The sequence below is a fragment of the Candoia aspera genome, chromosome 4, assembly GCF_035149785.1.
Source record: "Candoia aspera isolate rCanAsp1 chromosome 4, rCanAsp1.hap2, whole genome shotgun sequence".
NCBI lineage: Eukaryota > Metazoa > Chordata > Lepidosauria > Squamata > Boidae > Candoia > Candoia aspera.
In genome coordinates, this window is record NC_086156.1 from 89703970 (window position 1) to 89848148 (window position 144179).

Genomic DNA, 144179 nt, shown 5'->3' on the forward strand with positions numbered 1-144179 from the left:
TACATTTGACAAACAAGCAAATAAAATATATGCTTGTTGTGTACATGCAACAGTTGCTTCAGAGATTATTCATTGCCAGTTCACTACATCTGGGAGATATTGATACAGGTTAAGGAAGGAGGACATTAAATGGTAGTCCATAGGTAAACCACAATTATTGATTCAAATGATCCTACAGATAACTATCAGCAGTGCTGTTTTTGGGTAGTCCAAAGTGTGTGGAAAGAGAGCATCTTGGTTCTCCTGGAGTTCAGTGTGAGACAATTGTTGAGGTTTTCCTACTAACAATTAAGACTGCTATTGCACCTAATCATTTTGGCCGGGTGAAGAGGTTGTATTTGATTGTCTCCTCGCAGGTGCTTCATGCAAATTGCCTGGGGGGAGGAAACCTGCCCGGACTTGTTTCTTACTTCCTCTTTTTTTCTCTGCTGGCAATGTAGCCAAGCAAGGCTTGCTCCAAAGGGGAGCTAAGTCCTTTAATATGTTTTGCTTTTGTTTTGCTTTCTGTAAATATTTTTTTTTTATAGAAATGCTTGGTGTGTGACTTTTTCGACCTCTCCTGGGCTAAAGGCTTTTCCAGCATCTGCCAACAACTGTTTCCCCCAATCCTTTCCCTAGCAGCTCCCAAACATGGTTCATCTTCACTGGACCAGCCTAGGATGGCAATGTAAAATTGAATCGCCCAGACTAACAGATGAGCTTACTCTGTGGTTCATAGAGAAGTTAAATAACATGGTGGTGAAGGCAGAATTCTGTCGAACCCCAGACTGGAGCAACCACAGACTTGATTTCTCTTCCCATATAAATGGGAACTTTCACTCTAATATGAAGGGAACAATGCAAAATTTTGCCCTTTGGGTTTTTTTCCTTAATAATCCTTAGTCCAAGGAAGGGAAACTTATGGTCCTCCTCAGGGTTCAGAAGAACAGATTTCAGCTTCCTTTACCATTCTGGCAATTGTTGCTAATTGTTGTGCTAGTACATTTTGTTGGAGGGTCACAGTTTTCATATGCCAATAATTTATTCATCTGTGTTACAAATGAGGTTTTTGAGCAAAGCCATGTCAATCTGCAGACAGCAAAGTTGAAAAAAGCAGAAAATGAAGCTGCTGTTGGTAGGAGTCAAACATTGCTCAACAATGCTCTTGTTCCTTTCAAGGGATTCAAACTGGTATTGTTACACGTTCATAACATGGTACTGATGAAACTTTGAACAGATGATATTTTATTCAAAAATATACTTGAAATCCAAGTCCGATGGTTTTCAACAGGAAAAAAAAAATAACTAGCATAAGTAATGACAAAGTAACATCTCAGTCACTTCCATTCAGTAAACAGGTATCATTAACTTTTATTGGATTGTGTCCTTCACTTTTCAGCATAAAACCATATAGACAATATCTTGCATTCAGTGTCCTGCAGTTATCCATATGTATCTAAAACAGTTGAACTGAGAATCCATTTCCAAGCATGAAGGAGAGAGGTATGTTTACACATACAGAAGTTTAAAGAAAGGCAGAAAAATACTGTTTCCATTTGTATTTGCAATAGATCTTTTAAGAATTTAAATAAAATATGAGTGAAAATTTAAAATAAGAGAACATGAAATAATGATCATCTCAGATTTTTCTGTTATACAATAATTTCTCAAATAAGTTTTCATGACCATGTTTTTGTAAAAGAAATAAAGACAATCAGCAAGCTGATATGTTCCACACTATAGTCTAAACTCCAGGTTCAACTGGGACACCTGTCACGGTAACAGGGCAACAGGATTTCTGGGGAAACAGTTTGCTAACAGGCATTGACACATACACGTAGTGAAGCAAAGTTTTAGATGACATTCTAATAGGTCATCAGCAGGATTTTCAAAAGAGCTGAAAGAATTTTTCAAGGGAATGTAATTTAAACATTTAATTTGGGTGGGCGGGCAGCCAAGGTACACAAGTCATACTGAGATCAGCAAGAAGCATTTATGGTTCTACCACTTGTTTTTTTATTATACACTGGGGTAATATTATAGAGTAATGTGTTACTTGCAGATCAGTCTTCCCCACCATATGTAATAAAAACAGGTTTCAAGCAATTTTCGTCCAATGGGATGAATGAGAAGACAGGGGTTATGGGAGATCCAGGATAGTACAAGGGTCAATTTATTTTGCAAATTATCTCAGTGTATTATATTTGCTGGCATAAATGTAAGAGAAAATATTGAATAACCATTGAATAACTTCAATAAATTTAAATTAAATAATTTAAATAAACAATACATAAACACATAAATAAGGTGAGCAGACTCAACTAATGCCATTATACAGTCCAGTTGTGATACTGAACTATCATGGAAGGAATGTTTTTCAGGATTTCTTTTCACTGCAAAGTGAAAAAAAAATTCTTAACCATCTTTTTCATTGCTGTTTTAACCTCCTGATTTCTTAATGTATAGATAAGTGGGTTTAAAACTGGGGTAACTGCACTGTATATGAGGGTTAATATCATCTCCTGTTGTGATGAGCTACCCACAGTGGGAAGCATGTAATTAACCATCACAGGAACATAGAGTAAAGCCACCACAGTCAGGTGGGATCCGCAAGTGGAGAAAGCTTTTGCTGACCACGTTGGGACTGTACTTTGAAGAGAAGGAAACAATGTAGAGGTAGGAAATTACTGTGACGATAAAAGGGCCCAGAGCAACACAACTGGTCTCAGCATTGAGAAGCATATACAGATAGTAAAATGACGGTTAAAAGAATAAGAATGAGTTCCTGGATTTCATCCTTTGAATTTCAATCTTCTAATTGATTATTGCATTACTGTAAGATCCCTGGGGTTTACTTTCCCTTTTCCAAATTACAAAGTTCTAGGTCACCAAATTCAAGTATTATCTGTCACTTCAAATGTTCCTCCAGGTGTTCAGTATAGAGTGTCTCCTCCATGTCCCATCCACACTTTCTGCCTCAAGAGAAGAAAAGTCTGTCCTAGCTGTTATCATATACCACAAATTATCACTCCCCAAAATATGACCTCTTAGGAAATTACAGTTGTTGGTTCAGACAAGTGGACGCTTTCATGCTGATAAAGACATACTAATGAGAAACATAATCTGTAGACATTGAAGCAATTTGATTAGCCTGTTTCCTTAAAAGCAAGGAAGAAAAACATGGAAATAACAAAACTGTTTTATACAATATGATCAATCTAGGCTGTACATACAGTGCAAGATTAATCAGATATTCATTCTAATATTTGAACCTGCCCTGCAGGATTATGCCTTAGAATTTTGATGGTGCATCATGATGGTGATTTGATGGTGCCAGCTGCTACCTCTATTTCCCAAGTTCTTCTTCCCAGAGTCCTTCTGAGTGTTTTTAAGAGTGTCCCCTCTGTCACTCAGTGTCTGCAACTCTTCCATCTTTTACAAGAATGATTTCCCATCAGAATCGAAACTAACCCTCCACCTCAGCAAAACTGTCAGTATGTATGCATGGATATGAGAAGAACCAGCAAGTTGCTGTGGCTGAGTGCAGGGTCATTACAGGTATGCTGAGCTATTATCTTTACATGATAGATTACTTTTATCAGTCTGGGACTCTAAATAGCAATGTTGTAAATAGAATAATTACCTTTAAATAAAACATAATTCAATATGGCATGCAATGTTTCTTTTCTTTTAAATCAACAGTGAAAACGGCTGAGTTAAATCTGTGCAGATAATTATTATTAACTTTTCAAATTCTCTACACGTCTTCCAGTTTTGTTCTTGGCAGTGCCTTTATCTAGCAGGAAAATGGAAAAGGTCTATCCTTCAATCCAAATTTTCAGATTTCCTGTGTTGGACAAAGCAAATCGTATACTTATGGCTACAGCTCTCTGGATTTATATTTGTTGACTGTTGGCATATCATCATGAACAATCTCTTTTCATTACATAGATTAATCATTGTGTACCACAGACAATATGTATCTGTATATTACCTAAGACAGGGGGGGAGGGGGGAGGATCAAATAGAAATCTACTGAATAATGTGTAGTTCAAGTCTAATGTCTATATCTGCTAAATATTTGGACAGTTCATGCCTTGAGGAGACCTCTTTCCCACTAAAGTACAAATAAAAGATTACTGAAGATAAAATGGCCCAATAGTAAAATAAATCAGCTGGGCATAATTAGAAGGGAAGCAAGTAACCAACCTTCCTTGCAGAACACATCTTGAATGATTTGTATCTTTGCAAAATATGTTTGTCTTATAAAACATCATTTCCTGTCATTGGGGGAAAAGGGAGCAATCCATGAACCAGCCGTTCTTAATTACTCATATGGGGATACATTTTATGAATCTGAGTTGGCACATAATTTGTGCAGCCAATTATTCAACTATATTTTCAGTTGAAAAATTACCCCCCAGACAAGACATTGGAGTAGGACCATGGATCTCTTGTGTTTTCAATGAAAAATAGAGGAGAATGTGTTGTAATAAATAAACCAATTACGACTGAACTTAACCTTTAAAGTAGAGTTAAGAACTAGGGATATATGAAATAATCTAGATATTCTACTAGTTGAGAATTGCACCCCACATTATCTAAATGCATGGCAGTCTCCACTGGCATATTAAACTTACTTGTAAAAATAAAGTCACCTAAGGGACAGATGCAATGCAACTTCCAGCAGCTATCGTGTGTCTGGACACTGTGGCAAAGAGATCTCCTATCATGCCTCCACATCTCCCCCCAACTTGTGCTTCATAATACTGTCAATGGAGAGGACTGAAGTCAAACATGATGAAAGTTAACTGGGAGTAGTGTGCAGAGGGATTAATCTGCTTGGAGGAGGGTTACAAAATAAATTTTATTTAATTTTTATTTATTTTATTTTTATCCCACCTTTACTATTTTTGTAAAAATCTCAAGGAGGGGGGCATACCTAATACTCCTTCCTCTTCCTATTTTCCCCACAACAGCCTCCCTGTGAGGTGGGTTGGGCTGAGAGAGAGTGACTGGCCCAAGGTCACCCAGCTGGCTTTCATGCCTAAGGCGGGACTAGAACTCTCAGTTGCCTGGTTTCTAGATCAGCACCTTAACCACTATACCAAACTGGCATATCTATCTTACTAATGTATGTGATTTAAAACACATGAAAAAAACCACATCTGTTTTTCTGTGTACATCTCCCAGATAGCACATACTTCAAAATAAATAGGTAGGTATTGAAAATCTGAGAGAAGTGAAGGATCCAAGGCATAATTGCACTACAAGCCTTAAATTGATCTTTGATGTTTCAGACCACTCAGTTTGCTTTTAAATGTGGATCAAAAAGTTTCCCTGCCTTTTCAAGTAAAGTGAAGACATCCTTAACGTTTATTACTCTCATAATTCAAACCTGAACAAACTTTGACAAATGCCCAGTGTCTTATTTTCCTGATAGTTCATATATTGATCATTTACTTTGCCACTGCATTATTTCCATCTGTGTTAATGAATTCTTCCCAATTGTTTCTTCATCTGAAAACAGTTTATTCCTGAGAAAAACCAGCCCTGTATCTGTTGCAGAGACTTTTCCAGCATGTGGGAAAGGGTGATTAAATTCCCTTTTGTTGACTGCTTTACTCCTTCCTCAAAGTTATTCAAATGCCACTAAAACTCCCTCACAGGCTTCTGAGTTTGCTGAGGTTAAGACACCAATGCTTCCATCTTTGCCAAGAAAAGGAATTTGAAGTAGATAATCCTTGTGCTTTAAATATAAATAAATAAAGGCATGAGTCCATGTTACCTGAGGCACTGTTTCATCCCCATTACATCGGCCCATCCTACCCAGTCAGGCAGAGAGGGCATGTTATGGACCCTGTCCATGAGAGATTGTTGATTGGCGGGGCCCAGGAAGAGAGCCTTCTCTCCTGTGGCCCCTGCCTTGTGAAACACTGTTCCCCCTGAGGTGAGGCAGGCCCACTCTCTCCTGGCCTTCTAGAAAGGGTTAAAGACCTGACTCTGCCATCTCACTTAGGGTGGGAAGGGGGAGAGTCAGTCCTGGGGTGGCTAGCACCTTACAGTGGTTCCCATGTACTTATGAATTTAAAACTGAACTTTTAATATTGTCAACTTGGATGCTGTTTTATATTTATTTTTATATTTAAGAAATCTTGTTTTATTTATTTATTTATTTATTCATTTATTTATTTATTGTATTTTTATTGTTTTTAGCTTTACTGTAAACATCCCAGAGGCTCTCTTTTAAGGGAGATGAGCAGTGATGAAATTTGATAAATAAATACATAAATAAATAAATAATCACATCTGAAAAGAAATTTTACTGGCCAGTAGTTCTATACATCTAATATGTTTGGTTAAGTGCCATGAAGGGGTTTGGCGAGCTCCTAGATTATCTCCCAGCCCACCCCACACCCAAAATTGCAGTGATTGTACATATTCATACACAGTATATGTATTTTTTTCTGTGCCAGCACTGCTAGCTACCAGCCAGCAAGATACCAAGCTGGATGCCTGCCACAATCCATAGATATGCCAACTCAGAGGCAGAACTTTTTAAAAGCAAAGAGTCCTTTTTTACCTATGGCTAAAGAAGGTAACTGTATTGTAGCCAAGGTTTGGAACAGGTCAAGACCAGGAATCCAGTAAACAAACCCACACATCTAAGGGGAAAAAAAAATGAGAGACACAGTGAGGTAGAATCCAGAGTTCAAAGCATGGCACAACAAGGTAAACACAACAGAGCTGAGGCTTGAAAAGTTGCTCTTAATGTTTTTTCCTCAGGGAGGGAGACCAATACATAAGCCAGGCTGAGCCACCACCCAGATGCACAGCTGAGAAACATTACTTACTAGAGTCTCTTGTCCTGATGGCTTGCTTCTTGGCTCATCTATCTGACCTGTGGAGCTCAGCTCTCTCCCATTGTATCATTAAAGCATGCCTCTGCTTGGAACTGGGTGGGTGAAGTTCAGAGTCTGAGAGGCTGTCAGTGAGTGCAGGCAGGGAGTCCTGGGATCTTGCTGGATCTGCCTCAGACAGAGTGGAGTTGGGGTTCAACACTGCTGGAAGCACCCCCTCCAGAACTATTATCCCTAGAAGCCCCTGGCTTTTCTTCCTCCTCCTCCACATCCTCCTCCTCCTCCTCCTCCTCCAAGTACAGCAGCACCATAACATATAGAAACTTGTCATCTAATTCTTGAAATTCCAACTAATAGGATCATGGTAAAAAAGACTGAGGAAAAAAAGACTTTTTTTCTTGACTTCACAATAATACTTTATTCACCATAGCATTTGGGAGTTTAACTGAGGCCCACTTTTTAAATCATCCTGAAGGTCTTCATTTTCTCCTTTGCTTTTGAGAAAACCTCCTGCTGCATAGTCTGTACATGAAGACAGAAATTATTTCCATCTGGGAGTATATTCCAAATCAACTGTAGCAGCTACTGAGATCTGAGGTCATCATAAGATGTCCTTAAAGAAGGAGAGATTATAGAAGAAATTCTTTTATATAATGCGGATCCAAGTTTCATGTGTTATGTTCTAATGTGTTTGGCACTTGCAAATGAAATGGAAAAAGAGAAAGAGTGAAAAATATTAGATAATATACAATTTTTTGGAATTTAATTTTAATTATGGAAAATGAAATTCAGCATAATACACAGAATGAATCTAATCAGATAATGTCAAATATGCAAGGGTAAGGATAAGTAGTCTGCATGCTTTTTGCTTTTCTTCCCTTTTCCTGTGGGCACAAAGGAAAGTAGTTCATTTTATCCAGATGTATTCATCCTAGAACTAAGAATATGGAACCAAAGAAAACAGAAAACTACAAAAGAAGAGAGAGACTGTTTCTGAATGTAATAAAGGAAAAAAGAATCTATAATGCGGTAAGACAAAAATAGTGGAATTTGATTAATAACATAAAAATAAGTAACAAAAGATAAATGACAATTTATCTAACTCAAGTGAAGGCCATGTACAAAAAAGCAACAAGGCATAGGAATTTTAGTGAGTCAGGGCTGTAATTTATTCAGATATCAGAGATCAGAGATCTACAGCTTAGCAGGCATTAGCAATGTTTGTTGGTAACAAAGTACTTGTCCAGTCCAGCATGTCATGATAGTAAAATCATAGTTTTCACTTCTAAAAAAGAGGTGTTTCCTCCAGAATTTAGGACCATTAGTCCCTAACTTTAATATTTATGTTGGTTTCAGAGTCCATAAGGATTGTATTCCCATCTATAAATCCCACAATTCTAGCTAACAAGTTCAGAGCATTTCCTTTAACTACAGTATATGTAATATCTTCATCTTCCTTAAATAAATTGAAATGCCAGTTTTCTCCATATCAGTTTTCAGGATCATTTTGTATGTGCCTGTGTGTCTGTGAGTCTGTGTGTGCTGGGGCGGGGGCAGGGGGGACAGAGTCAACAACTCAATACTTTCCACAGACTATCCTCCTATCCAGGGACTAAAAATCCCCCCAAAATCCCACTTGTCTGGAGTTGGGGCTGATGTACTTCTGGGGAATCAAGTATTGACACTTAATGTTATTTAAAGCAAAGTTGTAGATTTCATTCAAATATCTCATAATTAGGATTTCAAAAGAACTAAAAGAGCTCATTTGGAGAATACCAGTTTGGGAAATGGTAGAAGATCTACTTGTGATAGTGAACCATCAGAGACGCAGTAACTTTCCATGATTTCTATTCACCAAAAAGTGATATTTTTTGGGGGGCCCATTTTTTTTTCATTGCTATTTTAACCTCCTGATTTCTCAGTGTATAAATAAATGGGTTTAAAACTGGGGTAACTGCACTATATATGAGGGTTACTATCATGTCCTGTTGAGAGGAGGTACCCACAGTGGGAAGCATGTAGTTAAACAACACTGGAATGTAAAGTAAAGCCACCACAATTAGGTGGGACCCACAAGTGGAGAAGGCTTTTTGCCAACCTCTCCAGGACTTAACCTTTAAAAGAAGGAAAGTAAGGATATAGAGGTAGGAGAGAAGTATGAAGATAAAAGGGCCCATAACAATAAAAGTGGTCACAATACTGAGGAGCATGAGGTTGAGGTGTGTGCTGCCGCAGGCCAGTTTCAACAAAGGCTTGATGTCACAGAAAAAGTGCTCAACGTGATTTGGTCCACAGAAGGGAAGGCGAGCAGTCATCACTGCATGCATCAAGGCATGGAGAAACCCAGTGGACCAAGCAGCTGCTGCCATCAGGAGATAAACCTCTTTTCTCATGAGGAGAGTATAACACAAAGGATTGCATATGGCAATGTAGCGGTCATAGGCCATTATTCCAAGGAGAATAACTTCACTGCTACCCAAGAAGTGGAAAAAATGCAGCTGGACCATGCAACTCTTGAAAGATATTGTATGCTGCTCTGAAAGAAATCCAGCTAGCATCTTTGGTACAGTGACTGTGGAGAAGAAGATGTCAAAGCAGGAAAGATTCCCAAGGAAAAAGTACATGGGGGTGTGAAGGTGTGGTTCAGCTAAAAGTACAACAATAATAGCACCATTCCATATCAATGTAGCCAGATACAAAAGCAGAAAGATTGTAAATACCAGACTCTGAAATTTGAAGGGACTGGTCAAGCCCATTAAGATGAATTTGTTCACTCCTGTTTGGTTCTCCATCACTAAAAGAGAAAGAGAAATGACAGAAAAGAATGAGATGTTAACTACAGATAAATATCTATGGAGAACTAACCCTCCTCTGTTTTAACTCAATCCCACTTTTGATCATGACATAAATAGAATGATGGGACACAGATATCTAGCAAAAACCATGGAGTCATCCTATACATATATTAAAAAGTATGTATCTGCTCCTACCACTTTGCAGAAATAGTAGAAAGATTGTGGTCACTTAGGAAGGAGAAAGACGGCATCCTCAGTTCAGTGGCTTTACTTTACACAAATTACTTATGTGTTAATACCCCAGGTTTATTTTCCCTTTTCTAGATCACAATGTTATAGGTCTCCAAATTCTGGAATTATCTGTCAACTTAAAGTAGATGTGCCTTCAGCATCTTCAGTGCTCACTAATAACTGCTTTTTTGTCTAATCCTCAATTTCTGACCCAAGAAAGGGAAATGAAGGATGCTATGGTACTGATAAAAATAAGTCAGTGAAAAAACATTATCAGCAGACATTGAAACAGCAGACTGTCTTCTTAAAAGAAACAAAGAAAAACATGGAAATATTGAGAATTTATTTACACAACATTATAGGCTGAACATAAAGTACAAGGTGCATGAGATTTTGAATCTGTCCTGCAGGATTATGTCATAGAATTTTGTTGGCATATTATTAGATCTGCCAGATTCTTTTTCCCAGAGTCCTCCTGAATATTTTTTTTTAAATTGCCCCCCACCAACTGCTTTGCTACTCAGTATCTGCCACCCTTCCTTCTCCTTCAAGAATGATTTCCTATCAGAATCAAAACTCACACTCCCTCTCAGTTTCTTACCAACAAAGGAAGTATAATCTGTTTTGACTGGTTTTGACTGGTATGAATGGATATCTGAAGAGTAACCAAGCTGATATGGCCTAGAGCAAGCTCGCCACAGTAAGCTGAGCTATTACCTTTACAACATAGATTTTTACATAATATATAATTATAAAATACTTGCCATGCACTGTTTCATTTTTTTAAGCCAACAATGGAAACTGGTGAGTGAAATCTCTGTAGGATCTTTCAAAATTATCCAGAGATGTACCTCCTCTTTCTTTCCTGGCAGTGCCTTCATCTAGCAAGAAAACTGAGAAGGCCTATCCTTCAATCAAAATCTTCAGAAATTCTGTATTGGACAAAACAATAATTACACCATACAGCTACTACTCTCTGGATTAATGTGTGTTAAGTCTTCACATGTCATATGATAAATAATATTCTCTTACTTTTCCCCTGTCCTGTTGCTTACACAGATTTATCATATGTTTACCTGCCACTGAAAATAGGTATCAGTATATTATTTTGGATGAGAAAAAACTATTTGTCAAAAAAATTCCTTGAATAATATTTCAAGTCTAAATTAAATATTTACATGGTTCATACCTTAATGAGATCTCTTTCCCACTAAATAAGAAGAAATGATAACTGAAGATAAAATTGCCCAAGAGTTGTTGTTGTTGTTTTTTTAAATCAACAGGGTGTAATTAGAAGCAATGCAAATAACCAGCCTTCCTTGCAGAATGCATCTTGAATGATTTTCACCTTTGCAAAATATGTTTGTCTTATAAAACATCATTTCTTGCCATTAGGGAAAAGAGGATCAATCCATGAATCAGTGGTTCTTGATTGTTCATGTGGGAATACATTTACTGAATTTGATTATGCACATAATTTCTGTAGATAATTACTCAACTATAATTTCAATGGGCAAAATTATCCCCCCGGGGGGGGGGGCATTAAAGTAGTGCCATGATTTTCTTGTATTTTCAACAAAAAATGTACAGAAGAGTCTGTTATAAGGTATAAGCCGGTGATGATTGAAAATATCATTTGATGTAGCGTTAAGGACTAGGGATGTATGAAATAATCTAGATATTCTGCTAATTGAGAATTGCACTCCATAACATCTCAATGCATGACAATCTCCATATATAATATAGCTTGCATATCAGTATTGGCATATTATAGTTCACTGTGGAAGAAAAAATCACCTCAGGGTACAAGCAATTTCCAGCATATTGTGTTATTGGACATTGTGTTAAGGAGGCTGTCTACGATGCCTCTGCCTCATCCCCCAACTTCTGTTTCATATTACTGTCTATGGAGAGGACTGGATGTTTTAAAGTCAAACACAATAAAGATTAAGTGGGAAAGGTGTGAAGTGGGCTTAATGTACTTGGAGAAGAATTACATTTGGGTTTTTTTTTGGTTTTTTTAAAGTGGGGCGGCACAGTTCTATTTTGAGTCAAATCAGCTTTAAATAAATTTAACCATGCCTATTTGGCTAATTCAACCAATTTAAAATATATAAGAAAACCCACAGCTATTTTCTATTCACATCTTTCAGATATCTTCAAAATAAATAGGTTGGTATTGCAAAATTGAGAGAAGTAAAGGATCCAAGGCATAATTGTGTTCCAAGCTCTTATGTCCATCTGGGAAGTTCAGACCATTCAATTTGCTTTAAAATGTGGATTAAAAAAAAAAAAAATCCTTGCCTTCTCAAGAAAAGTGAAGACATCCTTAAATATGTATTACTCTCAGAATTCAAGCATTGGCAAATGCCAGTGTCATTTGAGAATGCAGCCAACTATCCCCCCTTGACTGCATTTACTGAACACATGCGGAAGTCATTAATATTCTGTTGTGAATATATTTATGAAAATAAAGGAGGAAGAGCAAATAGTTTTAAAATTCAAGATATATTCATTCATTCATTCATTTACTGTATATTTTGGTGTTGCCAGGTTTTGATGTTTTTCAGTGCTATACAATAAAGGGATAATCCTAGTTAAACCCAGTATCATAAAAGGAAAAGCCCACCCAAAGATATGTGAATAAAGAGATTAAGTTTGTCTGAGAGTGCATTCCAAAGCACAAATGCAGCTAAAGATATTTAAGTGTAGTATAATATGACCTCCATACATAGAGAGGATATAGAAGGAGTTCTTTTAGATAACCTGATTTCATTAGATCATGTTCATAAAGACAATTTATCAGCCATTTTGGTGTAGCATCAGCCAGCCCACTCTGCATGTCAGCTTTCCAAGAAAAGAAAAGTGTATGTAGCCTGTCTGCTAATTACTCATAACACCTGTGCAGCTTGCTGATAAACAAACTGTTAATGGGCAGGACTCTAATTTAGGCATGAAACACAGATAGCAAATTCAGACAATGACCTGGAATGGTCAGTGTGGCTCAAACCAAGAGTTCAAAAGATGAGAAACCCCTTGGGTAGTTCCCTATTGTAACCCTCCATAGAGGTTTTTCACAGTTATCTCTGCATACAGACATAACATGGAATATTCTTGCATATAGCCCCTTAAGATCATAAAATGCACTAAGTTCACACATTAAAGCCACCAACCCCAAAACAGGAAGGGAAGATCACAAGGGGAATGTGACATCAACCTCTCTCTCACCCTTACCAGCTGTTGTCTGAAGTGGGTAAGACTATAGATATATCAATCTGGGATTATATTATATTGTAAAATATTATATTGAACATTAAGACTTAGAATGTATATGGTGTCATGTAGTATCAAAGCTTACTAATTGTTATCATGTGCATTATTTCCTTATTTTACTCCCTTGGAGGACTTATTCTTTTGTGAAGTTCTCACTAAAAAAAAAAAGAAGTATTTTTTTTATTTCTCTCTAATGAATGTTGCTTCATGATCTTCTGTCAGTATGGGAACTAACTGTCCCATACATGAAAATAAATAGAAACCAAGGATGACTAAGTCCTAAAGTAAGCTTCTACCCTGAAGCATGCTGTCTGCTGTGTGTTTTCTATGGAATGCCCTGATTCTCAGTGATCACTTCAAAGTAGGGACTGTGAAGAAGTGCATTCTTAAAAGAGTGTATTTAACCAGACAAAGGAATTAAAATGCTCTAAAAAAAATGCTTTAAAAGGTCAATCAAACTGTTCCTTGCCTTTTCAAGTAAAGTGGAAACAACCTTAAACATTTCTCATGAAACATTTTGTTATTCCACATGAAGCAGTTTGGAGAAATCCTAGACTGTTTTGGGGCCCCATCCACCCACCCTCCAAAATAGCAGTGGTTGTACATATTGGTATGTATGTATAGAAACTTGTTATTTAATTCTTGAAATTCCAGCTAAAAGGATCATAGTAAAAAGGACTGAGAAAATGTATATAGCCTTTTTTTTAGAGTTCACAATAATACTTTATTCACCATAAGGTATAGGAGTATAACTGAGGCATGGTTAATCATCTTGAAGGTCTTCATTTTCTCTTACTTTTGAGAAAACCTCCTCCTGTGCAGCCATGATTATGTTTATTGAAGTTACAGATATATAGTATTCTAAAATCATCAATGTTCTGTTGCATGAATATTTAACTAAACGATAAAGTAAAAATAGTTACAATATAAAATACATGATGTACTCATTCATTCATTCATTCATTCATTCATTCATATATTCAGATTTTGATCCTACTAGCTGTTGATGTCTTTCAGTGTAATACAATAAAAGGATAAGCCCAATTAAAACACAAATCTTCAATAGTAATTTAAATAAATTAAAATGATAAAAATGGAAAGACTACTGGAAGATACATGAAGAAAAAAAAATAGCTCTATCTGGGAGTCTATTCCAAACCACTGTAGCAACTACAAAGGCTTGAGGTCATCATAAGATGCCCTTAAAGGGAGGAGAGGTTATAGAAAGAACTCTCTTATTTAATGTGGATCAAAGCCATGAGAGTGCTTTGAACATACTCAGCAGCATTTCATGTATTTTCTAAAATTAAAAGTGTTTAGGTCCTTTCAAATGGGACATTTTGATTTAGAATTTTCCTTATAGCAGATCTGACTTCTTGATTCCTCAGTGTGTAGATCAGGGGATTTAAAACTGGTGTGATGACACTGTATAATACAGAAATGATCATCTCTTTCTCAGAAGAGCCACTGGCAGAAGCAAACATGTAGTTTGACAGTACTGGAATGTAGAAGATTGCTACAACAGTCAGGTGAGATGCACAGGTGGAGAAGGCTTTCCAACGGTTCCGCCATGACTGGACTTTAAGGAAGAGGAAGGAGATGATGTAAAAATAAGATAGAAGAGTGAAAAAGAAGGAACAGAAAGCAATTGAACCAGTGACAAGATTCAGCAGAATAAAATTTAGTGCTGTACTACTGCAAGCTAATTTGAGGAGGGGCTTGATGTCACAAAAAAGATGTGGGACAAGATTAGGGCCACAGAAACATAGCTGAGAGGTCACCACTGTGTGCATCAATGCATAAAAAAAGCCAGTGGCCCAAGTGGCTCCAGCTAGCATAACACAAGTCCTTTTACTCATGATGATAGTATAACGCAGAGGATTACAGATAGCCACATAGCGGTCACATGCCATGACACCCAGAAGAACAGCCTCACTACAGCCCAGAAAGTGGAAGAAGTGCAGCTGAGTGAGGCAGCCAATAAAGGAGATAGACTGATGTTTTATAAGGAAGCCACTTAGCATTTTCGGCACAGTCACTGTAGAGAAGCATATATCCAAACAAGAAAGGTTTCCCAGAAAAAAATACATGGGTGTGTGGAGCCGAGGCTCAGCCATGGTGACTGCCAGAATGGCCCCATTTCCTAATAAACAGGCTACATAGAGCAGCAGGAAAAGTGTGAAGAGAACCTGATGTTGCCTGTGGTCCTTTGTTAGACCGAGGAGAATGAATTCAGACACTTCTGCCAGTTCTTCATCTCTGAAAACAGGAAAAAAATGTGAGTGATTTGAGAGAGCATCACAGTGCTAGATATGACAATGTAAAGCCATTTTCCAAAAGGCATTTGGCATTCAGTCATAAAACTTGTATTTGAATTCAGTCCCTACAAATACTTCATGCTTTCATATATTACCATTAGATTCCTATTTTCAAGGAACAGACATGTGAAGCAGTTTGTCTGAGGTCTGGACCTTAGCAAATGAAAGTGGACGTGGGGTGGGGGATTGGCAAAAAAGTGGAAAATGTTAGCTAATATGCCATTATTTGGAATTAAATTTACATGTTCTGAAAAATTAAACTGAACGTAATAGAAATGATGAATCAATTCATATACTGCCAAATGAGCAAGGGTAAGGATGAGTAACCTGCTTGCTTTTTCCATAACTTTTCTTGTGGGTTAAAGGGAAAGAAGTAAGAAGGTTTTATTTTATGCAGATATGTTCATCCTTGGAACTAAGATGGTGAACTCAAAGCACAAAGGCAAAGAGAGAAAAATAAAACAATGGTTTGGCAAGAGAAAAATAATAGAATTTGATTCAAAATGCAGAAATAAGCAGCAAAAGATAGATAACAAGTCTTCCAATTTACATGAAGCCTACAGTAGAAAGAGACCAGCCCCTGACATTTGATGAAGAAAAATACCACCCTGATTTTTGTGCCATAAGTCCAAAGCTTCTAAATATGTGTCAAATTCAGCATATATTGTCTTTCACTTTCCCTCTCCAAATGCAGGCTACCAAAGTCCAAGGCACTTCATTTCGTTTCCTTTTATCAAAGCACTGACTTTTGTTCTTCTGGGCAAAAGATGCTGCTTATCTACAATACTTGCTTTGGAGATCATTCATTGCCAGTACACTGACCCTGAGTGTACTTACAATATTTATGACTAGAGTACATTCAACAAATATAAAGTTAAATTGTGCTCACATGCTTCCCTCTAAACCATTGTCTTTTGACATTAGATAATGGGATTTATTTGAGCCTTGCATAGTGCATGAACCCAGGATTGTTGTTGCAAAGAATACTGTCCAAACTCAGGAAGCCAACTCCATTCTCATAATCACAGAAGAGATGGTTTATCTGCAGCTAGCTTCCACTAAGCAATTTGAAGCCCTACTCCGAACCATTTATTGACCCTGAAGGAAGCAGATGAATTCTGACATTCTCTCACCATCCTACACATTACTGAATATATCTCTAAACCTGTTTTATGGAGAATCAGATGAAACTGGCCAGCGCTGGAGAGAAAAGCAACAGGCTGCCATCTGTTCTCTATTGCAAGTTGCTTATATGCACACTTTCTCACAGATTGAGTTCATATAATACACGAGAAGCTAAGATGGATTGGGAAATGTATGTTGTAGCGTTAAATTTTTAATTCTCTCAAGAGGTACAGAAAGCCTGGTCCTTCTTTGATTTCTAATGGAGTGCCTCTGTCTGGGAAGCCTAGGACAAAATCATTCATAGGATTCATGTGAAATGCTCTTTGGACAAACAGCTCTTCAGGTATATCATATCAGAATCTATAGAGTCTACAAATAGAAAGGTGGATTAATAAGAGTTACTTTTCTCATGTTCTCATGCTTGCTATTCCATTTTCCGTCCCATCCTGGTCTTCACACATGTACATTACCATACCTCTAAAATAGATGCCCTTGGATTTCCACAACAGAAGGAAAGTGTAGGTCAGATAGAAATGCTTGAATACAATGCCAGTATCTAATATCTATTAGAGAAAGTTCTTACCCTGCAGAAATTTCCTATCCAATTAAGTAAGAATGATGATTGAAGAGTTGCCTAAGAGCTGGGAGGCCAACTAGGTACATTTAGATGGGATACAGGAAATAAAGCCTCATATCAGAATGTGTCTGGAATGATTTGTAACTTGCATCATGTGCTTGGTTTATAAAATATTGTTTGCTGCCATTGGGGGAAAAATGATAAATTGATGAAGCAATGTGCTCATGTGGGGATAAATCTGTTCAATCTGAGGCTGTAAACAATTTATCCATCTAATTAATAATACAGAGGGTTGTTTGGTTTGGTAAAGGCTAAGTATATTGTTTTCCCCCAAAATATTATAATAGTGCACAATCTCTTCTATTTTGGCAATCAAAACAGAAGTGTCTGCAACACTTTATATCTGATGTGATTTCTATTAGCGTCCTTGGCATTTTTAAGAATAGCTGAATTTTATTCATTGTAGATCTGCTGCAGAACCTGCCCATGGCCATTATACAGGCCAGAATGGAAATTATGATTAAAACAAAAACTCTTAGTGTTATTGGAGAAACACATTTTTGCACCATCATCCCAGGCCTGAATACAATGAACCTTCCAGCATATTGTGTTTCTGGCTATTTCATTAGGGAGTAAGTTGCCCAACTTTTGTTTCATTCTAAAGCCCGTGGAGAAGCCCTGAACATCTTTGAGAGCCCAGCACGTTGAAGATAGAGTGGGGGGAAAGTTGCCCTGGATGGTAAGATACTTGGATTATGACTTCAAAATCCTGCACACAGTGAAGTGGCACTGTTGTATTTCTAGACCAGCCTTTCTCAGTCTTTGACCCTGGAGGAACCCTTGGAATATTTGCAGGCCATGGGGAACCCCTGCACATTCAGGCTCAAAAAGAGGCCAGAAATTACAAAATTATTATATTTGTTTCATGTGTAGGCCTGTACATAAGCATTAACAGTGTTCTTAAACTAAAAATAAAGAATGAAACTTACCTGTTTAATGTGAAGTTGCCTCAATTTGAATTTTTTTTAAAATAAATCATGATCCCCTAGGGAACCCCTAGTGTCCTCTTGCAGAAACCTAGAGTTCCATGGAACCCTGGTTGAAAAACTTTCTTCTAGACCTTGCCAGTTATATATGTATTTTCAAACACACTTTCCTGTGGGTTTTTTAATTTTTTTTATGATTTTTACTGTTGTCATTGTATTTTTTTTAATTGTTTTGAATATTTGATTATTATTATTTTAATTCTGTGTACTGTCCAGATATCTGTCACATATCTGAGATAGGCAACTATATAAAATGAATGAATGAATGAATGAGTGAATAATACGTATTCCACTAATTGGCATAGATCCACTAAACACACACAAACACACAGAAGAAAATACACAATTAGTTTCTACTATATATTTCCTAAATATGCACAATCTTTAAAAAATAAACACTGGTTTGGATGGTAACACTAGGAGAATCGCAGAATGCAAAAGATAATATTTCTTCATTTTTGTATTAATCTGAGAAGTGACAATATGTCAGTTTGCTTTACAATGTCAAGTAAAAATGTTCTCCATCTTCTCATTACAGATAATCTCACTCTTCAAATACATATATTAAGGCAAAAGCCTGTTGTTGTTGCTGTTGTTGATGTTTTAATTGGGGGTCATGGTATAGTGCTAAAATCTATTTTGTCCTCCTTTTCTCACCATTCCAGATTTAGTAGCCAAATTATAAAATGCTTTCACATTTAAAAACTTCAGAAAAATATGGAATAGGACTATGTTGACTGGTGGGTGATTGACTGATTGATTGGCTGACTGATTTTGCACTTGTTATAGTCCATACAGAGATCCAGCTTAGTGTAGTGGTTAAAGGCACTTGGGTGGAAACTGGGAATCAAGGAGTTCTAGTCCTACCTTAGGCACAAAGCCAGCTGGGTAACTTTGGCCGGTTATTGTCTCTCAGCCCTAGGAAGAAGCCTATGGCATACTACTTCTAAAAATTTAGTCAGGACTGATTAAAAAGCAAAACAAAAACAAAAACAAAAAGGAGGGAGGGAGAGAGGGAGAGAGGGAGAGAGGGAAGGAAGAAGGGAAGCCACATAGCTCAAAAGTCCCTGGCCAGGAAGCAAGTAGTTGAAAGTATAAATGCATTGGTAGAATAATAAAAATAAAATAAGAAATCCACAATAAGAATTAAATTGATATTGAAAAACACATTTATCTATAGTGCTTTCTTTTCATCAGTGGTGCCTCTGATTCCCTGATGTCACTGTTTGGTGGTGGTGGGGACCTTTGATATGAGGATCAGAATCATCTCTATTCTCAGAGAAGAAAAAGGAAGTAAGACAAAAAAGAGACAACATTGTAGCAATCAGAAAATGTTGATTGTAAACCAGAATGATAATTTAGGCACCTATAGAGTACTGTCCTGTTCAGACTAAGAGGCAGCCAGACAGAGTTACAAAAGGAAGTATTTTATTCAACAACTATTTACATCAGAAGATAATCCTTAGTAGTTTAGATATCAAGTCCACCCAGGCAGTGGAAGGCAACAAGGTAAGTCTGCAGGATCCAAGATAGAAGCAGTTTGTGGCAATGTAGCAAGACGAGGCTCTGGACTGGAGGCAAGATGAAGCTTGGCTGAAGAGGCAAGACTAGGTGCGGCTGAGCACAAGACAAGGCTTGGAACTGGAGGAAGTACCAGCTGCAGCTGGAGGAGCAAGATTTGGCTCGGAACTGGAGGCAAGACTAGGCATGGCTGGAATGGCAGGATGAGGCTCAGAGCTGGAGGCAGGGTTGTACTTGGCTGGAGCAGCAAGATGAGACTCAGAACTGGGGACAAGACTAGACTTGGCTGAATCAGGATGTAAGAGAGCAGGATTCTTATGGGCAGGAGAAGCTGGTGCTGATTCTGTGTTGGCTACAGGTGAGACACTGTTTCCCGGCAAGGACTCTTCCACAAATGCTGGAACTCAATGGATTGGTTGTCTCCAGCAGCTTGCTCTTTGCACTGGTGCCTTTTTACATAATCCTTTTTGCACCATTTCTCCTCTGTAGCCAATTTGGCTGCCTTTTGCTTGGCACGCTTCTCTGTTCTCCTCTCTGGAGCACTGACTGGAGGATTCAAACCTTCCTCCAAATTCTGCCCAATCAGTTTCTCCGGATTTTCCTGCTCTGTTGAGTCACTCCTGGTTTTTATTTTCCCAGTTCCTTCCTGATACATTTTGTTTCCCCTTTCTGCTCAGCATAAGTTTCGTTTTCCGAGTCTGACTCAGACTTAACCCTTACAGTTACAGGGACAACATTCAAAGGCATTACGAAGGTTTGATTTTCTCTCCTTTTCATTGGTTATAGACTGTCCCAGCTGCAGAGATTTCAAGCAGTATGCAATACAAAGGAAGAACAATCAATAGAACATTACATCAAGAAAGGAAATGGCCAGTAAGAATCTTCATCCAGGCCCTAAAGAATTCAGAAAAAATAATGTCCTAAACGTCTTCCCTAATTGCAGAAGGTTAAGGGACATTTATACCTATGGGACGGCCCTTAGTGCACAGTGCAGAGTCTCCTATTGAAAAGGCCTGCCTTCTGGTCCATGCCCTCTTACTTCCTTTGTGGCTGGAACCCTAGGCAAGTGCTCTGCAGACAAGAAGACTTGACCAACTGTCACGTTTAGCAAGGCAGTCCCTAACCACCCAGTGCCATGATGCTTGGGCTTTATGGATAAAGACCTGTACTTGGCCTCCAGCAAACCTCAGTGGACTGGCTGGGGCTGCTAAGGGTTGTAGTACAGTAATTTCAGGAGATCCACATTTTCTGTACTCCTACAGCTTCAGCACATACTAGGTTTTACACATGTTGAGATTAGCTTGGCTGTCCCAAGAAAACTTAAGAAGATGATATTACCCTAAAGTCCTCCCTGTTCCAGGCCCATGGATTCTAGTAGAAAATGGAACAACCAACAACAACCAACAACAACAAAATCTCTGCTGTTAAATACAATAGGGAATAAAACCTGTAGCTGGATTCTATCTTTTACTGTTTCTCCGACTTCTGAAAGCAAGTTAGGTTGTTCTACACTGCCCAGAATTACATTGCTTGAGTTGGGCAGAGTTATAAATCTAGTAAATAAATAAATAACAACAACAACAACAATAATAAAAAATAGAGAGCCAGTTTGGTGTGGTGGTTAAGGCACCTGGCTAGAAACTGGGAGACTGTGAGTCCCACCTTTGGCACAAAACACCAGCTTGGTGACCTTGGGCCAGTCACCCTCTCTCAGCCCTAGGAAGGAGGCAAGGGCAAACCACTTCTGAAATTTTCCAAGAAAACTGCAGTGACTGGTCCAGGCTGATGCCAGGAGACAACAATGACTTGAAGGTACATGCACACAAACAGAACATAAACTCCACCCAAATTTAGTATGGAACAACTCACAATAAATGCATGTGTGTCTAAAATACACAAAATGGAAATTCCTTTCCTTTCCACGTAGGATAAAAACATATTTAGTCACATGAAAGCATATTTAGAGACATTATGTTAATTACAAAGGCAAGAATATTGGTTTATGATTTACATTTGAGCTGGTTCTGTTGAATATTTTTGTAATCGTAGAAGAATTACAGAGGCTTGAGTTTTGAAAAAGACATCTCACAGGAAAAAAGGTGGGGGGGTGCTTTTCTGAGTGGACCTTTGGTGCCTGGCGGACTGGGTCATATTCTCAGGAACTAAAGGTTATGTCCTTATAAGGTCAAGAAGCTCCTGATTGGTTGATGTACATAGGACAGAATATATTAATGATGTACACCAGCTTCTTGCTGGTCAGTCTCTCTAAGTCTCTCTTGTTGTTAGTTAGCTGGTTAATCTGTTTATTGTCTTACTTGTAAGTAATGTTTTTTATTTAATACAATCTTTTATAAAGAAATGCCTGGTCTCTCATTCTTATTTACTTCTGCTGCATTAAGTAAATCTGCTAACAGGTTCCATTAGAAAATATTTTATTTTAAAATTGGAGTAAAGTAACATGCAGTTATCTATCCATATTTAAAAGAAATGAACTGAGAAGCATATTTACATATATGAAATGAGTTGTACAAAATTAAATGTAAAGGCAGAAAAGTGCTGCCTTTTCTGATTTATATATGGAATAGTTGTGTAAGGAAATAGTTTCATAGTTCTTTAAGTATTAGGGAGAGCTTATATTTCTTTTTCCTTATATGGCGCTATCTGAAATAGGTTTTCCGTTACTATTTTTTTCTGCTGAAGGAGAAAGATGCATTTAGTCAGCGTTGATATGGAATTTCACATCAAGTAAAGCTGAAAATGTTTATCTACTATTCCTCAGCAGAATTTCAAAGAAGCTAAAATATTTTTAGAAGTGACACTAGTTTAAATCTCTTGGTGTTGTGAAATAAAAGAACTTGTTAATAAAGAATAGTAATAGTTCTGCCACACTGATTTTTCCTATACCATTGCTATAGAATATAATACTTCATTCAAATGTATAGAGAAATGATTAGACACATCTACCATTTGAATAAAAATTAATGAATATAGACAGCTTAACTGTTAAAAGGGGTATATATAAATTCCACATTTGGAAGGGAACAATCTTAAATGGAGACTACATCCAGCATTTTGTTTCTCCAAAAAGTGAAAATCTTTCTGTCCAGAACCATTTGCAATGTTTTTTTTTTTTTTAAATTCCTAAGTTTAAAAACATGTAAGTCTAAAATGGGGGTAACTGCCAAATACATCTTTAAAAATGTATAAAAATAAAATGAGCAGATGTACAAGCTTCCCAAAGAAATGTGAATAAAAAGTTTAGGCTCCAGTAGGGAATGCACTGGAAAGCACTCAAAATGGACCCTAAGTCACTATAACATGACATCAAAGGAGGGAGAGTCTTGGATTATTTTTGATAAATCAAAAACATAAAAAAATGCTTTGATGATACTCATTACCAATTCCTTTCTTTTTCAAATGTATAAGAGATTTAAGCCTTTTCGAAAGGGAGATTTTTGTTTAGAATCTTCCTTATAGCAGATTTGACTTCTTGATTCCTCAGTGTGTAGATCAGGGGATTTAAAACTGGTGTGATGACACTGTATAACACAGAAATGATCATCTCTTTCTCAGAAGAGCCACTGGCAGAAGCAAGCATGTAATTGGAGAGAACTGGAATATAGAAGATTGCCACAACAGTCAGATGAGATGCACAGGTGGACAAGGCTTTCCAACGGTTCTGCCATGACTGGACCTTAAAGAAGAGGAAGGAGATGATGTAAAAATAGGAGAGAACTGTGAAAAAGAAGGGGCTGAGAGCAATAGTACCAGTGACAAGTTTCAGCAGGATGAAGTTGAGGGTTGTACTACTGCAAGCTAATTTGAGGAGGGGCTTGATGTCACAAAAAAAGTGTGTGATGAGATTAGGGCCACAGAACCATAGCTGAGACGTCACCACTGTGTGCATCAAGGCATGAAAGAAGCCAGCAGCCCACGTGGCCCCAGCTAGCATGACACAAGCCCATTTACTCATGATGGTAGTATAACGCAGTGGGTTACAGATAGCCACATAACGATCATATGCCATGACACCCAGAAGCACAGCCTCACTACTGCCCAGAAAGTGGAAGAAGTGCAGCTGAGTGAGGCAGCTGATAAGGGAGATAGATTGTTGTTTTATAAGGAAGCCACTTAGCATTTTTGGCACAGTCACTGTAGAGTAGCATATATCCAAACAAGAAAGGTTTCCCAGAAAAAAATACATGGGGGTGTGGAGCCGAGGCTCAGCCAGGGTGACTGCCAGAATGGCCCCATTTCCTAATAAACAGGCTACATAGAACAGCAGGAAAAGTGTGAAGAGAATCTGTTGTAGCCTGTGGTCCTTTGTTAGACCCAGAAGAATGAATTCAGACACTTCTGTCCAGTTCTTCATCTCTGAAAACAGGAAAAAATGTGAGTGATTTGAGAAAGCATCACAGTGCTAGATATGACAATGTAAAGCCATTTTTCAGAAGACATTTACCTTCAGTCATAAATCCTGTATTTAAATTCAGTCCATACAAATACTTCATGCTTTTATATACAGTATTACCATTAGATTTCTAATTTCAAGGAATAGACATGTAAAGCAGTTTGGTGTCCCCAGTTTGGACCTTGAAAAAAAAAAAAAATCATGCTTTCATATGTTACTGTTACTTTTGTTTTGTTTTCTCATGGAATAGACATATAGAACAGTTTCATGTCCCTATATTGGTCATTGACTAATGAAATTGGAGGGAGGGTAAGGATGATTGACCTGCTTGCTTCCTCCATTCTGTTGTTTTTCCTGTGTGTACAAAGGACAAAGCATGGAATATTTCATTTTATCCAGGTTTATTTCCTCTTCAAAACTGAGATTGTGTAATAAAAGGAAGTAGAGGCAAAGAGAGAGGAAAAGCAGAGAGAGATTGCCTTTGAAGGTAATAAAGAAAAAAGAAAGCAATGGTGTAACAAGAGAAAAAAATAAGATAATTTGATTCATAATGTAGGAATACATAACAAAAGATGGATAACAAGTTTTCCAACTTACATGAAGCTTGCAGTAGGAAGAGACCAGCCACTGTTATTTGAGTAACTTTGGACCATGATTCTATTTATGTAGTAACAAGAAGAGATCTACAGTGGTAAATTGTTTGTAGGCTTTAGTAATGCATGCTAGTGGAACTGAACTCTGCAGCTGGGGATGTTGACTTAGCATGAAATTGCTTTTCATGTTTAAGGAAGAAAAATGCTACCCTGGATTTTGTGACATGACTACAAAGCTTCTAAACATGTATTAAATTTGGGATCCATTGGGTTTACTTTCCTCTCTCCAAATACCACTGTCAGGCTGCTTTGATTCAAGTTATGAGGTTTCTGCTTCTGGGCAACACATAATATTCACTGTAGTTGCTTGTATACAATGCATGCTTTAGAGATCATTTGTTTCTACTGAACATCAGCAGCACAAAAATAAAATGCAGTTGTGCTCACATGCTTCCATCTGAATCAAAGTATCAGGCTGTGATCCAGCGCTCTCAGCCTTTCCAAAACACAATGTGACTTCACAGAGTATGCTGTTGAACAAAATATTAAACTTGTCTAAAATGGGATTCAGTAATGTTCAGTTCAATGTTTTGCAGTAGTAGCTATTATCTGATCATGGTGCATGAACCACGATAGTTAATAGGATGCATTTGAGTCTTGCATAACAGTTACACATAATTGCATAGCTGCATAAACCCAGTTGTTGAAAAGAATACTGTCCAAACCCAGGAAGCCAGATGCACTCACAGAATCTCAGAAGAGACGGTTTATCTGCAGTTAGCTTCCACTGCTCAACGTGAAGCCCTACTCTGAACCATTCTATTGAACCTGATGGAATGAGATGAATTCTGACATAGTCTTACCATCCTACACATTACTGAATATATTTCTAAACTTGCTTTATGGAGGATCACACAAAACTGGCCAGCATCAGACAAATAAGCAGCAGGCTGACATTTGTTCTCCATTGGAAGTTGCTTCCATGCGTGCTTTCCTACAGACTGAGTTCATATAATACACAAGAGGAAAGTGAGCAATGTATATTTTAGTGTTAAACTTTTAATTCTCTCATGAGATACAGAAAGGCTGATCCCTCTTTGCTTTCTAACCGAGTGCCTCTGTCTGGGAAGCCTAGGAAAAAGTCATTTATAGAATTCTTCTGAAATGCTCTTTGGGAACAAACAACTTCTTACTAGAGTTTACACAGTCTATGAATAGACAGATGGATTAATAAGAGTTACTTTTCTCATGTTCTCATATTTGCCATTCCATTCCTCCCCCCCCCCCTTTCTGCTCTTCACTCACGTACATTGCCATACCTCAAAAAGAGATGCCTTCGCATTTCCATAACAGAAGGAAAGTATAGGTCAGATAGAAATCCTTGAATAAAATTCTAATATCTAATATCTATTAGAGACAGTTCTTACCTTGCAGAAATTCCTATCCAATTAAGTAAGAATGATGATTGAAGAGTTGCCTAAGAGCTGGGAGGCCAACTAGGTACATTTAGATGAGATACAGGAAATAAAACCTCATATCAGAATGTGTCATGAATGATTTGTAACTTGCATCATGTGCTTGGTTTATAGAATGTTGTTTGCTGCCATTGGGGAAAAATTGCTTAAGTGATGAAGCAATGTGCTCATGTGGGGACAAACCTGCTCAATTTGGAGCTGTAAACAATTTATTCATCTAATTCATCTAATTAATAATGCAGAGTGGGGGTTGGTTTGATTTGGTTTGGTTTGGTAAAGGGTAAGAATATATTTCCCCCAAAAAACATTATAATAGATACAATCTCTTCTATTTTGATAATCAAAACAGGAGAGTCTGCAATACTTTATATTGATGTGAGTTCCATTAATTTCTTATAACAGCCAGTCTGGAGTAGTGGTTAAGGCATCCGGCTAGAAACTGAGAGTAAGCTAAGCTGTGTCTTCTTTCCTAATTTACCTTGTAAAAATGTGATAGCTTTGTATATGCTGTCCTGATCTCTTTAGAAGGATGTTAAGTGATAATTGTGAGTGATAGACATCCTGCTGTGCTATATGCTGTCCATTCAAGAAAGACATTTGATTGGAGGAAAGACCACTTGTTAATTGTATTTTCTCCAATCAAATGGCATTCAATGCAGATAACACAATTGTTGCACATTCATTGGTTATTTATTTTTACCCAACCTGTTCTTCTCCCAAGTTCATTGCTCTTTACAAGAACCTAATTAATAAACTCCCCTGCTCTTCCTACCACCCACCACCCACCCTCTACCTAACTGCAGCATCCAATTTTTTGCCTTGTCCCCGTAACATTGACTTCATTTCAGCCTAGAATTTCCTTCCTCTAATGTGATATATGCTATCATCTTCTTGCAATGACCCTGTGGATTCTACGTAGGACAAACAGGACAAGCATTGTGCAAAGTAATTAATGGACACAAGTCTGATATCAGGACTCAAAACAAGGACAAAGTAATATCAGAGCATTTTAACTTCCCAGGGTGCTCTGTGTATTTGATGAAGTGAGCTAAACTCACAAAAGCTTATGTCTTTTTAATAAAACTTGTTGGGAAAGGTGCTACCAGATTGGATGACTTGAGTGACAGAAAGGGCTGGTCATCCAGCAATGCCTTGGCCTCTTTTTAGAGATATGTTTGGAACTAGCATTAAACTTGAGCCTGGGTTTTTCAGTATACAAAAGCCCCAGGCCATTTATGCACATTAGAGTTAATTTTAATATTTTTTCCAGCCTCCTGTCTACTATACAGCACTCTAGTTTACTTATGGGCATGTATCTGGATGGCAGACTTCAGCCTCAGGACCTTCAGTATGACAAATATAGAATTATTAAATGTATGGGTAATAAAGGTGTTAATCAAATATAAATTAAATTAAGTCAATTTTGTTTTTATCCTGGTCTCAACCACTCAAAGGTCAAGTGTAGCTCACCCCCCCACCCAAACTGCACTCTATTCATTCATTAACATGAGACATGGTGATGGCTGGATGGGTTTAAAAATGGATTGAATAAATTTATGAAGGACAGAACTGTCAACAGCGATTCATCTTGAGACTCCATGCTACCTCCATGTTGGAGGCAGCATGTCTCTGAATACCAGCTGCAGGGGATCAACAGCAAGAAAGTGGTATCTCTCCATCTCTTGCTTGTGAACACCCCAGAGGCATCTGGTTGGTCTTTTAGGAAACCAAAATGCTGGACTAAGATGGGCCTTGGCCTGCTCTATCAGGCTGTTCTTACATTTTTATGATGTTGTCCCCACTGTATACTGATAGCAGATTCATTCAGCAAGTGCTGTTCCAATAGAACCATCCAAGGAAGAAGATACCCTCAGAAAACCCTGATGGGTGAAACCAAAAAGACAGAGCGAGCTCAGATGCCACCAGTGTCAATACTGGCATCCTACCTGTTTTCGTAGCAGACCGAAGTAGTGCCACCCCACAACTTCCATTCTATCCCAGTACCAGGGAAAATGCTAGTAGTTATGATAATTCTTCCTCCCCGTGTTTCCATTGCCCCCCTTCCCTAAAAGATGGGGCACAGCTATTAGCCTCAGATTGCTGAGTGATGCCAAGGGGAAACAAACAAACAAAAAAGTCACACGGGGTTGAAGGGTTAGAGTATTCTGAGAAGAAGCATGGCTAGTTGGCTAGTGGAGAGAGTAAGGAAGATGACCTTGATGGAAATAATGCAGGAAAAAGGGGCTGAACCATTTTTTTTTGAAGTCCAGAAAGAAGAGAGAACATTCAGAAGCAGCTGAGGCAGACATTTCCCTAATTCAATGGAGTAGAAGAAGTGGGAGGAAGTAAAGCACAATCAGACTTGCAAGATTCTGTCTTTATAGCCAATCTCAATCAAAGTAGTTTTAGCTTTCTGGTGGAGTTGATTTCCCGGTCTGGTCTATCCAGTGGGGCTGAGAGCTGGAACCCTGCCAAGTCTTCCAGTTTGTTGTTGCAAGTTCTATTTCTTAAATATAAAATAAAATTATACTTCATCATAAACAATAATTTAACAATAATAATGTTTTTCTGTTGATCCGTTCTGGAAAGTGGTTACATATTCATAGTCTACTAGTAAGAGATGCAAAAGCAGAATAAGTTGTACTAATCAAAATTTCCTTTTGTGCAACTCTTAAAGTGCAAGAATGTTGCCCACTTTTGCATCTGGCATTCCTGACTTAATTCACCGTCCTATAGTACTTGGGACAGCACAGGGTTATTGGCTTTCTCCTCCAAAGTCTAGACTGGAGCTCCAACCTCAAACGGAGAAATCCAGCAATATTCCTTCTTTTATTACTTTTTTTTCTTTCTTTTTTTTTCTGGAGAGTGTGACGAATGTTGGGCAATTTATAGAACAGCTAGTCTAATTTTTCTCTCAAGCTGAAGTCAGGGATGGACTTGCCTGCCTCTGATAACAGGAGTTTTAGCAAACTGTTGATTTTGTTAATTATTATACCAATTTATTTTAATAATTCTATTAAAGCATTTAGAAACCACTTTTAAGAGTCAAATCCACATTTGGTGATGCACAAGATCATACAGATTTATAGGACACCTGCTCATGAGCTTAAGGAAGGGAAACAAGTAAGGGTTGTTTCAATAGAAAGGGCTGCATCGTTCAGTTAGAAGAAGGTTTCATAACTATTGAGCTACCACTAAGAAGGCTGTATTAAGCTCAGTTTTCTAAATCTGTGCTTTCCTCTAAAAGAGAGCCATTGTTTGAATGTAATTTATTACTTCAGAGAATTAGAAAAAAAAATCACCTACTTATATTGTAAACAGATTTAATATGACATGTTTGTTTGATTAACTTACCAAAATTAAATAAGAAAATAGAATTTTAATTACTGCTGGATATTTTCTAGAATTTTCTGGAAATTGCAAGTAACCTGAGGTGGAAATAATGTCTTTGTTAGAAGATGAATATTAATTGATTCCAAATTGCAGGTGAAACAGGTTTACTAGTGGTCAAGATCACTCAGAAGACTCCCTTCCATGGCTATGTGGGAGACCCTCAGAATACAAAGAAGAAGATTCTCCAGGATGTCCCAGAGAAAGGAGATAGCTACTTCAATAGCAGTGACCTCTTGATGTGAGACCACAATGACTTTATATATTTCTAGGACTGAGTGGGAGATACTTTCCAGTGAGTCCCACAGACACTAAGGACTGTTTTGTACTCCCTGCTTACTCTAGGACAAATACTGTACAGGCTATCTACCATTTTGGGAGGTCAGGAAGAGATGACATCCTCAGCCTACTCCTAGGTTGATGAGAAGACCTCCATCTGAGTTCTCTAGTAGTATTTTTCTCCTCTTTTGGTGCAAACAGGACAGTCCTGTCTGCCCTCTGCTCTACACTCAGTCCTACCAAATGCCTCCATTCCAATTGGCCAGTGTGTGCTTTGCCTTTGGCAGCCATTTTATACTGGGCTGCTGGGTGGCCTCTTTTTCTGGCATGGGTGGAAGGGGAAAAGAAGGGTGGGAGTCTACCAACTGAGGGCTGTGTTAACTACCATCCAGGCAGTACACCTGGCCCTTGCTGTGGGCACAGTGGAAGAAGCAGTTGAAAGCCAGGAAAGGATTTCTTAAGCTAACTTCATTTCCAACCAGTTCATGCCCAGGAGACAAGCTGCTACAGGCAGCAACAGGCAACCTTTTGATTGAAGAATCTGCATTCAATACTGTATATCTGGAGATGATGTCATAATGCTAATTGAACAGAGTCACATTCTTTCTTTTTGGGTGTGGAGGGGGGATTGGTTTTTATTTCTTTTGTGTGTGCTGGTATGTGTGTTAAACCACTGCAGAATTTTAGTGACAAATAAACAAGAAGCTTCCGAAACCCAAACCTCAGCTGTACGTGGTCTCTGGGCTTAGACAGACAGATGTAGCAGGTTGAGCATTTCAAAGAGCTACTGGGAAAGTTGATAAGGAGATAACTTGTGAACCAGGAAGTCTCCAGTCTGAATCTGCTATAAACTGAGGGGCCCCAGCTGAGGTTTACAACTACTTAATAGTAGTATAACAAATGAAGTCATTTTGGGCAAATCCAGCAATAAAAGTGAACAAATGGTGGTAATAACTTCTTTTTCACTGTACTGTAGATGGAAAGGGGAGAATGTGGCTACTACAGAACTTGAGACAACCCTTGCCATGCTGGAATTTATTCAAGAAGTCAATGTATATGGAGTACCTGTGCCAGGTAGATCAAAATGTATTCTTTAAGAAACAAATCTTTACCGGCTGTAAAAGAATGACATTCTTAGCAGGCACTGCATGACCGATCAGTCACAATCCTTAGGGACATTGCTCACATTGCAAATATAAAGATAAGGTTTAAATTTTTTGAACCATAATAATCAGCATGAGTATTTCTGGAAGGGTTTCCAATTCATGCTAGTAAAAGGTGTGGTGTATCGTGAAATGCCATTTTAATCTGATGTATGGGGGTGAAAAAAAATTGAGGATAAGAACGAGAGCATGTTTTAATAACATTAAACATACAAACATTAAACATATAAGCAAAACATAATATTTAGGCAAACTATTTTTTTAACCATCTGGACACAGCAGCTTTTGGGAGGAGGGTGGTGGTAGGATGGCTGTAGAATAGGTTTCCTAGGCGTGGGGAGACAGGTATAAAGGCAACATTATCCAGAAAGGAGACAGTTTGGATTATACGTTTTGGCAGAGTAATTATGGATGGTTACATGAATATTGAACATATATGTCTCTCTCTGCGTTTGTACATATACAAACACCTTATGAGATTAAGTAGCATTTGCTCAAAGTCCCGTGTTTTGGTTCCTGTTTTTATTTTCAAAGGGGGACAGAAATAGATGTGGTCAATTCAAGCATTGTTACATTTCACTATGATCCACAGTAGTTGCAGGAAAATAAAAATGGCAGGGTTGTCTTTGGTAGCCAGATTTTAGAGAACGTGTAAGATGGGTGTGTGTGTTCTTTTCAATCTGTTTTGTTTAAGACCACAGTTTGTCTGAATGATCAGTTCAGAAGAGGTTGTTTCCAACTGTCAAGGTTGGTAAGGGAAACATCTGAATCAGCTTTTACATGGCCAAATCAGTTAAATATTAACTTTGGGTTCCTGGTTATTGAAACATTTATACCACCTTGAACTGTGTATGGCACCTTTCCTAATCAATGGGCCATACTAACTGGATGATAGGAGTTGTAATCCAGCACAGTTGCAATTTGGGAAGAACACAATTTCGGGGAAAACTGTCTTAGAACAGGGGTATGAAATTCACCATCCATGGACTGTATTTCAGTTTTAGCACCTGAACGGCAACCTCCTAGAACACGGAGAATGTAGGTGCTAACATTACCTAATTCCAATTTCTGGCAGTGAGATTTTCCAGATTCCCAATCCCCCCAATATGGCTGAGCATGGAAAGGGAGGCCTTCTGGCCCAGAATTACACTGCCAGAATAAGCTATTCAGGCAGTGTTTTTTCCAGTGAGATCTCTGGTTGCTTTCTGAGGTTTGGATTTTTTAAGGGTGGGCATGCCTCCCAAAGGTTTTTTTGCCTCCATTCACTCTTTAAAAAAAAAAAACACACCTCTAAAGAGCTTGAAAAAAACCAAGAAAAAAAATGAGACCTGCCCTTTCTGGTGACATCAACACAACACTGGAATGTCTTCGGTGCCCCTCCAGCTCATCGGAGGAATCAGTGGTGGCCCTGATGCAGGGGAGGTTGCCCACTCTGGCTTAGAGGAGGCCAACAATTCTTAGTACCATAGGAGAAAGTATCACCCCACCTTCATAGCTATCCATTCTATCCATGGAGTTTCAGATGCTTCCTTTACAATTTGCACTACTTTACATCACACAGGGGTAAAGAGTCTGTGTACATATATTTTGTTCATTTTACAATGAATGGGCTCCCATTGACTCCCCAAAGAGTTCACAGGAGAAAAAAAAATTGGAAGGCAAAAGGTTAAGCCAACCTGTTTTCTCTTGCTGTTCCTCTCCAGTACAAACCTTTTCATCCCAAAGCAATGTTATGGTGCATCTTTCTATCCTGAAAAGGCATTTGGGCTTTCTGATATTTTCCAGGGCATGAAGGAAAGATTGGCATGGCAGCCATACAACTAAAGGAGGGGGAGTCCTTTGATGGAAAGCAATTGTATGCACACACCAAGAATTACCTGCCAAACTATGCAATACCCCACTTTGTCCGCATCCGGGTGAGACACCTTTCTGTTTCCTTGTTGTTTTACTATGCTCTTGCCTAAATAAAGGCTACGCAAGACAAGTTGATATAATGTGAATAAGCTTTGGTGGGATTGTTAAGAATTATGAATAGCACACCCGGCCAGGGTAGATAGAAGTCATGAGTGAAAGGAGCTTTTGATCCTGCTATGGCCTTGATTGAATCAACCTTCTGGGTTGTCCTAATATCGTGTTTCTCAAACTTGGCAAGTTTAAGATGTGTGGGCTTCAACTCCCAGAATTCCACAGCCAGCATCTTAAGCTTGCCAAGTTTGAGAAACTCTGGCCTAATACCTTCTTGCTTGAGGCAAAGAACAAGAGGGTGTCCCTTCCCATTCCAAAAGACAGAAGTTATTATTTTTTTTAGCAACAGACAACATTCTCTACAAAACCTGAGGGTAGGAGGCTAATTTAGGGGCTTTGGGTCAAGCCAGGTGGCACATTACTGTTTCCTCCAGCAACTTTTTGCCACTTCCCAGCTTCTGCCACCTAAGAGAACCTCTTGCTCTGCCTCATTATAAAGCTCTTCCTTCCAATTCTTCATCAAGGTGGGTGATGAAACTCAAGAACCTATCCCACCATTGAGGCAAAAATTGCCTAACACTGGGTGAGGCAAACTACAGTATGTATAATGTGGTACACCTATAATCAAAACAGCAGTTTTGTAGGAAGAAGCATTTAATTCTTCCATCATTTTCTAATCTAAATCACCTTTCCAAGCCACTGTTGGACCCCAATTGGAGAATAATACCAGTGCTTTTGTTCTACTTTTTTTTTTTTTGGATGATGATGATATACTTGCAGTCTGTGCTCTAGTGAAATGAACTCATTCTATCTCATACAATATACGGTATATGATGTGCTATTTACCAATCTGGTGCAAATGAAAATTGCCACCTCTTCCATTCCACCCCCCACCCCCCATCTCACTGCTGTGCACTCTGGAGAAACTGCAACGTGTATTTGAGAGTGATGGTTTCTTCTTGCAGTCCTGCCATGTTTGGTGTGCTCTAGAAGTGCAGTGGAATGATGGGCTGATTTGCTGTTCTTCATCACAGGAGGCCCTAGAGATCACGGGGACTTTCAAGCAGTGCAAAAATCAGCTGGTGAGGAAAGAGTTTGACCCTATCACCATCAGAGAACCCCCCTTTTTCCTGGACAACTCAGAAAAGAGTTACGTGCCACTGACTCTGGAGATCTACCGTTCCATCACAGAGAAGAAGCGGAAGTTCTGAAAAGGACTTCAAAGATATCATGCCATCATCCCTTGGTGGCATAGCAACCCAGGAACATTACAGCTTGGTGCTTCTCAACTTTACCTAAGAATGGAACAGTAACCTCAGATGATGGTGGTGGTGGTGATTTTAATTTGCCAGCCTGGGATATCTATCTTGCATACCACGTTTGGGGACCTTTAGAAACATTCATTTAATTTTACTTCTTTTGCTTTCCCCTATAAAAAGCCCTTCTGTGCCCACATGAGCTGCTTGCTCTGCAGTAGTTGGATTACTATGCAGGGAATGTGCATATGCATTATAGGGTGTGTGAAACAGGCATCCTCTGCCTCAACAGTGTGGCAGACAATGTGTTCCACCTGAGTGCTTCACTTTGCATAGCAAAGGCCATGTGCTCTGCCTGGGAAGGGTAGCTGGAACTGCTGGTTTCACCTTAAAGGAAGCTTCATTCACCTTCAGCATGAAAGGATAACACAGATCTCCTGCTCCACTTGCTTCTTGTAACACACATGCATGCAGTTATTGGTACCTATACAGGTGTTGAAAGTCTAATGGAGCCAAAGGCCAGGTGGGGAACCTGAATCTATTTTTAGAAACCAGAATTGATGTGATTGTTTCTCATGGTCAATTTTTACATGTATTACAAGGAATCATCTCATGTCAATTACAAATATATATGTATGTATGTATGCATGTATGTTTATTATTTATTATTTATTATTTATTATTTAAATTTATATCACTGCCCATCTCCCCCAACGGGGGACTCTGGGCAGTTTACAATAAAATAATGATAAAAACATGTCAACCTGAGTTACCATCTAAAAATATAAATAGAATAATAAATATAAAATCCAAGCTGAGGTGAAAGCACAATCAATAAGGGGAGCTATGACACCAGCCACCCCCAGGTGGAGCTGTCACCCTCCCCATCCCAAGCAAGGCAGCAGAGCTAGGTCTTCAATTTATTCTGGAAGTCCGGGAGTGAGGAGACCTGTCTCAAATTCAGGGGCAAGAGGTTCCAAAGGTCAGGCGCCACTGCCGAGAAGGCTCGCCTGGATGATTTAAATGTTATCATTTATATTCAGATAAACAGCTTCCAGCCTCAGAAAACATGGTTTGATTATTATCTCTTGAATCTCTAGTTTATTGTACGTGGAGGAAATATAGTATATTGTTTTAGCTTATCTATGAACAGCAAATGCCATAACTAGGACAATAGAAGGACTAGAACCCCTGCATTTAGTAAGGCCTGTGAGTTCAGTCTCAGGATCTGATTCAAAAGTGCAGGTCCACTGTGGCCAGGCAGAGGACAAGAGATGGCACTGGAACACATGCTCAGTTGCACAATAGTAGCTATGGCCATGCCCACTGGCTATGGTCAGTCCATTGGCAAAAAAAAAAAAAAAAAGTATTACTTAAAGAGTGCTTCCCAACCCTGTAGCCTCCTGATGTGTGGACCTCAGCTTCCAGAGTTCCCAGCCAGCCATGGCCATTGCTGAGAATTCTGGGAATTGAAGTCCACACATCTGAAACTTGCCAAGATTTGAAAACATTGACCTAAAAAAACTAGCTGTAAACTCCATCAGCAGTTTTACATCCTGATTGTTTCTACTTTCCAATCTCTAAAAAACAGTTCAAAGTTGTGGTGTGATAGTCTTAATTTCTGCAAAAACATTGAGAATGCAAAGAATATTAGTTCAATCAGTCACCTGCCCATGTACTAGTGTAAGCACTAGAGTAATAAGAATCTTCGCATCCCTACTCAGCACAAAAGGGAAATTAAGTGTGATGCTTGCATCCTTTAAAGTCTTATCATTCAAACTTCGTAAAAAAAATCCATTAAGAGCTACAGAAACATCAGCTTATTAAAAATTGTAACCTCTAATCCCTTCAAACAGTATTCCACAAGTTAATTTCTTACCATTTTCTCTTTGTCTCATCTCAGAAATTTCTTCTAAAGTTTAACACATACAAGAAATAACAACATCTATATTTTAACAACAAAAAAAATCTTCTTCCATATATACACACACAGGCACACACACACACACACATATACACACATACATACATACATACTGTATATAATTTTACTGAAACTTTTAAACAAGAAGATACAGAACTACAGAAACTATTATAAAGTAGGAAAAAGAAAGAAATCTATGAAAAAGCAAAAAGTGCAAGAAAAGGAAAGGAAAGGAAAAAAAAGGTCCAAGAAAAATAGAAAATAAAGAAAAAAACATATAAAGAAGTAGCTTATAATATTCTTCACTGCAGTTATAAGTACAAATATATTTAAACCCCTCTCTCTAAAGTTACATCATATTACTCTTCTTTCCATAATCTATCCTATCTAATCATCAAAGCCATAAATAATTTTTCATTGTTATCCAAAAAGTCCATAAGAGGTTTCCAGTCATCAATAAATGTAGATAATGCCTCATTTTATCCTTTTCAGCAAAATCTGTCAACTTCACCAACCATTCCTCCATAGTGGGTAATGTTCAATCTTTCCATCTCTGTGTATGTAGTAATCTCACTGCCATAATCATATACTGAAATAATCTTCCTAGTTTTTTTTCTAACTGCTTATCAATTAGTCAAAAAAAGAAAAGTTTTGGTTTCAGTTGAATATTAATCTTTGAAATCCTCTCTATCAAAATATATATTTGAATCCATTCTTTTTTAGCTTTTTTACATGCCAAGCATGATAAAATATCCCTTCATGTTGTTCACATTTCCAACATACATTTGAAGTGCCTTTATACCTTCTAGGTAATTTCTCTTCTTTTCATATCTTATCTATAAACAAATCTAGCACTATTAAAAACAACATATATATATATTATTTATTTAGTTATATATATATATATATATATATATATATTATTTATTTATATAAATAAATAAATAAATAAAGCCAACTTTATATTTCTTCTTTTTGCTTTTAAAAATCTTGATGTTTTAAATAGTGTCCCAAAAACTGATTTCCTTTCATTTTTCTTGTTGTGTTTTCTCAGGAACTCCTTCATAAGTATAAGACATATCTTTTATAAGTCCAAGATGAGAAAGTTGTCCAAGTCCCTCTTCTGATTTTATTATTTGTATCCCTTTTAGTTAGTGAACAATCGGCCAGTTTCATTTGTAAGTCCTGTGTAACATTTTTTTTCCCATATCATTCTTGTATCTTGTCATTTTTAAATCCATATCCAAAATAGCCTGATTTTTAGTTGTGTCCTCTTCCATTTCCTCTTTTAAACCCATTTTTATGGTAGCAGACAAACTTAAGAAAAAAAATTAGAGTGCCTTGTTGGCAGATATACTTGAATTCTTTCTGTCCTGTTCAGACTATGAGGCAAACAGAGATAATTATTATCAAAACTCTTTATTAAAACAACTATTTGTTTCTCTTTAAGAAACTATTGAGTCTATTTGAGTCTCATCCCCATTACATCAACCCATCCCACCTGCTCATGCAGAGAGGGCATGCTGCGGACCCCATCTGCATGAGGACTCCATCTGGTGGGGTCCAGGAGTCGGGCCTTCTCTGCAGCAGCTCCTGCCCTTTGGAACACTCTTCCCCCAGAAGTGAGGCTAGCCTCATCGCTTTTGGACTTCAGGAAATGATTGAAGACCTGGCTTTGTCACCATGCCTTGAGTCGGGGGAGGAAAAGCCACTCTTGGGGTTGGTTGGCTCCCTAGTCCTGCCAAGGCCTGTCTTGTTCCCTTTGGGTGGTATTAGATCTGCCATTACTTGGATCTTATTACATTTTATATTTATTTATTGATATTGATATTTATGGATTAATGATACTATTTATGATTTTATTGAATTTTAAACTGTTTTATTGTGAACTGCCCAGAGTCCCCCATACGAGGGAGATGGATGGTGATAAGAAATATGATAAATAAATAAATATTTACAGTAATTAAAGTCCTGGTAAATAATAAGGCAAGGCAGTTCTAATCAAGACCACCCAGGCAATGATGGATGAACAGACAAGGCTGCAGGGTCAGACTGTGGCAGAACAGCAAGGCAGAATTCAGCTGACTCTCTGATTGAAGCTGTTGGACTTGGTGAAGTGTGTGGTAAAGCAGAAACTGGAGGCAAGGCTCAGTGAGCTGGCATGCAGATAGGACCAGATTGACACATGGAGGTTAGGCAAGACTGAACTGGAACCACTGGGCAAGGATGGGCTCTGGAGGCTAGGCTGGGATGGACTGGATGTTCTAGGGAAGGCTGAGAACTGGAAGCAAGCCTGGACTGGACTGGAGTTCCTAGGCCAGGCTGAGGGCTTGAGGCATGACTAGACTGGACTGGAGATCCTAGGCAAGGCTGAGAGCTTGAAGCAAGACTGGACTTGACTGGAGATCCTGGACAAGGCTGAGAGCTTGAAGCAAGACTGGACTGGACTGGAGATTCTGGGCAAGGCTGCGAGCTTGAAGTATGGCTGGACTGGACTGGAGATTCTAGGCAAGGCTGTGGGCTTGGAGCGAGACTGGACTGGACTTGAAATCCTAGACAAGTCTGGGGCATCGAAACAAAACTGGACTGGAGATCCCAGGTACAACTGGGAGCTAGGAGCAAGGCTGGGTGCACACCTGGATTGCTCTGGAATGCAGCAACGAGGTCCAGAGCTAGGCACAAAGCTGTGCTCTGCAGGGATGGCAAGAGGAGGATCCTCTAGAGCAGCTTGTGCAGAAGGCTATTCCACAGAGGTAGGAGACACTGGTTCTGGTTCCACTCTGGCTACAGGCAAGGCTTCCAGTGCAGGTAAGGACTCTTCTGCAATGGCTGTGAGCTCAAAGGATCAGTTGTCTCTGGCAGCTTGCTCTTCACACATCTGCCTTTTATATCGATTCCTTCCATGCCTTTTTCTCCAGCAGCCAATTGGACTGCTTTCTGATTCGCACACTGATTGGAGAGTTCAAATCCCCCACTGGAGCTTGTCCAATTCCTGTTTGCCATTTCTCCCACTCTGCTCAGTCACTTCCTGGTTCTGCTTTTTCAAACCTCTCCTGATCAGTTTCAGTTTCCCCCTCTGACTCCAGATAAGTTTTGTTTTCGGAGTCAGATGCTGGCTGAAACCTCACACTTCCAAAGTTAAAATACTTTTCTCCATTCTGTTTTAGTGAGTCTCTTCTTTAATTATAATCTTTAGCTCTTTCTGGTTGCCTCTAATGTCCAGCCTTCAAAGTCTCCTCTTATCAAGTTTTTTTTCTCTAATCCACAACATTTTCCCATGGGAGGGTTTCTTACACTTAGATTCAAAATCTTCATATATATTTTTAATAGGATTTTAAACAACCCACAGGAAGGTTTCTTATAATTAGTTTCAAAATCTTATTTCCAATCCATCTGGCCCCTTAGTCTGTTTAAAACTCAAAAAATTAATGTTCTAAGCACCCTTTTGCTGTTTATTTCAGAATTATTATTTTTTAAAGTTCTTAAACTTCTTTCATTGAGGATTGAAGGAAAATAACCTGGACTGATAAACTCTTTCTGAAGGTTCTTAATTTTCAAAAAGCACTTAACAAGCATTTCATGAAGTGATTAAGAGAGGAAGTGGGTGAACCCAGTGTCCATTTGAAGGCTCTGAACTATGGCTTGGGCAAAGCTAACTTTCCTTCAGCTTCCAGAGCTCTAAAACTTGCCGGAGACTGCTGCTTTACAGTCTCCTTGTGGGAAGCATCTGTGCAGAGCACTTATTGGCAATCCCAGGTCCTCCCCTTTATCCGACCAATCCATCTGCCAGCTCCTCGTTCCACCACAGTCATCAGCTCCACAAAAAGCAAAGCCGTCTTCAGTCCCCATTGCTTCCGCGGAAGTCACAAGTGGGTCAAGAACCTTTCTTAGTAATGTTCAGCTGTCAGATAAGAATTCCAGGAAAGAAGCCATTTTGGAATGTGATCTTAAGGCAAAGCCCAGCTAGGGAGTAGCAGCTAGATGGCCTGAGTTCAGTAACCTAAGCAGGTTGACATTAGTTAGTACTTGGAAAGGAGATCACCAGGAAATCTCAGGGTTGGAGGCTAGTCTAGATGTCAGAGAAACACAATCAAAGGCAACAGTGGCAAACCACTTCCATATCTTTGCCAAGAAATCTATATAAATATGACCACAAAGTCACCAGGGGTTGAACTCAACTCAAAGGACACTTCACTGAGGCAAACATGGCATTTCCAGCAAAACAGCTTTACTTTGGTATAGAAACCCCTATACAACTTAAGTCCGAATTACCTTCAAGACTACCTATATTTCCGTATAGCCTGCTCCATATCCATATTCTCATATTCTCCATCTCCACCTCCATGTTCTCAGGTCTTCAGTTTCTAGTTCTACAACAGATACATCTAACTCAGAATAGCTTCCACCTTTTTCATGTTGGTTTTTATTGCATTACCAACTGCCACTGGAAATGAGGCAGGCCCCCGATCTCTACCCAGACTTTTTATACAGATTGTGGAGATTTTTGTGCTGCTATTGATGTGGTTTTTAATGCTTGTATGATAGACTGAAGAAGATTGGAGGGCTTCAAAAATGCTTCAGAAGAAATCTGAAGTTGGGGTGAGTGCAAGAGAGTTCCTCTTTGCTATTCACTAAAGCAGCCTTTAAGGGTTGTGATAAAGACATGCCACTGTAATTACTTGCTTCATTAAATCAGCAACATCTTTTTCAGGCTCACTCAGAAGTCTGTGGTTTAATGGGTGGCAATCCTGCCATTTATGACACTACTGGGAATAGAACATGTTTCATGCTTGATCTTTTTGAGGTTTGAACTAAACTTTGTTTTCTAATGCCTTCCAAATAAAACTAATATTTAGTTTTAGACTATTTTCCTTGAAGGCTCAAAGAACTGAATGTTAGAACATTTAGTAGCTGAACTGTTTGACTATCTGAGTTCAGATTTCTCTCCCTTCCTCTCTTTCTACCCTCTGTTATACACAAAGGTAAGATGCAAGTGGAATAAGTAAGAGCAGCTACTTAGAACTAAAACTTACAAACATGCATAAAATAAAATAAAAAAAACACTGTGAGAACAATTAAAAACCTATAAAATAAATAGTAATAGTAATAGTATTAAAGGTGAAATATATAAGTGCAGTCCCAGCTCAAAGGTGTATGGTGTCCCTATGACACATTCACTGATGGTGCTACCTTCCAATGAAGCTAAGATTTTGTATTTTTGGAATGATTTGGAAGGAGGGGTGGTGTTAGTGCCCCCTAAACTTGGAGAGTGCCTACTCAGCCTCAGCCTAAAGCTGGCCATGCCTAACAGCCATGCAGAGGTGATTTTCAGCAGGATGTTGCTCAAAGCTCCTCACCAGTTTGGAAATATTATGCAGATCATGCCTTCAGCACCATTTTTCAAAATAAATATTGTCAAATTTTAAATATGGTATTTTGAAATCATGAAGAACATTATATGTAATTTAGCTGGACAACTTCCTTAGCCCTACAGCCACAATTTTTCAGAGCCTCTCAGGCTGATTATATACTCATAAACACTGCTTTAATGAAACAAGAATTTATTTTATCAGATATATGAAAAGTATCATGAAAAGTATATCATTGCAATATTTTGTAATGTTATAAACTGCTACAAGATTTACTCAAATGGGAATATCTCTGTCTCAACATCTGGACCCCACACTGCTCACTATTTTGATCACTTTCTGCTAAATTAGATACATCCCCAGCCTATACATGGTAAGCCATATAATGTTTGTCATATACTGTAGGCTATGTCATATATGTAGTCCTGCATTTTGAATGTTCAGACCCACATGACAGAGTGGCTAGGATATCACACTTGAACCAGGAGGCCCTGAATTTAAATTTCTGCTTAGCCTTGGATCTTTGCAGATGAGAGTAGGCTAAGTTGTGTCTTCTCTCCTAATTTACCTTGCCAAAATCTGATAGCCTTGCATTTGCTGTCCTGATCTCTTTAGAAGAATGCTAAGCAATAATTGTGAGTGATAGGAGTCCTGCTGTGCTGTCCAGATATTGATGTAATTGGCCCTCAAAAGTAAACTCATTTATCCTGTTAATATTTACAGTATAATCAATGCATTTGATACAAGGGGAAAAGAATCTAATTAAAACGTGTTTTATATCAATATTCCTTTTATCCCCCCCTTTTTAATATAGATAGATAGATAGATAGATAGATAGATAGATAGATAGATAGATAGATAGATAGATATTTATAGATATTGCAGATAAAATGAATGCATTGCTGCTGTTCTATGATCTGGAGCAGTTTAAAAAAACACTGCACTGAACTCTAAAACCATATGAATAAATGTAATTGATATGTTCACATAACATGCTATTCCCAGTAAACCATATCACAATTTGATGTGATGGCTGCATTCATACAATCTGCTAGAAGATTTTGTCCATAACACCAAGTAAATCCATGCATATTTTAGTCCTTATTTTACAGTATATCCAAACTGCTACAAATATTTTTAAATTTGAGAGATAGAATATAAGGTAACCCAGTGCCTTTGGGATTGTTTCACTCAGAGGAATGTGTTAATCTTAGACAATTCTCAATCCATGTTTACTAATTTTCTCTCAAGTTATGATATGTCTTGATTGGACCCAGAAGACTTCAGAGTCAGCCAGCTCAATTTGGGAATTATAGTGTGAGCTGGGGGTTAAAAGTAAAATAAAAGGTGTCTCAATTTCATGAGGAACAAGGATGAAAAAATTGACCTTTAAAACATTTTGCATATGCACTAAAGGGAACAAGGAAATGACAGCTTATCTATTGTAAAATTGGTGATGGGGCAAGGTAATGTGCCTAAAACAAAAGGGGAAGTATGCCATCGGACCCTGAACTCGTGGGGTGGAGGATATGGGTGTTAGATAAAGTTATTTAGGTTAGAAATTTGTAGTTAATTGCGTATAAACTGCTGGCTGGCGCCAGCAAAGATATGCTTGAGTAGGATGAGACCCTGAAACAAGTAGGTGATAAGAGTTGCAGGCACATCCTGCTGACATGTAAAATCCAGCAATCAAGGATACTTGTAAAGTAAGATTGTGAGCTGAGCCCCCAGAGAGGGTATAAAAGTTTTGTGTTAACTTCATTCAGGGTTCCTTCTTGCATGGAGGGACCTGCCTTTGCAAACGCGTAAATAAATCCTTTTCTCTGAATCTTCGAATCTTGTGAATTGGAATTCTTTTGGGAGGTTTTTCCCGCTGACAATAGCAAATATGCTGATGAGTTTAATGATTTTTTAGATAACATAAACCCTTTGAATAGTTTACCCGAGCAGTGATTTATGCCATTTCCGCCTGCTCCCAGAGCTCTAAAACCCATCAGTTTTACTGTCTCCTCCTGGAAAGCAGCTGTATGGAGCACTTATGGGTGATCCCAGGTCATCCCCTTTATCTGGGGAGGAATTTTGAGGTGCCAATCCATTTTTGGGCAGTCATTGGCTCCAGAAAAAAATGAAGCATCTTCAGTCTGCCTTTACTCCCCCAGATGTTGCTCCATCTCAAATATGTTTTCCATTACTATTTTTTCTGCTAAAGGAGAAAGATGCAGTTAGTCAGCAGTGATATGGATTTTTACATCAATCAAGGAGGAAAATGTCTCTCCACTATTCCTCAGCAGGAATTTCAAAGGAACTAAAATATTTATAAAAGAGATACTTGTTTAATTTTTCTTCCTGTTGTGAAATAAAAGAACATTTTATTTTTATTTAAAAAGAATAATAATAATAATAATAGTTCCTCCACACAGACTTTTTTTCCTTATACCACTGCTATGGTGGAATGAATCTACTGTTCAAATAAAAATGAATCAATATAGTCAGGTGAATTGAAAAATACCAGTTTAGAGATAAGTATACATTCCACATTTGGAAGTGAACAATCAGGAATGGAATATATTTCCAGCATTTTGTTTCTCCAAAAAGTAAAAATCTTTCTGTCCAGAACCTTTGCAATGCTTTTTTTTTTATTTCTTTATTTCAAAGTTTATAAAATGCCATATATATATATATATATATATATATATATATATATATATATATATATATATATATATATATATAAATAAAAGAACTGGATAAACATAAATTAAAATGAACAGAATTGCAAACTTGTCAAAAGATATCTGAATAAACGTTTTAGGTTCCTGTAGAGATTTGAAAGAACTGGAGATGGAATCTGAGTGACTGAAACATGACATCACTGGAGGGAGAAGATAGAATGGGTTTTCTTTGATCAACAGATTCAACCCATAAAAATGCTTCAAAGACATTCATCATCATTTCTTTTTCGGCCATAGAGATATTTAGGCCCTTTCAAAAAGAAGAGTTTTGTTTAGAATCTTCCTTATAGCAGATTTGACTTCTTGATTCCTCAGTGTGTAGATCAGGGGATTTAAAACTGGTGTGATGACACTGTATAACACAGAGATGATCATCTCTTTCTCAGAAGAGCCACTGGCAGAAGCAAACATGTAGTTGGAGAGAGCTGGAATATAGAAGATTGCCACAACAGTCAGGTGAGATGCACAGGTGGAGAAGGCTTTCCAACGGTGCCGCCATGACTGGACCTTAAAGAAGAGGAAGGAGATGATGTAAAAATAGGAGAGAAGAGAGAAAAAAAAGGGGCTGAGAGCAATACAGCCACTGACAAGATTCAGCAGGATGAAGTTGAGGTCTGTGCTACTACAAGCTAATTTGAGGAGGGGTTTGATATCACAAAAAAAGTGTGTGATGAGATTAGGGCCACAGAAACATAGCTGAGACGTCACCACTGTGTGCATCAAAGCATGAAAGAAGCCAGCAGCCCACGTGGCCCCAGCTAGCATAACACAAGTCCTTTTACTCATGATGATAGTATAATGCAGAGGATTACAGATAGCCACATAACGATCATATGCCATGATGCCCAGCAGCACAGCCTCACTACTGCCCAGAAAGTGGAAGAAGTGCAGCTGAGTGAGGCAGCTGATAAGGGAGATAGATTGTTGCTTTATAAGGAAGCCACTTAGCATTTTTGGCACAGTGACTGTAGAGTAGCATATATCCAAACAAGAAAGGTTTCCCAGAAAAAAATACATGGGGGTGTGGAGCAAAGGCTCAGGCAGGGTGACTGCCAGAATGGCCCCATTTCCTAATAAACAGGCTACATAGAGCAGCAGGAAAAGTGTGAAGAGAACTCGTTGCGACCTGAGATCATTTGTTAGACCCAGAAGAATGAATTCAGACACTTCTGTCCTGTTCTTCATCTCTGCAAGTAAGAAAGAAATGTGGGCAGTTGGTCAGGTGTTCCGTAAGGGAACAGAAAGCTTCAGTGATAGATATAAAAACAGAAAAGAGAAATGAATCAATTATTTACATTAAACCTGTCTTTAATGCTTTCATTATCATTATCAAATGGTTATGTCAAAGAATACTCACGTAAAACATTTTGGTGTTCCTAATAGCCGAATAGCATTTCATTCTGTTATACGTAGGGTCACTATGAGTTGTAAATGACTCAACGGCAACTAACAGCAACAACAATGGTTTTGGACATTCAAACATTAATTGGCTGAAATACTATTAGATACTATACACTTGTTTGGAATTATAGATTGAAAACATGAAAAATGACACTCAGAAGTAAGAGAAACTATGAGTGAAAACTGAGCAAGAATAAACCTGATTTTTAGATCTGCATTTTTTTCTTCCTGTGGGTCCCAGGGAAGGAATTTAGAAGCTTTCATTTACTTGTACAGGATCCTGACTTAGACTTACTCAGAACTAATACTGTATATAGAAATCAATTTCAGTTACTCATGATTAATTGAGGGAGTTAATTGATCTACATTAATTATGCCTCAGGCTTGCCCATTCTCCTTCCTTCTACGGCAAATCACAGTTCATCCATTTGTTTCAATTTTGTAAACTATGATTTATCAAAACTGTTAACTGCTGGCAAGTCACTATCCCAACCAAAAATGCAAGTAGATACTTCTAAGAGGGACAATCTTTAGGCAAACCAGTCATTTCTATTAAAATTGGTGGATTTTTTTTCCCTTCAGATTTTGCATTCATGATTTGCTGAGGTTATACATAAGTCTGTTGTTGCCTGTCTCTGGCATACAAAGGAGATTAACAGGACTTTTAAAGTGGATTTTCAATCAATGATGAAATGCAATAATATAAATTATTTTCACAGCCCATTTCATGGATTAGAAGCTTGCTTGTGAATGGGACACTGATATACAAATACCAAGGTCTATATGGCAATCTTACTATTTCCATATTTTCTGAGGAATGGCAGTGGCTATGTTTAAATGCAGCAATAGAAATCTATAAAATACCAGGGTTTGGTTCACTTAGACAGATGTAATTCCCCCAACTATTTTTGCAATCATGCTTCTCAACACAACTGTCAGCTCTTGTTGTTCAGGGATAAAAGGGGTGACACATATTTCCCAAACTTTCGGTAATAGCTTATGGAGTATTAGGCATGAAGGTATATAATTCCAACAATTTTCAGTAGATACTATGGATGAATTATCAGAAGAAGCTTAAAAAAAGGAGTATTTGTTTATTTATTAGTTTATAATATTCATGGCCCATCGTCCCCTCAGGGACACAAGGCAACTAAAGTGATTCTGCAAATCTTCCCTTTCTTAGCCATGCAGTCTGCATACAGGGAGGTGCATGTGAGACATGTGCATGGCAACTATGATTCCATGAACGTTAAAAACAGGTAGAATTTTGAAAAGAATTCATTTGTCGCTTCAGCTCCTACCTGGATAGGTTATGGTCTTCTGCATGTAAAAAGGCATTCCCAGATCTGCAGTTAAGCGGGACCAAAATGTTTCCTTTGTTCATATACAAGCAGAATATGCTACAGCCATTCGCCACAGAATCTTTTTAAGGACACAGAGCCACTTTTTTTTACAAGTTATTTCATAGGGGAAAATGATTCTGGAGATTTAAGCCTTGGGACATATACTGTCTATGCTATAATGGTTTTGAAAATATAACTGATTAAACCTAAGGGGAGATAATGATGATTAAATTGCTCACATAAGGGAGATAAAGGAAAATTGCCATGGATCTGAATGGAAGCAAATTGCTGTATCCTCCAGGATGGGTATTGTTGGAGTATGGGTGCCCTCTGCTAGCATTCCAGCCTCTGCTCAAAGTTTTGGGAAACAATAAGGTTGAAAGAGGATGAATTGTATAGAACATTTATGGAGTGCTTGGTTTGTATTGGTACAAACATTTATTTCAGGGATAGTAATCTCTAACCGACTGTAGTCCATAAAAACTTATATCAGAAAAAAACATGTCACAAAACAGTTGTCAGACACTTAAAGTATGGACGAAGCTTGAAACATTGCTAAAATTCCATATATTTGGAATAATTTTGTATAACAATCTGTATTTCAGGGAAATTTGCTGATCAAATTTTTGTTTTGTTTTGTTTTGTTTTGTTTTGTTTTGTTTTGTTTTGTTTTGTTTTGTTTTGTTTTGTTTTGTTTTACTTTACTTTACTTTACTTTATTTATTTTATTTTTAACCCACCTTTATTATTTTTATAAATAACTCAAGGCAGCAGACATACCTAATACACCTTCTTCCTCCTCTTAACCCCACAGCAACAACCCTGTGAGCTGAGTTGGGATGAGAGAGAGGGACTGACCCAAGGTCACCCAGCTGGCTTTCATGCCTAAGGCAGGACTAGAACTCACGGTCTCCTGATTTCTAGCCCACTACCCTAACCACTAGACCAAACTGGCTCTCATATGCCCAACATGAAGCCCCAAGGCTACTTGGATCCCATTCCCCACAAAATTGGGTGTTTGTGGCCCTCAGAACTGCTGACTGAAAGAGCCTGGGTAGTTTGAGGGGGCTTGAGACTGTATGTGTGTTTTGTTTCTTTTCCCTGTTTTGTTTGTATTTATGTGGATGGATGGGGAGAGGTTTGTGGCTAACTTTTGTGCACCAGTTTGGTGTAATAGTTAAGGTGTCAGGCTAAAAACCAGGAGACTGTGAGTTCTTGTCCCACCTTAGGCACAAAGCCAGCTGGGCGACCTTGGGCCAGTCACTCTCTCTCAGACCTAAGAAGAAGGCAATAGCAAACCATTTCTGAAAAACCTACCAAGAAAACTGCAAGGACATGTCCAGGCAGTCTCTGAAAATCAAACACAAGTGGACATTTATTTAAAAAAAAAATGTTTTTTGCAGAGGGCAGGGGTTGATGGTATCATACCTACTAACCCTTACAGAGCCTCTGGAGATTTGGAGGCCAATCACCACTGGCCACATGAGGGCCTTTGGAGTGGCATCAGAGATGGAGGTCACAATGGTCCAAACAATCTGGGCAGTGAACTAGAGGCCTGTGGAATCAGAAGAGGCATAGACAAAGTGAGGATATGAAGGCCATCTGCAACATCATGGATGCTCACTGTAACTCCATACTCTTGTCCCTATGTAGTTCCTCCCTCCCCCACCTAAGGTTGGACTTGATCCCTGGGGAGCTTCTGCCCAGTGGAGAGATACTCTGAGAAGTGCCCTGAAGAAGACAGAGTAAGGCAGCAGCACTAGGCTGGGTGCTGTTTTTGTCCTCTTCTCACTGGAAGATCTGTGCCACCCTCACCAAGTCTTGTGGAGATGTCCTTTGGACTGGGGCTGGACACTGGCCCATTGACTCCCTCTCTCAGACTTGGGGACTGGTATCTTAGTCTTTTAGTCTGTAACGGGTTGTCACCAACTTGGGGAGGTGGGGTGGGATTGGTGTGGTATCGAAGTGGGCAGACACTGCATGCTGACATCACACACACACAACCCCAGGTTGCTGAGTGACTAAGGACCAGGCTTCCTGGGGCTGAAGTTCTGCTGTGAGGATTTGGGCAAGTGTGGCATTTTTTGTTTTGGTCTTGTGATATTTTTGGTGAATGTAAGATTTGGTGTGATCGGTGAGTGACTGCATGAGTAGATAAGGGAGGCAAATTGATGCCTTGTCTAGGAATGGGAAGGAAGAAGTGGGGGAATCATGGGGGAGATGAAAGAACAATGTGGAACTGCATCGGGCAGAGGGAGATACTGTATGGCAAGATCGCAGGGGCAGGCCACTCTCAGTGATGGTGGGCTTGCTGTTGGAGAGAACTTCTGCCATCCAGCCCACAGGACCTACTCTCCAGGCCAGGTTCCTGGATCCTCCATGGCTCCAGGGTCTGATTGCTGCTGCTGCATGCAGCAATCTATCCTCATCCATTAACTGTGAGGTGCTACAATCCTAACAGGAACATAGGGCTGGTTACTTTGGCCTGTGCCATAAAACTGATGAAGCCAGATGGGTACCAGAGGAAGGATAGGGTGCTCTCGGAGAGTTTGATGGCATCTTGTTTGAGGCCTTGGACTTAGGCTGGAATAGAGGGGTGCCAGAGTGTTAGACTGGATTGTTCTTATGTGTCTCTTCTCCCTGCACTGATCCCTTACATGCTTTTATTCTCTGAGGTGCTCGGAGAATAAAATAAAGAAAGAAAGAAACTTTCTTGTTTGGATATATGCTACTCTACAGTAACTGTGCATTATTTTGTTAATATCCTTGGAATCCTTATGAATCTTTGTCTGAAGTTCCATCATCATCATCATCATCATCATCATCATGATGTAATATTTTCTGTTTTCCCATGAACATTTTTGGGTGTATATGATTCCTGTCAGATTCCCCGATCAAAGGTTTCACAGAAACCCTTATTGGAGCATCTCCCATCATTTCCTTCTCTCATGTTGCCAGATGGGAGGGGGTGTGAAGTTGGAGTGTAAAGTGGTTTATTATGGCTATGGAACCCATCAAGGACACGGGTTTGAGATATGCCAGGAATACAATCTGTGTGGGAGGGGGAGTAACATGGTTTCATGGGAAAGGGGACGAACTAAGGGAACATAATTTTAAGTTAGGTTTGAGCAGGAAATCTTTATTTGCAACTTGCCTTCTGTACCATTCCTTACACTTCATTAAAACAGTTAAAGGAATCCCAGCCTCCTGACTGTGATAGTGTGAATGCTCGAATGATCAGGTGCTGACACTGACTCTCAAATAGCCCCATATATAGAAGCAAGTAGAATAAAAGCCTATCAGATTCCAGAGTAATCTTCCACAATGAAAGCTACTGTATTATCTGCCTTGAGTCTTATCCACGAAATACCCTGGTCCATGGCAATCACTGCAAAATGGGGACTGTGGAGAAGTGTATTGTATTTAACTGTATTTAAACATACAAAGCTATTGAAGCACTCTGAAGATACTCATCACCATTTTTCATCTTCTCCAAAAGAAGAAGTATTCAGGCCCTTTTAAATTGCGCATTTTGAGTTAGAATCTTCCTTATAGCAGATTTGACTTCTTGATTCCTCAAACAGTAAATCAGAGGATTTAAAACTGGTGTAACTACAGTGTATAACAAAGAGATGATTAGGTCTTTCTCAGAAGAGCTACTGGCAGAAGCAAGCATGTAGTTGGACAGTACTGGAATGTAGAAGATTGCCACAACAGTCAGGTGAGATGCACAGGTGGAGAAGGCTTTCCAATGGTTCTGCCATGACTGGAGTTTAAGGAAGAGGAAGGAGATGATGTAAAAATAAGATAGAAGAGTGAAAAAAAGCAAACAGAAAGAAATTGAACCAGTGACAACTTTCAGCAGGATAAAATTGAGTGCTGTACTACTGCATGCTAACATGAGAAGCGGTTTGATATCACAAAAAAGATGAGGGAGAAGATTAGGGCCACAGAAACATAGCTGAGAGGTCACCACTGTGTGCGTCAATGCATAAAAAAAGCCAGTGGCCCAAGTGGCTCCAGCTAGCATAACACAAGTCCTTTTACTCATGATGATAGTATAACGCAGTGGATTACAGATAGCCACATAGCGGTCACATGCCATGACACCCAGAAGAACAGCCTCACTACAGCCCAGAAAGTGGAAGAAGTGCAGCTGAGTGAGGCAGCCAATAAAGGAGATAGACTGATGTTTTATAAGGAAGCCACTTAGCATTTTTGGCACAGTCACTGTAGAGTAGCATATATCCAAACAAGAAAGGTTTCCCAGAAAAAAATACATGGGGGTGTGGAGCCGAGGCTCAGTCAGGGTGACTGCCAGAATGGCCCCATTTCCTAATAAACAGGCTACATAGAGCAGCAGGAAAAGTGTGAAGAGAACTCGTTGCGACCTGAGATCATATGTTAGACCCAGGAGAATGAATTCAGACACTTCTGTCCTGTTCTTCATCTCTGCAAGTAAGAAAGAAATGTGGGCAGTTGGTCAGGTGCTCCGTAAGGGAAGAGAAAGCTTCAGTGATAGATATAAAAACAGAAAAGAGAAATGAATCAATTATTTACATTAAACCTGTCTTTAATGCTTTCATTATCATTATCAAATGGTTATGTCAAAGAATACTCACGTAAAACATTTTGGTGTTCCTAATAGCCGAACAGCATTTCATTCTGTTATACGTAGGGACACTATGAGTTGTAAATGACTCAACGGCAACTAACAGCAACAACAATGGTTTTGGACATTCAAACATTAATTGGCTGAAATACTATTAGATACTATACACTTGTTTGGAATTATAGATTGAAAACATGAAAAATGACACTCAGAAGTAAGAGAAACTATGAGTGAAAACTGAGCAAGAATAAACCTGATTTTTAGATCTGCATTTTTTTCTTCCTGTGGGTCCCAGGGAAGGAATTTAGAAGCTTTCATTTCCTTGTACTGGATCCTGACTTAGACTTACTCAGAACTAATACTGTATATAGAGATCAATTCCAGTTACTCATGATTAATTGAGGGAGTTAATTGATCTACATTAATTATGCCTCAGGCTTGCCCATTCTCCTTCCTTCTACGGCAAATCACAGTTCATCCATTTGTTTCAATTTTGTAAACTATGATTTATCAAAACTGTTAACTGCTGGCAAGTCACTATCCCAACCAAAAATGCAAGTAGATACTTCTAAGAGGGACAATCTTTAGGCAAACCAGTCATTTCTATTAACATTGGTGGATTTTTTTTCCCTTCAGATTTTGCATTCATGATTTGCTGAGGTTATACATAAGTCTGTTGTTGCCTGTCTCTGGCATACAAAGGAGATTAAAAGGGCTTTTAAAGTGGATTTTCAATCAATGATGAAATGCAATAATATAAATTATTTTCACAGCCCATTTCATGGATTAGAAGCTTGCTTGTGAATGGGACACTGATATACAAATACCAAGGTCTATATGGCAATCTTACTATTTCCATATTTTCTGAGGAATGGCAGTGGCTATGTTTAAATGCAGCAATAGAAATCTGTAAAATACCGGGGTTTGGTTCACTTAGACAGATGTAATTCCCCCAACTATTTTTGCAATCATGCTTCTCAACACAACTGTCAGCTCTTGTTGTTCAGGGATAAAAAGGGTGACACATATTTTCCAAACTTTTGGTAATAGCTTATGGAGTATTAGGCATGAAGGTATATAATTCCAACAATTTTCAGTAGATACTATGGATGAATTATCAGAAGAAGCTTAAAAGAAGGAGTATTTGTTTATTTATTAGTTTATAATATTCATGGCCCATCGTCCCCTCAGGGACACAAGGCAACTAAAGTGATTCTGCAAATCTTCCCTTTCTTAGCCATGCAGTCTGCATACAGGGAGGTGCATGTGAGACATGTGCATGGCAACTATGATTCCATGAACATTAAAAACAGGTAGAATTTTGAAAATAATTCATTTGTCCCTTCAGCTCCTACCTGGATAGGTTATGGTCTTCTGCATGTAAAAAGGCATTCCCAGATCTGCAGTTAAGCAGGACCAAAATGTTTCCTTTGTTCATATACAAGCAGAATATGCTACAGCCATTCGCCACAGAATCTTTTTAAGGACACAGAGCCACTTTTTTTTACAAGTTATTTCATAGGGGAAAATGATTCTGGAGATTTGAGCCTTGGGACATATACTGTGTATGCTATAATGGTTTTGAAAATATAACTGATTAAACCTAAGGGGAGATAATGATTATTAGACTGCTCACATAAGGGAGATAAAGGAAAATTGCCATGGATCTGAATGGAAGCAAATTGCTGTATCCTCCAGGATGGGTATTGTTGGAGTATGGGTGCCCTCTGCTAGCATTCCAACCACTGCTCAAAGTTTTGGGAAATAATAAGTTTGAAAGAGGATGAATTGTATAGAACATTTATGGAGTGCTTGGTTTGTATTGGTACAAACATTTATTTCAGGGATAGTAATCTCTAACCGACTGTAGTCCATAAAAACTTATATCAGAAAAAAAAAGTTTTTAACATGTCACAAAACTGTTGTCAGACACTTAAAGCATGCACGAAGCTTGAAACATTGCTAAAATTCCATATATTTGGAATAATTTTGTATAACAATCTGTATTTCAGGGAAATTTGCTGATCAAATGTTTATTTATTTTATTTTATTTTATTTATTTTATTTTTATCCCACCTTTATTATGTTTATAAATAACTCAAGGCAGCAAACATACCTAATACACCTTCTTCCTCCTCTTTTCCCCACAGCAACAACCCTGTGAGGTGGGTTGGGCTGAGAGAGAGGGACTGGCCCAAGGTCACCCAGCTGGCTTTCATGCCTAAGGCAGGACTAGAACTCATGGTCTCCTGGTTTCTAGCCCAGCACCTTAACCACTAGACCAAACTGGCTCTCATATGCCCAACATGAAGCCCCAAGGCTACTTGGATCCCATTCCCCCCAAAAATTGGGTGTTTGTGGCCCTCAGAACTGCTGACTGAAAGAGCCTGGGTAGTTTGAGGGGGCTTGAGACTGTATGTGTGTTTTGTTTCTTTTCCCTGTTTTGTTTGTATTTATGTGGATGGAAGGGGAGAAGTTTGTGGCTGACTTTTGTGCACCAGTTTGGTGTAATAGTTAAGGTGTCAGGCTAAAAACCAGGAGACTGTGAGTTCATGTCCCACCTTAGGCACAAAGCCAGCTGGGCGACCTTGGGCCAGTCACTCTCTCTCAGACCTAAGAAGAAGGCAATAGCAAACCATTTCTGAAAAACCTATCAAGAAAACTGCAAGGACATGTCCAGGCAGTCTCTGAAAATCAAACACAAGTGAACCTTTTTTTTTTTTAATGTTTTTGCAGAGGGCAGGGGTTGATGGTATCATACCTACTAACCCTTACAGAGCCTCTGGAGATTTGGAGGCCAATCACCACTGGCCACCTGAGGACCTTTGGAGTGGCATCAGAGATGGAGGTCACAATGGTCCAAACAGTCTGGGCAGTGAACTAGAGGCCTGTGGAATCAGAGGAGGCATAGACAAAGTGAGGGTATGAAGGCCATCTGCAACGCCATGGATGCTCACTCTAACTCCATACTCTTGGCCCATTTGTAGTTCCTCCCTCCCCCACCTAAGGTTGGACTTGATCCCTGGGGAGCTTCTGCCCAGTGGAGAGATACTCTGAGAAGTGCCCTGAAGAAGACAGAGTAAGGCAGCAGCACTAGGCTGGGTGCTGTTTTTGTCCTCTTCTCACTGGAAGATCTGTGCCACCCTCACCAAGTCTTGTGGAGATGTCCTTTGGACTGGGGCTGGACACTGGCCCATTGACTCCCTCTCTCAGACTTGGGGACTGGTATCTTAGTCTTTTAGTCTGTAACGGGTTGTCACCAACTTGGGGAGGTGGGGTGGGATTGGTGTGGTATCGAAGTGGGCAGACACTGCAGCCTGACATCACACACACACAACCCTGGGTTGCTGAGTGACTAAGGACCAGGCTTCCTGGGGTTGAAGTTCTGCTGTGAGGACTTGGGCAAGTGTGGCATTTTTTGTTTTGGTCTTGTGATATTTTTGGTGAATGTAAGAAATTCTGAGATGGGCGCTCTGCCGCAGAGGACCCCCCCCCACACTTTGAAGGACTGGATCTGACATGAAGTCTCTGATTGACTGCAGTGAAAACTCTGAACAGGAGGAACTGGAGCCAGCGGGAAACAAATTTCACCTGTTCTAAATCATTCCCATGAGCAGGTGGAAACTCCAGGGTGCAACATGCCTACTTTGGACATAGACGACAAAGAAGACCCTTTGGTGACAATTGCCCCACCTTGCTGGTGAAAGTAGAATTAAAAAGCTGAAGGACCCAACACAAAGCCAATTTGACAGCTATGTTAGACTCGGGGTGCACAAAATGCTTGTTACACCCCGCCCTAATTGACACACTGAGCCTCAAAACTAAGAGACTTAAAAATCCCATTATTTTCACTCAGATGGATGGCTCAGTTGCCCACGGGGGTCCTGTGGAATTCTGGACTGAGACTTTGGCCATGACATTGGGGGGGCACCCAACGTTGGTAGCTGGCACCCTCCTCAACCACACCCATCCAGTAGAACCTTTGGCACAACCCAACATTCCACCTGAATATACAGACTTTCTTGATGTCTTCAATGAGAAAAAGTGTGACCAGTTGCCTCCTCACAGAAAAACTGACTGTGCCATTGAAATAGACCCGAAGGCTAAACTATCTGAGCTCAAGATGTATGCTATGTCAGAAACTGAGAAACATGTTCTCAGATAATTTATTGACAAAAACTTAGCGCGGGGGTTCATTGAGCCTGCCAATTCACCATTGGCAGCCCCGGTGCTCTTCAGGGTGAAAAAAGATGGCTCCTGAGACTCTGCACAGATTACCGTGGAATAAATGCCATCTCAATTAACAATCAGTGCCCTCTTCCCTTAATGAAGGACATGCTATCACACCTATCGAAAGGAAAAATATTTACCAAACTTGACCTCAGAGAAGCCTACTTTAGGATTCAAATTCGGGAGGGGGATTAATGGAAAACAGTGTTTAACTGCCCTCTCAGTTCCTATAAGTACAAGGTCCTTCCATTTGGTTTGGCAGGAGCCCCTGGAGTGGTTATGCAGTATATCAATGAGATCCTCCATGAACATTTGTACAAAGGGGTCCTGGTTTATGTGGATGACATTTTAATTTATTCTAACAACTTCAAAGACCACGCTCAGCTTGTCAAAATAGTCTTGCACAAACTGAGAAATGCTAAACTGTATGCCAAGCTCTCTAAATGCAAGTTTCACAAGTCTCAACTGGACTATTTGGGCCATGATATTACTTCTAAGGGGCTCAAAATGGATCCTGCCAAAGTACAAGACATCATGGGGTGGGAACCCCCTCGCACCAGGCGCCAACTTCAAAGTTTTCTTGGCTTCACAATTTTTTACAGAAATGTTATACCCCAGTTTGCTCAAGTTGCTTTGCCTCTAACTGACTTGTTGAAAACTAGAGGGAGGGGGGCAACCCAGAAAGTTACCTCCCCAGTGGTCGACTTGCCTGGACTTCTGAAAGTCAAGCAGCTTTTGACCATTTAAAACTTCTTTTTACTAGGGGAACCCATTCTAGCCCACCCAGACCCAACTCACCCCTTTATTGTGCAAGCAGATGCTTCTGACTCAGCTATTGGGGCAGTTTTGGTTCAAAAAGATGAAACAGGTTTCCCCCGCCCCTGCACTTACCTCTCATGCAAATTTTCTGACTCTGAGCGCAACTGGCCCATTTGGGAAAAAGAAGCTTTTGCTGTAAAAACTGCTCTCACACACTGGAGGCATTTGCTAGAGGGTGCTCTTCATCCCTTTGAGGGTTGGACTGATCACAGACACTTCCAAGCTTTACAACCCCCCAGGAAATTGAATGGCAAACAAATTCATTGGGCTCAGTTTTTTAACCGTTTTAATTTTACCCTCAACTTCCTTCCGGGAAAGAGGAACTTTCTTGCTGATGCACTTTCTCGCCTCCCGCAGTATCACACTGCCCAAACTCAAATTGTAGACACAGTTTTCTCTCAGAAACAGCTTGGAATGGCTTGCGTAATGCGCAAACAAGCAGTAGCTGGGAAAGTGAAAGTGCAGGCTGACCTAAAAGAGGAACTGCTTCAGGCACTCCCTAATGATCCCTGGATACAATGTAACAAAGCCCAATTAAGTGAAATTGACAACGTCTGGTATTTTCATGGCAAAATCTACGTACCTGAGTCTCTTTGCCAAACCATTTTGCACCGTTCCCATGATATTAAATCTGCAGGTAATTTTGCCTTCACAAAAACTCTCCACTTGGTGGGGCACCAATTTTGGTGGCTCTCCCTTCATGCTGATGTACAGTCCAATGTCACATCATGCCACATCTGTACCGAAGCAAAGAGAAAAAGGGGGAAACCGCAAGGACTTTTACAACCTGTAGCCTCCCCCAAGGCTCCATAGAAGGAAATAGCCATGGATTTTATTGTGGATTTACCTGAGAGTAAAAACAAGACTGATTTGGACTGTCATTGATTTGTTTTCCAAGCAGGCACATTTTATACCTTGTACTAAAATCCCAATTTCTCAGCAATTAGCCAAGCTGTTTCTCACACATATTTATAAAATTCACAGATGTCCCATGCATGCAGTTTTCTGACAGAGGTGTCCAATTTACTTCCAAATTTTGGTGCGCATTTTTGAAATTAATTGGTGCCAAGCAATCCTTCAGCTCGTTGAGCCATCCGGCAACAGACAGAGTGACTGAATGAGCTCAGTCTACTTTAGAGCAATTTTTACATTGCTACATTAGCTTCTAACACGACAACTGGGTGGACCTCCTGCCTTTTGCAGAGGTTGCTTAGAATAATGCAGTTCACCAAAGCACTGGGTTTTCTCCTTTTCATATTGTTTATGGCCAAGACTTTGTTCTGATACCTGAACTTCAATTGCAACCCATGCCTGACTCCTCCATAGCCGACTAGGCTGCACAGATTGCCACTAATTGGCTGGTCATCTGCCAGGCATTAGATCACACCCATGAAACTCAGAAAAAAATTGCTGACTGTCAATGGCACCCAGAGTGGAAATTTAAAGTGGGTGATCTTGTTTATCTCTCTACCAATTTTTTACGCTCCCAACAATCCTCAAAGAAGCTTGCCCCCAAGTTTGTTGGACCTTTCCCCATCACAAAAGTTATTAATCCTGTGACTGTTCAATTGCAATTACCCTCCCCCCACCCTCAAAAGGCTTCACCCAGTTTTTCATTGCAGCTTGCTTAAACCTGCATCAGACCATTCTAAGTGGCACCAGCCTGCAGCAACCCCTCCACCCATCATGATCGATAGCCATCAGCATTTTGAAATTAAAGACATTCTGGACTCTCATATTTTTCACAAATCATTATAGTACTTGATTCAATGGAAGCATTTTCTAGATCCTGAGTGGGTTAATGCATGTCATGTTAATGCTCCTCTTTTAAACAAAAAGTTTCATGCTAAGTATCCTTCTAAGCCCTTTCCTTCCTAGCCTCATTGCTTCATTTATTTGATATCTGATTAATGTTTTTTAGTCTTTCTTGGGGGGGGGGCAGTATGTCAGATTCCCCAATCAAAGATTTCACAGAAACCCTTATTGGAGCATCTCCCATCATTTCCTTCTCTCATGTTGCCAGATGGGAGGGGGTGTGAAGTTGGAGTGTGAAGTGGTTTATTATGGCTATGGAGCACATCAAGGACATGGGGTTGAGATATGCCAGGAATACCATCTGGATGGGAGGGGGAGTAACATGGTTTCATGGGAAAGGGGACTAACTAAGGGAATGTAGTTTTAAGTTAGGTTTGAGCAGGAAATCTTTATTCGCAGCTTGCCTTCTGTACCATTCATTATGCTTCATTAAAACAGTTAAAGGAATCCCAGCCTCCTGACTGTGATTGTGTGAATGCTCGAATGATCAGGTGCTGACACTTACTCTCAAATAGCCCCATATATAGAATCAAGTAGAATCAAAGCCTATCAGATTCCAGAGTAATCTTCCACAATGAAAGCTACTGTATTATCTGCATTGAGACTTACCCACCAAATACCCTGGTCCATGGCAATCACTGCAAAATCGGGACTGTGGAGAAGTGTATTGTATGTAACTGTATTTAAACATACAAAGCTATTGAAGCGCTCTGAAGATACTCATCACCATTTTTCATCTTCTCCAAAAGAAGAAGTATTCAGGCCCATTTAAATAGGGCATTTTGAGTTAGAATCTTCCTTATAGCAGATTTGACTTCTTGATTCTTCAAACAGTAAATCAGAGGATTAAAAACTGGTGTAACTACAGTGTATAACAAAGAGATGATTAGGTCTTTCTCAGAAGAGCTACTGGCAGAAGCAAGCATGTAGTTGGACACTACTGGAATGTAGAAGATCGCCACAACAGTCAGGTGAGATGCACAGGTGGAGAAGGCTTTCCAACGGTTCTGCCATGACTGGAGTTTAAGGAAGAGGAAGGAGATTATGTAAAAATAGGAGAGAAGAGTGAAAAAAAGCAAACAGAAAGCAATTGAACCAGTGACAACTTTCAGCAGGATAAAATTGAGTGCTGTACTACTGCATGCTAACATGAGAAGCGGTTTGATGTCACAAAAAAGATGCAGGACAAGATTAGGGCCACAGAAACATAGCTGAGAGGTCACCACTGTCTGCGTCAAGGCATAAAAAAAGCCAGCGGCCCAAGTGGCCCCAGCTAGCATAACACAAGCCCATTTATCCATGATGATAGTATAACGCAGAGGATTACAAATAGCTACATAGCGGTCACATGCCATGACACCCAGAAGAACACCCTCACTACAGCCCAGAAAGTGGAAGAAGTGCAGCTGAGTGAGGCAGCTGATAAGGGAGATAGAGTGTTGCTTTAAAAGGAAGCCACTTAGCATTTTTGGCACAGTCACTGTAGAGTAGCATATATCCAAACAAGAAAGGTTTCCCAGAAAAAAATACATGGGGGTGTGGAGCCGAGGCTCAGCCATGGTGACTGCCAGAATGGCCCCATTTCCTAATAAACAGGCTACATAGAGCAGCAGGAAAAGTGTGAAGAGAACTCGTTGCAACCTGAGATCATTTGTTAGACCCAGGAGAATGAATTCAGACACTTCTGTCCAGTTCTTCATCTCTGCAAAGAGGGGAAAAATGTGTTATTTGAGAAAGCATCACAGTACTAGATATGACAATGTAAAGCCATTTTTCAGAAGGCATTTACCATTCAGTTATCAATCTTGTATTACATTCAGGCCCTACAAAGACTTCATGCTTTCATATATTACCATTAGATTTCTACTTTCAAGGAACAGACATGTAACACAGTTTGTCTGAAGTTTGGAAATGAAAGTGGATGTGGGGTGGAGGATTGGCAAAAAAGTGGAAAATGTTAGCTAATATGCCATTATTTGGAATTAAACTTACACATTCTGAAAAAAATAAACTGAATATATTGAAATGATGAATCAATGCACATAATGCCAAATGAGCAAGGGTAAGGATTGTATGACCTGCTTGCTTCTTCCATAACTCTGCTTGTGGGTTAATGGGGAAGAAGTAGGAATGTTTCATTGTATCCGGATGTATTCATATGCTTTCATATATTACTGTTACTGTTACTTTCATTTTTTTTTTCTTCATGGAATAGACATATAGAACACTTTGTTGTCCCTATATTGGACACTGACTTATGAAATTGAATGGATGGTAAGGATGAGTGACCTGCTTGCTTGTTCGCTCCATTCTGTCCCATTTCTTGTGAGTACAAGGGACAGAGCATGGAAGATCTTATTATATCGAGATTTATTTCATCCTCAAAATTGAGATTGTGAAATAAAAGTAAGTGGAGGCAAAGGGAGTAAAAGCAGAGAGAAATACCTTTGAAGGTAACAAAGAAAAAAGAAAGCAATGGTGTAACAAGAGAAAAAAATAAGAGAATTTGATTCATAATGTAGAAATAAGTAACAAAAGATAGATAACAAGTTTTCCAACTTACATGAAGCCTGCAGTAGGAAGCGACCAGCCTTTGGTATTTGAATAAACATGGACCATGATCCTATTTATTTAGTAACAAGAATAGATTTACGGTGGTAAATAGTTTGCCAGCTTTAGTAATGCTTGTTAGTAGAAACTTCTGGCAAAAGGAGCTGTGAGTGAGAAAGCGAAAGAGCTCTCCGGACAGCTGGCAAGCAAGAAAATTAGCAGATGTCCCTTCTTTGCGAAGCAGAGATTCAGCTGGGAAGCACTTTCTTTTTGGTAAGCAAAAGCTGCAGTTGAACGTCTTGTTAAACGACAATACCCTCGACCACCCCACTTCCTTGGCTATTTTACAATTTAATAGAAGAAAGAAGAAGAGACTAAATGTAGCTGTAGAGACTCAGGAAAGCCTGGTGAGTCGCTTTATTTCAAAATGGGTGGATGAACTGTAGAGGGATTAAAAGGAGAGAACAAGGACTACAGGAACAGAGTGCAAGTTAATTATTAATATATAGTAGCCATTTTCTTGCGACTATACTACTTCTCACCATATAGTGGATTTGGTGGACAAAAACTGTATAGCAAGTTTCTCCTTATAACGTGGTGGATATAACCTTTAAAATACTGTTTATATTATATGAACACTTTAACAATGAATACCAGGAGGCAAAACAGAAGAGAATTGGGAGCAGGATAAAATGATGGACTTTGAGCAATGTTTGAAGAGTTTTCTGGAAAGACTTCACAAACAATCTTGCGGAATGTAAATATAATGTTGGAAAAACGTTTTGAAGATTTTGAGAAATGATTGAAACAAAATTTAGATAAAATAAATGAGAAAATAGATGGGGAAATAAAAAAGGTGATTGAAACAGTAGAAGAATTGGAAGTAGAGAAAGAAAATGAATTAGACAGAATAGCTCTTAGAACTAAGAGACAAGGAATTCAGTTTGAGGTTTAGGGGTATACCAGAAGGAAAGGAGGATGAGATAGAGGAAATAATAGTCCGAACGCTAGCAAATTTACTAAATTGGGAAGAAGATAAGATGGAAGAGGAGATTGAGAAGATGTTTCGTATAAATTCAAAATATGCACAGACACATAATAAACAAAAATTCAATTGATTGAATTTTCAAGGAGAAAAACTGAAGAGATGATATTACATGCACACTTTGACAATAGAATTAGAATTAAAGGAAAAGATATTATTGTGTTTAAAGAAATACCGATAAGAATTTTGAGAAAAAGAAAGGAATATGTAGGTTTAATGGAAATGTTGAAAAGAAACAATATACCATTTTGCTGGGAGAAATTAGAGAGAGTAAGCTGTACCTTTCAGGAAAGGAGGTTTAAGTTGAATTCAATGCACTAGGTTAAAGAATTTCTAGAAAGATACAAAAAGGATTTAGACCATATAAGACAAATATCAAAGAAACTAGCAGAGAAGAGTCAGCTACAACTTCTAAAGAATATGAAGAATTACTGGTGTGATGGGTATTAGTTATATTACTTGGAACATCAATGGGGCAAATAGTCCCCAAAAAAGGGAAAAAAAAAATCTTTCACCATCTTAAAAATTTAATAATGATGTTATTTGCCTTCAAGAAACACTTATTAAAAAAAAAGTAAAGTATTTACTTAATATAAAATTGGGTAATGAATTTGAAACAGCAAACAAGAAAATAAATGGTATAGTAGTATATGTTAAATCTTATTTAAAACCACATTTGCTATTTTCTGATGATCAAGGGAGATGTTTAGGAGTTGAAATTGAAGTTCAAGATATGAAAGTAATTGTAGTGGGAGTATATGTACCCCATAAAGACACGGAGGTTTTTTATGAGAATTTAATGGAAGAATTATTAAAATATTCTTATACCAGCTGAATATTAATGGGTGACTGGAATGGAGTTATGATACCGGCATTAGACAGAAAATCAGATAAACAAATTAAAGATAAACAGGGAAAATTATCATTTTTTTTTAATTAATGGAAAAATTAGCTTTGATAGATACATGGAGACATAAAAACAGTTTAATGAAAGACTATACTTTTTTTTCTGATAGATTCAAATCCTTTTCTAGAATCAATATGGTATGAGTATCTAAAAACTTAGCAAATAAAATAATTAAAGTTGAAATTTTACCAAAAACATTTTCAGACCATAACCCAGTGAAAGTTATATGCATGAGGATCTCTAAAGGTACAAAATGGAGACTTAATGAGAGTATTTTTTTTTTTTTTTTTTAAAAAGAGGGAGTAACAGAGGAGTGTAAAAAAAATTAAAAGATTTTTTTCATATAAATTTGAATATTGAAGTGGATATTAGAACTGTTTGGGGTGCTAGTAAGGCTGTAATGAGGGGACATTTTATATCTTTGTACCATAAAATAAAGGAACAATATCGACAAAATGTGCAATTGATAATGAATCAGATTAAAATAAAGGAAAGAGAATTACAAGAAAATTCATCAGATGAAAATTTAATATATCAAATCAAACTGTTACAACTACAACTTGAGCTTATGACAATAAAGGATATGGAAACAAAATCATGCTATGCAAAACAAAGAAACTTTGAGTTTGCTAATAAACCAAGTAGATGGATGGCTTACAAATTAAGAAAAAGAGAGAGAAAAAAAATGATTACTAAAATAAGAGACAGTGGGGAAGATGTGGTAGATAACAAAGGAATTAAAAAAGCATTTTTCACTTTCTTCTCAAAGCTATATCAAAAGCAGGAAATTTCAGAAGAAAAAAATGATAAGTATCTTAATAACCAAAATCTTCCCAAAATAACACAAAGTCAACAACTCAGAATTGATGGCCTGATTACTAACCAAGAAATTATAGATGCGGTATAAAAACTTAAAATAGGAAAAACACTGGGCCCTGATGGTATATCTATGGGCTATTTTATATTATTTTTGGAAGAAATTTTAACGCCACTTAAAGATTTAATGTATTCGATTCTGATGGGGTCCAAGATACCCGAGTCATGGTCTGAAGCAGATATCACTCTTATCCCAAAAGGAGAACAAGATCCCACTTTAACTAAAAAATGATATGCAAATTTCATTGCTTAACAATGATTATAATTTTTTACGGCAATATTAGCTGGAAGATTAAAAATAGTCCTTCAAGAAATTATAAATAATGATCAAAATGGCTTTCTACCAAAAAGACAAATAAAAGATAACACAAGAACAGTGATAGATATTTTGGAATATGCATATCATCATAATGAAAGCCAAATAGCCTTAATATTTTTGGATGCTGAAAAGGCCTTTGATAATTTAAATTGGAGATTTATGATGAAGGTATTGGAGAAATGGAGTTTGGAAATGACTTTACGAGGTGGATCAAAGCAATTTATTCATCACAAAAAGCTAGAATAATAGTAAATGAAGAAGTAAGAGATAACTGTAAAATAGAAAAGGGAATGAGACAGGGATGTCCATTGTCACCTTTATTATTCATTCTTGTCTTAGAAGTTATTATTAGAGAGATTAGATCTGATAAATGAATAGAAGGGATAAAAATTAAAAAAAAACCAAGTATTTAAATTGAAAGCATTTGCAGACGACTTGGTGTTTACTTTAAAAATACCCATTAGATTTGATATACTATTTATTGAAAAAAATAACAGAATTTGGAGAAGTAGCAGGACTTAAAATTAATAACCAAAAAACTAAAATATTGGGTAAAAATATGACCCAAAAACAACAAGAAATTTTAAAGAAAAAAACTGGCTTTACAATAGAAAAGAAAATTAAATACTTGGGTATAATACTTTCAGCTAATAATAATGCATTATTCCACAACAACTATGAGAAAATGTGGTCTGAGATTAAACTAGATTTAGAGAGGTGGAGTAAGTTACAATTATCTCTTTTAGGAAGAATATCTGCAATTAAAATGAATATATTATCAAAGATGTTATTTCTGTTCCAAACAATTCCAATTTTGATAAATGGAAAAAAAAAAAAAAACTTTTAAGTTATGGCAAAAAGACATTTTGAAACTTATATGGCAGGGAAAAAAAAAAACAAGAATTAAATTTAAACTATTGCAAGATGCCAAAGAGAAAGGAGGCCTGGGATTACCTGATCTTAAGTTATATCTGGAAGCTTGTTGTTTTCTATGGATCAAAGAGTGGTTAATATTGGAAGGTTAAAAACTTTTACAGTTAGAAGGACACAAAATTAAATTTGGTTGGCATGCTTATATCTGGTATGAAAAAGTAAAATTGAACAAAGAATTTAATAATCACATTATTAGAAAAACATTACTTAAGATCTGGGACAAATACAAAGGAAGACTACTTCCTAATATACCAAATTGGATATCACCATTAGAAGCCCTATCAAGAAGAGAAAACTTAGGGGACCAGACTAAATGGTTAAGATATAAAGATCTATTAAAATTTGATCAAAGCAGTCTGCCTATTCTAAAATGTTGGGAAGAACTACAAAATGAAGGCCACACGTGTAATTGGTTTACTTACTTCCAATTAAATGAATGATTTAAGTTAGATAAAAAGAACTATAAATTTAAAAAAAGAAGAATCAGAATTTGAAAAACAATTATATTTAATAATGATCATATTATTACAAAATGTATAAAATCTTGTTACAAACAAATCAAGAAAATGAACAAGTTAAAACATGCATGATTAATTGGGCAAGAAATATTGGTTATGACATTCCATTAGAAAAATGGGGAAAAAATGTGGACTAAGGATTTCATTATGTTATAATTTAAAGGAAAAAAATATATATAAGATGATGTTTAGATGGTATTTGACATCACAAAACCTAGCAAGAATGTATAATAACACTTCAAATATATGTTGGAAATGTCAGCAAATGGAAGGGACATTCTATCATATGTGGTGGACTTGTAGCAAAGCAAAAAAAAATGGGCACAGATTCATGATATGTTTCAGAATTTTTTAAAGAAAAAGATGGGGGAAAAAAACAGATTTTTTGTTATTAGGTCTCTTTGATGGCGATCGACAATAAAAGTATAGTAATTTGATTCTTTACATGATCACAGTGGCCAGATTAGTATATGAACAGTACTGGAAAAGGGAAACTATTCCAACAATGGAAGAACGGATAATAAAACTTATTGAATTAACACAAATGGCAAAATTAACATGTTTAATTAAACGTAATATTATTTTGAAATTTAAGGAAGTGTGGCAACCAATTTTAGATTACCTGTATGCAGCTGATGAAAATGAAGCAATGATACTCGGTTTTGTATTGTAAAGAAGCAAATATTTTCAAATAAATAGTAAAATGAGAGTTCGGAATTATCAGGGGTTATATTAGGGGTTTTAATATATATCTTTAGCTAGTTTAGTCGGAAACCTCTTATTTATATGATCTGTATGTGTTGACACACATATTTTCCTTAGGACAAAGAAAAGTTAAAATCATAAGACATTATAGCAAGATGTGTAGAAATGTATGTTGATTTTTTTGTTAATTTGTTTTGTTGAAAAATCTTCTTGTATATATGTCTTGTAGATTTTTTTTTTGTAGAAATTTTTAATGAATAAAATCTTGCAATAAAAAAAAAAATCTGTTAAATTTGGGATCCATTGGGTTACTTTCCTCTCTCCAAATATCACCATCATGCTGCTTTGATTCAGGTTATGAGGTTTCTGCTTCTGGACAACACATAATATTCACTGTAGTTGCTTGTATACAATGCATGCTTTAGAGATCATTTGTTTCCACTGAACAGTAGCACAAAAATAAAGTGCAATTTTACTTACGTGCTTCCATCTGAATCAAGGTATCAGGCTGTGATCCAGCGCTCTCAGACTTTCCAAAACACAATGTGACTTCAGAGAGTGTGCTGTTCTCCAAAATATTAAACCTGTCTACAGTGGGACTGGATAATATTCAGTTGAATTTTTTGCAGTAGTAGCTATTATCTGATCATGGTGCATGAACCAGGATAGTTAATGGGATGCATTTGAGCCTTGCATATTTTATAAACCCAATTGTTGCAAAGAATACTGTCCAAACTCAGGAAGCCAGATGCACTCACAGAAACTCAGAAGAGATGGTTTATCTGCAGTTAGCTTCCACTGCTCAACTTGAAGCCCTGCTCTGAACCATTCTATTGACCTGATGGAAGCAGATTAATTCTGACATTCTCTCACCATCCTACACATTACTGAATACATCTCTAAATCTGTCTTATAGAGGATCACACGAAACTGGCCAGCATCTGACAGATAAGCAGCAGGCTGACATCTGTTCTCCATTGGAAGTTGCTTCCATGCATGCTTTCCTACAGACTGAGTTCATATAAAATACAAAGGGGAAAATGGATTAGGCAATGCATATTTTAGCATTAAACTTTTAATTCTCTCATGAGATACAGAAAGCCCGGTCCCACTTTATTTCTAATGGAGTGTCTCTGTCTGGGAACCTAGGACAAAGTCATTCATAGGATTCTTCTGAAATGCTTTTTCAGGAACAAACAGCTCTTCAGGTATATCATACTAGAGTTTATACAGTCTACAAATAGTCAGATGGATTAATAATAGTTACTTTTCTCATACTCTCATGGTTGTCATTCCATTTTCCCTCCCATTCTGGTCTTCACTCACGTACATTGCCATACCTCAAAAATAGATGTCTTTGCATTTCCACAACAGAAGGAATGTATATGTCAGATAGAAATCCTTTAATAAAATACCAATATCTAATGTCTATTAGAGATAATTCTTACCTTGCAGAAATTTCCTATCCAATTAAGTAAGAATGATGATTGAAGAGTTGCCTAAGAGCTGGGAGGCCAACTAGGTACATTTAGATGAGATACAGGAAATAAAACCTCATATCAGAATGTGACTGGAATGATTTGTAAATGCATCATGTACTTGGTTTATAGAATCTTGTTTGCTGCCATTGGGGAAAAAAATGATTAAGTGATGAAGCAATGTGCTCATGTGGGGACAAACCTGCTCAATTTGGAGCTGTAAAAAAAAAAAATTCATCTAATTAATAATGGGGGGGGGGTTGGATTGGGTTGGTTTGGTAAAGTGTAGGAATACATTTTTTTTCCCCTCCAAAGCTTTATAATAGTGCACAATCTCTTCTATTTTGACAATCAAACAGGAGAGTCTGCAATACTTTATATTTGATGTAGGTTCCATTAATGTCTTTTAAGATCCAGTATGGAATGGTGGTTAAGGCATCAGGCTAGAAACTGGGAGACTGTGAGTTTTAGTCCTGCCTTAGACACAAAACCAGTTGGGTGACCGTGGGCCAGCCTCTTTCTGCCAGCCCTAAGAAGGAGGCAATGGCAAACCACTTCTGAAAAAACCTGCCAAGAAAACTGCAAGGACTTGTCCAGGCAGTCTCTGAGAACTGGACATGATTGCACAAATTAAAAAAAAAAAAAAAAGATAAGCCATATAATGTCTCTCATATACTGTAGACTATGGCATATATGAAGTCCTGCATTTTGAATGTTCAGACCCACATGACAGAGTGGCTAGGATATCACACTTGAAGCAGGAGGTGATGAATTTAAGTTTCTGCTTAGCCTTGGATGTTTGCAGATGAGAGTAGGCTAAGCAGTGTCTTCCTTCCTAATTTACCTTGCCAAAATCTGATAGCCTTGCATTTGCTGTCCTGATCTCTTTAGAAGAATGCTACGCAATAATTGTGAGTGATAGGAGTCCTGCTGCATTGTCCATTCAAGAAAGAAATTTCATTGGAGGAAAGACCACTTGTGTTAAGTGGATTTTTCCCAATAGGAATGGCATTTAATACAGATAACACAACTGCTGCAGATTCATTGGTTATTTATTTTTACTCAGCCTGTTCTTCTGCCAAGTTCATTGCTGTTTACAAGAATTCAAATTAATATGCTTCCCTGCTGTTCCCCCCACCCTTTACCTAACTGCAGCAGAAACATGTCCTGTGCCAGAGCATGTGCTTTTTTGCTTTATCCCCATAACACTGATTGTTATGTGATTCTGGGGCTACCACAAACTTCATAGATGTAGAGATGGTGGATAAGTTGCAGCTACCTACCATAAAGCTACCAAGACCCAGAGAAGTGAAAACTATAGATGGCCAACCTTTGAAGGCAGTCCCCATTGTGAGGTGCATGGCTCCATTACATGTAATGACTGGAGGACACACAGAGTTACTACCCCTTTATGTAACAGCCTCTTTACAGGTACCCATAGTACTAGGCACTGCATGGCTGCAACCCCATAACCCTTCAGTAGATTGGGCAACAGGGGCACTCTCTTTCCCTTCCCCATATTGCCAGCATCATAAGTTGCAAACAACTGCACTCTCCTCAGCTCCTATAGCACTCATCAAGGCAGGGGGGTAGAACTGCCTGCCAAGTATGCTGGTTTTGCAGATGTCTTTGGGGACATGGCTGCCCTTCCACCTCATTGAGAGTGTGATTGCATGATTGATCTGAAACTGAGGACAAAGATCCCAGCCAAGCAACACTATCCTATGTCTACCAAGGAGCTAGCTATTCTGAAGGAATACTTGGATGTAAATCTCAAGAAGGGATTTATAGGGCCATCAAGTCCCTGGCCTCTGCCCCAACTTTCTTTGTTCCAAAGAAGCCAAACCCACAAGCCTCTTCCTCACAGAGATTGAGCAAGGGAACTCCCATGCACACAGTGCATGATTACAAGGACCTCAATAAGGTAACAATCCGGGACCATTACCCACTTTCTCTGATATCAGACCAGTTAGACTGGTTGCAGAGGGTGTGCATCTTTACAAAGCTAGACCTCAGGAACTCATACAACCTCATTCGGGTAAAATAGGGTTACAAATACCTGACTGCCTTCAATACCAGGTACAGTATAGAAAGTTTGAGTATATGATAATGCTGTTTGGACTGGCTAATTGTGGGGCAGTATTTTCCAGGTTCATGAATCATATGTTTTTTTTCTGACATAATTGATGCCTACATGGTAATTTATTTGGATGATAACTTAATCTATTCTGATGATACAACATCTCATGTTACAGATGTCACAAATGTGTTGCAAAGATTGTGAGAGAATAAGCTTTTTGCCAAGTTGGAAAAGTGCACATTTGATCTGCATCAGTTAGACTATCTGGGGTACAGGATCTCCACAGAAGGGCTGCAGATGAACCCATCTAAAGTGCAAGCAGTGTTGTCATGGCACCTTCCCCCTAATGTGAAAGATGTACAGTGCTTTCTGGGATTTGCGAGCTTTTACATAAAGTTCATTTCTAATTTCACTGACAAGGTAAAACCTCTCTCACAACTTTTAAATAAGGGAAGAAGATTTGCTTGGACAGCACATGAGCAGTCAGCTTTCCAAGAGTTAAAACAGCTCTTTGCCTCTTAGTCCCTCCTCCATCACCCTGATCCCTCCTGGCAGTTTGTGCTCCAGGCTGATGCTTCTGATGTGGCCATAGGAGTGGGGCTGCTGCAGGCTGGGAAAGGGGGAGGGGGAATTACTCCCATGCATCTTTTTCTCTTGCATGCTGTCACCCACAGAAAGAAACTATGATATACATATTCAATAAAGAGTTGCTAGCAATCAAGACAACATTCCAGGAGTGAAGGAACAGCATTTCCTATACAGGTGTGCACAGACCATAAAAATTTGGAACTAATGCAAAGTACTCAGTCACTCACCCCTCAGCTGATCAGATGGAGTTAGTTATTTTCCCACTTTGATTTCTATATAATGTATGTCCCTGGGTCCAAAAACCAACTACCAGACACCCTCTCCCATAAACTGGAATACATCCTGGTACAACAGCCAAGGCCTCATGAGACAATATTGCAGCCTTTCAACTTTAGGCAGCACTGCAAGGATGGCAAGCCAGAGAGGTTGGGAGCAGGACAGCAAGCTGAGGATCCCTTTGCACAAATCAAAGTGAAGCAGCTGCAAGACCCATATGTGAGGACCTGGATGAATTACCTCCAGGATGACCAATAAGGTACTGTTTCCCCATTTTCACTGGAGAAGGGACAACTCTGGCATAATGTCACCTGTATGTTCCCCTTCCATTAAGGGAGGAAGTGTTGCAACTTTGCCACGATAATGAGATGGCTGGGCATGGGGTAATTTTTAAAACATTCCACAATGTTTTAAAAGAGTCCACAAGGCTCTAGGGGACTACTGGTCGCCAAAAATGGCTGAGGACATAAGAGATTATGTTATTTCATGCCACATCTGCCGAAGTGCTAAATCATTTCAGGGGAAGCCAGCAGGATTGTTGGAGCCATGGGATACAGTCTCCATGGACTTCATAACCGGTGCAAGGATATACCTCAGTACTAGTAGCAGTGGATCTTTTCACCAAAATGGCCCATTTTATACCATGCAGGAGACTTCCAACAGACCAAGCCATGGCACAGCATTTTTTGGACCAGGTTTTTAGATACATAGGGATGGTTAATCACATAATAAGTGACAGTGACAGTCAATTTACTTCCAGATTTTGGAAGGAACTTTTCCAGTTACTAAATGTACAGATTCACCTGTCCTCTGCCCACCACCTTTCTACAAATTGGGAGACAGAAAAGACTAACCAGGTTATGAAACAGTATTTAAATGCTACAGCACATACAGCCAGGATAACTGGCCAGCTCTACTCCCATTAGCAGAGTTTGCATACAACAATTCTGTGCACCCAACCATTGGCATGTCACCATTTCAAGCAATGTATGGGGTCCACCCATGAGTTTTACCTAGAAGCACACAACAAGGAACAGTTCCTAGCACTCCAGACCTTCTCCAAGAACAGCAAGCAGCTCAGGAGCTATTAAAGGAACAATTGCTAAGGGAAAAAGCAGCATATAAAAGAGCTGCAGACACTCACAGACAGGAGAGGCCAGTGATTTCAGAGGGGGACAAAGTATGTCTCTCTACTAAGTTCTTAACTTCGAACAGACCATCAAAAAAGTTGGACTCTTAAGTTTGTGGGCCCATACACCATTGTGAGACAGGTAAACCCAGTAGCTTATCATTTGCAACTGCCAGCTTCTATGAAGGTACAACCCATCTTTGATTGCTCCTTACTGGTCAAAGAAGTGCCTCCCAGTGCTCTGTGATCCCATGATCCACCACCCCCACCAGTGATAGTGGATGGGGAAGAAGAATATGAGGTAGAGACAATTTTGGACTCGAGGAGAAGAGGGAATGGGATTCAGTATTTAATTCCTTGGAAAGGGTACTCAGAGGCAGAGTGCTCATGGGAGAATGCAAGAGATGTACATGCCCCAGGTTGGTGTACCACTTTCACCAGCATTTCCCTGACAAGCCACAACCTCACAAGATCCACAAAATTCCACAATCATCCGAGCAAGCAGAGACATTTGTGAGTGTGCAGGAGATTTCCTCAGAAGGGGCCCAAGGGCAGGGAATCACAGAGGCCAAGGAAGCTCAGCCATCGACTTCAGGCCTCCAGGTCCCAAGGGGGAGGGGTGAATGGTTCTAATTATGTAGGCGTTTTGCAGGAAGAGCCACCTGCCATGGAGGAGTTATCAGAAATGGAGAGGAACACTGCATCTTGGCTTTCATCTCTACCTCCACTGCCCAGTTCCCCTGAGAACTTGGAGGGAGAGACAGACTTTGAAGAGGCAGGATGACGTTATGGAATGTGTCTCTGAAGTGGGGGATGATGTGATGGATTTCAGCAGTGCTGCTGGTTCTCATGAAGGAGGGAGTGCATTCCAAGGAGGTAGAGGAAATAAGCAGAGCCACAGTCCAGGGGACAATGGTGGGAAAATGAAGAGGTTCAGGATAGCCCTGCCCTAGAGTCTTCCAGGTTATTTCCCCTTAGGTCAGGTATAGTAGCTCTAGTCTGGCAAGATTCTGTCTATACAGTGTGAGCAAATAAAGAACTGGAAATTGAATGGACTGACTCAACGTTGTTCTTCGGCTAGGCCTGACAGGCATACTTTTATGACAGTTCCACTTTCTATAGATGGAAGCATCATTAAAATATTTTCCAAACCTCAAGCACTGTTTTAACACAGCCTTCTGCCTGTGACAATAATTTCAAAACAGTGGATGCATAAGGTTGGGGATAATGCAAATGATACACATTGTATGATGCTGTCCAGCTTAGTTCTCAGCAGAGCAAGGTAAAAAAAATATTAACTGCCAGTGAAATACCAGGTAAATTTTAGCCCCCAAAGCTTACAGCTCCAAATAGTCACCATGTGAGAAGGAGGAGGAGGAGAAATTGTTGTTTGGTAAAAAAAAAAAAAAAAAGAGCATTATAACTCTTCCTCCTTATCAAGCTATAAAAGAAATTTATAATTATTTGAGGGACCGACTCTCCCCAATCACATCTATCTGTCCTATCAGATCCAGCACAAAGGGCATGTTGCAGGTCCCATCCACTAAGGAATGTCATCTGACAAGACCCAGGAGGTCAGCCTTTTCTACCATGGCACCTGCCCTCTGGAACACCATCCCCCCAAGGTCAGAAGGGTCTGAAGACCTGGCTTTGTCACCTGACCTGTGGATTTGGTACTGGTGGTGTGGAGCCTGCAAAATGGTAGTACTTTTAGTGAGATTTGCGCTTTTCCAAAGATAGTTTTTTTTTTTTTTTAAATAGTTTTAATGCATCTTTTGTTGTTAAGATTTTGGTTATTTTTAATTTTGTGTGTGTGTTTAACTCTGTAAGATATCCAGAGTTATGTATGTGAGATGGGCAGCTATATAAATCAAACAAATACATAAATTGCAAATCATCTCAAAGGCTTGCTGATATCATTCAGGAGATGAAAGTATGGTTCCTACAAAAAGCTTTTGAGAAACCATTTGCTTATTATTTCTGAGATCACTGCTTTTCAAGGGCAAAATCTTTTCCAGTGGAAAAGCTCTACCCTAGCTATAAAAATAAATAACTTAATATGCGCACATAGCTAGATGATTTTTGATTGGAGGAAATTTGATTTAATGTCATATGTGCCAAACATTGGAATGGTAATCTTATGCAAAAAGCCCTGTTCTCATTGAGCTGATTTTGTACATACACACAAACACACACACACACACAGAGACATGCGTTCTTGAAGAGAACTTGTGACATTGTTCCTTTTCAAGGCACTGCTTATTCACTTCAGTGAGGGACTTCATGCCATGAAGGTGATGAGATTCAACTCATCAAAGCAAGAGGCAACACAACATGCCTTTGTACACCACTTCACATCACTTCTCAGCTGTCTCTTAGCCTCTTCAGTGGTTACAAAAGCTAAAAGAGGCTTCCAGTAACTGATTAAGAGTGTCAGAAAAGGTTTTGGGTCACATGCAGCATCTCTGTAGGAGCTTCATACAGCTTTTGCAAGTATTGGAGAACAGCAGCTACCTCTGGCATATGCTGTCAAGCTCCTACTGCTAATTTCTGAAGCATTAGGTTTCAATCTGTTCCCCACATTGTGAATGTGACAAGCATATATAGATTTTAGCAGTTAAAGTGTTAAACTAGGAGTATGGGGATCCAGATTCTGGTCCACCGTCAGCCATGGAAGGTCACTGTGCACCTTTGGACCAGCAATTCTTTCCTAGCCCAACACATTTCACAGGATTCATACTGTGGGGAAAAATAAGAGGAAGAAGCACTATTTAGGTTGTTTTGTACTTCTGAATGAAAGGCAAGATATAAATAGAATGAAAAAAAAAAAACAATTTGGGCTCCAGCAAATAACTGGATCTAGATGGAAGAGGCTCTTTTGAGGCTGAATACCCTCCTCACAGCTTTCTTCATTTCTTCATTCCTCAGACAGTATATTATAGGGTTCAGCATTGGTGTTACCACATTGCAGAGCACTGAAGCCAAGGTGTCCATAAAGAGAGACTGGCTGCTGCTGGGCCTGTTGTAATTGAACATACAGGTGGCATAAAACAAGGAAACAACAGTGAGATGTGAGGTACAGGTGGAGAAGGCTTTGTGGCGGCCTTGAGTGGAAAGGATCTTCAAGACTGCCATTACAATGTGGGCATAAGAAACTATAATGCAAAGAAAAGGAATGATGCCAAGGATGATGGTCACTGCCAGCAGTATCATTTGATTAGGGAAGGTGTCCACACAAGAGAGCTTGAGGAGCTGGGGGACATCGCAGAAAATATGTTCAAGGTTATGAGAAGCACAAAAGGGGAGTTGGGCCGTCATGACAGTGTGTAGGATTGAATTGACAAAACCACAACTCCAGGAGGCCACTGCCATCCCACTACACACTTTACTATTCATGAAGACCCCATAGTTGAGGGGATAACAGAGGGCAATGTATCGGTCATAGGCCATTGTGGCCAGGAGAAGAGATTCAACCCCTATAAAAGCCACAAGAAAGTATAGTTGGGCCAGGCAGCCCTGGATGGAAATAGTCCTTGTCTCTGCCAATAGATTCTTAAGCAAGTGGGGTAGCGTAACAGATGTGTAACAAATATCAAGGAATGACAGGTGCCGGATGAAAAAGTACATGGGAGTTTGAAGGCCAACATCCATCCATGTGGTGGTCAGGATAAGTCCATTGCCAAACAAGGTAGTGATGTACATAGTGAGAAACAGGATAAAGAACAAAGCTTGGGGCTCAGGGAACTTGGCATAGCCTAGGAAAGCAAATTCTCTTCTAATAGTAGTTTGATTTCCAATTTGTTCCATGTTTTACATCTGAAATGCGGAAGAGGACATGGTGAAAAGCCAAGAAATAAAACATATAGCTTACTTCTGCACACACATCTTTTCCAGCACTATTCACATGCATTTATCTTATTTGGCATCTGCGATATCTATTTGGCATCACTTGCAGGAAACTACACTTGCATAAACAATGCTGTCCCCTTTGCCAATTCATTGTCTGCCATTCTTGCTTTTGTTTCAGGTCACTGCAGGCCCTTGATTTGCCTCCAAAATAATGGGTGAGAAAGCCTAATGGATTTGAAACACCTTGAATGTTTCCTTGGACAGATTTGGATTGAAAGAGAAAAACAGTACATTGACCCCAGTACAGCTGAGGACAACTTAAATTGGTCTCACTCATGGGCTGGGCAGGATTGGAAGGTGGAATCCCCACTGGTAATTCACAGAGTCTTTTACAATCATCAAATATTTTTAGACTGATATAGCAGTAATGAGGACTGGCTTTATAACACCGATACAATGGCCAAGTGATGGTAGAAGATGCTACAAAGAGCCACATGTGGGACAGTGGCATATGGCAATGTCATAGCAGCAGGGTAGAAAAAGACATTGCCAGGGTGTGGCTAACTGGAAGGGAGAAAGGCCATGAAGCTGTGTGGCCTCTCTTATAGACCCATGAGTCCTGGTTATAAGAGTGAGAAAAGTCAAGAGAAATCAGATGATGGAATTGTGCAGATGCTGTATGTGAAGGGCCACTAACTTGGAGATATGATTATTAAAAGAATGTAAAGGTCTTCAGATATTTGAAGGGCATCATGTGGAAGATGGAACAGACTTATTCTCAATTGTTCTACAGGACCCAACTAGAACCAGTGGGTGGAAATGGTTGGAGAAGAGGTTTCAACTACATAATTGGGGGAAAAAAAAAAAACATATTGAATGTAGAATGGGCAACCTTGGTGTTTGTGGGTTCTGTTTTTCAGGAAGTTTGGAAGGTCAGAGGGATGCCAGAGTTTCAGATCCTATACTTCAGAGCTCCCTAAAGTGGACAATATCACCCTCCAGGGTGGATGGGACTATCCAAGGGGTTGAGTGTTAGTATTAGTATCAATAGTACATTAGTTAAAGTAGTATTTATGCAGTTAATGAACAATCTGAAACTTCATGAAGGGGTCGATGATCTGGAGAGTTTGGAGACCCCTGCTATATTGAACAGGATAGTAAACTGGATTACCTCCAAGGACCCTCATCAGCTTTGCAATTCTATATCAAACACACTATTATCTTCAAGCATCTCTGCTTCCACATGCACTGGCAATGTGATATAGACTAATAGTTCCATCCTGAGCTATTGGGAATGCAACCCCCAGTGGCTGGACTGACTGGCAATTCTGGGAATCAACACAACTGATGTTAGTCTGGTGTTGAATTTTGCTTTGCAATAGCATGAGTAATGATCCTACATCCTAAGCATAAACAACAAAATAAAATATGAACATTGCACATGACAAAGAAAGTGTGTGCATGACAGGGAAAAAGAGAAAGAGAAGGAAGGAAGAATGGAAGGGGTGGAGGGAGGGAGGGGGAAGGAGAAGGGGAAGGGAAGCAGGCTAGGATATGAAACTATATTTACCAGTCATTTTTGTAATAGTGAGCTCCCTTCTGGATGTTTTCCGTAAAACCAAATAAATCCATGCATAGTTCAGTCCTTATTTTACAATGCCACCAAGTATTTTTAAATTTGAGAGATAGAATATAAAGCTAACCCAGTGCCTTTGGGATTGTTTCACTCAGAGGAATGTGTTAATCTTAGTCAATTCCCAATCCAGTTTTTTTCTATTTTTCTCTCAAGTTATGATATCTCTTGATTGGACTCAGAAGACTTCAGAGTCAAGCCAGCTTAGTTTGGGAATTCTAGTACATATACGTATGACTTTAATTATTTTTTAGATAACATAAATCCTTTGAATAGTTTATCTGAGCAGTGATTTTTGCCATTTCTCCTGGCTCCCAAAGCTCTAAAACCCATCAGATACTGCTGTTTTACACTCTCCTCATTGGGAGCATCTGTAGGAAGCAGGTCCTGCCCTTTATCCAGGGAGGAATTTTGAGGCTCCAATCCATTTGCTGGCTCCTCATTCTGCTATAGTCATTGGCTGTGCAAAACACAAAATGGTCTTTAGTCCACCATTACTCCCCCAGATGTCGCTCTACCTCAGATATGTCTTCCATTACTATTTTTTTCTGCTAAAGGGGAAATATGCAGTTAGTCAGCATTGATAGGGAATTTTACATCAAGCAAGATGGAAAATGTCTCTTCAGTATTCCTTAGCAGGAGTTTCTAAGGAGGTAAAATATTTCTAAAAGAGACACTTGTTTATTTTTTCTTCTTCATGTGAAATGAACTTATCAATAAAGCTTAGTAATAGTTCCTACAGATTGTGTGTGTGTGTGTTTATGCTGCTGCTATAATTTATAATACTGCATCCAAACATATGGAAAAATGGTGGAATGCATCTACTGTTTGAATGAAATTAATCAATATAGTCAGCTGAACTGAAAAATACCAATTTACAGATAAGTATAAATTCCACATTTGGAAATGAATGATCAGGAATGGAATATATTTTCAGCATTTTGTTTCTCCAAAAAGTGAATATCTTTCTGTCCAAAGGTTTTTGCAATGCTTTTTTTCATTTCTTGATTTCTACATTTATAAAAATCTATGTTTAAAATGAGGGTAATTGCCATATATATTTTAAAAACTGAATAAAAATAAAAATGAACAGAATTGCAAGCTTGTCAAAAGATATCTGAGTAAACATTTGAGGCTCTTATAGTGATTCAAAAGAACTCTGGAGGGAGACCATAGAATGAGTTTTCATAGATTCATGGATTCAAGATATTCATCATAATTTGTTTTCTTTTTTTTTAAGCCATAGAGATGTTTAGGCCCTTTCAAAAAGGAGAGTTTTGTTTAGAATCTTCCTTATAGCAGATTTGACTTCTTGATTCCTCAGTGTGTAGATCAGGGGATTTAAAACTCGTGTGATGACCCTGTATAACGCAAAAATGACCACATCTTTCTCAGAAGAATCACTAGCAGAAGCAAACATGTATGGACTGTATTCTCTTGCCACTGGGATTTTTATTTATTTTCTTATTTTTATATTTATTTATTAAGAGTAATGATATATTTATATATTTTATTTATATTGGCAGTTTGCTGTCTTAATTGACTATTTCATTGTAAACCACCCAGAGTCCCCTGATGGGAGGAGATGGGCGGGGACAAATTAAACAAACAAACATGTAGTTGAAAAGTGCTGGAATATAGAGAATTGCCACAATACTCAGATGGGATGCACAGGTGGAGAAGGCTTTCCAATGGCTCCACCATGACTGGACTTTAAGGAAGAAGAAGAAGATGATGTAAAAATAGGAGAGAAGAGAGAAAAAGAATGGCCTTAGAGCAGTAGTACCAGTGACAAGTTTCAGCAGGATGAAGTTGAGGGCTGTAATACTGTAAGCTAATTTAAGGTGTGGCTTGATGTCACACACACACACACACACACACACACAATGTAATGAGATTAGGGCCACAGAACCATAGCTGAGATGGACTGTGTGCATCAAAGCATGAACGAATCCAGAAACCCAGTGAGACATGCTCATGGCAACTATGATTCCATGCACAGAAAGGACAGGCAGAATTTTGAAAAGAATTCAGTTTTCCCTTCAGTTCCTACCTGGATAGGTTATGGTGTTCTGTACTTAAAAAAGCATTTCCCAGACCTCAGTTAAGCAGGATCAGAATGTTTCCTTTGCTCATATACAGAATATGTCAGAATATGGCCCATTGACTCCCTCTCTCGAGTGACTTTAGCCTTTTAGCCTGTTATGGTTGTCCCCCTGTTGGAGAGGTAGGGTGGGGTTGGTGTGGTGTGCGAATGGGCTGCCACCACAGCCTGACATCACCACCACCACCACCACCACCCAGGTCGCTAAGGACCAGGCTCCCTGAGGTGGGGTTGAAGTTCTGCTGTGAGGGCTTGGGCAATTATGGTATTTTGATTTTGGTCTTGTGATATTTTTGGTTGACGTTGGATTTGGTGTGACCGGTGAGTGACTGAATGAAGGAGGCAAATTGATGCCTTGCCTAGGAATGGGAAGGAAGAGGTGAGGGAATCATGGGGAAGATGAAGGAACAGTCTGGAACTGCATTGGGCTAAGGGAGATACTGTATGGCAAGATCCCAGGGCCAGGCCACTCTCAGCGATGGTGGGCTTGCTGTTGGAGAGAACTTCTGCCATCCAGCCCACAGGACCTACTCTCCAGGCCAGGTTCCTGGATCCTCCGTGGCTCCAGGGTCTGATTGCTGCTGATGAATGCAGCAATCTATCCTCATCCATTAACGGTGAGGTGCTACAATCCTAATAGGAGCATGGGGCTGATTACATTGACCTGTGCCATAAAACTGGGTTCCAGAGGAAGGATGGGGTGTTCTCAGAGAGTTTGATGGCATCTTGTTTGAGGCTTTGGTCATAGGCTGGAATGGAGGGGTTCCAGAAGTCTTAGACTGGATTGTTCTTATGTGTCTCTTCTCCCTGCACTGATCCCTTAGATGCTTTTATTCTCTGAGGTGCTCTGAGAGGTGAAGATGTGACTGGATCCATGAAATTTAAGATTGTGGTTGTTCTTTGCAAAACAACCAAATACCAACAAGAGGTTCTTTGTTGGTATGTGGTATCAAAGATGCTAATTTTTAAACTGTGCATTATTTTATTAACTTCCATCGAATCCTTATGAGTCCAGATGATGATGATGATGATGATGATACATTTTTTTCTGCTTTCTCATGCACATTTTTGTGTGTATGTGACTTTCTCTCTAATCATCCCATATAAGCAAGTAGAATCAAAGCCTATCAGATTCCAGAGTAATCTTCCACAATGAAAGCTACTGTATTATCTGCCTTGAGTCTTATCCACCAAATACCCTGGTCCATGGCAATCACTGCAAAATGGGGACTGTGGAGAAGTGTAGTGTATTTAACTGTATTTAAACATACAAAGCTATTGAAGCGCTCTGAAGATACTCATCACCATTTTTCATCTTCTCCAAAAGAAGAAGTATTCAGGCCCATTTAAATAGGGCATTTTGAGTTAGAATCTTCCTTATAGCAGATTTGACTTCTTGATTCCTCAAACAGTAAATCAGAGGATTAAAAACTGGTGTAACTACAGTGTATAACAAAGAGATGATTAGGTCTTTCTCAGAAGAGCTACTGGCAGAAGCAAGCATGTAGTTGGACACTACTGGAATGTAGAAGATTGCCACAACAGTCAGGTGAGATGCACAGGTGGAGAAGGCTTTCCAACGGTTCTGCCATGACTGGAGTTTAAGGAAGAGGAAGGAGATGATGTAAAAATAAGATAGAAGAGTGAAAAAAAGCAAACAGAAAGAAATTGAACCAGTGACAACTTTCAGCAGGATAAAATTGAGTGCTGTACTACTGCATGCTAACATGAGAAGCGGTTTGATATCACAAAAAAGATGAGGGAGAAGATTAGGGCCACAGAAACATAGCTGAGAGGTCACCACTGTGTGCGTCAATGCATAAAAAAAGCCAGTGGCCCAAGTGGCTCCAGCTAGCATAACACAAGTCCTTTTACTCATGATGATAGTATAACGCAGTGGATTACAGATAGCCACATAGCGGTCACATGCCATGACACCCAGAAGAACACCCTCACTACAGCCCAGAAAGTGGAAGAAGTGCAGCTGAGTGAGGCAGCTGATAAGGGAGATAGAGTGTTGCTTTAAAAGGAAGCCACTTAGCATTTTTGGCACAGTCACTGTAGAGTAGCATATATCCAAACAAGAAAGGTTTCCCAGAAAAAAATACATGGGGGTGTGGAGCCGAGGCTCAGCCATGGTGACTGCCAGAATGGCCCCATTTCCTAATAAACAGGCTACATAGAGCAGCAGGAAAAGTGTGAAGAGAACTCGTTGCGACCTGAGATCATATGTTAGACCCAGGAGAATGAATTCAGACACTTCTGTCCTGTTCTTCATCTCTGCAAGTAAGAAAGAAATGTGGGCAGTTGGTCAGGTGCTCCGTAAGGGAAGAGAAAGCTTCAGTGATAGATATAAAAACAGAAAAGAGAAATGAATCAATTATTTACATTAAACCTGTCTTTAATGCTTTCATTATCATTATCAAATGGTTATGTCAAAGAATACTCACGTAAAACATTTTGGTGTTCCTAATAGCCGAACAGCATTTCATTCTGTTATACGTAGGCTTCAGATCACCAATTCCTGTCTTGGTCTTAGTGGAGGATATTGATACAGACACTGGGTCTATCTTATCAGAACAGGGTATATTTTCCAAGCAGACTGAGGGAGTGAGCCTATTCTTCCAGGCTTTTGGGCTGTATCTCCATCTTTTCCTGCTCTCCTTCCCCTCAAAATCAATAAAAATTAGAGGATTAGCAAGAAAAAATTGTTGTTTATTCATTTAGTCGCTTCCGACTGTTCGTGACTTCATGGACCAGCCCACACCAGAGCTGCCTGTCGGTCGTCAACACCCCCAGCTCCCCCAGGGACGAGTCCGTCACCTCTAGAATATCCTCCATCCACCTTGCCCTTGGTTGGCCCCTCCTCCTTTTGCCCTCCACTCTCCCTAGCATCAGCATCTTCTCCAGGCTCTCCTGTCTTATTATGTGGCCAAAGTGCTTCAGTTTTGCCTTTAATATCATTCCCTCAAGTGAGCAGTCTGGCTTTATTTCCTGGAGTATGGACTGGTTGGATCTTCTTGCAGTCCAAGGCACTCACAGAATTTTCCTCCAACACCACAGTTCAAAAGGATCGATCTTCCTTCTCTCAGCCTTCCTTATGGTCCAGCTCTCGCAGCCATATGTTACTACAGGGAACACCATTGCTTTAACTATGCAGACCTTTGTTGTCAGTGTGATGTCTCTGCTCTTAATTATTTTATCAAGATTTGTCATTGCTCTCCTCCCAAGAATTAAACTTCTTCTGATTTCCTGGCTGCAGTCAGCAACTGCAGTAATTTGTCCACCTAGAAATACAAAGTCTGTCACTGCCTCTACATTTTCTCCCTCTATTTGCTGGTTAATAAAACTAAACGTAAAGAAAAAGACGAGAATATAAAGAAGGAGTAAAAAGTACAAGGAAAAAAAAAAGAACAAGAGAAAAAAGAGAAAAGTAAGAATATAATAAAGAGAAAAGAAATATATAGACTTCCAAATTTCATCACAATAAGTATAAATTAATTTAGTGACCCTTCACTCCCTCTAAAGTTACAAACAAATATCTCTTCATCCCATATCTCATCTCTTATCTATAAACCAATCCATAAAACATCATCTTTTTAGTCCTCTTGTCAGCAGAAAGTCTATAAAGAGTTGTCAGAAGTAACAACTTGTCTTATTTTAACCTTGATCAAATAAACCAATTTTATATTTGTTCCTTTTACTTCCAACAGTCTCAATCTTTAGTTCATTCAAATATTGTCATATAATTTGATTTCTTTTCATTTCTTCTTTGTCCCATCACACAGAATTCTGAGTGTGAGACTTTCTGGTTGAAGCTGGGGTCCAGCTGCTTTTGTCCTGCCCTTCTTGCTGCAAAGTATCTTCTCTGCCTTAGCTACTGGATTCTGTTGCTGTGTTGGTGGCTGAGACCCCAAGGCTACAGGTTCTTGGAGATTTCAATTTACCATCAGGAGAAGCTCAGGAGTTCATGGCCACCATGAAATAGCTTGACACATACCATGGGTCACGTGCTAGACCTGGTTTTGGTTTTGGGACATTTGAAACAAGATTTAATTCTGGAAGACATTATTATTAGTCTGCTGTGTGATCATAGTTCTCAGTGGCTTTTGATACTGTTGACAAAAGTATCCTTTTGGCTCATCTTTGAGTCTAGGGGTGGGAGGCACGGTTTTATGGCAACTGTCCTCCTTTCTCTGCAGTTAGTTCCAATCAGTGTTGGTGGATGGGAAGAGATCACATCTACAGTCCCTTGCCTGTGGCATGCCACAGGGTTCAAATCTCTTTCCTCTTCTGTTTAGCATCTATGTGAAACTGCTGGGTGAGGTCATCTGTCAGTTTGGGGTCAGATATGAGTAATATGCCAAATATATCCAGTTGTACATCTCAACCCCAGGCTGACAGAGTGATGCCATCAAATTCCTAGCCCAGTGTCTGTAGGCTATGCAGGTTTGGATGGGGGAAAACAGGCTCAGGCTCAATCCTGAACTCTTTGGTTCCAGTGATATTCCAGTGTTAACTCTTAATCAGATGGCACTTTCCCATTCAAGACTTATACACTATCTGGGGGTCTCCTGGACTCTCAGCTCCTGCTTATTGAACAGGTGGCAGCTATGGCCAAGAGGCCATTTGAACAGGTGCATCTGGTGCACCTTGTCTTGGACTGGCTGTTCAGACAATCACTCATACCCTTGTCACCTTATGACTGGATTGTTGTAATGCGGTATACTTTGGGCTACCCTTGAAGACCATCTGGAAGCTACAGCTGGTCCAGAACGCAGCAGCATAGGTAGTAATGTGAGGTATACATCATGTTCACATGATCTCATAGCTTCACGAGCTGTCTTGGTTACTAGTTAGCAATGTGAGGTACACATCATGCTCACATGATCCCATAGCTTTACCAGCTGTACTGGTTATCACCTTTACAGCCTCTTATGTCATAGTGCCTGACTATCTGAGGGACTGCTTTTCTCCAATTATTTCTGTCTCTCCAGGAGAATCAAGCAGGTTGGGTGCACTCTGGGTGCTGCCAATCAAGCAGTGGGAACCAGGAAGTGCACCTATTTGGTCGCACAGCTTGCCTTCTGGAACGATATTCCCCCAAAGATTTGTGTAGCTCCCACTCATAACATTCAGGAAATTACTAACACCTGGTTGTTTTCTCAGATCTTGGAATAAGGTAGCTTTGGAGCCACTTTTAGTTTAATTTCATTTCAACTGGTTTAAGATTGGATGTTTGTTCTTCTGGTCAGCCATGGTCTCCTTTCTTTGTGTTTGTAAACTGCCTAGAGTTGTCAAGATTTGAGCTGATTATGTAAATAAATAAAACAAATTCCTCCAAAGTTCCCTGAAATTGTAATTTTTTAATATAATTAAAGAATAAAAATATAATATGAATGAGAAGTAATCATATTCTCTACCTGTGATTTCATATAATTTAAATAGAATTTAAGTTGGTGGTCTGGTCCTATCTGTACCATGCTATTCAAAACCAAATATATTCCTTGTCCCCAAAGTGGTGGTGAAATTCTAATGTATAAAAAACTTTATATATTTAAGATAGTTGCTAAAGACAGAGCGCATCAGATATTCTTGCTTTTCTTTCTTTCTCTCTCTCACACAAATGACAGAATATGATGCTATGTAAAATGTGACATAGTCTGCATTAACATGAACTGCACATGTCTATTCAAAATGGAAAAAAAAATCTATTTCTGAAATATGCTTTATTCATATAAAAAAATCAGTCATGACACTATGAAAAAGACACTTGTGTACATGTACTTTCATTTAAAAATACAACAACAACAACAACAACAACAACAACAACAACCCTGCTCCTTGTTAAAAAAAGAGTCTGGGAATGGGCAAAATAATTTTGATTGTTCAAATATATACTTTATTCTATCCAAAACTATTTAAGTTAAAGAAGGGATTTGTGCATCTTATGTGTTATTGGTTCTATTCCTTCCGCATTCATCACCATAGGAAGCTATAATGCAATGTTGGCAGTGTTTGAACATCTAATCTCAGATGAAGAATGATTTCACAATGAGAGGCTGATGCACGTGTGGCCAAAGTCTAGTTAAAGCTAGTTAAGTGTTTACTATCTTTCCAACAACTGTAGCCTGTTGTAGTAGATTCAGTTTTATTAGATACCCCTTCCTTTTAATAAAGTGGAAACTCAGCCACCTAATTTAATTAATGTAGGCTGCATAAGGCTGGATCAGAGGAAGCTTCCTGCATCTCAAAAGTGCATTCCTATTCCTGTTTGTTTAGGAGGAGATACTTTCAAGTTTAATTGAGTTTATTTCCAGGTCTGTGTGTATAAGTCTGGAGGCTAAGGGATTTTTTATCAAGTGTGCAGGGTTATTATGAACCTGAGCAGTGGGAATGTTTCTAGCTGGATTTGCTTTGCTGTAGTTATTGTCTAAGGCTATCAAATGAAGGTGACTATTTTTTTTTTCATATATTTCTAATGTGAGACCTACTGCCTTCCCAAAATGGAGATTACCCATACAAAGAAATTTTCATGTTACCTCTGTAACCTCCTTCTCTCCATGCTTATGTCCCCCTAGAAGGAGCTTTCCTGAATAGGATTTTCCTTAGAGCAGATTTGACCTCTTGATTCCTCAAAGTGTAGATCAAGGGGTTTAAAACTGGAGTAAAGACACTATAAAACAGAGTGATGCTCATCTCCCTTTCAGAAGATTCACCAGGAGAGCTAAGCATGTAGTTGAACATAACAGGGATGTATAAAAGAGCTACAACTGTCAGGTGGGAAGCACAGGTGGAGAAAGCTTTCCAACGGCTCTGCCATTGCCTGGTTTTGAAAAAGAGGAATGAGACAATATAAAGGTAGGACAAGAGGGTAAGGAAGAAAGAAGCCAGAGCAATGCCACTAGTGACAACATTAAGAAGTGTGAGGTTTAGGACTGTGCTGCTGCAAGCCAACATGAGGAGAGGTTTGATGTCACAGAAAAAGTGCTGGATAAGATTAGGACCACAAAACCATAGCCGAGAGGTCACCACTGTGTGCATCAAGGCATGAAAGAAGCCAATGGCCCAGGTGGCCCCAGCTAGCATAACACAAACCCATTTGTTCATGATAATGGTATAACGCAAAGGATTACAGATAGCTATATAACGGTCAAACACCATGACGCCCAAAAGCATGCCTTCACTGCTACCCAAGAAGTGAAAGAAATGCAGCTGGGTGAGGCAGCCAATAAAGGAAATAGTTTGTTGCTCTGTTATGAACCCATTCAACATTTTTGGCACAGTCACTGTCGAGCAACATATATCCAAAAATGATAAATGCCCTAGGAAAAAATACATGGGGGTGTGGAGCCGTGGCTCAACAAGGGCAACTACCAAGATGGCCCCATTTCCCAGCAAGCAGGCCTGGTACAGCAGTAGGAAAACTGTGAAAAAAATGTGTTGCTGAATGTGGTCATTTGCTAGGCCTAGGAGAATGAATTCAGGCACCTCTGTCCAGTTCTCCATTTCTGTACAAATAGAAAACAAGCATGAGTATTGGACAGTGGTTCCACAGCAGAATGGGACTTTTTTAAAGAGAGAGACTGTGTTATGATGGGTATGAAGCCTTGAAACTCTTTCTGTTCTCTTTTTTTAATTATTAACAATAAATACTAACAGATATTCATGTAGATTTATCTTCAACCAATATAAATAGAATGTTCTCATTAAGCAGAATTGAAGTTGTAGCTAAGTAAGGGAGATACTGTAGCTAAGATGGATGAATGCCTGAGAAATGCTGTTGCTGATATACTGAGTACAAGCTTAATTTCCAAGCAGGTGAAAACCTAACTCAGCTTATCTGAACTAGTAAGCCAAGCAGAGTCAGCCCTGGCTAGTATGGAAGAGGGACCTGCAGGGAGTACCAAGGGTGTAGCTAGACTGGAAAGTCAAAAAAGGCTCTTGGGAGGAGGCCATGGCAAACCACTTCCATACTGTTCCTAAGAAAACTTTCCATGAAGTTACCATAAGGTAACTGAAATAAGCAAGGAAACAAATAAATGTTTACCGTATCCTCAGTGAAAGTTCTCCACTTATATAATGTTTATACTATTTCCAATTTAAAAGGCCAATAAGGGGGGGGGGGGAAGACATGAGAAACTCCATTGTGTTTTAAGACTCCACAATACAAATAATTTAAACTGTTCTTTTACTGTCATTTTTTGTTTTGTTTTACTGTATGTCCTTTGTTCTACATTTTTCCATATGTTTTTATTTATTTGTTTATGTATTTATTTGGTGCCTTTGAATCAGTGTTGACTCCTGGCAACTGCTTGCCCCACGGTCACCCAGCTGGCTTTGTGCCTGAGGCAGGATCAGAATTCACTGTCTCCCAATTTCTAGTCTGGTGCCTTGACCACTACAGCAAACTGGCTCTCTCCATCTGTTTGTCTGCTATTTTCAATTCTGCTCATTTAAAACCTATGAGTGCAATCAGAGTAGTTTCATAAAATGTCTGTCATTTTCCCTACTTTTTTTTTTAGTAGAATTTTTACAGTTTCCTTTCTTAGTAAAGAATTCAAGGAGAGAGAGAGAGAGAGAGAGAGAGAGAGAAGATATATGTCTTTTGATTTCCTGATATAGGGCCAAGAGAGATTTGTTGGCCCAGTGTCACCCAGCTGTGTCTGCCCCTTCTAGTCCAGCATTTACCTACTCCACCACACTGGGTCTGTGTATGTGAAATAATAATAATAATAATAATAATAATAATAATAATAATAATATTTTTAAAAAAGGTCCATTGTAGATGACATACTGATCATAAATTCCCTATGCAATTTTTAAGCCACAGCTCTCAGTACCCTCTTCAAAGCTGCAGCAGAAGGAAATGGAAATGTTCCCTACCATTACCGACTTCCAGCATTTGATTTCTACCTTAAAACTATGTCACACTTATGGTTTACTAACCTCTCTTATTTCTCTCTTTCACACACACCCAAAAAAGTGGACAACCAATATGTCTGCAGAGGGAGCTGCAGAACATCCTGAAAGCAACGGTTTTCTATTGACCTTAAATGCTGGCATTCAGAGTGATGCATCTCCTGCTTTTCGATCCCTTCTTGCACTTGCTAGGACCTTCCCTGCCTGAATGGATGAGATATAATGGCAATGTCCTATGCCCTTAATCTCAGGCAAGCTTAGCAAGGAAGCTAAATTGTTGAGCTTCCTTTCAAAATTACAGTATATCTTGGTTTACAGTTTTAGCTTTTAATTTATGGTTATGGATGTGTGTTGGCAAATATTTTTTCTCACCTTATCCTGTGAATGTTTCCATAGCTAAAGAAAACATTTTGTTCTTTTTGAACAAGGTTTCCAGTTTTCCAAATCATTCCTTTAGCTGTATAAAGAAAACAAATTCACAGAAATGGCAGCTCAGAAGAATTTTTTAACAAAGTGGGATGCAATATTATTATCTGTTAACCTCTGTGGACCAAGCTGCAGTTTAAGCTCTAGCATAATAGAATTACTGAACAGTTGGAAGATTTAATCTTTATTGTGGAGTCTTGGTAAAAAGCACATTTAGAATTTAGAATATTAGAAAGCAGTGAAATTCATCAGTTCAATCTATATTCACAGGCTTATGCTTGTCATTACCAGCTTTTATTAATACCCTCCAGGTTTTATGCAAGTTTATCAAGTGAAATTTACCTTGGCAGGACAGAAAATGTCACTCCTCATTGCTGCTGATGTAGCAGCTTCAGGAAAGCAAGCAATGGTAGGGAAACAAGCAGGATTTTATTTTTTCCTCACACCCTGGACTACTTGTAGTCTACAGACTTAAAACTGAGATTTCTACTCTAACATTACTTTCTTCTTCCAAGTGGGCAATACAAGCTTTTAGCTTATGATTCCTTTCTATCTGCAATAGAGTAAGATAGGTGAGAAGACATGAATGAGCACGTGACCCATGTGGAATGAAATGAATAAACCCCCACAATGAGGAAAAAATGAAGAGTTGTATGCAGACTTAAATAAGAAATGGTTTGCTCCTGATGTTCATACCTGGATAGATTGCATTTTTCATTCATTCAACATATTCAGCTGATACAATCAGTTGCATTCAGAGAATCATGAGACACTGTTGTCTGAATCCTATTGCTCAAGTTAAAGGAAATCAGAACTGTAGCTTCTCTGTACAGTTTAAAAGCACCGTATTATTAGTACTGCTTACATTTTAAATCATAACATATATTAAGGAGTGGGAAAATCTGTGGGGATAATTTAAATCTTGGAATATTTCCCAATTCAGAAGTCATATGAGAGTTCCTTTAGTTAGAAAACAAATGTCTAATTGGCTCTCTGGAGAGATGGCTGTTATTATTTTGTTTACCTTTTAATTATAATTTAACTTCTGGACTTGAAATTCTATTTCTTCATTGTATTAGTCATTTTGTCTAGGAATCAGAGTAAATGCCTTAAAAAAAAAACAATTCTTATATAATTATAATTGTTAGAAAACACATTCAGGTATGACCTAGGAACAATCTGGAATTAAGACATAAGTGTCCAAAATTCTCAGTTTTCATAAATGAAATTATGATTTCTTCCTTAATATCAGCAACAAAAGATATTACTATGCCACTGTTAACAATGGTCTAGGAATAGACATATACATACACACAAACACATACACACATACATGCTGTACATACATATAACAATCAACTCACCAAACAAACAACAGAAAATCACAAAATAATGAATTCCTTTTGGGGGGATGGGGTATTTGTTTTCAAACTGGTATTTGTAGTATTTTATTTCTCATTCCATACTGATGTCTTTCCATCAGAATAGCCAGCATGCTACAACAGGTTGTTGTTGTTGGGAAAAAAATGGGAAGAGCTGCTGAAGAAAAGGCAGAATAAAAATGTAATAAATAAACAAATAAACATACATTAAAATACATTCATAATTTGAGAAGAAATGCATTAAAATGTGTATTTTGAGGAAAAATATTCAAAACTAATATTTAAATGAGAGATTAATATGAAAAATAATTAGGCATACTTATAAGTGAATACATCCAAAAATATATATCCCCATAATGTCACATAGCTTAACATATTTAATAAATTAATTATAGAGATAAATCAATTTGTCCATCATGCACACACCCACACACACCCAGTTTCTCTCTCTCACACACACACTACTAATTATTCTCATACTTGGCTTCTTAGATAAGTAAAAATAGTTATTAATTTTGGTGATTCTTTCTCTTTGGCCCATCACTAGCCAGTGAGAAAAATCATAGCTCGGCAACAGGTATGGAATCTCTGCTGCATGATTCTGTCCATAAGGCTCTGTCCATCATCTTCAGGATCTTTCCTTACCCTTCTACCTATACTGGTATAACCAAATTAAAAAAACAAAACCAAAACCAAAACCAAAAGCCAAAACCAACCAAAACATATTCTGCATAACAAGCAGCACCTTTTTAAGCAGCACCTTTTTAATGGTAGTTTTCTTCTTCCTTTCCTTTCTTTATATAGACTACAAAAGCTGACTTGCAGATTCCTTCATGTTCTATTCAAAAGGCATTGGGGTTTGGTCCCAATATTCAGTTTTTAGGAACTTCAACCTGTATCCAATCCACTGTGTCTTTTTAATGTTATCATAGATGATAGATAGATATTCTTAAGAAAATTAGTAAAATTGAAAATAAAGTAGTTCAGATTGAGAGACATCCTCCTAATGTCACCTCCTGCCATCACAATGCATATTGTTGAATATACATGAAATAGTCATTCTCAGAACAAGTCACTATTTCAGACAAATAAACTTAAATCCCATTGTTTTCAATTATTATACTAATTTATAATTAAAACTGGATCCAGCACAGATTACACACAACAGTCATATCTCTCCAAAATTTGTATCAAAGGTCCAAAGATGTCAGGTGGGACAGAAGTATCTAATGGTCCAAGGTAACAGATAATAAGGACAAGTCCAGCAGCATCACTGTTGTGCTTTGGCCACCCAGATACCATTCAGCATGTGAAAGAGTACCATATCCTGCTCAGAATCTCAAATAAAAGGAGTAACCAAAGTCAACTTGAGAGGTGGACTGCCCATTCAGAAAGGGTGACTTTCTCAAGGACTTCTATAAAGAAAGGGAAGGAATAACATAAGTCAATAAATAGGAAAAAAACAAGGGACCAAGAGATTTCTTGAACAATGGATGAAGGAAGGTGTGCTTAAGGGAGCCTGGAAAACTATTAGGTTGTTCAAAAGAGGAAGGATTTCAAGTAAATTAAGCAGGGAAGACTTTCAAGTTAAAGGGAAGTACGCTAAAATGTAGGGGAAGTAGGGAAAAGATGAGAGGATAAGAAGAAAGGCAGAAATAATCCCTGCCATTGCTTCTTAGGCAATTTGACAAGATGACTCAAGGAGTAAAGCAATAGTGTTATATGGAAAGCCTTGAGTAATTGTCCTCAGCTTTTTATCTAAAAATTCACCTATGATCTTTGCAGATAGATCATCTTGAATGCATAGAACCACATAGACCAGGAGAGAACATTTGTGAAAGAAATAACATTGGGGAAATGAGATTGTGAAAACAGAAAAAAACAGAACACAAACAAAACACAAACCTTTATTTATTTATTTTTTCCAAGGCCTCTATAAACCAATAGGTGTAACACTTTGGGAGCCTTTTGCTATTGTCATTCCAAGTGATGGACACTTCCTTGTTCATATCTGGTGAAAAAAGGTCCAACTACTGCCTAGGAAGATGATATAGGAACATTCCTTGAAAACAATGGGTTAAGTTCCCAAAACAATTTAATATCCTAACAACATGATATATCTCTTTGCTTATGTATCATTGAAGAAAAATGGATTTTTAACTGCCTTCATCAAGTTTAAGAGTTTGGGTTTGTATATTTCAATTTGAAAGTAATCCGTTGTATATAATGGTATTTCCACATATACTGTATTAAATGAAGCAAAAATGTATTGAGAGGAAATTGCTTGATTACTGCAAAATTATCTTATTTTACTATCCCACATGGTTACATATTTTCTATGCACAAAATACAGATATCAAGGACATCAGAGAACCCAACAATATGTAGATGCTTAATATCTACTACTATTACTACAATTGCTATCAGAGGAAATAATTCTCAGAGAAATTATCCTCTCCAGTTTTCACCAAAGAAGCCAAAATTCAATGTACAGTATATTAGGTATATTTATTGATTTTATTGATTGATTGATTTGAAGTTTTGTTTAGGTGCTTTAGTCATATGACATTAATCAGTGTACAGCAATCTCTTCAAACAATAGTACTAAATTCAAATCAATAAAGTTATAACATCTTCATTGTCAAACAATGTCAAACAAACAATATCTGTTAAAAATATCACAATAAAATCTTATCCATCATTACGTGGAATACCAAACGATATCATTGCAGTAATAAAAACAGGACGAGAGACTCAAATGTAACACCTTCAGTCTTGAACAACTGCCATACAGGTTACACAAAGTTTGAATATCCAGGGGGTGGGGAGGGGGGTAGGTGAGGAATAAAGCCTGAAAAACATTATGATTTCCATAATGACTTATGACTTATGTGCTTGCATCAAATGTTGCACATAATTGTAGTATTTGCATGATGATATCATAGTATGTGTCATCACTTTGACCTTGTAGCGGTTTCTATGGATTTGATGGCCATAAAGCCTAATAAGGACCATGCAAATCTAGAAAAATCATTATGTTTTATGACATTAAAATAAAATGTATCCTTCCATGACCATCTCCAGGTTCAAGGAAAATAATAATTTCTTCAATTCATATGTAATATCTGAATGTTTGTCATTGATTTTTTAATAACAGCTCTTACTTCTTGGTTCCTTAGAGTGTAAATCAGAGGATTCAAAACTGGAGTGACAACAGTGTACATAAGAGTGACCATCATTTCTTGCTGTAGTGATTCTCCAGAGGATGGAGGAACATAAGTCAAAATGGCCCCTGCATAGAAAAGAGTCACAACTGTGAGATGCGATGCACACGTAGAAAAGGCTTTTGTTCTACTTTCCTTAGTCTTAACTTTTAAAAAGAGGAAGGAGATGATATAAATGTATGACAGAAATGTAAGGATGAAAGGGAGCACAACAATTAAACCTGTGATGATGTTGAGAAGGCTGAGATTCAATGTGGTGCTACAGCATGCCAACTTCAAGAGGGGCTTGATGTCACAGAAGAAATGTTGCACTACATTGGGGCCACAAAATTTTACTTGGGAAGTCATAATTGTATGCATTAGAGCATGTAAGAATCCAGTGGTCCAGGTAATTATTGCTCCCCTAATGCAGGCCTTCTTATTCATGATAGTGGTGTATCGCAGTGGATTACATATGGCCACATAGCGGTCATATGCCATGACACCCAGCAATAAAGCTTCACTGCTGCCTAGGAAGTGGAAAAAATGGAGCTGAGTGAGACACCCAATAAAAGAGATTCTCCAATGTTCCACAAGAAGGCCAGTCAACATCTTGGGTACAGTGACTGTAGAGTAACAAATATCTAGGCAAGAGAGGTTTACGAGAAAGAAATACATAGGAGTATGGAGGCGTGGCTCAGCCAGTGTTATGAGCAAAATGGTGGTATTTCCTAACAGGCTGGCAAAATAGAGCAGCAAAAAAAGAAAGAAGAGAAAGGTCTGAAGCTCAGGGATGTTAGTCAGGCCCATAAGGATGAATTCATTCACCTTTGTCTTGTTTTCCAGCACTGAAAAATATAGAAAGAAATATTGCTACTACTACTATTATTACTGATAATTCTAAACAATATTGGGTAATTCTACGTTCAAAGAAAGAAAGAAAGTAAGTAAGTAAGTAAGGATGGATGGATGGATGGATGGAAAGAAAATGAGTTAAGACTAGAACATCCAAAAGGGGAATTGAATTTCTAGAGCTCAATAAATCTCCAGAGGACATATTAATGCAATTTGGTTTGTGAAAAAGGTTCTTTGTGAGAACCATGTCAGGAATGGAAAGTGAGTTTAATTCTGGAAAACCTTTTTGACTTTGAGTTCTCACTGAAAGAATGAAAGTATACTGTATGTGTGTATATTCTTAAATCTGGCTTTCAAGCACTATTAGAACTGACAGCTATTTACTATCTCCTGAATTAGAGATAGCATACTGGTTGCTGGGAACAATAGTGGGAGGACTGTGTGCTACCATTCTCTGCACTAGATTTGTGGTCTTTCCAAATGTATCTACTTTGCCTTTGCATAATACTGAATGTTGTACTGGGTGGCCTTATGGCTTGATCCAGCAGACCTCTTCTTACTGGTGTAACCATGAAAAGTTTTTGCTGCTGTAAAAATTATCCTGAGTTCTTCTGTCCACATTTCTTTTCCCTGATCGGTACAAGTTGCTCGTGGATATTGAGAAACCAGTGTAGTTAGTTCAGAGCTAACTAAACCAGTTAAAGCATCAAGTCTGCCATTACTTCTATCTTCGTTTTTAACTCTGCATTCCAATTCTGTCGCTTTTCCTTTTCCAACTAGTTTTACCATTTTCAATTACCGTAGTTAATCCATTTTTTGATGGCAGATGTGAGCACATTAAACTTGATATAACCGCATAATATTATAAGTGCACAAAATGCTCAGAGACCCAGTATTTATGCTGAACTGTAGAGGTAAAGGCATTCAGATTCTAGTCCCACCTGAGGCACAAAGCCAGCTGGGTGACTTTGGGCCAGTCATTCTCTCCAGGCGATGGCAAACACTTGTGATAAAAACCTTGCCAATCAGACATGACTGAACATGTGTATGTGTGTGTGCGTGCAGAGAGAGAGAGAGAGAGAAATAAGAAATGGGAAGATTGGTTGTATTCATGACTGAAGAAAAGCCAAAAGACTAGCTGGTTAAGGAAAGTCACAAAAACTAATCTGCTTTCTTACTTGCATTTTTACAGCTCTCTCCAAATTCTTGCCAACCTTCTAGGTGAGCTGAGTGGAAAACAGCAGACAGACCACAAACATTGTACTTACCAAGGAATCCTCCTTCATTTATCTTAGTCCCTCTGCATTAAATTATTTCATGGGAAAAATAAACAAGAAGTTAATTACTCTCCCTGGAATAATGAATGTGCTCGATGCGATGCTACAAACAAAAATCAACCCAGGTCCATCTAGGATGGCAATGTAATTATGACTTTTTTTCTTCCTATGCTCAACTAAAAATTAGCCATACATGTTAGAAAAGGTCTCTTAGAAGTAACATTATTAAGGCACTTATCTCATCTCTGCCCTTTTTCTGCGTGAAGGGAGTTCAGCCCTCCACAGTTATTTTTTCTGTCCTAGTAGATTTGGGAATGGGGTCAGCTCTAAATTCCCTATTAGTTGTGTGTTGCTTGTTGGTGTGAGCAGCAGGTGTCTTTACAGTTTCCGCTGTTTTACTTCGGTGACTTTCAGTATATTTTACAAAGGACTCCTTTAGTACAGTAGATGAATCTTATTTTTGACTGATGTCAACAGTTCAAAGATTGAGATCATTGCTTGTGCTGTGTGCAGTCATTGCCTAGTTATGAAGTCTGTTACATTCTCCTTTTTTAAGTTCATATCAATCCCATCTTGCATAAGCAATGGGGGGAGGGGGGCATCCCCTAGCAAGGAAGAAGAAGGTTCTATAAGCTGTCGACTTTCAATTTCTGTCTATAGATCCCATTCCAAAGAGTTATAAGTGTCATGCCTATCTAGAGAGTGCGTAGGGTCAGAGTTACTTACCAAAGTTGTCTGTTTGCTAATTGTATATTCATCCATTTTCTGCTGTTTCAAAGGCTTAGGTGGAGTCTGTGTTGTGAAGTGTACATGCTGTCTCTTCCTCATTTTTTCCCATTCTTCAGTCCTGTTTTATATTTTATTGAATTGAAGGTGGAGCAGATAGATGACCCCCAAGTGCTACAGTTTATAAAAAGTAAATTGAAAGTACAAAAATTAAAATAGCAAGTTGAAAGATTAAAATAAAATAATAAAATAAAATAAAATAAAATAAAATAGAGACCATAGATTCAGAGATGCTTACACATCACCATCTTGAGGCCACCCCCAATTATTAAGGCACAAAAACATCTACAAAGATATTTCAGAAGATTAGACCAGAGACTCTCATTATTATATAAGATGAGAGAGACTGCCATTAGTATATAAGATGAGGTCCTCCTGGATGTGCTAAGATTGGTAGATTATCATTTGAGATTACTTAGCAAGTGGGTCTTCTTTGTGTTACTGTCTGAACTCTGGAATGATCTCCTTCCTGAAATTCATGATATGCTTACCATTAATTTTTTTTAGACACAGCTCCATCTCCTCACTATTGCCTTCGTTGTATTAATGTTAGATGAATGATTATGTTTTCTTCTTATTCTCCTACCACAACCTATTCCCAGCTTAGAGGAAATAAGGCTACTCAGGACTCCTTAGCCCTGAAAGATACTGGGAAGTGGTAAAATTTAGAAAAATCACTAATGAAACATACCTATTCATTTTTTATAGTGTAGATGCAGACCCAATCTGTATGTGCTAAAAGTTGCCATTTTGAATACCATGGATGACTTTGGAAAGAGAACTATGTGCTACTATGAATGTACAATTCAGTAAACAAAATTATTACAAAACAGAATATTCTATCCCTAGTAGAAGATATGTGTAGTATTTTTAATTGCCATTTTGAGCTGCCATTTATAGATACTATTAGTTCAGTATCTGAGAACATATTTTTGGAAATTTAAAAATTGGGCAGAGTTCTTGTCTGAAATATTTAAATTTCAGGACCTAAAAACTCCATTATTTGTAAAGACAGTGTGCTTCTCTAGTACATATGCACTAGATATTTCTATTATTATTCTTTCTCCTCCCCTCTCCCCTTTCTTTCTCTTTCTCTTCTTCACCTCTATAATCACAGCTTTGATACCAGAAGTGTTTTGTAAATGTCAAGATAGCCCACTTGTTAAGCCAACAGCAGCACAGGACTTCATTTTTCCCCTTATTGTGCCTCTTGTTTTTTTCATCCATTCCTTGCTCTTCAACCACTTGTCTTTTCTAGCAAACAGTGTTTAATTTCACCTTCTCCATAACAGTTTATTTTCTACTGTCCATAATCATCATGGTGGATCTTGCAAGAAGCAAAACAGTAGCCAAGTCTGTTGTGTTTCTCTGATACCTTGGGCAACTTGGAATCTGGCTTGTTTGGCTAGTATTCTCTGATTAGAAAGGCACAATATTGTTTTATGGTAATGTTTGATAGAATTGATAGATTGATAGGAGTTTTAAGCATGAATGATAAAGGTTTTTTTTTTTTTTTTTCTGGAAGCAAAAACATTAGAAGTTAGGTCTAACTTCCATGGATTGCATCCCATAGCTTGAGAATTATGCAGGAAAAAGGTCTGTTTGGTAAGCGTAGCAGTAGTCCTCTGAGAATTAAGACATCTTTCTATTGACATGATTGCTCATTAGTTTCCCATTGAGCAACTCAGTCCTTCAGCTAATAAGACAATATTTTGTTCAGAGTGTGTAAGTTAATTTATTGACATATGTGGTTGTCATGAAGTGCCAACTAATGCAGTTCTGTTGATTCCACTATCATGCACTAGTTAGTAGGCAATCTGCCAGACATCACTAGTTGAAGCTTCTGGAAACTCTTAGACTATAAAACTCTTAAACTATACATACCCCATGTATGCTATATTTCAGTGGTCAATTTGTGATATCATCTGGATTTATCCTGTAGTATCTCTCTACCTTTCCTGATAGAAAGTAATGAAAATTCTCCCCCCTCCCCCCATGAAATTAGTACATCAGGGACTCTAATTATGCATTGGCATTTGGACGCCTGCAATTATTGAAATCACAGTGATTTATTTTAATGTTTGCTATGTCCCTGTAGATTAACCAACATTGCTTGTAACTCAGATTTGTGGGGTTATGTGGATTCACCATAGTAATTATTTAGCTTTTACATATAACCTAAGAGGTTCACAATTAGGACTGTAGCAATTGAAGTGAAGAATGTTGTATGTCTGATATTTGTTAGATGGATTTATAGAGATGCAGACCAGTTTGCATATGATGACAATTAAATTGAATATTGCTCCTTCTGAACAATGCTACTGCTAAATAAATGATGTGTGAAAACCAAAGTGCTGCTAGACATCTGTATAGTAATACAGCATTCCTTCCAGGTTAAATTGCTTCAGCAGTCAAAAAATGAATATTAACTACAGTTAATATGTACATATGTTACATGTTCACATAATGAATATGTTTCTTTTTCTCTTGGTACTGTTACCATCTGATACTGTCTCCAGGCATCTGGCAATTGATGCAGACAATCATCATATAAGCCTCCCTGAATATTATTTGATGGGGGACTATATTTTTGGTGGGATTTTTTCTATGCATTCTGCTTTTTTTGGTGTGGGAACTTTTGAAAAACCTCCTTTGTTCTTTAATTTGGTCAAACAGAGGTAAATATTATTATCATTTTTTTTTTTCCTTTTGTGAAATATGGAAGTTTTCCCTTCCAGCAAGTCGTTTTAGATAGTTAGAATCTGTCACAAATACATAGTCTCAGTTCACAATAATTTTCATAAGTATGACATTTTTCCAAACTGGACTTTCCAGCAATAAGTTGTAGAATTAGTTGACTGTATGTCTCTCAGAGTTATCTAAGATAGAACTTCAGCAAAAAGGACAAGCAGCTCTTTCGATTCAGACTAAATTGAGCAATCTTCAGTAAATTTAGCCCAAAGCTTCTAAGACAGAAAAAGAGTTCCGTCTTCAAATTGGTTGAACAGGACTCTCACTTGATATTATTTCTGATAATAATCAGAGTGAAGTGACAGAGATGTAGTGTATTTACTGACTAAGAGTTTTCTCAGTATAATACATTGAAAACTCAGATATTTAATCCCAAAATTCCAATCCTTCCATTTCCAAAGCCCTGGTATAACTCAGTGATCATGACACATAGGCATTGTGTCTGCTCAAAAGGATTTTCCAGAATGCAAGGCCTAGAAGGCTATGATGTGGTATGCTTTATTTTTCACCAAGTTAGAATGATGGCAGATATATAATTACAGAATGGCAACTCAGTGTGACTTAAAGATATACTTTCAGCAAAAAGGTTGACCAGCCGTTCCTCTTCACACTGGACTTTCAGGACAAAACTTCCACAATACAAGAAGGACATGGTTCTTGAATTTATTGTTTGTGATGCTTATACTGAAGCTTGAGGCTCATAATACAATTTGAGTTTGTTGCATTACATTGTTAACTCTTTTTTGTATTTTCTCCTTTCCTCATTTATCTATCTATCTATCTATCTATCTATCTATCTATCTATCTATCTATCTATTTATTTCTCCTGCTACTGATTTCTCATAATGGTTTTACAAGCACTCATTCCTTTCCAAAGCCTTCCAGGCTTTCGACAAATCCTGTTTTCAGCAAGCTGTTTTCTTTCCATTACATTTATTAGATATCTCCCAACAGTTATGAAATAAATAATTAAGGTATTTGCTTACATTTGAATGAACCCAAATCAAATATAAACTGATTGTCACTGAGGAATTCTACCACCTAGTGATAAAAAATAGAAATATTGTTAGCTCTCAGTTTCTTATTAATATAAATATCACTTTCCAGAATATTTAAGATCTTAATACAATTCAACTTTCAGGATACAACCAAAGAATTATCAGCATATCTTGGCTGCTGTGTTTGCTCTTAATGAGATCAACAAGAATCCTGCACTTCTATCAAATATCACTCTGGGTTTCCGCATAGTTGACAACTATTACATGGGAATTCTGACTTATTTGTATACATTACAGCTGCTTACTACACGAAGAAGAGGAAGCTATAATTATAGATGTGACACACAAGAGCAACTCTTGGCCATTGTTGGGGGACTTGGCTCTGAAAATTCCATCCAAATTTCAAACATTGTAGGCATCTACAAGATACCACAGGTATGAATGTTCTGATAGATCAGTTGTGCCACCTTCTGTGGATATTCAGCTGACAATTGATGCTACATAAATTTATAGTGAGATTAGCAGTATTTTCTTCTTACAGCTTATCTTGATTTTGCTTATTTGGTCTTCTAGCCTTTGGTTGAAGATAACATTATCTGATGCTTACAGTAATATAAATCTCACAAAAATGTAAGCAATAGGTGCAAAATATATACAATTTATTTCAAGGACATTAAATATGAACATTTTCAAGGGTAATTGTTTGATTTTATCAGTGTTTTTATTGGCATTAATAAAGTCCATAATGTCGCCTATGCACGATTAAATGGATTTTTATTTTTACTGTGACAACATATTTCATAATGTGACGTATGTATATAGCTATAGCTATGTCAGTGATCAAAAGTCAATGCTTTTATTTTACAAATTGAGATATGTTGAATTCAGTTTATGTTTAATCTCACCCTATGGATAGTGCAATGATTATAGAAGAAAAATTCATCATAAGTTTATATTCTATTGCAGTATTTTGTTCATGGCTTTGTGGGGGGAGAACCTTTCAATAACTTGCTTATAGCATTGGTGACAGTGTGAAAAGTCAGTGAAAGAACATTCCTATAGCAGTTTTCAAACATTATTTCATGTAAAATTAGAAAGAAAACTAGAAATGTATTGACTCATATACAGAAAATAATTATCAGTGAGGAATGATTAGATGGAGGGTTCTAACCAAATAGTTTCTAAAACTTCTCCAGAGCAAACACGTTGGACCATTTTGATCAGTATGACTATTTTCACAAATCCATCCATGGATGGTTAATTTTTCTAACCTATTTATTTTGGTTGTACATCACAAATTGCAGCAGCAGTAATACTGATTTCATTTCACTTTCTCTCTGAAAGAATAGTTATAGCCTTATTTTTCATCCTTGATAAAAACTGTGGGACAAAAATGTGTGGAGAAATTCCTGCAACCATCTCACAGAAATTAAAAAAAAAAAAAAATCAGGAGGAGAAAATCTGTATAATAAAGAATGATTGCTTGAGAAACTCAAAACTCAACTGTGAAATAGTTTCTTTCTCCAATTTTTCAGAACATTTTTCTCAAAACTTAGTGAAAGAAAATTAGTACACTATTTTTTTGCTGCTGTTGTTCTGAAAAACATGGTTTGGTTCTAGAGTGTGATATAATTGATGTGTTTTTGCTTATACCTGTAAGGAGTGGATTCTTCTTAGTAGCTTATCTATATGTTTAAATATAAATTCTCAATCTGCTATGGCATTCATGCAGAGCAAGTAATCCATGGTATTATATAAAGTGCTGTGATTTCATAAACAATTTAATTCATACCAAAGAAAATTCAGCTATTAAAAAAAGAAGAAGAAGAAGAAGATTTCTCAGGCTGAGAGTCTGCTTCTGGTGAAGGCATAAGATAGAAAATTCACTATGACTCCTTAGATTACTCATGTCTGTTCCTCTAGATCAGTTATGGTTCTTTTGATCCTATGCTGAGTGATAAAATCCAGTTTCCATCCTTCTATCGGATGATCCCTAGTGAATCATTACAATTTCAAGGAATAATTCAGCTACTTCTTCATTTCTCATGGAAGTGGGTAGGCATAATGGCACCAGATAATAATGGGGGAGAAATGTTTTTGAGATTCCTCGTCACACTGCTTGTGAAACATGATATCTGTATGTCATTCACACAGACTTTGGCAACAAAAACTGTCTCTCCAACAGAAATTAAAACTGAATTAGATAAAATTGAGAATGCATTCTCTCAAACCAGTGCCAATGTGGTGGTTGTAAGTGGGGATTCCCGGGACCTCCTTCTGTTCACAATATGGATGGATTGCAATGACTGTTATAAAAAAGAACCTTTCATAAGAAAAGTTTTGATCATGACTGCTCAGTGGGATTTCACTGCTGTCAATTCCAGGGGGCTCTGGTTTCTGAAACCTTTCCATGGTGCTTTGTCTTTCACAATTCACACAAACAATGTGCCGGGATTCCAGGATTTTCTTTACTCGCTGGATTCTCTGCACCCTAAAGGTGATATCTTCATTCAGGAATTTTGTAACTTTGCATTTAGACAGGGATACTATAATCCTGATCTGGACTTTGACAAAGATCAGATAAGCTGCAGAGGAAAAGAAAAGATGGAGTCCTTGCCCGCAGCTGTTTTTGAAATGGTCATGTCAGGCCAAAGCTACAGTACCTATAATTCTGTATATATGGTAGCCCAAGCTTTCCATGAAGTATATTCCTATCGTTCCAAGCACAGACAACTGGAAAAACATGATGGATCAAGCCTTCTGAATATGCAACATTGGCAGGTATTTTCTCCAGTGCTGAAATTTTATAGATGTTGTTATGAAACCAGATACCTGATACAATTACCCCCTCCAAAAAACCCTTCAAATATCAGTATTTTTGTGTGTTCCAAGGAAGAAGATATGAAATAAGTGCATTTTTTGAGATTATGGGCAGAGTAGGTAAGTTTTTTTTTTTAATCATTTAAAGGGGTTCAGCATAATTTGCTATTTGCTTAGATGTTCACTTAAAAATGTTCTAGGCTCCTTCTAAATCAATTATGTTACAAATCTGTGATTTTTAATTAGTGGGCAATAATAATAATAATAATAATAATAATAATAATAATAATAATAATATAAATTATTGTTGTTTTCATATGTAATTTAAGTAATATAACCCAATGTAGTTCTTTCATAAATCCAGTTCCCATTTTATAAAAAACAAAACAAAAAACTCTGGTGATTCCTAAACTTTCTCTACCTTAAGTAAAGGTAAAGGTTTCCCTTGACGTAAAGTCCAGTCGTGTCCGACTCTAGGGGGCGGTGCTCATCTCCGTTTCTAAGCCTTGGAGCCGGCGTTGTCATAGACACTTCCGGGTCATGTGGCCAGCATGACGACTCGGAACGCCGTTACCTTCCCGCTGAAGTGGTACCTATTGATCTACTCACATTTGCATGTTTTCAAACTGCTAGGTGAGCAGGAGCTGGGATTAACAGCGGGAGCTCATCCCGCTGCGCAGTTTCGAACCGCTGACCTTCCGATCGACAGCTCAGCGGTTTAACCCGCAGCGCCACCGCGTCCCTCCTAGATTCTCTACCCTAGATCAGCTTTTATGATAGGATACACACCCCTTCAAATTATCAGTCTGTTGTTGATGGATCAACTGCAATAACTGTAAAGTTTGAGCAATGAAATTATTTTTCTAGAGGCTTCTGTGAGGACTTTGTCAAGTTCACCAGAAACTCCATATCTGCTAAATCTACTGACATATTGTTTTGATGCCCTTTTTAAGTCTACATTGATTACATTTTGAGAAAAATCAGGATTTTAAAATATACTTAAGGATTTACCATTTTTAATGCATATTGCTTTTCTGGTCAATTTTTCTTCTGAGGTCTTCAAAAAGTCGGATATTGACATATGTGTCCTACTGCATTGCTCACAGCGGTCCCATAACGTGTGTGAAACTTGAGCATTTTATCATTATTATTATTATCATTATTTACAACAATGTGAAATCACAGGTGCCAGTTCTTTAACTGGTGTTGGCCTTCATCTGCACAGAGTTCTTCCCAAGAACCTAGGACATCATATTGTATCAGCGTAGTACATGTGCAGATCCAAGCAGTATGGCCTTTTGCAATTGACCAAGGGAAATTCTGTTAATGCACAGATTTTCTAAGTGCCATCCAAGTTTTTTTTTGGTACGGCATCCAGTGTGCTGATAATCTGGGACCAGCACTGCCAGTATATGCCATAATCTTTCCCCTTCTATTTTCAGTCCTTGATTTATTATTATTGGAATTATTATCGTTATCATTATATCATCTGGTCATTAATTGCAAGAGCATTATTTTGCAGTTCATGCAAAATAGTTTAGTTAAATCTAAGGCAATCTGTATTCATCTAGCTTCATCATGTTTTGAAAACCATTGGATTTAATAATAGTGCTGGGGACGAAATATATTTTAATGAGGACCAAGAATCTACAGATGGTTATGACATTGTGAATTGTATCGTCTTCCCAAATGAGTCTTTTTCTCAGGTAAAAGTTGGAAGGGTGGAGCGACAGAGTCAGAAAAGCCAGGCATTCACTCTTAAAGATGATGCAATCATATGGAATAGCTGGTTCAATCAGGTGAGACATTTTAGTTCTCCCTTTAGTTTAAATACTAAATTTTTAATTCTGTCTTTATTTTACATGGGTGCAAAAATATGCTGGAAAATACTATCCCTTTGCTTGTGAAACTAAAAGTGTTTTTACTTGTCACTGGATGGGACATTAAGTAGGGTTATGCATTTCAGCTGGTACAGTATAATTATTTGGGTTGTGCAGTGCCTTGGATTTCAAGAGAAAAAGATCTTTCAAAATGTGTGAAGTTACTTCTGTAGTTCCTGTTGGAGATTCTTAAAATCTCTGTGTCTTTTCCTCTAAAGCAGCTGTGCAATTGCACGAAAACAATGTATTTGGTTTCTAAGAGGTGAAACTGAAACTCTTTTTACCCTTGAAATCCAAAGTGCCACAGAGGATCACAGTGAGAGATGATTTAGGAGAATCTGCTATCTGCTATGAGAAGATCTGAACTTCCATACATGTTCCCACAGACCCAGTGACATGCCTAGCAAAGCACAGTAATACTCAAGGCAGGCATGATGGGCCCACAGGTGGGCCCACCTTTTTTTTTCTTTTTTCATTTTTCTTTTCCCTCTTTCCTCCCTCCATGCCTTCTACAATCATGGGGTTCCAATAGGAGCTGTAGCAGAGAACTAGTGTGGAATCTACCAGGAATTTAGAAAACATAAATACAAAAGAGATTATTGTCAGTCTCCTATAATGCATATTATAATTAGGCAATATATTTTTCATTCTTACTCCTGAAAGGGCCCTGATAGGCAGAGGATTCCTTTTACTGCTATCTATGTTGTCCAGTCCCTGAGCCTAAGCAACCTCACTGGGGAAGTAAAAATGACATGGGTAAAATATAAATTTCCTTGGGTTTATATTGGAAAAGTAGCTCATGAAAGCAACTGGTAAACAATCAGTTAATACATTTATTTCCATTGACATTCATCCAAGTGTTGGTGGAGGCAGTGCTGAAAGAACTCTCCACATCTTCTCATTCTGAGGGTAATGAATAATAATAATAATAATAAAAAAAAATGGATAACTCAGCTAGTGCTTGTATCCATGCTGCCAATCTCCTAAAGATGTCAGAGAAGAGGAGATGACATGATTTGGTTCTTGTCTTCTTATTACAAAGTATAATAGAATTTTGTTTGGAAATATTTAATGTAACTATAAAAGACGATACAAATCAGACATATTTCCTCACAAATCTCCTAGAACTTAAACTGAAAATGTCTTTGATGCAATGATTCTAGTAGTCTCATGAAACTCTATGTGTAAATTATTAACTATGTGGGGAGTGGATTATAGAATGAAGTAAAGATGTATTTGTATATCAGCCTTATATAAATAAATAAGTACCTCTGAGTTCTGGCTGTCTGGAATCCTGGTCTGAGATCAAAAGACATTGACAAGGATCTTCAGTTAAAGGTAACAGTTTACTTTTTCTCTTTAGATACCACCTGGTTCTTCTTGCACTGAGAATTGCCAATCTGGATACAATAAACAACTTCGAGAGGGGGAACCAGTTTGCTGCTATGATTGCATTCCATGCCCTGAAGGCATGATTTCTAACACAACAGGTATATATGGAAACAGTATATGGAAAATCCTCACAATTAGGGAGATACACACGCATCTCAGACTGAAGCAGAAAGAATGGATGATTCTTAGAGATCAAATGGGATACCCTAGCTTCATTACAAAGTGGGTTGGTATATTTGTTTAATTTGTTTTATTTCTTAGATTTCTATTACCTATTTATCCAGGAACATAGCCTTCCATTTTTTGTTTTTTGTTTTTTGTTACACTGCAGCAATCCTGTGAGATAGGAGAAGCTGAGAGATCATGAGTAGTCCAAAAAACATTGGTTCAATAACTGTGGGTGAACTTAAACCTGTATCTTCCCTGCTCCTAGCATGTCAACTATCCACTTCAGTTTACTGACTCTCTTTAAAGGATTGTTCTGAAGTATTAAAGTCACATTTAAAGATTTTTAAAGGTCTATTTACATAATAACTCTACTTTGCAATTTTGGTTAGAATTCTGATTGTAGAATGCAAAGGGCAGAATTGAGATTTGAAATTGAGATATTATTGTATTTACTATTTGCAGAAACATTAAATTTCAACAATTTGTGAAAATCAATTACAAAGAATCTGGAATTATACAGTTTGCAATCCTCCATGTGTATATCTGTGTAAGACAGATACAGAGAAATAATTTTCTTCTCCTCTCTTCTCCTCTGTTTCTTGCTCTCTCTCTGTCTTTCCAGATGCAGAATATTGCAACCAATGTCTAGATGATGAGCATTCCAGCCAAGGACAAGATCAATGTATTCCAAAATCTGTAGACTTTCTCTCTTATACTGAAACTTTGGGAATTCTGCTAGCTTCCTCTTCTCTCATTTTGTCTTTCACCACAGTTCTGATACTGATATTTTTTATTAAATATAGTGAGACTCCACTGGTCAAAGCCAACAACCGGGACATCACCTATGCCCTACTTTTTTTGCTCCTGCTTTGTTTCCTCTGTTCCTTGCTCTTTATTGGCAAGCCTAGGAGGGTGACCTGTCTTCTCCAACAAATAATGTTTGGCCTTATCTTCTCTGCTGCAATTTCCTGTGTATTGGCCAAAACCATCACAGTAGTTTTAGCTTTCAAAGCTATACAACCAGGAACCAACATGAGAACCTGGCTGAAGAAAAGAGTAGTTAACTCAATTGTGCTTCTCTGTATTCTTGGCCAGTTTGGAATCTGTATTGTCTGGCTAGCAATAAGTCCTCCCTTTCCAGATTTGGACATGAAGTCCCAAAGCACAAAGATCATAGTTCAGTGTAATGAAGGATCGGTTGCCATGTTTTATTGTGTCCTTAGCTACATGGGCTTCTTAGCCATTGCTAGTTTTATTGTAGCTGCCTTTGCAAGGAATCTGCCTGATAGCTTTAATGAGGCCAAATTTATTACATTCAGCTTGTTGGTGTTTTGTAGTGTTTGGATCTGCTTTGTACCCACTTACTTGAGCACCAGAGGGAAATACATGGTTGCTGTAGAAATCTTTTGCATCTTGGCCTCTGGTGCAGGATTACTCTGTTGCATCTTTTTTCCAAAGTGTTATATTATAATTGTGAAACCTGGACTTAATTGCAAAGATCATTTGATAAGAAAACTTAATTAAACTAGATCTTATCATATTTTCTTTATTTTGTTCCCCTTTCTCATCTGTAATTATTTTGGCATTCAGTATTTCTCTTGCATTTCATGAAATATCTGTAAAACTTCTTTATTAACTTACTGTTGAAAATAACCTATATCCATATATTTTAAATACAACAATGAATTATGAAAGCACAAGAGTTGTATAGGAAACTTGCAATGTATTAGTAGCTGAAATGTGTAAAGAAGATTTATCTGGCAACCTGCCACATTGACTCAAATACAACCATGATAACTCATGCTAACATGGCCTGGAGTGACAATGTAAGTTTGAATACAGGTAGTCCTCACTTACAAACTGCAATTTTGACCAGGAACTCTGTCACTAAGCAATGCAGTCATAAAGTGGAAAATCATGTGACTTATAACAGCAGTTCTGGCTGCAATCATTAGCAAATCACCCACAATCATTAACTGCAACATCACATGACTATGACTTTCAGCTTCCTGCCAGCTTCCCCATTGATTTTGCTTGTCGGAAGCCAGCTGTGAAGGTCACCAATGGCAATCATGTGACTGCATGATGCTGCAACCATTGTAAATGTAAGCTGGTTGCCAAGAACCCAAATCATGATCACTGACAGTGGGGACACTGTGATGGCTGCAACTTTGAGGATTGGTCATAAGTCTTCTTTTTCAGCACTGTCATAACTTTGAATGAGTGGACAGTAAGTGAGGACTACCTGTATCACTAGCATAATGATAGATTTGTCACCCCAAACTAGTGCAAGACCTCCTCCAACAACTACATTTAAACGTTAAAGAATAATGAGGAGATAGCTGCACCCCTGGGGAGTCCCCTGCTAAAGCACCCAACAGCCAAGCCATTCCTGCATCCCCCCCCCACACACACATGCATACTGCTGAAGGAAGTGACTACTGAAATAGAAATAGAATCACTGCAAAACAGTGCCTCCAGTTCCCACAGACAATCCAAAATGACCCCATGATCAGTGGTAACAATTAGAATTATTATTTTTTATTATTGTTATTTGTAAAAAAATAGGCAAACCTAAATCCTTGGTGCTATGAATCAGCAGGGCTAAAGTAAATGAGACTATACCTTCCTCATGTTTACATTTCTTCATCACCAGTTATAAGATCACCAAGTATCAGACTGAACCCTTAAGACAATTATCATCAAGCAAACTTATATTCTCTGGGAATGTTATGTGAGTAGATGTTATTAGAATATATATATATATATATATATATATATATATATACCAGGCAAGGTTGAGGCAAGTCATGGATAACATGAATGAGTGAGCTCAGAGATATGACTGGAAAATGCTATGAGTCAAGATGGCCAGCATTTGTCCATACAGGCATCAAGAGTTAGGCGAGATTCAATAGTGCCTAATTAACTATAGTAATTAAGGAAAGCAAACAGGATCCAGTGAAACATCCATTCTGGTGTCTTCAGCTGCAGATACTGTCGCCGAGCTATAAATTGTATCACCTGATGTTGGCATTACAATACATCACTTTTATGTTTGTCATATCATTAAAAGAAGAATAGTATGAAGAGGAGGAAGTAGGAAAGATTGTCACTTACAATCAACCAGAAAAATGTTTGATAGCTTTCCTCAAAGCTTGCTTTATATCTTTATTCCTCAGACTGTACACAAAAGGATTTACCAAGGGAGTCAAAACAGTGTAGAACACAGAGCAGATCTTGTTAAGGTCTCTCAGTGCTCTGTTTTTTGGCAACACATATACTATCACTATAGTGCCATAAAACAGTGTAACCACAGTGAGATGTGATGAGCAAGTAGAAAATGCTTTCTTTCTTCCTACAGTGGATGGAATCCTTAAAATCATTTTTACAATGCAGCCATAGGAGATAAGGGTTAACAGAAAAGGAAGCAATCCAAACAGAGCTGACAGAATAAATATGAGGAGCTGAATTTTCACAGTATTGCTACAGGATACTTGAAGTAGTGGTGTGAAATCACAGAAGAAGTGATCAATTACATTAGGTCCACAAAATACCAACTGTTTTATTAAATAGGTTGGTACGGAGTTCACGAGAAACCCAATGATCCAAGAGCAACCTGCTAACCCCAGACAGGTTTTCATATCCATAATGGTAACATAATGCAGTGGTTTGCATATTGCTAAATACCGATCATAAGACATGGCAGCAAGAAGGTAGCATTCTGCTGTAGCCAGTCCCCCAAAGAAATATAACTGTGTGAAACAGGAATTCAGTGGCATCAATTGGTTTCCAGTTAGGAAGCTGTCAAGCATTCTGGGAAAAATAGTTGAAATATAGCATGATTCTAAGCAAGACAAATTTATCAGGAATAAGTACATGGGAGTGTGAAGATGCTGGTCAGCTACAATTAAGACAACAATAAGAAGGTTTCCTGATATGGTCACAAGATAGATCACTAGGAAAAACAGAAAGAGAAGGATGTGAAACTCATAAATATCCCCAAATCCCAGGAGGATGAATTCTTTTATTATTGTTTGATTGTCCTCTTCTCTATTATCCATTGGTTGTTCTCAAGGAGCTGCAGAACCTGTAGAAAATAAGGCTTCCTCATTCAGAACTGATAAAAGACCTAGAAGTATTAAGTATAGAACTGTGAATATAGAGTATGCAAGAATACAAACACTTATTTAAAAAATAATAATAAACAAGGTCCCTGGTCAGTAGATGAGTGGTAATCTCTATTATATTCATCTGCTCTACCCAGGATCTTGCCTCCTACAATTACATATTAGATTTATTCATTTTAATTATGTCACCATTTTTCAGTTTCAAGGTATGTCTTTTTCTGATATATGCATACTTTTAAAAATGGTTATAAGGACTCTCACTCATGACATAAGACTGATTTAATGATGTGGTAGTTGCTTATGTATCTCTTAACTGAAACAGAATAACTATTTTTTGTATTTGAATTAAAACAATTTTATGTCAGTGTAGGCTTTCATGGCCAACATCAATCCATTGTTGATGAGCTTCCAGGTGTCTATTGGCCTAGAAGCTCATTACCATTGGATTAAGTAAATTTGTTGGGGAAAAAAAATCCAGAATTCTTTGATTGAATAGATACCTCTGGATAGATACCTGTTTGGATTGATGCTACTGATTTTAATCCTATGCATTCCCAGATTCCCAGATTCACATATTTTTGTTATTATATATGACGAAATATAAATGACATCTAGTTTAATAATTTACCAAATACAATACAAATATATGAGAAACTATCTGACATTCAAAAATGCAATATTTCAGCTTTCTAATTATTGATACTACATTGCAATTTCAAATTGTTTTAAATTAAGACTTCATTCCAGTTAGAAGCATTTCTTTGTCGTCATCATCATCATCTGCTTTGCTCAGTCATACTAACCAAATTACTTATTTAAAGCTGTAAAAAATGTAAATACTATCTATCTATCTATCTATCTATCTATCTATCTATCTATCTATCTATCTATCTATCTATCTATCTCCATACAGTTTTATTGGCAACAGTCCAGCAATAATTTGTCATTACCTTCTTCTGGGTGTTTTCTGACTTCCTGTTCTAGGCTACAGCCCTGGAGTTCCCTTGTGCATTCCCATAAAGAAAGCTTCCAAGCCTGAAATTGATTAACTAGATCCTGCCCCTTGCTGAGACCATTTTTAGGTTATCTATTATGTTTTCTTATAGCATGAAGTTGTTTGTTTTATATCCTCAATTCCTACACAACAGACTGCAGGGATTAAAAATAAATAGCTGAGATCCAGCTCAGACAAAATCTCAGTATTACACTACCAACAGATTCATTATGGGATGATGGCTAGCCAGAATGAAGAATAATTGTTTGCTTTCTGAGAGAAATAGAACAACTGAATGTAGATAGATTTACAAGGTGACTGATAACTTATTATATGTCTGAGCTTTAAAACAGTTGGTAGATTTACAATAGAACCAGGCTGTTTGAAAGGCAGAGCTTCTCTCCTTGCATTTCCTGGTATGTTCATTTGACCCTGAAATTCTTCTAAATTTTAGAGGACAACATTAAGTCACCATACACAATTTAGAATATAAGGCTACCCCTATCCATCCCCTGGTTTAATTGTATAAATCTTTCTATACATGTTTAATAAATTGAATTGAATCGGTAAAACTGTTCAAAATATTTCTGAGATTAGAAATGTTTCTCCAACTACAGTATGGACATTTAAACATGTTTTAATCCTTACATTCTAATGAGCAGAGTGCAGACCCCTTCTATGAAAACATAACTTAAATTAATCCCTTTTTCCTTTCTGCTCCTTCAATCAGTAATATATACTACATTACATTTGCAGGGGGGGAGGTTAGTGTGACAGCAACGCATTCACAACCTGATCTGCACTTCTTTCAGTCTAGGATTCAAAAGCTGTATTTAAAGATGAAAAATAAACTTCTCTAGTAGCCAAAATGTTCTCAAGCAGTGCATGCTGATCTGTATGCAGGCTTAAACTGCTCCTATGATAACCACTAAGCTATCAACACTAGGGAACTAATTAAGATAATAAGCAAACAAATAAATGAAGAAAGACTAATGAGAAAATCCAGAAATCTGTAAAGTAACATCCAAATACGTGTAAATCTCAGCATAGTTAAATTATATTTACATTCTTTATATCAATATAAGTAACAAATGTGTTCATTTTGTTTCCATTTTTTATAGTAATTTTATTAAAGATTACAATTTAGATAATAAAAAACGGATACAAACTAAAAGAAAAAAAAAGAAAAAAGAAAAGAAATAAGACCATAGTAAAGAAAAAAGAAAATAAATATATAAAGAAGTGACTTCCCCATTTATCACAAGTATAAACAATTTTGGAAATGTATCACCTTCTCTTAAAGTATAACAAATGATCTCTTCTACCCATAACTCTTAACTATAAACAAATCCATAAAACCTCATCATTTCAGTCATGATGTCAGCAAAAGTCCATTAAGAGTTACCAGAAATAACAACATATCTCTTTTAACCTTGATCAAACAAACTAACCTTATATCCCTTCCTTTACATCTAACAATCATGATCTTCATTCCCTTCAAATAATGTCCTAGAACTTGATTTATTTTTGTTTTTTCTTTGTCCCTTCTCACAAAATTTGTCAAAGCTTTAACAACCTTTGTTTATAAATCCAATATAGGAAAATTATCCAGGTCACTCTCTTGGTTTGTTATTTGTATATCCATTTTAATTATTAAGACATCAGCTGGTTTCTTTTCTATGTCCAGTGTAACACCTTTTACCATGTCATGCTTGTAGCCTGTCATTTGTAAATCTACATTCAAATCAGTCTCAAACATGCTACTTGTTCTTCTTCCATAGCATCTTTTAAATACATTCCATCTTGAGGCAGACACTCATAAAATTAACTTCTGGGTCCATTGTTCAAAAATATCCTTCAATATGTCCAATGTTAACATATTTTACTTTTCATTCTATATTAGTAAGTTGAGTTTGAGTGTTCTCTTTAATTGTAATCTTTAGTTCCTTCTAATTCCCTCTATTGTCCAAGTTTTAAATTATTATTATTATTATTATTATTATTATTATTATTTTATTATTATTGAAAAAAAACTATTTAAAACAAAAGAATTTTCCCACAGAAAAGATTTTTTATAATTAATTCCAAAATCTTATTTAAAATTCATCTGGACCCTTAGTTCATTTGCAACTTTCTAAAATCGAAGTTTTAATCATTCTTTTACTGTCTATTCCAGAAAAAAAAGTCCCTAGATTTGTATTTAAATCTTCTTTTCCTAAGGATTGAAGGAAACTCACCTGGTGCTGTAAAACCTGTTGAGCCAAAGGTTCCTAATAGCTGAAAAAGCAGTTAACATGCAATTTCCCAAAATGATTAGAAAATAAAGTATGCTAACCCAGGGTCCTGTCAAGGGTGCGGACTGCAGTTTGAGCAAGACGGCTAGTCCCTCGTCTCCAAGAATTCTAAACATGCCAGAGATGACTGTCTTGTGGTCTCCTCACCAGAAGCAACTCTCTAGACCACCTGTGGGCAGAAAGGACTTGTCTGGAGAGGAATTACAAAGAGCGAGTCTACTCATTGGCTTTTAATCCACTGCAGTCATCGGCTCGGCTTTTTACAGAGCCATCTTCAATCCATCATTTCTTCCCTGGAAGTCTGTCCATTTCATTTCTCAACACTGATGGTGAATGTGACTTTGTTCATTCATTCAGTCGCTTCCGACTCTTGGTGACTTCATGGACCAGCCCACGCCAGAGCTTCCTGTCGGTCGTCAACAACCTCAGCTCCCACAGGGACGAGTCTGTCACCTCTAGAATATCATCTATCCAACTTGCCCTTGGTCAGCCCCTCTTCCTTTTGCCCTCCACTCTCCCCAGCATCAGCATCTTCTCCAGGGTGTCCTGTCTTCTCATTACATGGCCAAATATTTCAGTTCTGCCTTTAATATCATTCCCTCAAATGAGCAGTCTGGCTTTATTTCCTGGAGGATGGACTGGCTTGATCTTCTTGCAGTCCAAGGCACTCTCAGGATTTTCCTCCAACACCACAGTTCCAAAGCATCTATCTTCCTTCTCTCAGCCTTCCTTATGGTCTAGCTCTCACAGCCATATGTTACTACGGGGAACACCATTGCTTTAACGATGCGGACCTTTGTTGTCAGTGTGATGTCTCTGCTCTTAACTATTTTATCGAGATTGGTCATTGCTCTTCTCCCAAGGATCAAACATCTTCTGATTTCCTGACTGCAGTCAGCATCTGCAGTAATCTTTGCACCTAGAAATACAAAGTCTTTCACTGCCTCTACGTTTTCTCCCTCTATTTGCCAGTTATCAGTCAAGCTGGTTGCCATAATCTTGGTTTTTTTGAGGTTTAGCTGCAAGCCAGCTTTTGCACTTTGTTCTTTCACCTTCATCATAAGGCTCTTCAGTTCCTCTTCGCTTTCAGCCATCAAAGTGGTATCCTCTGCATATCTGAGATTGTTAATGTTTCTTCCAGCAATTTTAACTCCAGCCTTGGATTCCTCAAGCCCAGCACATTGCATGATGTGTTCTGCATACAAGTTGAATAGGTAGAGTGAGAATATACAGCTCTGCTGTACTCCTTTCCCCATCTTAAACCAGTCCGTTGTTCTGTGGTCTGTTCTTACCATTGCTACTTGGTCGTTATACAGATTCCTCAGGAGGCAGTCAAGATGATTTGGTATCCCCATACCCCTAAGAACTTGCCACAATTTGTTATGATCCACACAGTCAAAGGCTTTAGAATAGTAAATGAAACAGAAATAGATGTTTTTCTGAAACTCCCTGGTTTTTTCCATTATCCAGCGGATATTGGCAATTTGGTCCTTAGTTCCTCTGCCTTTTCTAAACCCAGCTTGTACATCTAGCAATTCTTGCCCATTCAACCTCACTCTTCAGGATGTCACGCTCTAGCTCACTGGCCACACCATCAAAGCTATCCCTGATATTGTTATCCTTCCTATACAGATCTTCCATATATTCTTGCCACCTTTTCTTGATCTCTTCTTCTTCTGTTAGGTCCTTGCCATCTTTGTTTTTGATCATACCCATTTTTGCCTGGAATTTACCTCCGATGTTTCTAATTTTCTGGAAGAGGACTCTTGTCCTTCCTATTCTATTGTCTTCTTCCACTTCCGCGCATTGCTTGTTTAAAAATAATTCCTTATCTCTTCTGGCTAACCTCTGGAATTTTGCATTTAATTGGGCATATCTCCCCCTATCACTGTTGCCTTTTGCTTTCCTTCTTTCTTGGGCTACTTCTAGTGTCTCAGCAGAAAGCCACTTTGCCTTCTTGGTTTTCTCTTTCTTTGGGATGTATTTTGTTGCCACCTCCTGAACAATGTTGTGAACTTCTGTCCAGAGTTCTTCCGGGACCGTATCGACTAAGTCCAGTCCCTTAAATTGATTCTTTACTTCCACTGCCTATTCCTGAGGGATATTAGTGAGCTCATATCTAGCTGATCTGTGGGTCTTCCCTAATCTCTTTTGTCTGATCCTAAATTGTGCAAGAAGAAGTTCATGATCAGAACTACAGTCAGCTCCAGGTCTTCTTTTTACCAACTGTATAGATGACCTCCACCTTTGGCTGCAAAGGATGTAGTCAATCTGATTTCGGTGTTGTCCATCTGGTGAAGTCCATGTATAAAGCCATCTCTTAGGTTGTTGGAAGAGAGTGTTCGTTATGCAGAGTGAGTTGTGTTGGCAAAATTCTATCAGCCTATGTCCTGCTTCGTTTTGTTCTCCCAGGCCATGCTTACCTGTAATTCCAGGTGTCATTTGACTGCCCACCTTAGCATTCCAGTCTCCCGTGATGAAAATAACCTCTCTTTTAGGCGTGTTGTCCAGTAGGTGCTGCAGATCCTCGTAGAACTGCTCTACTTCAGCTTCTTCAGCATCTGTGGTTGGGACGTATATTTGGATCACTGTGATGCTAGATGGCTTGCCCTGAATTTGAATTGAGATCATTTTATCATTTTTTGGATTGTATCCAAGCACTGCTTTAGCCACTTGACTATGAATTATGAAGGCTACTCCATTTCTTCTGTGGTCCTCTTGTCCACAGTAGTAGATCTGGTGGTCATCTGATGTGAAGTGGCCCATTCCAGTCCATTTCAGTTCACTGACACCCAAAATGTCTATCTTTAATCTTGACATCTCACCAATAACCACATCCAATTTGCCCTGGCTCATAGATCTTACATTCCAGGTTCCAATGGTATGTTGATCCTTAGAACATTGGATTCACCGTTCACCACCAGCACCGTCGGCCGCTAGCCATCCTTTCGGCTTTGAGCTAGCTGCGTCATCACATCTGGGGTAGTTGAACTCATCCTCTGTTCCTCCCCAGTAGCATTTTGACGATCTTTCGACCTGGGGGTCTCATCTTCTGATGGTATGCCAACATATCTCTGGTTGTACTGATCCATTTTGTTTTCATGGCAAGAACTCGTGGCTGGATTTATAAGCCACAAATACATTTCAAGTTCATTCTCACATTTGCTTTTATTTTATATGAATTAAAACACAAAGAAAGGAAAGCTGTATCTGAAATAGATATGATAATTATATAAAAGGGAGGAGATATATCCCATTAAAGATCTAATATTATAGAAAAATAAATGAAAACATGTTGCTAAGGCATCTATAAATAAAGACGTTACCACGGCCTCTGAGGTGGTGGAAACTTGAACAGAGTTTCAGTCTTAATCATAATACCTTTCCTATTCAATCCAAATGTATTTGGAGAAATCAAGATTTCAGCCTGCGCATCTACTACCCCATGGCATTTGAATTTTCTATAACATTCAAGAAAAGGGATGAGCAATTTTGTGATAGCTAAGGATTTGATTTAATGTTTGGAAGGAGGTGAGTTTAAATATTTTTGTGAAGGGATGATATAAACTGGCCACAGCTCTGCCATGTAGTGGACATGGCTATGGGTTATTGGTTATTTTCTCTAGGGATTTGGGATGGAGCAGATTTTACTGTGTTAAAAGTTATATTCTACCTTTCTTCTGAGAATTCTGGGTAGCTACATAGATGTCTTCTTCCAGGTTATTCTCATATAATCTTTGTTTCTATGATTCTGGGTTTCCTGTGTACATGTTGAAGTCATTTTAATCTAGCTTTTCAAGAAGATTGACATCCCAATAATTTGACATTTAAAAATGTAAGGTGTTTTACAGTTTTCAAAGACTAAATACTTGATTTATTTCTGTACATAAACCCAAATTTCATCAAAGAAAAAAAATCATAATGAGAACCCAGTTGGTGTAGTGGTTAAGGCACAAGGTTAGAAACCAGGAGGCTGTGAGTTCTATTCCTGCCTTAGGCACAAAGCCAACTGGGTGACTTTGGGCCAGTCACTTTTTCTCAGCCCTAGGAAGGAGACAATGGCAAACCACTTCTGAAATCTTGCCAAGAAATTTGCAAGGGCTTGTCCAGGTGGTCACCAGGAGTCAACAATTACTTGACATGCACACATACACACAGAAAAAAACCTTGTAGATATTGTAGGAGGAAAGATATTTTAGCCCTTAGTAGCCCAAAATCAAAGGAATCTGATACACTTTTTCCAACTAATCAAGATTATTAACAGAAGGAAGCTTTTGGGAGCTTTGGTATATGATGGTTAGCTGCCGTTCACAAAATCTTATGCTTCATGATAAAATTGTTTAATAAGGAAAGGTGCTACCAGACTCCTTTTGCTGTTTGGCAAAACCAAATTAGTCAACTAGTTTTGAAAGATAATCATAATGTTAAAATACTAAGTCCATTCCTTATTATTTTTCCTCATAACTAGCCCACAATAATCTACATAACACTTCAATGTGCATAAAATCAAACATTTATTTTTTTTCTGATAAAACCACAAGTTAACAGGGATTATTTTAAATGAACAGCAATTTAATAAATACATGCCTATCTGAACAAACAGAACAAACATTTTAAAAGTATTGCATTTAAATAATTGAATTTCCTGTGATAAAACAAGAAAAAAAATTGTCTGATTCCATTTTTTATATTTCTCTAAATCTGAACAAAAAATGGCACAGTCTTCTCAATGCATCCTTCACCTCTTTATTTCTCAGAGTATATATAATAGGATTGAACATGGGAGTGAAGATAGTATAAAAGAGAGAGAGGACTTTACGAAGTTCATTCAGTTTATTGGTGTTTGGTACCACATAGATATTGATCAGTGTGCCATAAAAAATAGTGACTACCAAGAGGTGAGAAGAACAGGTAGAAAATGCCTTTTGTTTCCCTACAGTAGAAGGCATTCTCATTATGGCTACAATGATGAAAATGTAAGAGGTTAGGGTTAATATAGATGGTGGAAAAGTAAATATAGAACATAAAACATAAAGGTAGAGTTTGAAGGCATGGGTGTCACCACAAAATGATTCTATGATTGGGAACGTGTCACAGAAGAAATGATCTATTTTATTATTACAAAACACTGATTGGGACATGATAATTTGGGTTACTGCACTTGCTAGAAAACCAGTAATCCAAGAGCTGGCAATCAGTCTGAAACACATTCTGCCATTCATCATGGCGACATAATGGAGTGGTCTGCATATAGCTAAATACCGATCATAAGACATTGCAGATAACAGGTAACATTCCACAGCTCCCAAAGATCCAAACAAATAATGCTGTACAAAGCAGGCCCTCAATGAAATCACCTTGCTTCCAGTAAGAAAGCTGGATAACATTTGTGGTAAGATGTTTGAGCTGCAGCAGGTCTCCAAGCATGAAAGATTCCCAAGGAATACATACATGGGAGTGTGGAGGTGTTGGTCAAGGGCAACCAGCAGAATAATGAGTAGGTTCCCAGCCATGGTCCCCATGTAGATGAAGAAGAAGAGCAGGTAGAGAGGAACATGAAATATCTGATGGTTTCCAAATCCAAGCAGAATGAATTCAGTGTTAGAAGTCTGATTTATTAATTCTGTAGTTTCAAATAACTGTCCCTGGGGAAAAATAAATCATATTGATATTTTTTTTCTCTTTGATTTAAAAAATATGTGATAATGGAAAAAAGAGACACCTATAGAAGCCTGACTCCTCTTTCCTCCTTTATTTCTGTGATTGATACATTCATACAATGTTGCCCATCCTCTCTCTCTCTCTTTTGCTTTTACAAACTTATAAAAAAGTGCATATGCAGATGGGGCAGAAAAGAAGCTAAATGAGGTCTAACTAAGAAAGCTAAGAAATTCCTTTCTTAAGACATCCCGTAAATTAGATCTACCTATCATGTATGGTCATTTCTATAATATTTCCCCTACCTCTGCAGACTATAAGCATGTAATTCACAATGCATTAGCAAAATGTTGAAGGTTTCATAATATTTTTTATTAATGACTTATTTTCCTTAGAACAAAGGTAGAATAAATGAATACAAAATCATATATGTATGTAATAAGAAAGGAGAATAAAAATTAGTCCTTTAGATGAAGATGTAGTCTATATGATTGTTTTTAATTCAACTACTTTCTGCCTTATAAAATTAGTATTGGTTTTCCAAAATTACAGCAAAATTGTCCTACTGTCTTTCTAGAGCTGTCTCTGGACATTTCAATCTTGAGTTATACAGATAATTTTTCCTCATAACTTAAAAAAATTAAGTTATGCACACTTTTTTTAACCATAGGAATTTGTAAGAAAACAGTAAAATGTAACCTACCTTCATCAGTGTAGTCATTGGTTATTTATACAGGGAAATATTTCTTCCTTAATTTCAAGAACCACCATTGAATTTCTTGTAATATTATGCACCCCTAGAGTTTCTTTTATTACACTGGTTTTGCTAGACTAAACTAACAGCAAATTGTTATTAGAACAGTATTTTGTTTACTTAATGCAGAGCAGTGCTCAAGTAAAAACAAAGCAGAACAAGAACACCTAATCCATTATCAATATTTGAAATTTGAGAATTGTACATCACCAGGTTATCTTTAATGTCCAATTATGTTCATCTTTCTTTCCTCTTGAAACATCTGTCAAAACATTGGGAAATACAGATCCAAACGGATATTTATTTATTTATTTAATGTTTATCCCGCCTTTATTATTTTTATAAATAACTTAAGCTGGCGAACATACCTAATACTCCTTCCTCCTCCTATTTTCCCCACAACAATAACCCTCTGAGGTGAGTTGGCTGAAAGAGGGTGAATGGCCCAAGGTCACCCAGCTGGCTTTAATGCCTAAGGAAGGAATAGAACTCACAGAATCCTTGTTTCTAGCCCAGAAACTTAATAATGTTTCATTTATAAAACTTTTTTTCAGTTTCCTTGGCATCATGGTTAATGCATTTGCTATTACCTGTACTCAGGGGAAATTTACTGGAGAGGGAGCAATTAACAACAACTAAGTGTAATTAGTGACCTCTCTGAGCAAAACAGTATATTTCATTCTATCTCAAAAAGCCTAAAAGCTTGTGAGCCCAGGGACAGATTGGCACTCACTCTTCATGCTCATTGATGTGGGAGAAGGTTTGGCCCTCCATGAGGTGCAGGACTTAAAGGAAAGAAATGTGTGATTATGTATCACTTGAACTTCTTTAACTCCACTATTTATTCTTAATATCTTGTTTGAGGTGACTGCCTTACACAGATATGTCTATGCCTTGAAATAAAATGCATTACTTTGAACACAGAACACTTCTTCATTGAATGAAAGGGCTTCTTCTTTTTGTGGTGGATATCTACAGGAGGAAGGAAAAGGGAGGACATTTTTGATTTGTCAGATGGGCACATATTCTTGTTAGCAATATCCCCAGTATTTAGATTGATTGATTCACCTAGAATTAAAGACATTTATGGTAGGGCAGAGACCACCCCCTAATTAGTATACAGCACTGGAAGTATATAGCCACACCTGATTTGCAGCTATGGATTTTTACATGTGCTCTTATGAAACTTCATTTTAAACATACACACACACACACATATATGCACAGAGTGGGGTGAGGGAAGTTCTGAAATCCACATTGAAACATAGCAAAATAAACTTTGCCTCTGACTTGCTGCGAATGTTGCCACACAAATATGAAGGGGCAAACTTGCATTGAGATGTCATGATATATTTCATCATTTAGTATGGTAACAGTTAGGAATGGGCATCTATGTTTGAACAAAATATTAAATTTATGAATGTATGTATGAATGAATGGATATTTATGTAGATAATAGAAGAATTAGAATCATACATTCATTCAGTTTTATTATGGTCACTGACCAATACTCAAGTTCATAAATTTAACAACCAATATTAAGAACAATGCAATTTTCGAATAAAACTAGGTAACATAACAGTTAATAGGCAGACAAGTTGTTGTGCGTCCAGGATATTTCATAGATGTTTTTTCAACTTTCCAGTCTAGGGCTGAGAGAGAGTGAATAACCCAAGTCACTCAGCCACATTCGGTGTATAAGGATGGACTAGAAAATGGGATATCTGTTTCTTAGTCCAGTGTCTTGACCCTTACATGGCATTAGCTGTTTGGTTTATTTACTAAAAATCTACAGTGGTATATTGTACATGATTATATAATCTAAACAATATAATATCTATCATGGCTATTATTATCACTTTATTTTCTCAAGCTATTCCTTAACTCTACTTCTCTCTCTTTAAGGAAGACTAGTAGGAATATTTTCGGGGGGGGGGGGAGAACCAAAAACTGAATTCCTGTTTTAATAACCCTAAAGCCAAGAGAGTTCTGAATCTACTTCAAAGTGTTACACATCTCAATTAATTGGTTCCAGAGTTTACAAAATAATGACTAGTTAAAAATCATTTTCGGTACACAAAAAATAATAATTAATCCTTACGAAGTTTCCTTATAAAGGATGTCACAGCTATAGAATGACAATAAGATGTTGAAAACATTTACCAGAAAGGAACATTTTCAACTGTTTTGATATGTGATTTTTCCATGATTTTAAAGAAAGAGGAATGAAATAAATTTTTTGAAGGCATCCTTCACCTCTTTATTTCTCAGGCTATATATAATAGGATTGAGCATGGGAGTCAAGATAGTATAAAAAAGAGAGAGGACTTTACGAAGCCCATTCAGTTTATTGGTGTTTGGTACCACATAGATGCTCATCAGTGTGCCATAAAAAATAGTGACTACCAAGAGATGAGAAGAACAGGTAGAAAATGCCTTTTGTTTCCCTACAGTAGAAGGCATTCTCATTATGGCTATGATGATGAAAATGTAAGAGGTTAGGGTTAATATAGATGGTGGAAAAGTAAATATTGAGCTTATAACATAAAGAAAGAGTTTTAAAGCATAAGTGTCCCCAGAAAATAATTCTATAATTGGGAAGGTGTCACAAAAGAAATGATCAATTCTATTCTTACAGAAATCTAACTTGGATATGATAATCAGTGTAATTGTGTTTGCTAGAAAACCACTAATCCAAGAGAAGGCGATCAGCCTGAAACACATTCTGCCATTCATCATGGTGACATAATGGAGTGGTTTGCATATAGCTAAATACCGATCATAGGACATTGCTGATAACAGGTAACATTCCACAGATGCAAAAGACCCAAACAAATAATGTTGCACAAAGCAAGCTTTGTATGAAATCACCTTCCTTCCAGTAAGAAAGCTGGATAGCATTCGTGGTAAGATGTTTGAGCTGCAGCAGGCTTCCAAGCATGAAAGGTTCCCAAGGAAAAAATACATGGGAGTGTGGAGGTGTTGGTCGAGGGCAACCAGCAGAATAATGAGTAGGTTCCCAGCCATGGTCCCCATGTAGATGAGGAGGAACACTAGGAAGAGAGGAATGTGTCGGATTTTCTGGTTTCCAAATCCAAGCAGGATGAATTCGTTGATGGTGGTCTTATTGTTTAATTCTGTATTTTCAACTAACTGCCCCTGAAATAAAAGAACTTTGGCAAATCATATTGATATTTTTGTCTTTCATTTCCAAATATGTGATAAGGAGAGAAATACAGCAGTAGAAGCCTGACACCTGTTTCCTCAAATGTTTTAAATCTCTGATTGATACATCCATGAAATCTTTATCAACTCTCCCCACCCCCCACTCTTTTTCTTTTACGAAGTGATTTTCAAAAAGTGCATTTTATTCACCCAAATGCATAAAGGGCTGAAAAGAAGTTACATTTGGTCTAAATAAGATAGCCATGAAATTCCTTAATTAAATATCCATTTAATCCTTCCTTCCACCTTCCACCTTCCACCTTCCACCTTCCACCTTCCTTCCTTCCTTCCTTCCTTCCTTCCTTCCTTCCTTCCTTCCTTTCTTCCTTCCTTTTTTTCTTTCTCCTTGAAGGTCATGTCAGCATTATTTCCTGGTTTATGGAACTGGATTCTCAGAGATGCAATCACAGAAAACAGATGCTCCAAATATACTGTGAGGAGTGTTCTTTTTCTAAATGAGAGAGTCAGTAAGAAAATCTTATCAAACTCTCTTTTATGAGATATATATTTTTAATACTATCCTTATAAATTCATACCCTGCCTGTTTGGTAGAAATGGAAAGAATGCCAGATGGAAATGGGAAATCACAGCTATGCTGTGGACAGATTTGAGACAGCTGGATACACTAGCAATATAAGTGTAAAATATGAGGGGAGAAGAAATATTAGTCCTTCTGAAGGGCATGTGGTCTGGAGGAATTGTTAAATTGTTAAAAATCCAACTAATATCAACTGTATATTCAGAGTTTTGGGTTTGCGGACTTAAAGGACTGTCTTTAAACCAATTTAAACCCAATTTTCTTTCCAGCTGTTTATACTTATTATTTCAACATTATTCCCTTGAATCTTGAATTTTGAGTTTCGCAGAATATTGTTTCCACTGATTGTGTCTGAAAGAAATCACTTCTGTACACTTATTTTTACTAACTAAAGAATCCAGTAAAAGCCTTATTGGATAAACATATTTGTGTTATAATAAGGTGAAAGCCAATGTGCTCTTTAGAAATCACTATATTTGGAATGCCATCCTAAGAATTTAGAATAAATTAAATTTATTTAGAATAAATATAAACCCAGAATATGTCCCAAGCTACCTCTGTGGGTAGCTCCACAAGAAGCCTATCACAGAAATGAGGTGATGGGTTTTTAATTGGATAAGATATAAAGATTTGTTGGAATATCATCAAGGGGATATTAGATTGAAAACTAGAGAAGATTTGACTGGATAAGCTTTCAAGTACCACTGTTTTCTATACATGTAACTAACAGAAGATTTAAAACTGATATGTAATTTTATGGATTTGAAAGAAATAAAACTATATTTGACACTGAATTATGTTCAAACGATGATCATCTTATAGCTAACATGTATAAATTATTGTTAACATTGGAAATGGAAGAGGAACTAGTAAAAAACTGCATGGTAAAATGGGCAAAATAATTTCAATATAACATCCAACTTGAATAATGGGAAAATATGTGGTTAAAGGGTCTTAAGTTTATAGTGTGTTACAATCTTAAAGAAAATTTCTATGAGATGATGTATAGATGGTATTTGACACCAGATAAATTTTCTAAAATGTATAAAGGAGTATTAAACATCTGCTGAAAATGTAAAACACAGGAAGGAACCTTTTACCACCTTTAGTGGTCTGGTAGAAAAGTTAAAGAATACCGGAGGACATCCAGAAGATTTTAAAAATGGACATTCAGTTGAGACCAGATTTTTTTTTTTTTTTAATTAGGGATGATGGACATACACTTAGAAAAAGTGCATGGCACTTTACTCCTTTATATGACAATGGCTACAAGACTGCTTTTTGCCCAACACTGGGAAAACCAGGCATTTCCCACAGTTGAGGAGTGGTTAGTTAAACTTTCGGAATTAGTGGGAATGGCAAATTCCCACTGACGGCTATTATAAAAAAAAAAAAAAAAAAAAAAAACATTGATAACATTAAGAAAGGCTGGAAGCCATTCTCTGACTTTTTGCATGAAACTGAACATAGTCAAACAGTGACATATGGTTTTGATGATTGGTTATAATTATAGATTATTGGGAAATGTAGAAGCAATAATACAAAGTTAAACAAGTATGAAACGTTTTTTGTATATATCCTTTGTGAAGGAAGTTGGAAGTCACTTTGTTAAATGTCTATATATGTTTGTATTTCTTCTTTTGTTTCTTCCTTTTTTTTCTATTTTCACTTCTGCACCTGTATTCACTCTATTCTCTATTTCTCATTCTTTCACTGTAACTTCTTTTTTTTTCTTATTTTTAATTTATACATTATGAAAAACAAAAATAATTAGCACAAAAGAATCCAATAAAAGAACTAATAAAATATAACATACCTTCATTGTGTAGTCATGACTTATTCATAAGGGGAAATATTTGACCCCGTATTTCAAGAACAAATACTCAATTATTCAGTCCCAGAATCTGTTTCATCACATTGGTTTTGCTAGTTCAAACTAACAATCAGTTGTGATTGCAACATTTTTTTTTATTATTATTATTTACTTAATGCACAGCAGTGCTCAGTTAAATACAAAACAAAATAAATAAACTTCACCCATTTTGGATATTTGAATCTTGGGAATCATCATGTTGTCTTTAATGCCTAATTATGATCAAGTTTCTTTAGAGGAAAAAAGAGAAAATCTCAGAATATTTGAAAATACAGTTACAAACAGGTATCTGTTAGATATAAAGTCCCTCTTATATATTATGCTCCAGTTTCCTTGGCCTCGTGTTTCATAAATTTGCTATTACCTGCACATTCTGTACTCAGGAGAAATTTACTGGAGAGGGAGCAATTAACAATAACTAAGGGTAATTAGTGTCCTGTTTGAACCGAACAATATACTTTATTCTTCCTTGAAAAGTCTAAGCATTTATGAATCCAGTGAGAGAGATTTGCATCAGCTTTTCATGCTTACAGATGGATGTGGAAGAATGTTTGGTTGTCCAGGAGATGCAGGACTTCAATGAAACAAATGTGTGATCATCTCTTGAACGTTAGCTCCTTAATGTATTGTTAATATCTTTTTGAGGTGATTGCATTGAATACAGAGCTGTTCATCCTTGAATGAAAGGACTTCTTCTCTTGCTGGTGACTATCTCCTGGAAGAAGCAAAGGGCATTTCCTTTTTATGTCAGATAGACACATATTCTTGCTAGAAATACCCCAGAATTGATTGACCTAGAATTATGGACATTTCTTGTACGGCAGAGCCCCCCGCCCCCCAATATTATTATACAACACTGCAAGAATATAGCCACATTTGATTTGTAACTGTGGGTTTTTACATGTGCTCTTATGAAACGACATTAAAAAAACCACCCACTTATTTATGGAGTAGAATGAGGGAAGTAGGGAAAAGTACATTGAAACTTCACAGAATGAACTCTGTTTCTGACTTGCTTGTAATAGGCAAATACAAAGGAGCAAACCTTTATGGTTAGGAATTAATATCTATGTTTGATAATTATATGAAATATTATATTACATTGTATTATATTATCATATTAATTAAATTTATATAGCCTCCCATCTCACAAATGCAACTCTGGGGGGTGTACAATAAAAATGAAGCCATAAAAATACATCTTATATAACCATTAAAAATATTAAACGGTTTTGTTTTTTAATCACTCTTCTAGGACTGATGACTGACAAGATCAACTTTCTGCAATATTTTTCTATAAAAAGATGTTCCAGAAATTTTGATAGCTGGGTTAAAACATCCTATTTTCAAGTAAAGTTTTAATGAATTCATTAGGGGAGGTTTGTCTCTTAAAGCTGAAATGTCCATTAAATCTGAATGGGATTTCTGCATGTGCATTTACAGTGAATGGGATTTGACATATGCATTTCTTTTATGTGCTTTGCAGACATTATTCTTATATAAAATGGAATAGATTTTTAGAAGTGTACATTGTATGAACAGTTTTTCGGTGTTGCATCCAAAATCTGTTGAACTGAGTTCTTTAAAAGTAAGGATATATTATGTACTGTATATTACATTTGTGGAGAATATATTATATTGATCAGTATCAAATATCCTCCTGCTTAGCAATATTTTAGCTTTATCATCAGCTCCTCAGAAGCATCAGTAGAGCAAGGCCAGTCTGAGTCATTTTGTCCTGTAACTCTTATACTCAATAAATCGAAACATGATCAGCTCTGTTAAAGGTACATGGACCTTGTGGGTGAAAGCTCAGCTTCAGCCAGTAAGTAATTATTCTTAGCCTATTCTGGATTTTACCCTTATGAATCCTGCTTCCAATAGGAGCACTGCATTCAGGGTGCTGTTAGGTACCTAGAAGCCATTTCCTAAAAAAGCTGGAGTGTATGGCCTCTGTTACAGGTCTGTTATTCTCTAAATCTACTTCTATGCAAGAAAAGAGTGGTGTCAAAAATATGGTTGTGAGCAGTTTAGGGGCAGCTACATTAGTATATCATGTGCTCTCTCGTATCAAGAAGGGATAAAATGATGGCAGTTCTTTTGTGCTTTCTGGTAAATGTGCAAAAATGGGTTTTATGATTACAGAGGGATGAAAAATCATCCCCAGGTAAAGTTCTGCTCCTTAATAATGGAAATTCTTGTCTTTTTGGGAACCCCCCACCTCATAATAGGACCTTTATTATGAGGAACATGAGCATCTTTCAGACAGTTATTCATGCTCTGGTCACCTCATATGTGGATTATTGCAATATATTTTACATGGGGCTGCTCTTGAAGACCACCCGGAAACTATAGCTGGTTCAAAATTCAGTAGCACAAGCAGTAACAGGAGCCTCTTGATGTGCCCATATGTCACCACCGCTATGCGAAATGGCTGCCATTTGGCTTCTGAGTGCAATTCAAGTTGCTGGTTATTACCTATAAAGGACTGTATGACATAGGGCCTGGATACCTGAGAGATAGCTTATCTCCAATCATTCTGCCTGCCTAGTACACTCCAGCAGAGTAGGTGTACTCAGACCCTCCTTATTATCTGGTGGGATGTAGGAAGCATTCCTTCTCTGTTGCTGCCCCCACCCTCTGGAACAGCATCCCACTTGAGATAAGGACAGTGTCCTCTTTCCTAGGGTTCCAGAAACCTTTGAAAACCTGGCTTTGGTCCCCAGCCCTTGGTTAATGTTTATTATGTGTTCAATGGCCCCTGTTTGGTTTTTGTTTTGTTGTTGTTGTTGTTTCCTATTAGATTATTTTAGTCTGGGCTGTCTATCTGATGTAATGTTTTTAGTAGTTTTCATGTTTTTTTCCAGTTTTGTATACCACCCAGAGTCTACTGGAGCTGGGCGCCAATAAATTTAAATAATAATAATAATAATAATAATAATAATAATAATAATAATAATAATAATAATAATAATTTATTGTAGTTTAACTGCAGATAATATCCATGGAATAAAAAAATGTTAAGGACAAAAGAGGCTGCTTTAGTCCTAGTGGTGTATGTCATAATATCACTGCATCACTGGCATAACAGTGGCACACATACCGATTTTCAGTGTTGGAACAGTCTGTCAGACTCTTCTGCTGTTCTTCATATTCTGTAAATTCAAACATTAGTTACGGTGTTGCACTTTCCTATTCAAGCTAAGAGGTAAAAGCTTTGTAGAAAGAAATCTCCTACATTCAGTCTCATTATAACACATATTATTATCAGCCCAAATTAATCCATTGTAGGATGAAAGCCTGTTCTTTAAAAGGTGTGGACTAAAATACTGGTCCATCACAGGTTGGTAGATAGATATATTTAAACTTTCTAGTCAAAGGCTGAAAGTCACTGACCAAAATTGTCAAGCTCTCTTTGGTGCATAAGGGAGGACTAGAAAGTGGGTAATCTCATTCTTATTAAGGCATCTTGTATGTGAGAATACTTGGATACACACAGATACACAAACACACACATAAACAAACAGAGAGAGAGGAAGAGAGAGAGAAGATACACAAAATGCAAACACTGATTATTTGTTTTAATAAGAAGAAAGTAAGATAGTTTTCAAATTATTCCAATGTATTATAAGTTTAAATCAATTTAGCATATTCAAAAGACATCCAGTTAATAAGTGTTTTCTGCAGACACACAAAATTGATTTATCTTTACAACTCAAAATATGTTTCCTTCCAAAGGTCTTTATATGTATTGACACTCAGCTGAAACTGAAAAATGGAACTTATCAGATTATGAAAATGCAAGATGAAATCCTATCTGTAGATTGGCATGAAAATGACACATTCAACTGTTTTTATACCTGATTTTTCTATAAATTTGAAGAAAGGGGAAGGAAATAAATCTTTTGAAGGCATCCTTCACCTCTTTGTTTCTCAGAGTATATATAATAGGATTAAGCATGGGGGTTAGGATGGTGTAGATGACAGAGATCACTTTACGAAGACCACTCACTTTTATGGTATTTGGTATTGCATAGATGCTCATCAGTGTACCATAAAAAATAATGACTACCAAAAGATGAGAAGAACAGGTGGAAAATGCCTTCTGCTTCCTTCTAGTAGAAGGCATCCTTACTATGGCTAAAATAATGAAAGCATAAGAGGTTAGAGTTGATATAGATGGTGGAAAAGTAAATATAGAACTTAAAACATAAAGGAACAGTTTGAAGGCATGGGTGTCACCACAAAATGATTCTATAATTGGGAAGGTGTCACAAAAGAAATGATCAATTTTATTATCACATAAAGTTGACTGAGACATGATAAACTGTGTTACTGCAGTTGCCAGAAAACCACTAATCCAAGAACAGGCAATCAGTCTGAAACACATTCTGCCATTCATCATGGTGACATAATGGAGCGGTCTGCATATAGCTAAATACCGATCATAGGACATTGCAGATAACAGGTAACATTCCACAGCTCCCAAAGAAGCAAACAAATAATGCTGTACAAAGCAGGCCCTCAATGAAATCACCTTGCTTCCAGTAAGAAAGCTGGATAACATTTGTGGTAAGATGTTTGATCTGCAGCAGGTCTCCAAGCATGAAAGGTTCCCAAGGAAAAAATACATGGGAGTGTGAAGGTGTTGATCAAGGGCAACCAGCAGAATAATGAGTAGGTTCCCGGCCATGGTTCCCATATAGATGAGGAAGAAGAGTAGGTAGAGAGGAATCTGTAGGATTTTCTGATTTCCAAATCCAAGCAGAATGAATACATTGATATATGTCTGATTTTTTAATTCTGTAGTTTCAAATAATTTCCCCTGGGTAAATAATGAGGCAAATCATATTGATATTTTTCTCTTTGATTTCAAAATATGTGAAAAAAAAAGATAACCTACAGAAGGCCATGCTATTTTTTTTTTGCTTTTTCCAGCTAATAAACAAAGTGTATTTCCATTAACCCAAATGCAGATGGTGCAGAAGTAAAGTTATATTTGTTCTAAATAAGATAGTTGAAAAACTCCTTTGTTAGACATCCAGCAAATTAGACCTAACTATATCAGTCCGTCCATCCATCCATCCATTCTCAATCTCTCTTTCAGAAGGTTATTTCAGCATTATTTTCTGGATGATGAAACTGGATTCTTGCAGTAGAAAGTTATTTATATTGTGGATATTAATGTGCTGTTTTATTTTTGAAAATTGTTAGAATTCATAGCATAAGAAAAGTAAACACTTATTTTTTTTTAACCGTACAAATTTAGTAAGGAAATAGGAAAATGTAATGTACCTTCATCTGTGTAGTCATGACTAATTTATACAGGGAAATATTTCATCTTTAATTTCAAGAAACACCTTTGAATTTCTTCTAATGTTATTCACTGCTAGAGTTTATTTTATTAGATTGATTTTCCTAGATTAAACTAATAATAAATTGTGATTTAAGTAGTATTTTATTTATTTAATGCAGAACAGTACCCACGTAAAAACAAAGCAAAACAAGAATACCTCATTCATTATCAAGGTTTGAAAAATCGAGAACTGCACATCACCGTGTTATCTTTAATGCCCAAATATGTTCATCTTTCTTTCCTCCTGAAGCATCTTTCATTTCATTTGGAAATATAGATCCAAACACATATGTTTTATATATAATGTTTCATTTATAAAACTTTTTTCAGTTCTTTTTCTTCGCATCATGGTTAATGCATTTGCTATTACCTGTACTCAGGGGAAATTTACTGGAGAGGGAGCAATTAACAACAACTAAGTGTAATTAGTGACCTCTCTGAGCAAAACAGTATATTTCATTCTACCTCAAAAAGCCTAAAACCTTGTGAGCCCAGGGACAGATTGACACTCACTCTTCATCCTCATTGTTGTGGGAGAAGGTTTGGCCCTCCATGAGGTGCAGGACTTCAAGGAAAGAAATGTGTGATTATGTATCACTTGAACTTCTTTAACTCCACTATTTATTCTTAATATCTTGTTTGAGGTGACTGCCTTACACAGATATGTCTCTGCCTTGAAATAAAATGCATTACTTTGAAGACAGAGCACTTCTTCATTGAATGAAAGGGCTTCTTCTTTTTCTGGTGGATATATACAGGAGGAAGGAAAAGGGAGGACATTTTTGTTTTGTCAGATGGGCACATATTCTTGTTAGCAATATCCCCAGTATTTATGTTGATTGATTCACCTAGAATTAAAGACATTTATTGCAGGGCAGAGACCACCCCCCAATTAGTATACAGAACTGGAAGTATACAGCCACACCTGATTTGCAACTATGGATTTTTACATGTGCTCTTATGAAACTTCATTTTAAACACATGCACACACACGCGCACACACACTACTGGAGCTGGGCGCCAATAAATTTAAATAATAATAATAATAATAATAATAATAATAATAATAATATGTTGTAGTTTAACTGCAGATAATATCCGTGGAATAAAATGCATTAAGGACAAAAGAGGCTGCTTTAGTCCTAGTGGTGTATGTCATAATATCACTGCATCACTGGCATAACAGTGGCACACATACCTATTTTCAGTGTTGGAACAATGTGGTTGGTCAAGTTGCCAGCTATGAGATTAATATGGAATGTCAGAACAGCAGGCCCTTTAGCAGCAGATACACAGTCAGAAATTTCAGTAGCCATGTTAAATCTTAACATTAATATCTCTGCACATCCTATAAATAAGAGCAAGTGACAGTCAATATTTTTGCCCTTGAAACATGGTCAAATGCTTAACAGCAGCATATAGTGTGATGCATATTTCTCCATCAAATACTTTAGCAGAACTGCATTTTCTACCTTGCTTCTATCTACCCTGAAACCTGGTTTGTATTCTTCTAGAATGCTTTCTGATTCCAGCCAGTCTGCCAGCTTCCAAAATTGATGTTTTAGGTAGCTCTTACAAATAGATTGCTAGGGTAGTAATTAGCAGGTAGGTCTTTTAATCTTTTCTTAAAGATTAGAATAAATGTTAGACCTCAGTGTTGGGGATGCATACCTATGGTGATGGGCATCTGCAGGGAGGAATGGGAAGGAAAAAGATGACATATACAGAATGAGATCATTAAACAAACAATGGGACTTACATATTTGTATCAGATATTGTGGTACACATATGTTTGTGTGTGCCTGTTTTAAAGTGATGCTGCTGATTATGCCTGTCTGCAAGAGAATAATGAAGCCAGGATTGGGGCCTATCTATCCAGATTAATTTTAATCAGCTTTAGGAAAGTTGGGTCAACCATGCTTTCTCTTCAGTTTTTAATTCCTTGAAAGAGATTATTGGACTGGACTCTCTGCATATAACTTACAGAAGTATTTCTCCCATCTTGTTACTGAGACATAAAAATCTAAATATGGAGGCTGAGTATAGATATGTAGCCAGATACTTTTGGCTGATTATTAGATATATCCTTTGGTATAGTAGCTATCATTATCCATTACTCTTTGGATACTTCCATTATATGCCCCCATGTTTAGCCCCCCATTAACAAGCTTTATTTAAATTTGAATTGGAATACAGGCAGGGAACAACCTGTAAGCATAATAGATAGCTATCATCTCCTTTTTGGGACAGATAAAGCCATGATTTACAGTTGAACCATCTTAATTTTTCATTTCTGAAAAGCGTATAAACATCCAAGAGGGCACAATAGAATTTATTTATCCCTAGCACACTCTCCCAAGGTAAATAATCTTTCTTTCTACCATCTATAGTCATCAGTCTTTTAGAAAATTTCACCACTCTTTCTCTCCAATAATGTTCATCGCTGATTCTATTTGATTTTTATAAAAGTCAGTCAAAGTCTTCTGCTGTTCTTGACATTCTGTAAATTCAAACCTTAGTTTTTTTCTATTCATGCTGAGGAGAGGTAATACATTAATAGAAGGAAATCTCCTACATTCAGTCTCATTATAACACATATTATTATCAGCCCAAATTAATCCATTGTAGGATGAAAGCCTGTTCTTTGAAAGGTGTGGACTAAAATACTGGTCCATCACAGGTTGGTAGATAGATATATTTAAACTTTCTAGTCAAGGGCTGAAAGTGACTGACCAAAATTGTCAAGCTCTCTTTGGTGCATAAGGGAGGACTAGAAAGTGGGTAATCTCATTCCTAGCAAGGCATCTTGTATGTGAGAATAGTTGGATACACACAGACACACAGACACACACAGACACACAAACACAGAGGGGGGGCAGAGAGAGAGAGACAGAGAGAGAGAGAAGATAAACAAAATGCAAAGATTGATTATCTGTTTTAATAAGAAGAAAGTAAGATAGTTTTGAAACTGTTCCAGTGTATTATAAGTTTAAATCAATTTAGCATATTCAAAAGACATCCAGTTAATAAGTGTTTTCTGCAGACACACAAAATTTATTTATCTTTACAACTCAAAATATGTTTCCTTCCAAAGGTCTTTATAGGTATTGACACTCAGATGAAACTGAAAAATGGAATTTATCAGATTATGAAAATGCAAGATGAAATCCTATCTGTAGATTGGCATGAAAATGACACATTCAACTGTTTTAATATCTGATTTTTCTATAAATTTGAAGAAAAGGGAAGGAAATAAAACTTTTGAAGGCATCCTTCACCTCTTTGTTTCTCAGAGTATATATAATAGGATTGAACATGGGCGTTAGGATGGTGTAGATGACAGAGATCACTTTATGAAGACCACTCACTTTTATGGTATTTGGTATTGCATAGATGCTCATCAGGGTTCCATAAAAAATAGTGACTACCAAGAGATGAGAAGAACAAGTAGAAAATGCCTTTCGTTTCCTTGTAGTAGAAGGCATTCTCATTATGGCTACAATGATGAAAGTGTAAGAGGTTAGGGTTAATATAGATGGTGGAAAAGTAAATATTGAACTTATAACATAAAGGAAAATTTTTAAAGCATAGGTGTCACCACAAAATGATTCTATGATTGGGAAGGTGTCACAAAAGAAATGATCAATTTTATTATCACACAAATCTGATTGGGACATGAAAATCTGTGTTACTGCAGTTGCCAGAAAACCACTAATCCAAGAGCAGGCAATCAGTCCGAAACACATTCTGCCATTCATTATGGTAACATAGTGGAGCGGTTTGCATATAGCTACATACCGATCATAAGACATTGCAGATAACAGGTAACATTCCACAGCTCCCAAAGATCCAAACAAATAATGTTGTAGAAAGCAGGCCCTCAATGAAATAATGTTGGTTCCAGTAAGAAAGCTGGATAATGTTCGTGGTAAGATGTTTGAGCTGCAGCAGGTCTCCAAGCATGAAAGATTCCCAAGGAAAAAATACATGGGAGTGTGGAGGTGTTGATCAAGGGCAACCAGCAGAATAATGAGTAGGTTCCCTGCCATGGTCCCCATATAGATGAGGAAGAAGAGTAGGTAGAGAGGAATCTGTAGGATTTTCTGATTTCCAAATCCAAGCAGAATGAATACATTGATATATGTCTGATTTTTTAATTCTGTAGTTTCAAATAATTTCCCCTGGGAAATAATGAGGCAAATCATATTGATATTTTTGTCTTTGATTTCAAAATATGTGAAAAAAAAAAAAAAGATAACCTACAGAAGGCCCTGCTATTTTTTTTTTTTTGCTTTTTCCAACTAATAAACAAAGTGTGTTTCCATTAACCCAAATGCAGATGGTGCAGAAGTAAAGTTATATTTGTTCCAAATAAGATAGTTGAAAAACTCCTTTCTTAGACATCCAGCAAATTAGACCTAACTATATTAGTCCATCCATCCATCCATCCATCCATCCTCAATCTCTCTTTCAGAAGGTTATTTCAACTTTATTTTCTGGATGATGAAACTGGATTCTTGCAGTAGAAAGTTATTTATATTGTCGATATTAATGTGCTATTTTATTTTTGAAAATTGTTAGAATTCATAGCATAAGAAAAGTAAACACTTATTTTTTTTAACCATACCAATTTAGTGAGAACATAGAAAAATGTAATGTACCTTCATCAGTGTAGTCATGACTAATTTATACAGGGAAATATTTCATCTTTAATTTCAAGAAACACCTTTGAATTTCTTCTAATGTTATTCACTGCTAGAGTTTATTTTATTAGATTGATTTTCCTAGACTAAACTAATAATAAATTGTGATTTAAGTAGTATTTTATTTATTTAATGCAGAACAGTACCCACGTAAAAACAAAGCAAAACAAGAATACCTCATTCATTATCAAGGTTTGAAAAATCGAGAACTGCACATCACCGTGTTATCTTTAATGCCCAAATATGTTCATCTTTCTTTCCTCCTGAAGCATCTTTCATTTCATTTGGAAATATAGATCCAAACACATATGTTTTATATATAATGTTTCATTTATAAAACTTTTTTCAGTTCTTTTTCTTCGCATCATGGTTAATGCATTTGCTATTACCTGTACTCAGGGGAAATTTACTGGAGAGGGAGCAATTAACAACAACTAAGTGTAATTAGTGACCTCTCTGAGCAAAACAGTATATTTCATTCTACCTCAAAAAGCCTAAAACCTTGTGAGCCCAGGGACAGATTGACACTCACTCTTCATCCTCATTGTTGTGGGAGAAGGTTTGGCCCTCCATGAGGTGCAGGACTTCAAGGAAAGAAATGTGTGATTATGTATCACTTGAACTTCTTTAACTCCACTATTTATTCTTAATATCTTGTTTGAGGTGACTGCCTTACACAGATATGTCTCTGCCTTGAAATAAAATGCATTACTTTGAAGACAGAGCACTTCTTCATTGAATGAAAGGGCTTCTTCTTTTTCTGGTGGATATCTACAAAAGGAAGGAAAAGGGAGGATATTTTTGATTTGTCAGATGGGCACATATTCTTGTTAGCAATATCCCCAGTATTTATATTGATTGATTCACCTAGAATTAAAGACATTTATTGCAGGGCAGAGACCACCCCCAATTATTATACAACACCGGAAGTATATAGCCACACCTGATTTTCAACTATAGATTTTTACATATGCTTCTATGAAACTAAATCTTAAATACACAGACAAATGTCTCTACAGAGTGCGGTTAGGGAACTACGGAAATGTACATTGAAACATTGCAACACAAAGTTTGCCTCTGACTTCCTTCCAACATTGCAATACAATTCAGAAGTGGCAAACTTGCACTGAGATGTCATGATATATTTAATGACATCTCAATATTTTTATGTTATGATCTTTAGTATCATAACAGTTAGTAATGGGCATCTATGTTTGAACAAAATATTACATCACATTACATTAAATATAATATTTTGCTCACTGTCTCTCATGCTCTTGTGACCTCCTGTTTGGACTGCTGCAATGCACTATACATGGGGCTGTCCTTGAAGAGCATTTGAAAGCTTCGGCTGGTACAGAATTTATTTATTTATTTATTTTCTATCCACCTTTATTATTTTTTATAAATAATGCAAGTATGTGGATTGTAAATAGTGTCAGGTACTTGGCACATATAACACCACCACTTCAAGCACTGCATTGGTTGCCAGTATGTTTCTGGGTACAGTTCAGGGTGCTGGTTGTCACCTTTAAAACCCTTCATTGCTTTGGACTGGGTTACCTGAGGGACTGTCTTCTCCCAGTTGTTTTACCCTATCCAATTTGGTCTGGCAGGATGGGCATGCTTTGGACCCCATCAGCCAAGGAATGTTGCTTGGTGGGGACCAGGAGACATGCATTTTCTGCTATAGCACCTACCTTCTGGAACCCCTCCTGAAATTAGGATGGCCTTTCAGAAGGCCCTGAAGACCTGGTTATGTGACTGGGCCTGGGGTCCTGATTGTGTGAAGGTCCCTGTTTCCTGTTTGTGCTGACATCTCTTCACTGCTATTTTTATTTAATTTCTTTTTGTTCTGTGTTTAATTGTTTAACTGTTTTATGATTGTTTGCCACCCAGACTCACTGGTTTGAGATGGGCAGCCACACAAAATAAATAAATAAATACATCCCATTCTACTATGGTCACAGAACAATACTCAATTTCATATATTTGACAGACAATATTAAAAACAATGCAATCTTCAAATAAAACTAGGTAACATAATGGTTAATAGGCATACAAGTTGTTCTGTACTTGATACAGAGCATTTTATAGGTGTTATTCAATCATCCAGTTTAGGGCTGAGAGAGCGTGAATACCCAAATCGCCCAGCCACCTTTGGTGCATAAGGGAGGACTTGAACATGGGTTAGTATATTATACATTTTTATATATTACAAATAATATAATATCTATTACACTTATTATTATCTCTATCTTCTCTGTTTCTAACTCTACTTCTCTCTCTTTAAGGAAGACTAGTAGAAATATTGTTGGGGGGGGGGGGAAAGGACCAAAAGACTGATTTCATGTTTTAATAACCCTAAAGCCTAGAGAGTTCTGAATCTGTTTCACTGTGTTACAAATCTCAATTATTGGTTGCATAGCTTACCAAACAAGTCCTACTTAAAAATCGTTTTTGGTACACAAAAATTAATAACTTATCTTTATAAAGTTTCCTTATAAAGAATGTCACAGCTATAGAGTGACAAACACATGTTGAAAATATTTACTGGAAAAGAACACATTCAATTGTTTTGATATCTGACTTCTCCATGAATTTAAAGAAAGAAGAATGTAATAAATTTTTTGAAGGCATCCTTCACCTCTTTATTTCTCAGGCTATATATAATAGGATTGAGCATGGGAGTCAAAATAGTATAAAAGAGAGAGAGAACTTTATGAAGCCCATTCAGTTTATTGGTATTTGGTACTACATAGATGCTCATCAGTATGCCATAAAAAATAGTGACTACCAAGAGATGAGAAGAACAGGTAGAAAATGCCTTTTGTTTCCCTACAGTAGAAGGCATTCTCATTATGGCTACAATGATGAAAATGTAAGAGGTTAGGGTTAATATAGATGGTGGAAATGTAAATATAGAACATAAAACATAAAGGAAGAGTTTTAAGTAGTAAGTGTCCCCACAAAATAATTCTATAATTGGGAAGGTATCACAAAAGAAATGATCAATTTTATTATCACACAAAACTGATTGGGACATGAAAATCTGTGTTACTGCAGTTGCCAGAAAACCACTAATCCAAGAGAAGGTGATCAGCCTGAAACATATTTTGCCATTCATCATGGTGACATAATGGAGTGGTTTGCATATAGCTAAATACCGATCATAGGACATTGCTGATAACAGGTAACATTCCACAGATGCAAAAGACCCAAACAAATAATGTTGCACAAAGCAAGCTTTGTATGAAATCACCTTCCTTCCAGTAAGAAAGCTGGATAGCATTCGTGGTAAGATGTTTGAGCTGCAGCAGGCTTCCAAGCATGAAAGGTTCCCAAGGAAAAAATACATGGGAGTGTGGAGGTGTTGGTCGAGGGCAACCAGCAGAATAATGAGTAAGTTCCCAGCCATGGTCCCCATGTAGATGAGGAGGAACACTAGGAAGAGAGGAATGTGTCGGATTTTCTGGTTTCCAAATCCAAGCAGGATGAATTCGTTGATGGAGGTCTTATTGTTTAATTCTGTATTTTCAACTAACTGCCCCTGAAATAAAAGAACTTTGGCAAATCATATTGATATTTTTGTCTTTCATTTCCAAATATGTGATAAGGAGAGAAATACATCAGTAGAAGCTTGACACCTGTTTCCTCAAATGTTTTAAATCTCTGATTGATACATCCATGAAATCTTTATCAACTCTCCCCACCCCCCACTCTTTTTCTTTTACAAAGTGATTTTCAAAAAGTGCATTTTATTCACCCAAATGCATAAAGGGCTGAAAAGAAGTTACATTTGGTCTAAATAAGATAGCCATGAAATTCCTTAATTAAACATCAATTTAATCCTTCCTTCCACCTTCCACCTTCCTTCCTTCCTTCCTTCCTTCCTTCCTTCCTTCCTTCCTTCCTTCCTTCCTTCCTTCCTTCCTTCCTTTTTTTCTTTCTTCTTGAAGATCATGTCAGCATTATTTCCTGGTTTATGGAACTGGATTCTCAGCGATGGAATCATAGACAACAGATGTTCCAAATATACTGTGAGGAGGGTTCTTTTTCTAAATGAGAGAGTCAGTAAGAAAATCTTATCAAACTCTCTTTTATGAGACATTATTTGATTAGTATCCTTATAAATTCATACCCTGCCTATTTGGTTGAAATAGAAAGAATGCCAGATGGAAATGTTAAATCACACCTATGCTGTGGACACTTTGGGGACCATTCAATACACCAGCAATATAACTGTAAGATATGAGAGGAGAAGAAATATTAGTCCTTTTGATGGACATGTGGTCTGGAGGAATTGTTAAACATTCAACTACTATCAAACATATAATAGAAGTATTGGGTTTGCAGACTTAAAGTATAATTACCCAGCTGTCTTCCCAGCTCTTTATACTTATTATTTCAACATTATTCCCTTGAATCTTGAATTTTGAGTTTCACAGAATATTGTTTCCACTGACTGTGTCAGAAAGAAATCTTTTGTGCACACTTAATTTTACTAACTAAAGAATCCAATAAAAGAACTTATAAAATATAATGTACCTTCTTCATGTAGTCATGACTTATTTATAGGAGGAAATATTTGATCCCAAATTTCAAGAACAAATATTCAATGTCTTCTAATATTATTCAGTCCCAGAATTTGTTTCACCACGTTGGTTTTTGTAGTTCAAACTAACAATCATAATTGCAACAGAGTTTTGTTTATTTAACGCACAGCACTGCTCAGTTAAATACAAAGCAAAATAAATAAACTTCATCCATTTTGAATATTTGAATCTTGAGAATCAATATTCTGTTTATAATGTCTAATTCAGGTCATTTTTTTAGAGGAAAGAGAGAAAATGTCAAAGTATTTGAAAATATAAGTACAAGCAGGTATCTTTTGGATACAGTGTAAATTTTCCTTTATATATTATACTCTAGTTTCCTTGACCTCGTGTTTCATAAATTCGCTATTACCTGCACATTCTGTACTCAGGAGAAATTTACTGGAGAGGGAGCAATTAACAATAACTAAGGGTAATTAGTGTCCTGTTTGAACCGAACAATATACTTTATTCTTCCTTGAAAAGTCTAAGCATTTATGAATCCAGTGAGAGAGATTTGCATCAGCTTTTCATGCTTACAGATGGATGTGGAAGAATGTTTGGTTGTCCAGGAGATGCAGGACTTCAATGAAACAAATGTGTGATCATCTCTTGAACATCTTTAGCTTGATAATATTGTTAATTTCTTGCTGAGGTGATTGCCTTATACAGATATGTGCTTTGAAATAAAATTCCTTACATTGAATACAGAGCTGTTCCTCCTTGAATCAAAGGGCTTCTTCCCTTGTGGGTGGATATTGATTATTACTTCCATTACCTGCCCCCCAGTTGGTTCCCCCACCCAATTAATGAGCTATATGTCAATTTGAACTGGAATATTGGTATTTATTTATTTATTTATACTTCAAATTTAGTCACTTCCCATCTTACTCAAGGAGTGACTCTGGGTGGACATAGGCAGGGCACATGCTCTAAGCATGATAGATAGCTATCATCTCCTTTTTGGGCCAGATAAAGCTATCATTTACAGTTAAACCATCTTAATTTGTGATTTCTGAAAAGTATATAGACATCCAAGAAGGCACAATAGAATTTATTTATCCCTAGCACATTCTCCCAAGGTAAATAATCTTTCCTTCTACCATCCATAGTCATCAGTCTTTTCAAAGATTTCACCACTCTTTCTCTCCAATAATGTTAATCACTGATTCTATTTGATTTTCCTAAACAGTCTGTCAAACCCGTCTGCTGTTCTTCACATTCTGTAAATTCAAACTTTAGTTACCTTGTTACACTTTTTTTCTATTCATGCTTAGGAGAAATAATGCCTTCGTAGAAGGAAATCTCCTATGTTCAGTCTTGTTATTACATATACTATTATCAACCCAGATTAATCCATGTAGGATGAAAGCCTGTTCTTTCTAAGGTGTGAACTAAAATGTACCATATTGGTCCATCACAGGTTAGAAAGATATATTTTAACTTTCCAGTCAAGGGCTGAGAGAAAGTGACTGGCCCAAATTGTCAAGTTATCTTTGGTGTCTAAAGGAGAACTAAAATAGTGATGATCTCATTCCTAGTCAGGCATCTTGTGTGTGAGAGTATTTGGATACACAAAGACACACAGACACAGACACAGAGAGAGAGAGAGAAAGGGAGAGAAGATAATATACAAATATTAATTGTCTGTTTTAATAATAAGAAAGCAACATAGTTTTGAATGTATTCCAATGTACTGATTCAACTGTTTAAATCAATGTACCATATTCAAAAGACATCCCAGTTAGTAACTGTTTTCTGCAGACACACAGAAATTATTTATCTTTACAACTCAAAATATGTTTCCTTCCAAAGGTCTTTATCGGTATTGACACTCAGATGAAACTGAAAAATGGAATTTATCAGATTATGAAAATGCAAGATGAAATCCTATCTCTAGAATGGCATGAAAATGACACATTCAACTGTTTTTATACCTGATTTTTCTATAAATTTGAAGAAAGAGGAAGGAAATAAATCTGTTGAAGGCATCCTTCACCTCTTTATTTCTCAGAGTATATATAATAGGATTAAGCATGGGGGTTAGGATGGTGTAGATGACAGAGATCACTTTACGAAGACCACTCACTTTTATGGTATTTGGTATTGCATAGATGCTCATCAGTGTACCATAAAAAATAATGACTACCAAAAGATGAGAAGAACAGGTGGAAAATGCCTTCTGCTTCCTTCTAGTAGAAGGCATCCTTACTATGGCTAAAATAATGAAAGCATAAGAGGTTAGAGTTAATATAGATGGTGGAAAAGTAAATATAGAACTTAAAACATAAAGGAACAGTTTGAAGGCATGGGTGTCACCACAAAATGATTCTATAATTGGGAAGGTGTCACAAAAGAAATGATCAATTTTATTATCACATAAAGTTGACTGAGACATGATAAACTGTGTTACTGCAGTTGCCAGAAAACCAGTAATCCAAGAACAGGCAATCAGTCTGAAACACATTCTGCCATTCATCATGGTGACATAACGGAGCGGTTTGCATATAGCTAAATACCGATCATAGGACATTGCTGATAACAGGTAACATTCCACAGATACAAAAGACCCAAACAAATAATGCTGTACAAAGCAGGCCCTCAATGAAATCACCTTGCTTCCAGTAAGAAAGCTGGATAATATTTGTGGTAAGATGTTTGAGCTGCAGCAGGCCTCCAAGCATGAAAGATTCCCCAGGAAAAAATACATGGGAGTGTGGAGGTGTTGATCAAGGACAACCAGTAGAATAATGAGTAGGTTCCCAGCTATGGTCCCCATGTAGATGAGGAGGAACACTAGGAAGAGAGGAATGTGTAGGATTTTCTGATTTCCAAATCCAAGCAGAATGAATTTGTTGATATTTGTCTGATTTGTTAACTCTTTAGTTTCAAATAACTGTTCCTAAAATAAAACAATTATTGCAAATTATATTAATATTTTTTCTTCATTTTCAAAATATGTGAAAACAGAAGAAACAAATATAGATATAGACTCCTGATTAATCTTTCCTTGAATTTTCCATGATTCATATGTTCATGAAATAATTGGAAACAAGTAATAATATTTTTTTAGAGAAAAGTAGTAAACCCTATTCACTCTTTGATATATCCCCCAAAACACTGTGGTTTCTTTTACAGTTTTTATGAACTGATTAAAAACACACACAAACACACACACAAAGCAAGCCAAACCAAACCACTAATGTAATCTTTATCCAAATTCTTATGATATATAAGTAATGAAGCTTTTGCAGTAATGAAGAATTTTTAATTCAAAATGACATATATTTTGATATTTATTCAGATGGAAATAACTTTCTCAGTCATGCAACTTAATTTGTACAATAATTTGTTTCTTGTGTGTTTGTACTATATAAAATATATGCCATTTACTATAATAGGCCGTTGTTCTAAATGTTTATTTGAGATAAGTAGCCTCTTAATTCTCTTATGAATGTTGATGTTTCTTGATAGCTTTTGTTCAATGACGTGTACATTGATTTTTCTCTCTCTCTCTCCCTCTTTAATAGTTTTCAAAGGATATTAAAGATTTATGTTACTATGTAGGGACCTGGATATTGATCTCAGGAATCATTTCATTCGGTTGAGTATTTACTGCTGTGATATTAGGGTTTTCTGATTTAGAATATGACACTGTATTGTAGCCTCTTATTCTTCCAGTTTAGTTTTCAGTACCAGTTACTAAT

General features: G+C 37.6%; 17 protein-coding genes across 18 annotated transcripts in view; 1 reads left to right on the forward strand and 16 right to left on the reverse strand.

The window, feature by feature from the left end:
- Positions 1–8686: 8686 nt before the first annotated feature.
- On the reverse strand, positions 8687–9631 carry LOC134496464 (olfactory receptor 12D1-like). Its single transcript, XM_063302192.1, has one exon. It carries the CDS (start codon positions 9629–9631, stop codon positions 8687–8689), a length of 945 nt encoding a protein of 314 aa, XP_063158262.1.
- A 4518-nt stretch (positions 9632–14149) lies between these two features.
- On the reverse strand, positions 14150–20380 carry LOC134496465 (olfactory receptor 12D2-like). Its single transcript, XM_063302193.1, has 2 exons — positions 20175–20380; positions 14150–15397 (listed from the first exon to the last, which is right to left on the reverse strand). The coding sequence occupies exons 1-2, from the start codon at positions 20378–20380 to the stop codon at positions 14455–14457; spliced, it is 1149 nt and encodes a 382-aa protein (XP_063158263.1). The 3' UTR covers positions 14150–14454.
- Positions 20381–22549: 2169 nt separating this feature from the next.
- Positions 22550–24218, reverse strand: LOC134497298 (olfactory receptor 12D1-like). Its single transcript, XM_063302965.1, has one exon. The coding sequence runs from the start codon at positions 24095–24097 to the stop codon at positions 23156–23158; it is 942 nt and encodes a 313-aa protein (XP_063159035.1). The 5' UTR covers positions 24098–24218; the 3' UTR covers positions 22550–23155.
- Positions 24219–27514: 3296 nt separating this feature from the next.
- On the forward strand, positions 27515–34459 carry LOC134496466 (long-chain fatty acid transport protein 2-like). The gene is made up of 5 exons (XM_063302194.1): positions 27515–27584; positions 29691–29835; positions 30799–30947; positions 32822–32952; positions 34036–34459. Exons 1-5 carry the CDS (start codon positions 27515–27517, stop codon positions 34210–34212), a joined length of 672 nt encoding a protein of 223 aa, XP_063158264.1. The 3' UTR covers positions 34213–34459.
- A 9849-nt stretch (positions 34460–44308) lies between these two features.
- Positions 44309–49203, reverse strand: LOC134495496 (olfactory receptor 12D1-like). Its single transcript, XM_063300989.1, has one exon. The coding sequence runs from the start codon at positions 45465–45467 to the stop codon at positions 44526–44528; it is 942 nt and encodes a 313-aa protein (XP_063157059.1). The 5' UTR covers positions 45468–49203; the 3' UTR covers positions 44309–44525.
- Positions 49204–49273: 70 nt separating this feature from the next.
- LOC134495497 (olfactory receptor 12D1-like) lies at positions 49274–52226 on the reverse strand. Its single transcript, XM_063300990.1, has one exon. It carries the CDS (start codon positions 51474–51476, stop codon positions 50535–50537), a length of 942 nt encoding a protein of 313 aa, XP_063157060.1. The 5' UTR covers positions 51477–52226; the 3' UTR covers positions 49274–50534.
- A 6100-nt stretch (positions 52227–58326) lies between these two features.
- Positions 58327–61112, reverse strand: LOC134497299 (olfactory receptor 12D1-like). Of its 2 annotated transcripts, XM_063302966.1 has the most exons (2): positions 61066–61112; positions 58327–60204 (listed from the first exon to the last, which is right to left on the reverse strand). In XM_063302966.1, the coding sequence occupies exon 2, from the start codon at positions 60200–60202 to the stop codon at positions 59261–59263; it is 942 nt and encodes a 313-aa protein (XP_063159036.1). In that variant the 5' UTR covers positions 60203–60204; positions 61066–61112; the 3' UTR covers positions 58327–59260. The 2 variants fall into 2 exon arrangements, with proteins under 2 accessions (XP_063159036.1, XP_063159037.1); XM_063302967.1 differs by lacking the exon at positions 61066–61112 and having other exon boundaries at positions 58327–60281.
- A 13653-nt stretch (positions 61113–74765) lies between these two features.
- On the reverse strand, positions 74766–75713 carry LOC134496467 (olfactory receptor 5V1-like). The gene has a single exon (XM_063302195.1). It carries the CDS (start codon positions 75711–75713, stop codon positions 74766–74768), a length of 948 nt encoding a protein of 315 aa, XP_063158265.1.
- A 5115-nt stretch (positions 75714–80828) lies between these two features.
- Positions 80829–81927, reverse strand: LOC134496468 (olfactory receptor 12D1-like). The gene has a single exon (XM_063302196.1). The coding sequence runs from the start codon at positions 81768–81770 to the stop codon at positions 80829–80831; it is 942 nt and encodes a 313-aa protein (XP_063158266.1). The 5' UTR covers positions 81771–81927.
- A 4132-nt stretch (positions 81928–86059) lies between these two features.
- On the reverse strand, positions 86060–87001 carry LOC134496469 (olfactory receptor 12D2-like). Its single transcript, XM_063302197.1, has one exon. It carries the CDS (start codon positions 86999–87001, stop codon positions 86060–86062), a length of 942 nt encoding a protein of 313 aa, XP_063158267.1.
- A 6328-nt stretch (positions 87002–93329) lies between these two features.
- On the reverse strand, positions 93330–94265 carry LOC134496470 (olfactory receptor 12D1-like). The gene has a single exon (XM_063302198.1). It carries the CDS (start codon positions 94233–94235, stop codon positions 93330–93332), a length of 906 nt encoding a protein of 301 aa, XP_063158268.1. The 5' UTR covers positions 94236–94265.
- Positions 94266–109474: 15209 nt separating this feature from the next.
- LOC134496471 (olfactory receptor 6B1-like) lies at positions 109475–110416 on the reverse strand. Its single transcript, XM_063302200.1, has one exon. It carries the CDS (start codon positions 110414–110416, stop codon positions 109475–109477), a length of 942 nt encoding a protein of 313 aa, XP_063158270.1.
- Positions 110417–118455: 8039 nt separating this feature from the next.
- On the reverse strand, positions 118456–120149 carry LOC134496472 (olfactory receptor 8U9-like). The gene is made up of 2 exons (XM_063302201.1): positions 120132–120149; positions 118456–119415 (listed from the first exon to the last, which is right to left on the reverse strand). Exons 1-2 carry the CDS (start codon positions 120147–120149, stop codon positions 118456–118458), a joined length of 978 nt encoding a protein of 325 aa, XP_063158271.1.
- A 2244-nt stretch (positions 120150–122393) lies between these two features.
- Positions 122394–125767, reverse strand: LOC134496473 (olfactory receptor 8U9-like). Its single transcript, XM_063302202.1, has 2 exons — positions 125762–125767; positions 122394–123341 (listed from the first exon to the last, which is right to left on the reverse strand). The coding sequence occupies exons 1-2, from the start codon at positions 125765–125767 to the stop codon at positions 122394–122396; spliced, it is 954 nt and encodes a 317-aa protein (XP_063158272.1).
- A 3895-nt stretch (positions 125768–129662) lies between these two features.
- Positions 129663–132490, reverse strand: LOC134496474 (olfactory receptor 6C4-like). The gene is made up of 2 exons (XM_063302203.1): positions 132373–132490; positions 129663–130621 (listed from the first exon to the last, which is right to left on the reverse strand). Exons 1-2 carry the CDS (start codon positions 132488–132490, stop codon positions 129663–129665), a joined length of 1077 nt encoding a protein of 358 aa, XP_063158273.1.
- Positions 132491–138479: 5989 nt separating this feature from the next.
- On the reverse strand, positions 138480–140434 carry LOC134496475 (olfactory receptor 5AR1-like). The gene is made up of 2 exons (XM_063302204.1): positions 140426–140434; positions 138480–139427 (listed from the first exon to the last, which is right to left on the reverse strand). Exons 1-2 carry the CDS (start codon positions 140432–140434, stop codon positions 138480–138482), a joined length of 957 nt encoding a protein of 318 aa, XP_063158274.1.
- A 1959-nt stretch (positions 140435–142393) lies between these two features.
- LOC134496476 (olfactory receptor 6C4-like) overlaps positions 142394–144179 on the reverse strand; it is a 2096-nt gene continuing 310 nt past the window's right edge. The window contains exon 2 of the mRNA XM_063302205.1: positions 142394–143374. Coding sequence (XP_063158275.1) covers positions 142394–143374 — 981 coding nt within the window. The remainder of the gene's footprint in view (positions 143375–144179) is intronic.

Bases quoted from the DNA above. Each gene is read 5' to 3' on its own strand.
- LOC134496464 (XM_063302192.1), bottom strand. From the start codon at position 9,631: ATGGAGAACCAAACAGGAGTGAACAAATTCATCTTAATGGGCTTGACC.
- LOC134496465 (XM_063302193.1), bottom strand. From the start codon at position 20,380: ATGTATCAGGAAGGAACTGGGAAAATAAAAACCAGGAGTGACTCAACA. The intron at 15,398-20,174 runs GCACCAGTGCAA...TCCTGTTTTCAG, and splicing joins AAAAAGGATTATGTAAAAAG to AGATGAAGAACTGGCAGAAG.
- LOC134497298 (XM_063302965.1), bottom strand. From the start codon at position 24,097: ATGAAGAACTGGACAGAAGTGTCTGAATTCATTCTTCTGGGTCTAACA.
- LOC134496466 (XM_063302194.1), top strand. From the start codon at position 27,515: ATGTATCTGGATGGCAGACTTCAGCCTCAGGACCTTCAGTATGACAAA. The intron at 29,836-30,798 runs GTGAGACCACAA...GGGCAAATCCAG, and splicing joins AATAGCAGTGACCTCTTGAT to CAATAAAAGTGAACAAATGG. The intron at 30,948-32,821 runs GTAGATCAAAAT...GATATTTTCCAG, and splicing joins ATATGGAGTACCTGTGCCAG to GGCATGAAGGAAAGATTGGC.
- LOC134495496 (XM_063300989.1), bottom strand. From the start codon at position 45,467: ATGAAGAACAGGACAGAAGTGTCTGAATTCATTCTTCTGGGTCTAACA.
- LOC134495497 (XM_063300990.1), bottom strand. From the start codon at position 51,476: ATGAAGAACAGGACAGAAGTGTCTGAATTCATTCTCCTGGGTCTAACA.
- LOC134497299 (XM_063302966.1), bottom strand. From the start codon at position 60,202: ATGAAGAACTGGACAGAAGTGTCTGAATTCATTCTCCTGGGTCTAACA.
- LOC134496467 (XM_063302195.1), bottom strand. From the start codon at position 75,713: ATGGAACAAATTGGAAATCAAACTACTATTAGAAGAGAATTTGCTTTC.
- LOC134496468 (XM_063302196.1), bottom strand. From the start codon at position 81,770: ATGAAGAACAGGACAGAAGTGTCTGAATTCATTCTCCTGGGTCTAACA.
- LOC134496469 (XM_063302197.1), bottom strand. From the start codon at position 87,001: ATGGAGAACTGGACAGAGGTGCCTGAATTCATTCTCCTAGGCCTAGCA.
- LOC134496470 (XM_063302198.1), bottom strand. From the start codon at position 94,235: ATGGGCCTGACTAACATCCCTGAGCTTCAGACCTTTCTCTTCTTTCTT.
- LOC134496471 (XM_063302200.1), bottom strand. From the start codon at position 110,416: ATGGATAATAGAGAAGAGGACAATCAAACAATAATAAAAGAATTCATC.
- LOC134496474 (XM_063302203.1), bottom strand. From the start codon at position 132,490: ATGGCTACTGAAATTTCTGACTGTGTATCTGCTGCTAAAGGGCCTGCT. The intron at 130,622-132,372 runs GTATGTGTGCCA...TTGAAACTACAG, and splicing joins TGTTCCAACACTGAAAATAG to AATTAAAAAATCAGACATAT.